The 105,596-nt window shown below is 46.6% G+C and overlaps 5 protein-coding genes across 8 annotated transcripts; 3 read left to right on the forward strand and 2 right to left on the reverse strand.

The window, feature by feature from the left end:
• The first annotated feature begins 331 nt into the window (after positions 1-331).
• Positions 332-19,476, forward strand: VAMP8 (vesicle associated membrane protein 8). Its single transcript, XM_063311003.1, has 3 exons — positions 332-577; positions 16,826-16,993; positions 18,939-19,476. Exons 1-3 carry the CDS (start codon positions 575-577, stop codon positions 19,080-19,082), a joined length of 315 nt encoding a protein of 104 aa, XP_063167073.1. The 5' UTR covers positions 332-574; the 3' UTR covers positions 19,083-19,476.
• A 22,144-nt stretch (positions 19,477-41,620) lies between these two features.
• LOC134502924 (PH and SEC7 domain-containing protein 4-like) lies at positions 41,621-69,643 on the reverse strand. 2 transcript variants are annotated; one of them, XM_063311452.1, is made up of 16 exons: positions 69,449-69,643; positions 63,673-64,850; positions 62,953-63,010; positions 61,941-62,379; positions 61,458-61,655; positions 60,789-60,869; positions 60,058-60,170; positions 54,201-54,259; positions 53,881-53,970; positions 52,202-52,245; positions 49,646-49,806; positions 49,283-49,353; positions 47,725-47,870; positions 45,313-45,457; positions 44,927-45,070; positions 41,621-44,283 (listed from the first exon to the last, which is right to left on the reverse strand). In XM_063311452.1, exons 2-16 carry the CDS (start codon positions 64,669-64,671, stop codon positions 44,035-44,037), a joined length of 2,997 nt encoding a protein of 998 aa, XP_063167522.1. In that variant the 5' UTR covers positions 64,672-64,850; positions 69,449-69,643; the 3' UTR covers positions 41,621-44,034. The 2 variants fall into 2 exon arrangements, with proteins under 2 accessions (XP_063167522.1, XP_063167521.1); XM_063311451.1 differs by lacking the exon at positions 69,449-69,643 and having other exon boundaries at positions 63,673-65,263.
• An 11,802-nt stretch (positions 69,644-81,445) lies between these two features.
• Positions 81,446-87,655, reverse strand: LOC134502739 (interleukin-1 receptor antagonist protein-like). Of its 2 annotated transcripts, XM_063311211.1 has the most exons (5): positions 86,370-87,655; positions 85,700-85,742; positions 84,652-84,740; positions 82,817-82,941; positions 81,446-82,053 (listed from the first exon to the last, which is right to left on the reverse strand). In XM_063311211.1, the coding sequence occupies exons 1-5, from the start codon at positions 86,428-86,430 to the stop codon at positions 81,841-81,843; spliced, it is 531 nt and encodes a 176-aa protein (XP_063167281.1). In that variant the 5' UTR covers positions 86,431-87,655; the 3' UTR covers positions 81,446-81,840. The 2 variants fall into 2 exon arrangements, with proteins under 2 accessions (XP_063167281.1, XP_063167280.1); XM_063311210.1 differs by lacking the exon at positions 86,370-87,655 and having other exon boundaries at positions 85,700-86,097.
• Positions 87,656-88,636: 981 nt separating this feature from the next.
• Positions 88,637-91,193, forward strand: TMED4 (transmembrane p24 trafficking protein 4). Its single transcript, XM_063311007.1, has 5 exons — positions 88,637-88,793; positions 88,875-88,975; positions 89,060-89,185; positions 89,314-89,460; positions 90,093-91,193. The coding sequence occupies exons 1-5, from the start codon at positions 88,655-88,657 to the stop codon at positions 90,240-90,242; spliced, it is 663 nt and encodes a 220-aa protein (XP_063167077.1). The 5' UTR covers positions 88,637-88,654; the 3' UTR covers positions 90,243-91,193.
• A 634-nt stretch (positions 91,194-91,827) lies between these two features.
• On the forward strand, positions 91,828-105,272 carry DDX56 (DEAD-box helicase 56). Of its 2 annotated transcripts, none has more exons than XM_063311319.1 (14): positions 91,828-91,901; positions 91,985-92,146; positions 92,228-92,388; positions 96,843-97,013; positions 99,387-99,477; positions 99,663-99,907; positions 100,158-100,280; positions 100,424-100,537; positions 101,482-101,576; positions 101,783-101,859; positions 104,047-104,136; positions 104,257-104,362; positions 104,656-104,735; positions 104,903-105,272. In XM_063311319.1, the coding sequence occupies exons 1-14, from the start codon at positions 91,845-91,847 to the stop codon at positions 104,972-104,974; spliced, it is 1,644 nt and encodes a 547-aa protein (XP_063167389.1). In that variant the 5' UTR covers positions 91,828-91,844; the 3' UTR covers positions 104,975-105,272. The 2 variants fall into 2 exon arrangements, with proteins under 2 accessions (XP_063167389.1, XP_063167390.1); XM_063311320.1 differs by having other exon boundaries at positions 91,835-91,901; positions 104,912-105,272.
• Positions 105,273-105,596: the final 324 nt, after the last annotated feature.

Genomic DNA, 105,596 nt, shown 5'->3' on the forward strand with positions numbered 1-105,596 from the left:
TTCAGAGTGGGCTGTCGCCACTACGGCGACCACACCCAGTTATACATTGGAACCCCAGGCCAGGTCGGGTTGAGGTGGGCTATAAACATTAAAAATTACAAACAAAAATATTTCTGCAATTCTGCTGAGGAACGCCTTTGCCCTGGGGCATGGCGACTTCGCCTGCTCCGCCCTTCCTCCTCCGGGAGGCTGAGAACCGGGGACCCCCTTGCTACCAAGGCCGCCTGGGTTGCGCAGGGGCCCCTGCGCAGGGCCGTCCGGGAGTCGAGGAGCGACGGACGCCGAGCGGCGCCGAGGGAGGCGTTTGCCTGGAGCCGGGCGGAGGCGGCGCTGCGGCTCGGGCCGCCGGCTCCGGGACTTGTCTCGGCCCCCGGAACCGGGCGGGGAACCGGGGGCTCCCGCTCCCTCGCCGGCGCTCTCTCGCCCGGAATGGGCGGAACAGCGGTTGGATCCGCCCAAGGCTACCTGCAGGGAGGCGGCGGCGCGGCCGGAGGAGGAAGGAGGAAGTCCGCGGGGACCGCCAAGTATCGGGAAGTGGCCTCGGCGCTCGAGGGTTGAGCGGGACTCCGCGACGATGGTAAGCCGTTCTCGGAGGGGCTGGAAGGACGGGGCGCTCCCGGGGAGGCGGCGGGCCCCCGTCGCTGCGGGCGATCGCACCTGCCTCTGCGGCGGGGAGGGACTGCGCCGCCATTGCGCCCTGACGTGGGCCGGGAGGGGCACCCCCGACCGCCTCTGGGTGGTGTCGGTGCCCGCCGAACGGAGGCGCAGAAGCTGGGCGCCTTTCGGGGGAGAAGAGGACGGACTCGCGCTGCGGCCCGCCTTGGAAGGCTCTGGGGAGCCCGGCGTTCGGCGCAGGGTCCGTCTGCGCTCGGTAGGGCGTCCAGAAGGCCGCCCTCGAGCCCGGCCAGGGGCAGGGAGGACTCAGACGGCCCCGGCGGCCGAACGGGGAGGCGAGGGAGGACCCCGAGGGCCGCGCGCTTAATCTCGGGGGGCTTCCGGAAAGAGGCTCCGTCTTCGCGCTCTGCTCGCTCCCCAAGCGCTCGCGTTCGCCACCACTTTTTGTGGATGCTGATGATGGTGACGACGACGCCACCCGCATCATCACGAAGCTTCCTTTCTGTCTGGCATCCCAAGGCAGCGTATGCGGGGCCCTCATCCTACGACCAGCCCTGTGAGGGTAGTTGCAGGGACGGGGAGTAACGAGTGATGGAGAGAAATGTTGACCGAGGTCTCCCTGACCCAAGGCTCAGTTCACACATCAGGTTTCTGTCACTTCCTGCCCCAGCTCCGATAGGCTTCCACATCTCCCGAAAGGAGGAACTGTTTCAGGATTATTGACTAGAATTCAGCTAGAATTCAGGCTTCCTAGTTTACTACACCACAAACTTTTTTTCCTTTTACCAAACACAGCAATTGGATTTACACAGCTTTAAAAGCAACCTTTAATTGTGGCTTAGTGTATTCTGTGAACTCAGTTAAGAGCGTGTTAACATAACCCAGACTGGATGCTGCTGAGAGGGGAGGTCTGTTTTTCACAGGCTGTGAGCCTGCCCAGACCCTTTCTGCCCCCGCCCCCTGCCAACAGTCTAGCAGTGGTCCCAGATGGAGACCAAGCCTTGGCCAGCAGAAACGTCTCCCTTTTTCTCTGGGGAGCCAGGCCCCTTCCGTTGCTTTGCCTGGAGGAAATCATCTCCTGCTGGTCACTTCCTTCTTGTCCCAGAGAGGGACTTTTCTCCTGCTTGCAGCAGGTGTGGTGCAAAGGTTCCTGCTTCGACCCAAAGCCAGCAAGGGCCGCTCCCCTTGGCTACATGCTCTGCCCTGCTTTTCTGAATGGGAAAAGGCAGAGGTGGCCAGAGCAGAGCTCACTCCCTGGTGTTTCAGCTGGCGGTGGGTGATGCAGGGAAGGGCCCCTGAGGTGGGGCCAGAGGTCCCCTGTTCCGTCCCTGGGGAGCAAAGCAGTTTTCAGGATTTCCCTACTTCTCCCTTGTCTGAATTGAGCTTTGGCTTTTTTGCCATCATCCATTTCAAAACAATCCCAGAAATCTGCTTCTTATGTTTCAGAACAGAGTAGTCTGTGACATCCAAATGCCAAAGTCACTTGAACTGAAGCTCCAAAGGATTTTATGTAAATCAGGAATGCACAATTGGGCCAACCCCCAAGGTTCCCTAGGGATCATGTTCCAAAAAGTAGATGCGTCCAAGACACAAGCTAAATTTAATTTTATTAGATTTGGCTGAATTAATTAAATACATGTAATATGCCTACTTCTGGGGGGGGAAATAAAAACTGTAAATTGGTGGCAATTAGTGGAGGTGTTCTGAAGGCCACACTCAAGCTTTTGTGGGCCACACACAACCTTGGGCTTGAGACTGTTCACCCTTGAGGACATTGTTGAAATCTTCATCTCACCTCTCTAGCTCTGGCTCTCAAATTGCATGAAATGTCCTGATAAATGGGTGTCTTCTAGAGAAAGTGATGGAAAAAGTGGCGCTTGCTTCACTTAGAGCTTTTCAGTAGCTTCTGCTCCAAATGCAGAACACTGTAGGCATGAACTCCCAAAGGCAGCAGCTGATGACACCCACAATTAGGCTGCACCTAACAATAGATTCATCTAGGATTCAGGATGTTGTGAGAAACCCATGCCTTAACATGTTCTGTGAATCAGGCCACCACATTAAGCTATGAGATGATTAAGTAGAGCATTTTATATGAAGACAGCAATTTTATTAACCTGGGTTTCATACATTTTGTGAATCCATCCTTAATCTGCCAGATTCATGTTAGTTCTAAACCAAGCATCTTGGCATTTTGTGAACAGAGAGGGAATCCCTGGATGATTTAGCCTAATCATGTCATGAGCTTGAATTCTATCTGATGCAGTGAGGGAGAAGCATCTTTGACCTTCATCTGGACTTTAAAACCATGTGTCAGTTCCAGCTTCTGATTAACTTTGAATTGTACTTCTGGTTTGCAGTCTTAGAAAATGGTTCTACAGGCTTTATTGCCTCACTCTTGCAGTGCAGGTTCTTTCAACCAGAGTGACCTGAGAATGGACCATTTGGCCAATGTGCCTCCTTTGCAAGCCAACAGGTAAAACACCAGGATGTAGATCAGAGTCCTCTTCTTGATGGTTTGTGTGCTCCCTGAACTGGGTTCATGCTACTTTGGGGTGATGGGGGGGGGAGACCCTGAACTGGCCATCACTGCTTTCTCTCCCTGCACAGAACATGGTGGTTTTGCGGAAGAAGGCACAAGGGTTGTTCTGATCCAGATTCACAGGCTCCATTTGCATCTTTTAACAATCATTTTCCTGGTGATCAGAAATAAAGTAGGGTCAGTGTGTGGTTCCAAGTTTCCAAGGAAAGGCTGTGGTAGCCATGCTGGTCCAGCTTGCCCTTCAGCCTGGAGACAACTTTCAGATATCTGTTTCTTCCTCCAATTCCTACTTTTTATGGTGCCAGCTTATTTTCTGGTAGTTGGAGTGTTTGTTAGCAATCCTTTGGTAGCTGGAATATTACTGTTACAATAATTAACACCAAGCCAACAAGTAATGACAGCTGCTAAATCCCTCCAATGCTTGCTAGTTCTCTTCTGCAGCCCATCCTCAATTTTTCCGCATTTCCAGAGGTGGGCGGATAGGGAAAGAGCTCTGGACCTTGTGGGAGTCTATCGTGTCGCAAACATGAGTTTCTCTAGGTTGGTATCCAGAAGTTTAGTATATATGTTTTTGCAAAAAAGGCAAGATTAGGTTAAATTTAAGGATTAGTAGTTGCAACTTGAGTGAGGAAGAGCAAATACTCAAATTCAGCTGCTAAAGAGTAAAACAACTTTATATATCTTACATTAATTCAGTAGCGACAAATAGAAAATTTTTATCCAATTTCTGGTGGCACTCCTACATTTGAATCAAAGATTATATTTGCATAACAGCCTTAATCTAAAGTCATTAAAGATTTAGTAGTTAAATTCACAAACCACTTCTGTTGTTTAGTTTTTTTGTGGCTAGCCATGCTGTGTCATTCCAACCCATTTGTTTAGTTTTTGAGTCAATATAGTATGAGAACCCAGAAAATTAGGTAACTACTGTAGATTGAATTGCTCAGAGTTTCCCCTAAATTGTAAAGAAAACAAAAGCTTTGTTTGCTTCATCCTCTCTATGGGCTATTCCTGAAAAGTAGCTGGAAGTTGCAGTCAGTGCAAAGTGCAGCAGCTCAACTGTCAACTGGTGCAAAGTACAGGAATCACATGATTTCTGCCCTGGAAGATCTGCCCTGGTTGCCAGTTGCTAATAGGCACGGGAGGGACTTAAGGCCAACTACTGTATTGTATCTGACTGGCGCTTTTTGAAGAGGCCTTTGCTGTCAGAGGTCTGCCTTTCTGTTGTGGGAATTGGGCTTCTCCTGGGTTGCTCCTCCTATGCACTTCTACAGAGGTTGTATCTGGTCATCACCCTCAGGATCTATAAAGACATGCTGTTTCTGCAAGACTTTGATTTTAGCGTTTTTTCCCCCCATATTTATCATCAATTTTTTCTTGAGTGGTGTTTAAGCAAAAGGGTGAGATATAAATTGAATAAATAACATCCAATTTTATTTATTTATTTATTTGTGAGATTTGTCTACTCCCTGAAACCTAATAGACTCTAGGTGGCTTACAGAACTTACAAAATAAAATACGGTACAAACATCAATTGTTATAATTAATTAAAACTGTAAAATCCAAAATCTAATCCCCCAAATTAAGTCTGCCAATTAATTGGCATGGCACCATCTTTGCTTCAGGGAGCAAGCTATTCCAGCGGAGGGGAGCCCAGTCACAGCTGGAGCTATTGTTTGGCAGATCTTTCCAGGAGATGCTTTCCTGGCTCTGTGGGGCACGTGGTCAGTAACTCCTCTCTGTTGTGAGGGAGAGCTGCAGATGGCTCTCTAGCTGCCACTTGAACAGTTCCAGTGGAGGGGAGACCAGCACTTCCCCTGTCAAACTGCTCTTCCTGTTGGATGTTTTTCCCAATATGCAACCTTCCTACAACTTATATATAAACACGCACACATACCATACATACGCATCATGCGATTCCCATTTGGGGCAAGCAACATTGCACAAAGCAGAAAAAGAAATGAAGGAATAGAAAGTCAATGAAATTAAAGGCATGATGTAGGTAAAACAAAGCAAAAATAGCTAAAACTGGGTTTGTTTTGTGCCTTCGAGTGAGTCTTAGCTCCTAGTAACTGCCCTGGCAAGTCCCTGCAGTTTTCCTGGCAACATTTTCAGAAGTGGTTTGCCATTCCCGCCTTCTTCCTGGGCTGAGAGAGAAGGACTGGCCCAAAGTTACCAGCGACTGCTTTGTGCCTCAGGCAGGACTAGAACTTGCAATCTCCCAGTTTCTAGCCTGGTGCCTTTAACCACTTAAACCCACATAATGCAGTATTTCCATCCTTGATTTCAATATGTCCATACACTGACTTTTGTTCTTTAAGCTTATCAGTTCTGTCTTTCTGAGGATCTTCAAAACTCCATCCAACCATGGTGACTCTTTCCTCATGTATTTGTTTTGCAATTGAATCCCCAAATCCTCTCTATAAGACTAAATCACCTTCAACATGTTCCTTTCATACTGTAAACTTGCTTTTGTATTCAGTCCACATTCATTCATTTTTGATCCTATCTCTTCTTGTCTGACCACATACGCTTCCTAATTATCCCACTTCCACAGCATTCAACTCTTATGTTTCTCCTCAGCTCTCAGTTCCATGTGGCAAAGTGGATAGAAACCTGCTACTAAAGCCATTCTGAGTTTTTTCAACAAATATTACTTCCTCACAACAGACCACACTACCCATTTTCCCATCTTTAGTAAACATTCTACCAACGAGCAAAATTCATCTATTTTTTTTCATTTATGTATAATGTTCATTCTTTTTTCCCTGTCAATCTCAATTACCCTGGTCTGAGATAATTAATCCATACTCCTCATTGCTTCATACAATCTACCACTTGCTGCCAATTATTTGAGTTCTCAGCCAACAGTAGGGCATCATCTGCATATAAAATTAGACATACATTCATGTCCCCAACTAGCACAATTTTAATGTTATCATAAGTATTTTTCAATAAATACATTAAAAACCCAAGCAGATATCACATCACTGTCTTCCTACTCACTGTTGAACCATTCACTAAATGATGGTTCAACACAGTTTTCTTCATCATATACTGCCTTTATTACATTCAGCAACCAACATTCAAGTCCATTTTCATACAAAGCATTCCATAATTCAAGCCTATCATCTGCTTTCTCTAAATCAACAAATGTACAGTAAACTTTTTTTTCCCTCTCACATTCATACATTTTTCAGTGATCTGCTAAAGAGCAAAAATCTGGTCCACATTCCCACTGCCTGGCAATAAAGCTTTGCTGCACTTCCCAAATTTTGCTTGTTTCCACTTCTTGAACTCATTTAGTCAGAATTCTGCCAAACAGCTTCCCAGGCATGATTAACAAATTCACCCTCATGCAGTCACTCCTGTAAATTCACTTCCTTGCATATATTCATCAACTCCATTGTACATCTGATTACCTCAATTCAGATCTATTATAAAGTTCCCTGTTCTTTTAATTTCCCTCACACAAGGTATCTATTTCTTTTGTTTCATTCCTTAATTCATGCTCTTTACCATTTTTTCATCATTCATTTATCTACAGTAGCTAGTAATTTATACGGCTGCCCACCTAGCAAATGCAGCTCTGGGTGGCTAACAACGTATTAAAAGTAATATTAACAAAATTTAAACACCAACAAGGACAAAACAATAGAAACCTCTCAGTGAGCCATCTAACCTCCCACCTCCCATAGCTGAGAGCCAATCTGATCTTGTGGGATATGGTGTTCCAGAGGGCAGGTGCTGAAGCAGAAGAGGCATGCTTCCAAGGTCCCATTAAGATGACACTCTTTAACTGAAGACACCCAGAGCATGCCTCTACTGTTGGACCTAGGAGGATGGGTAGAAACATCTGGGGAGAGTTGGTCCCACAAATAATCCAGCGCCAGGCCATGGAGGACTTTATAGATGACAACCAACACCTTGAATTCCACCAGGTAGCACACTGGGAGCCAGGGCAGCTCATGGAGTAGAGGTTGTGTAAAAGCCCTCATGGTTATGGCTGCCACTTGATCTTTGAATAGGAATCATGAATCCAGGAGGACCCTCAAAGTGTGCTCTGATTCTATTTGTAGAATAGAATCAGGGCACACTTTGATGTTATACTACCCCATCCAGAACCAAAGATGAAAAAAACATTCAGGGGGTCCTAAAATCCACAGCCACTCAGTCTTGCCAGGGTTGAGCTGAAGCCTGATCTTTCTCGTCCAGACCCCACAACCTTCAGACACCAAGACAGAACTTCCACAGCATCACTTGGTTGGCCCTGGGCAGAAATGTAAATTGACGATTCCTCACCCAGCAGCTTCACGTAGATGTTAAATAGGAGTGGGGAGAGCATCTAGCCCACAGAGGGCTAGATCTCTCTCACCCTATCAACACTGACTGGAACCCTCCTTGAAGAAGGGAGGAGAACCAGTGCAAATACAAAACCATGTCTCCTGATCCCCGGAGTCAGCCCAGAAGGATACCAAGATCAATGAGAGATCAAGAAGGGCCAGAATGGATTCCCCAGTCCCATCCCACTCCTACCAGAGGTCATCCATCAGTATTTTGGTCCCATGCCCAGGTCTGAAACCCGACTGAAAAGGGTCCAGATGATCCGTTTTGTCCAGGATTCTTTGAAGCTGCTGCATGACCATATTCTGAGCAACTGCCAGTTGAGGCAAAATTGGCTTCTTGCGGAGGGGGTAAACCACTGCCTCTTTAAGCAGTGGCAGGATCACTCCCTCACTCAAGGATGAATTCACCACTGGAATCCAGCCCTATATCATCTCCCAGGAGGCCTTAGCTAATGGGGAGGGACATGGGTCCAACACACAGGCAGCTGCACTGACAGTTCCAAGAACCCTGTCCACTTCAGCAGGACCAACAGGATCAAGCTCACCCCAGATACTGAAGCCAGGCTCAGCCTCAGTCCTGTCCACAAGCTCTGCTTCCAGGCCGAGAATGACAGATGCCTAGAATATTCCTCACAGTGGCCTTGAAAAAGGAACTCCAGTTTGATCCTCCCAGGAGGAGCTGAGTCGCTCCAAAGTGACACAGGGCCACTGGTGACTATTTGTGGGCAAAATAAGGGTAGAGAAATACTGACGTTTTGCCTCCCGTATCACCACGAGGTAGGTCTTAACAGCAGCTCCAGCTCATGCTTGGTCAGATTCATTCTTTCTTGTCCTCCAGCAACACTCCAGGCATCTCTTCTCATGCACCACCTCCTCTCAGTAAACCAGTGGGTGCCCTGGGATCCATACGAGGAGAGGCTGCCTAGGCATGCTCCGTTTCGGAGCGTCAGCTGCCTTGCCATTCCAAGCGGAGACTGAGGCTTTGGTTGGACCATGCACAGACCTTCAGGAATGACCCCAAGCTCCGTCTGGAACCCAGTGGGATCTATTAGTTGTTTGGGTGGACTGATCAAACAGGTCCAGCCTCTCTACAGCAAGGGCAGCACCAGGGCACTCAGAAAGTGATCTGACCATGACAGGGGAGATCAGGGGAGATCCAAATCATATGGCCACTGCCCAACACACACATGCACAAAAACAGATCCAGCAAGTGATCCTGCTTTGTGTTGGGCCCTCAGTGACCAGGTCAGGTCTATGGCTGTCGTCATGCCATGGTGAACTCCCAAGCTAACCCAGACTCCACACCCAGAGAAGGCAAATTGAAGCCACACAGACCCTGGCAATTCCACCATCAACCCTGGCACAGAGTCCTGGTGCTCAGGCAGAAAGGTGCACACAGCAGGGAGGCTGGTACAGGATCAACCATCCCAATTGCTCCCTAGAGCCCAGCTTAACAAGCAGGGTCTCACACCCAGTGATCTGCAGGGCACACCTCTGAAAGCTACCGGAGGATCTCATAGCCACTCTGTTGCCCCTGCCTGGGTTGCCCCACCCAAAACCTGAATGGGCACATTTCTGAAAGGGGAACACTCCCCCCCACAGGTCTTGGAATGCACAGCAGCTCATTCTTATCCATCATTAAATCATGGATGAGAGAGGCCTTATTTGTGATCTTCCTTATACTGAGAAGATGTGTTACCAACCTTAGTTATACTTGTCCCACATGCGGCATTCCCTGCTAACTGTGTGGATAGGACCGGTCACTTTAGGCACATTTTAAACAATATGCCGACATCAACCCTGTTTCAGCTACCAAGGCAAAATACCTTCCAGGATACAAACACTCAGTTAAGCAGGTTTATTGTAGCAAAACTGTGAATCCATTAGCAACTGCTGTGCATCAGATGCGAGCTCCATTTATATTACAGTTAATGTTCCATTTCTTGCACCTCTTTCTCCTGTCTGGGCTTCATAAAAAACTAAAAGTTATCCTCTTTTGGGTGGGAGATACAGTTTCTGTCCATTCCTTGCTTGGGCAACAATCTGATCTAGTATCAGTTGTTGGCTTCTGACCACGTGAAAACTAACTTCCATACGGCAAGTACAACCAATGCCAGTTTTGTCCCAAACCTGCTCACGCTATTCTACACAAGCTAGGATCCCTCACCTACAAGTTACCTTTCAGGCTGAGGGATTGCTGCCCTCATCCCGTCGGTTCTAAGGCACAGGCAATGTGCTGCCACACGCTAAGGACGCTTCCTGTAACTTAGGAACATTATTCTGTGTGGGTTCCTTTTTAACCATGAGTAACCAGGTTGACCCAGACTTAATAAAGAGACAAAGCACTGGAAACTGGGCTTGGGGGGCTTGGGGGTTGTTTTGTATCGCCCTTCAATAGCTGGGGAGACTTTTAAACGTATTACAAAAGGAAAGTTTAGCAAAAAAGGAATTGCAAATTATAAAGGCCTTTAGCTATTTCAGAAAAGCAGTATCTTACTGCTAAAGCCACATTCTGTGTCAGTTACCCATTTTCCAAAGGCTCTTCGTCCACACTGTGCCTCTAAAGTCCCATTTCACTGTATCGTCGTATCTCCCCGTTCCGCATCTCTGCTTCTTCATTGTTGACCTCTGCAGTTCTTCTGTCTTAAACTCTGCGTGTCCCTTTTGTCATTCTCTAGGAGAGTTATGCTCCTTTGTAAGTTTAATCTGTTTCTTGTCTTTTTTAGTTTTGTGCTTTTTGATTCTGCCCTGTCGAAGTGGTTGCTCTTCCTCTGTCTTCCCGGCCAGCCTGTTTCCCTGCTCCTGCTGAGCAGTCTCCCCTCATGCCAGCTGTGAGCGGCGGAGGAGGCACCTCCAGGACCCCCATTTGCCTGCTGCCCCATTCTCAGCAGGGTGCTGGCGCTCTGTCCTGCCTGTTCCTTGGGAGGCAGTGGCCAGAGAGCTCCTTGGCAGGCAGCTTGTCTCCTTTCCCCACATGCCTGGGCAGACCCATTAGTTGGGATTGGCCGTGGTGCCATCCTGATGCTGGGGGAGGGCTGAGAAGGGAGGGGAAGGAAGGAGCACGGGGCAGGGGGGGCCTGCAGTCGGCCCCGGTGGCCTCTCCTTCCATGCCGGGCCCTGCTTCTGGGACGGTGGAGGACCGCCTTAGCCTTCCTCTGTGTGATACTCATTTCACCCTCCTTGGATTCCCCTTCAGGTGCTGGGAAGAAACGTTCTTGTAATGCAACAGAGCCAAGTGTTAAGTAGATGGCTCGATGCCGAATGCTGCCCCTCACTTGCCTGTGAGGCCGTTGCCCTGCTTGTTTCTTTGATGGAGCTCAGAGGAGATGTTTTTAGGAAGGATTTCCCATGATGCGTGGGTCCTTGGCCGAGCTGCCTTTTCTCTCTGCCTGGTAAGACCTTCCGAAACAAAGCGACTTCAGTGAGCCAGGGGTAGAGAGCAAGGGATGTGACATTGGCAGAGAGATGCAGGTGCTGTTGCCTAGGCAAAGAAGCCACGGTGAAGCATTTCTGAGTCCAGAATGTCCAGATACCTCTGGAAGCAGCTCAGATAGTTGTTCAGTCGCTAAGTCGTGTCCGACCCTTCGTGACCCCATGGGCCACAGCACGCCAGGCCTTCCTGTCCTCCACTGTCTCCTGGAGTTTGCTCAGATTCATGTTCATTGCATTGGTGACGCTATCTCACCATCTCATCCTCTGCTGTCCCCTTCGCCTTCTGCCTTCAGTCTTTCCCAGCATCAGGGTCTTTTCCAGTGAGTCCTCTCTTCGCTTTAGATGGCCAAAGTACTTGAGCTTCAGCTTCAGTATCTGTCCTTCCAGTGAGCAGTCAGGGTTGATTTCCTGTAGGATTGACTGATTTGACCTCCTTGCAGTCCAAGGGTCTCTTAAGAGTCTTCTCCAGCACCACAGTTCGAAAGCATCCACTCTTTGGCGCTCAGCCTTCCTTATGGTCCAACTCTCACAGCCATACATCACTACTGGGAAAACCATAGCTTTGATTATACGGACCTTTGTCGGCAAGGTGATGTCTCTGCTTTTTAATATGCTGTCTAGGTTTGCCATAGCTCCAAGGAGCTCAGATAGACACCTCCTTAATTCACTGAAGTATAATAAAGAGGAGGAGGTACAACACAATCTATGGAGAGTAAAGAGGATGACTTTGAGGGAGAGAGGGAAGATCTGTTACCTAGGCAACGAGCAGATAAACATTGCAGAAGCCAAGACTAGGGTGGAGGGGCCCAAAAGTATCTCAGACACCCCCAAATTCACATGAAGGTAAAAGGGAGGAGGAAGAAGACATTCAGACTTGCAAGTTTTTATTACAGTAGCCAATCTTAATAAAAACAGTTTTAGGCACATCTGGAGTCTGTTTCTTGGTGTGGTCTTCTTTGTAAGGCTGACACAATCAGACTTGCAAGATTGTTATTATAGCCAGTCTCAATAAAAGTAGTTTTAGCCCTCCTGTGGACTTGACACCTTGGTCGGGTTTATCTAGTGGGACTGACACCAGGATCTGTTTTGGATAGAACAGTCATTTCATTAAATTTGGGAGAAACGCAAGACTGCTTTGTCTTCCAGAGCATTCTGCTGTCCACACCTGCTTAAGTTATGTCCATCCCACCCAGTAAGGGCTTCATGGTGATGGTGGGCACACCTTGTGCTGGTTCTGCTTGCACGGCTTGTCCTGCTGGTGGCTGCAGGGAGCAGGTTCCGCTGGTCCTGGGAGATGCCCGGAAGATAAAGAGAAGACCTCTTTATCTTCCCTGCTCTGGCCTTGGTCCCCACGTGGCATGTCTGGTTCTGAACAGCTGCCAGAGATACCATATACAGTAACACCTTTGGTTTCAGGATGGGTACCAGAAAAAGACGTTTGGAATCTCTCCCTCCCCACCAACTTGGAGATGCAACCAGAACAGGAATTTGGAATTTACTCTCTGGGTTAGAAGTCTGGATGCAGAACCTGCTGAGTATATGGCATGATTAAGGGAACTGGAAGCAGCAGTCGCTGTCCTAAGTCGACCTGGATATTTCCAATGAAGGTTCCAGAATGGGCCACAGCACTCTCCTGCCCCATTTAAACGTGATGACCATCAGGAGTCACAATATGTTTTTAAAAGCTCAGGTACCTTTGTGGAACCTCAGATTAGATCCATCAACTAATTTCTGATTTGTGAGCTGAAGTAAAGGATTTTCAGCCCATTTTTTTTCTGTTTTATTGGAATGTAAAACCAATCCAAAATTTTCTGGATCAGTTTTTGTATTTCCCTCTTGTTTTGTTTTGCTAAACCTTGGTAAAAATTTGACAGTTTGCTACTAATTTTTAAATGGGAGGGGGCTCTGCCACCAAAATGATGATGGTTTCTGGGACTTCTGGGGGAGGTATGGCGAACTGAAGACAGGACAGCTCTGTGAAAGTGGAGCCAACAACCATGGCAAAGAAACTGGTGAGTAGACCAGTCCCTTGGAACCTCTCCAGATAAGGAGAGGATGGGAGATCACCCACATGTGCTCTGGATGGGGAGGAGACTGCAGGACAGTGGTTTTCTGTGGGTGTGAGCACCGGGAGACAAAGGGATCAGCCATTTTGCTTGCAACCATGGCAGAGCTAGTTAAAGGACATTTAAGTTTGCAAACCTCACTTTCTAATTATTTTTGGAAATTGCTCATTAACTACTTTTGAGCTATTAGACACCTTCAGAAAGACACATTTGAAAACACAGGGTGAGCCTGCCTTTAATCCTGAATGAAAGAAAAAATTAATCATAAGTTTAAGAATGTAAAGAATCTGAAAAACAATAAAAATCTAAATAAGATTTTGATCTTAGAAAGTTATAAATGGACTAAGGGTCAGATAAAATTGGAATATTGAATCTTTTACAATAAGATTTTGAAATTAATTATAAAGAACAAAGCTTCTCATGAGAAATAGACTCTGTTTTGGTTTTACAAGAAGAAACAAGCAAGCAATTTCATAATTACAAAAACTGGACACTAGAGGGGCTAAAGATTTTAGGTAGAGGAAAGATTTACAGGTCTGTAAAATGTTGCAAAATGTTATAACAATAAAAAAAACTGAAGGAGACTTTTGAAGAAGGGAATCAGAAAATAGTAGCCGCAGTATCAGCAATGTCATTAATGATGTCTGTTTCTGTGGATAGACTATGTCCAAAAGATGTGATTGAAGAAATGACAGATGTAGAACAAATTTTAGCTGACAAGATAGAGATGGCATCAAAAGTGGGTTTACAACTGACAGGCCAAGAGAATGACTTAGAACAGGATGTCTCACTGGACCTACAAAAGAAATTGGCTGAGGTTTTAAAATTTTTCCTATTGGATTTACAAAAGAGGCTTATTAAAGCCTTGAAGAACTTTGTGCAATGGGACAAAGACAAAATGAAGAGAAATCAAATCCTACGACAATATTTGAATGAACTAAAGATTAAGACAGAAGTAAAAGGAAGGAATATAAAGTCGGTTTATTTGATCAAGGTTAAAAAAAGATACGTTGTTATTTCTGGCAACCCTTTATGGACTTTCTGCTGATACAAGGACTGAAAAGGTGATGTTTTGTGGATTTATTGATAAGGAATGGGATTTGGGATGAAGAGATAAATGTTTGTGACCTTAGAGGGGGTGAAGCGTCACTGAATTTGTTTATAGTTGTTGTGATGAAGGTTGGAAGTCACTTCTTTGTATATTTCTTTTCTCTTTATTATATTCTTACCTTGTTTCTTTTCCCTTTTTTCCCCTTTTTCTTTGCCCTTTTTCCTTCTATCCTCCTTTTTTGAAGTTTATTAACAGCAAGAGGAAAGCAGCAGGGAAAGGAGGTAGGGGGCAGAGAGTGCAGGCAGGGCCCCTCCTTGGGTGTGTCTGTTATTTTTGGTTTTGTATGCATACTGTGCCTGGATACCATAGTGTTTGGGTTTGTATTGGTTTTTAGGGTATTATATTGTGAGTCGCCCAGAGTCGGTTGGAGTCGGACAGTGTCTAAATCGGAATAAATATATACATGATTTTCATTGAATGCAATTTGTTGCTTCTCTGATGCTCTAGCTTCCAGTCTAACTTTTTAAAAGTACAGAGCGATTCTGCCATGCATTCGCCGTGTCCGGAAAGTAGTGCATGTTTGCGCCCACCTCCCCCCCCCGCTTCTGGATTCTCACCCCTCTCTGAAGGAGTCTCCCACGACGGAGCCTCCGGCCTGGGCCGACCCGGACCCCGTGATCTGCCCAGACGGTGGCGCCTCTGCTCAAAAGTGGAAGGCGCTCCTCCCTGGCCAAGCACTGTGGGCTTCGCGGGGGGGGTGGGAAGCCTAAGGGGGTGGGCAGCCTGAAGGACTCCTGCTGGCCCGGCCACCCCCCCCCCCCAGCAAAGGGCTTCATGCCTCCATCGCCATGCCTGTTTGGCTGCCAGAGAGAGCGGCACCCGCAGCAGCCGGACTCCTCTCGCGCCCTTCTGGGCTCTGGCAGAGGCGCGCCCCGCGGCGTTCTGCTCCAGAGATCTTCGCGCCCCCTGCCTGGCTGTCTGCAGTAATCTTTACGCCAAGAATACGAAGTCTGTCAATGTCTCTTAACTATTTTATCGAGATTTGTCGTTGCTCTCCTCCCAAGAATTAAACATCTTCTGATTTCCTGGCTGCAGTAAGCGTCTGCAGTAATCTTTGCACCTAGAAATACAAAGTCTTTCACTGCCTCTATGTTTTCTCCCTCTATCAATCAAGCTGGTTGCCATAATCCTGGTTTTTTTGAGGTTTAGCTGCAAGCCAGCTTTGGCACTTTCTTCTTTCACCTTCATCATAAGGCTCCTCAGTTCCTCTTCGCTTTCAGCCATCAAAGTGGTATCATCTGCATATCTGAGATTGTTAATGTTTCTTCCAGCGATTTTAACTCCAGCCTTGGATTCCTCAAGCCCAGCATGTTGCATGATGTGTTCTGCGTACAAGTTGAATAGTTAGGGTGAGAGTATACAGCCCTGCCGTACTCCTTTCCCAATCTTAAACCAGTCCGTTGTTCCGTGGTCTGTTCTTACTGTCGCTACTTGGTCATTATACAAATTCCTCAGGAGGCAGACAAGATGACTTGGTATCCCCATACCACCAAGAACTTGCCACAATTTGTTATGGTCCACACAGTCAAAGGGTTTAGAATAGTCAATAAAACAAAAATAGATGTTTTTCGGAAACTCCCTGGCTTTTTCCATTATCCAGCAGATATTGGCCATTTGGTCCTTAGTTCCTCTGCCTTTTCTAAACCCAGCTTGTACATCTGGCAATTCTCGCTCCGTGAATTGCTGAAGTCTACCTTGCAGGATCTTGGGCATTACCTTACTGGCATGTGAAATGAGTGCCACTATTCGATAGTTTGAACATTCTTTAGTGTTTCCCTTTTTTGGTATGGGGATATAAGTTGATTTTTTCCAATCTGATGGCCATTCTTGTGTTTTCCAAATTTGCTGGCATATAGCATGCATTACCTTGACAGCATCATCTCGCAAGATTTTGAACAGTTCAGCTGGGATGCCGTTATCTCCTGCTGCCTTGTTGTTAGCAATGCTTCTTAAGGCCCACTCAACCTCACTCTTCAGGATGTCTGGCTCTAGCTCACTGACCACACCGTCAAAGCTATCCCCGATATTGTTATCCTTCCTATACAGGTCTTCTGTATATTTTTGCCACCTCTTCTTGATCTCTTCTTCTTCTGTTAGGTCCTTGCCATCTTTGTTTTTGATCATACCCATTTTTGCCTGGAATTTACCTCCAATGTTTCTAATTTTCTGGAAGAGGTCTCTTGTCCTTCCTATTCTATTGTCCTCTTCCACTTCTGCGCATTGCTTGTTTAAAAATAATTCCTTATCTCTTCTGGCTAACCTCTGGAATTTTGCATTTAATTGGGCATATCTCCCCCTATCACTGTTGCCTTTTGCTTTCCTTCTTTCTTGGGCTACTTCTAGTGTCTCAGCAGACAGCCATTTTGCCTTCTTGGTTTTCTCTTTCTTTGGGATGTATTTTGTTGCCACCTCCTGAACAATGCTGCCAACTTCTGTCCAGAGTTCTTCCGGGACCCTATCTACTAAGTCCAGTCCCTTAAATCTATTCTTCACCTGCACTGCATATTCCTTAGGAATATTAGTGAGCTCATATCTAGCTGATCTGTAGGTCTTCCCTAATCTCTTTAGTCTGATCCTAAATTGTGCAAGAAGAAGTTCGTGATCGGAACTACAGTCAGCTTGGGAAGGGGGATGGAGTGGAGGGGAAGAAGGTGGCTGCATCTTTCCCTTTCTTCCTCTGTTCCCACCTAAGCCTTGTTCTTTTTCTCTACAGGAGGGAGGCAGTGGAAGTGGCCCTGAAATGGCCAATGACCAGGTGAAGAACCTCCAGAATGAGGTTGAGGGTGTCAAGAATATCATGACGCAGAACGTGGAGCGGATTCTAGCAAGGGGCGAGAACCTAGACCATCTGCGGAACAAGACGGAGGACCTGGAAGCAACGGTGGGCTTTCATACTCTGTGTCTGTGGGACAGGAATAAATGTACACCCGAGTTTCACTTTGAGGTCCGGGACAAGAGTGAGGGGGAACCACTAAGCTCCTTTTTGAGAAAGGGTCCAGGGGTGAAAAAAGGACTAAACCCATTCTCTTTCTACCAAGAGCAAGAAGCTAAAGCTGTCCAGTTAGGGAAACTGCAGCAACTTTTCTCTTTTCCTGATGGCCTTCACTTCAAGGGGGACAGGAAGTTGCTGTGCTTTTTTGCACCTCCTTGCTGGAACTCCTAGAGCCACAAGACATGACTTGGTTTTAATAACTGCTTTTTGTCAGAATATGTAGGTTTTATTTCCACAATTAATATGCATGTAATGTTGATTATGTAATGTGACCTTGTCCACCCTGCTTCTCAGACAATTGTCGACTCACAAAGTATCGCATACCAATTAAGAGTGGCAGCTTTGGCCGTTAGCCCTGTGGCTCATAGGGTAGAGCAGACGAGGCTTGGAGGGAGGGTGGGCAGGTGGGAGTTCTGCAAGCCCAGAGCGTTTCCAGGCTCCGCTGTCCTGCTGATCTTGCTTGAGAGGAGGCAGAGGGCTCCCGAGGGCAGCGGTGATAGGACCGTGGGCCCATGGGCTGAGTAGCCCTGAGGATCTAGAAGAGCCTTTTGTCTTACTGGGGGCCAGTTACTATTCCCTGATCTGAGCAGATAAGATCTAGGGTGACTCTGGCACAAGCCATATGGGGTTTGTGGTAGAAATTCAGCAAGGCAGGTGTCTCTGATCCAGATGGGATACAAATGGCACTTGTTTACTTGGTTTATTGATTGGAGCAGTTGTGTAGTAATAAAAACCGTGTGAAGGTCCACATACTTGGGACACGGTGAAATAACCTGTAAGGAGAAAGATGGGATTTCCCTGGAGCTCAGATTATTTCTCTAGAGAAATGAAAATTAGCTGATGAGCTGAAGAAAAAACCAAGTATGTGTAGTTTTCTGTGGTCTGCTGAAGCGCCTTGTCCCATGTGGGGCTCCTGTGTATGTGACTGAGCAATAGCAGGAAGAAGGAGATGGCCAGTTAGACCACACATTCATTTTGCAACAGAAAATGCGTTCAAGCATTCCTGCAAGAGATACTGAACACGCAATCCCACCAGAGCACCTCTGAGACAACTGTATTGGAACCTGGAATGTGGATCCCTGCCAAAATCTAATGGAAATTAAAGCCTGAATGTGTGTAAAGTTTCTGTAAGGTTCAGAGAAGAGAACAGAGATGATTGGAGGAGACTGGAGCAGTTGAGGGTGCTGAGCCTTGAAAAAAGTTGATTAAAGTTGACACCCCTCTTGTGAAGTACCTGAAAATGTCAGACAGAAGAAGGTCCTGACCAGTTCTCTTTCCTTCCAGAGTTCAGGACACAAAATAGTGGAAGGCAAGTTCCAATGGAATGTCAGAAAAAATATCCTCACAGTGGATGTTTGGCAGTTGATCCAGTTCTCTAAGAAGTGGTGGGCTTCCCTTCACTGAAAGTACAGTTGAGGTGCATTGAATTGGGTCCTGCACCATGCAGTGGGTTGGACCAGGCCCTTTCCAGTGACAGGGCGTATCTGCACGATATACTAAGCCAGAAAGATGTAGTCAAGGTTAGCATGTTGCATAAATGCAGCCAGTAGATTTTTAATTGACGTGATTGACCGTGTTGCATGAACACAGACCCTGTTTTGCACCATTTCCTTTTTAAAGATGGTAACAACTTCTTACAGTGGCCTAGTGAGCATACAGAAGTCACACTGTGTGCTCAACAGGCCTCTGAAGGAGCACTTGCTATCTGGCGTAAGAGCCGGTCAGTCAGAGTAGGCATATGCCAAAGTATCTGCAACTGAGGGGCCCCCCAGGGTTCAGGGAGGGAGGCCTCTCTTCCTCTCTTTGTAAGTGACGTGCATCTTTCTCTATACAGTCAGAGCACTTCAAGACAACCTCGCAAAAAGTGGCCCGGAAGTACTGGTGGAAGAATGTCAAGCTGATTGCTATAATCTGCATCATTGCTGCCATCATCCTCATTCTCATCATCCTCTTTTCCACCGGCGTCATTCCATCTTAAGTTCTTCTCCCCCCACTGGAACTTTTCTGCTCATCATTCCCACATTTTTTATTTTGCCCCCATTGTCTCCTCCCTTAATAGCTGAAATTCCTAACTGGATCTCAAGACCCTTTGCCAAATGCTGCGGTCAAGAGGGCCAGATTGCTTCCCTGAATATCTTCTTGTCCCCCCGTTTGCCAGTCCCCATTATCTCCCTCCTTCTCCACGAGTATCTGTGCTCCAGGAGTTAGTGCTCTCTCTTGGATCCACCCAGTGTGCCTCAGCAATCCCTCAGCTATACATGTGAATGTAACCAAGAGGAAGTAGAGGCCATTTCTGATAGATTATTGCCACCCAGCAGAATATACTTAGGTTCTAATTCTACAAGTGCCTCAGCTGCTACTTGGAATAGAGCTGGCCAGCCTGTGTCTGTTTTAAACCTTGGCTAAATTTCTGAAATAGGATGTAGAAATACCAGGGAAGGATCCCAGTCTCGTTGGCCAAGTCCATTCTGGGTATTCTTTCCCTTCCATGAGCCTCACTCTCAGACGTTGTCCGTGTCTTGTGCCTTTCATAATCCTGGATGGAGAAGAACCGAGTTACTGAAACTCACCTGGCATTGTAAAGGAGATATGTTTTTGAAATACTACTTAAAAAATAAAACAAGGAAGCATTGTTTGTTACGGTTCTCTAAATTTTGCCTTCTTTCTCTTAGGATAGTTAGCTCCTTGAGATGTCAGTTCTGAGGTCCTGGTAGATGTTTCTCCTTCAATTGCAACCACCTGTGGGGCAGAGGAGAGAGGTTGCTCCTCTGACCCACTTCATCCCCTCTGAGTGGCACGTGGTCTTCTTTCAGCTGCAGCCTTTTCTGATCTAGTTCCTCTGACCTTTGAGGAATCTCTAGGGGACGTTCATTCTCTTTTGCATTTGATTTACTAACTGTAATAAATGTATTTATAAGTCTTTGGCTAATACACAGATCTCTTTAGAAGAAACTTGCCTTGGTGACTCATTTCATAGCGCTTGGGTTCAGCTGCATTTCATATACATGGTTGTAAATGATTGGCCCACAGCCCACCTGTTATTTAAAGTATGTAGGAATACTTAGCGTCTAGGTAGTGCTTCAGAGTTTTCCATCTTAGTACTCCCCTTGCAAAGTAGGTTTGTATTATCTAATGGTAATAGCAATGTGCTTATGAACACCTTTCTCTTAGACTACCACATTGCAATCATGCCACAATCATGCTAAATTAAGAAAATACACAGTATTTTTGTTCCTTTAGTTGTGAAAAGTTAAAAATACGGATAGAGCATATTTAGGGAGCAGGTCGCTGCACTGGATCCATAGTGCGCAATCTTCAGGCCGAGGTACAGCGTGGAAACTGCACTGGCTGCACTTGTGGATGACGCCAGGATCGGGGAGCGCAGCCGCCCAGCCCTTGACCTCTCAGCGGTTTCAGCGCCACCAACCGCGGCGTCCCCTGCGCTGCCTCTGGGAGCAGAGCAGGGGCTGTTCCTCAGCGGCCTCCTCCGTCCTGTGGGCGTGGCTGCAGTTGGCCTCGGGAGGATCTGCCCGAGACTCCAGGCCCTTTCCTGCTCCTTTTCGCGTCTGCACGAAACCACCCGGAGAGGTAGTTTCTCGACCCAGGTCCCGTATCATCCGTACGCCGATGACATCCCGTTGCAGATCTTGTTCCCAGGCAAGCAGGTGATGCCGGGGGATTGCCAGAGGCCGTCTGTGTCTGGGTGAGGAGGACAGACTAGCTCTCCCCAGGATGGGCTGGCTCTGGATTTGTGGACTTCAGGATTCCAGGGCAGTTCCGTCTTTGGCTCTGAGTGGGGCTGTGTTCCTTCACTCCGCAGTGGTGCACAGTCGGGGGCCATCGGCTCCTGTGTGAGCAGGTGGTGGCTGTGGCCAGCAGGGCTTTTGCACGTTTCTGTCTCGTGTGTCAGTCGCGACCTCTCCCGGCTCAGGAGGCCTTGCTCAAAGTCCCTTGTGCCTCAGTCGCCTCCCTCCTGGACTACTGTAATGCATCTGTATGGGGCTGCCCTTGAAAAGAGTTCAGAAGCTACAGCTAGTACAAAATGTAGCAAGCCTGGGTAATGATATGCCTATCATTATATTTGGGTGGATTATACTAAATAAAAAGTACCTTATACTTTTTCAGGAGCTGTGTGGGTTGCCAGTGGGCTTCCTTGTGAGATTCAAGGTGTTGGATGTCCTCACATGACCCGGACCAGGTTATTGGTGGGGCCGCCTTCTCCCATAGTTAGCTCCCCCCAGTTCCCATCCATGCCACCTGACAGGACCTTAGAAGTGGGCATTTTTCATGGCCGCCTCCATGCTTTGGAACAGAACATTCGCCACAGAGATGCAGCGGGTTCCTTTCTTCTCAATTCTCTTGGCAGCAATTAAAGCTGGGTCGCATGCTCTGAGGAAGGTTTTAAACAGGCAGAGACATGATTTTATTCATTTTTGATAGGTTTGTTATTGTTAATCCTGCTTATATTATATGTGGCTATATATATAATTTTTGGTGGCTTTATTATTTTTTAAGGGATGGTTTCAATTTATGTAATTTTTTTCACTCTTAGCTGCTCAGGTAATGGGTGGCATGATAAATGAATTGATTAATTCATTAATAAGAGAAGGAAATTATTTCTGTTCATACAAAAAATTTTAAGGAAAAAGTTATTGAAAATGTTTGCTAGTCTGGAGAAGGCAACTCAGATACTTAAAATTCCAGGTAGGAAAGAATAACATTTCTATTTCTATCCCACTTTTTTCCCCTTTTAAATGGATCTGCCAACTGTTAGCAGTTCTTATGGCTTTTATTCAGGTTGTACATTTTAGATTCATGAGAATAAAAACATTAAAGTGCATGTCCTGTTCCTGCTTTTGAACTCTCCAGAACATTTCATCAAGCAGTATTAAAGCAGAGGAGACCAGAATATATATATACACACACACACACACACACACACACATGTGTGTGTGCGTGTGTGTGCAATATATTGATTTCCAGTTTGAAAAGTATACTAGGTGGCTTAAAATTTAAAATATGTGCAACATGAAGAATTCTAACTACAATATACAGAACATTAGAGACCCCCCCAATAATTGACCATGAGTGGTCTGGCAAAGAAAATTGGTTCTTGCGGATTTTCTGAACAGACAGAACAGGGCCAAATTAAACTGCCAATTGGGTGAGGCCATTCCTAGCATGAGAGCAACCCAGGAGAAGACCCTGGATTCTTCTAGAATGATGGACTTCTGGCAAGTAGGGACATCTACACAAGGACCTCTCCTGCAGCCCTAAAGTCTGAACAGATTCATAATGGGGGAGGTAGTCCTTCTGAAGATCAAGCTGTATTCCATTTCAGGAATTAACACCAATTCCTTAAATTGCACCAGAAAGCAATTAGGAATCAGGGCAGGTCTTTCATTATACAATATGAGCCCTATACTTTGAAATGGTTCATGGCATAGTCCTAATCCTAACCAATTGCAACTTCCAGACACTTTTTAAGGGGTGCCCCATGTCCACAGTAGGGCAAAAGACAGAAGGTAACTCAAAGTTCAGTTTTTGGCTGGGTACATACACCAGTTGCATACACTCCTCATCATGGCTGCCACTTGGAACTGCAGAAACAACAGAGGACCAAAGATTGCCTGCTGCAGACACATTAACAATGTTTGAAAAATGGTGCAGTGACATATTTGAGTCTGTAGGGTAAAAGGTGGAAGTATTCAAACTTTCTACCCTATATACTCTAGCTCTACCCCTGCCTTGGTGTAGAAGCTTGGCAGTTCCTGCTGCCATCATGTATTTTCCAGAGGAGCACCTTCCTCTTGTCTTCCCCCTAAGTCTGGTGTGTGAAAAAGATCCCAGAATCTGAATTGCCTATTCCCAAATCATAAGGGAAAAAAATTGGGGGGGAAATAAAATATATATTACCATACCTGGCCCCATCCTTGAGAGAGAGACCACTCTAAAAGCAAACTTTTCTAAAAGAAAATAAATAGAAAAATGTAAATGTCTAACTTTAAATATTAAAATGCAAATAGGGCCAAAAAAAGGGTAATTTACAAAGCTGTCTAACTCATGGGATAGCAACAACTGGTCATTTGGTTAAAACACACAAAAATGTAAAATTATGTCATGCTCCAATCAGATCACAAGATGGTGCTGGTCAAATTGCTCATTTTACTGTTAGAATCTTTACACAGCTTCAACTTATCAAGAAAAAAATATGACTTAAGATCTGTAGAGATTTTAAGTGTGTTAATTCATGAACACACCCAAAATATGTGATGTGGGAATTACATGCTATTCTCTAACATATGCAGACACACAAGCATAAAAGTCAACGAAGACCACATCATATATAAAGATAAATTGACGGTCTAATTGCGGATTCCTGTTCAAACGTTTACAAATGTCTATTCTACGGAAATTAGGAAGAATCCTGGTGCTCATGTTCCCCAACTCCCCCTTTACACGGGCTTCCCTTTTGTCAGGAAATTCCATTCTCTTTTGTTTCAAAGAAAGCTCCAATTCTCCATCTAGCAAAGGGGCTTGGATAGTCTGATCTACAATAAGCTAACACATTTTTGGAGAGTCTTTCAACACACTGGGAAGAAGTGCTAACTCCTTATCCAACAACTTGCGTGCCAAGGAACTGGCTTCTGGGATCACCCTGAGAGTCCTAGCACAGCGATGGCGAACTTTTGGGCTCAGCACGTCAAACATTCAGAAAATGCCTAACTTGACTTTGCTGGCGTGTCACACACAACCTCCCCCCAAACAAGAGAGAAACTATTCTTTACACATTCATTTATTTAAAAAAATACAATCCAATTTTGGGCGGCCAAAAGGGCGGAGACGGGGCAGATGCGGGGGGAGCCGCAGGGTCTTCTGTTCGTTCAGTTTCTTTGGTAACTCAGGGAGGGAGAAGAGTTGTTGTCAGGTGTTGGTGAATGCTGGCGTGTCACCCAAAACATTGTGGCATGCCACCTTTGACATGTGTGTCATAGGCTCACCATCACTGTCCTAGCATATCAAATTGCCCATCATCTGCTGTCTCCTTTTGGGAGGACAGACGTGACAACAGAAGGAAGGGCTGGAGAGGAGCATGTAGAAAGCTGGTTGCATGATCAAATATTCCAAGGGCAAGCATGGTGTAGCCCCAGTAGGCACGTATGTGGGCAGGCAGTGAGACTATGGGGGTTAGAAGAGGTGGCATCTGTCTTGTGAGTTGAAGAGAAGATGCTAAGCAGGGAGTCCTTGCTGGAGGGGTCAGCCATGTCCCCAGCAGTTCACACAAGTTCTGCTCTTAGCCCAGGGCCTCAACTGGGGGGGGGGGGCAAGTGGGGCACGTGCCCTGGGCGCCATGCTGGGGGGGCGCCAAAATGAGTGCTGGGGGGCGCCAAAATGGGCGCAGAATCCATGTTTGCCCTGGATGACACAGACCCTAGTTGTGGGCCTGTCTTAGCCGTCCTAGCCTCAGAAGTCTCTCCAGCAGCTCTGCAATGCCACCACAGGTCAAACTTAAGGGGCCACCTATAGGAAGTAGGGCAGGATCCTGACAGCACCTGCTAGCTGAAGACAACTAGGAGGTGGCCTGCACCAGGAGGCGGCCGTGGGCAAATTGTGTTAGGTGTGGTCAGTGCCCATGGCCTATCATTCAAGAGTGGAAGTCCCCATAGAGAATGTCATGGACCTTGCCAAAGTATCTCAGTGCTGGTTCTTGCCTGTGTGGCTTCCTATGGCTCCTCTTGTGCTGCCCTCCTCCGTGCCTTTCTTTACATCCCACAACTTCAAGGGGGTGTTGATATGACTGCCCGTTGCACAGATTCCTCCCCTACTCTCCACCTGCCTCCCTCTCTCAGACTTGGATTTCTCAGAGATAATCTGCGACCTACCCTGGGGTAAGCATGGCTCATGGGCAATCTTTGAGTAACGCTGTCCTCAGGAGACGAAGGACTAGCAGGAGGCATGGAAGAGGGATGGACAGGGGTTATGCAAACTGATCAGCACCTCCCCTCCTGCCCGCAGTGATGTGTTTTAGGGCCTCTGCCTGTTTAGCTGTCACCTCAACTCACTCTGAATGCTTTTGTCCAGTGCAGTTTAATTGCTGCTAGCAATGTTGGAGGGGGCTTATGTCTTTGGGTCTCCCTGCACTCTGGCCCTAGCGGATCTCATGTATTTTGCCCCATGGGGCTGCCCTTACATCTCTGACTAGTGGGGCCTCTTTGTCTTTTTACTTAAGAGTACCCTTATAGATAGATAGATGATAGATAGATAGATAGATAGATAGATAGATAGATAGATAGATAGATGATAGATAGATAGATAGATAGATAGATAGATAGATAGATAGATAGATGATAGATAGATAGATAGATAGATGATAGATAGATATTTGATTTCTATAGCCGCCCATCTGAGCAAGTGACTCTGGGCCTAACAACAATAAAACTATAAAACAGTTAAAACAATTACAATTAAAACAATTAAAATACAAAATAAATACACATGGCTGCCAAGCAAGCAATGGGTGGATGTTAATATAACCAAGAAATGGGACCATTTACATGCTTGGGGCCCCAGGCCCAGGCACATAGCCAGGTCTTCACGGCCTTATGAAAGGCCAACAGAGTTGGGGACATCCTAATTTCTGGAGGGAGGATGTACCAGAGCGCAAGCGCTACAGAAGAGAAGGCATGCCTTCTAGTTCTCGCCAACTGACACTCCCTGGCTGACGGGACCCGTAGCATACTCAACTGCCAGATCGAATTGGACAGGTAGAAACAACTGGGAGAAGATGGTCCCTTAGGTAACCCAGTCCCAATCTTGGTGCATTTGAGAGCAAGCATCTTCAGATATCTGGAGGATTCCTCTGGCCGCAGTCCCCACATTATTTTCCCACATTTTCTGGCCAAGATATCAGACCTTCAGTGGGTAGAAATTGGGATACACTGTTGATATGGGTGTTAAGTGGGACCCCCCATCTTCTCCAGACTATCATGCCCACTTTCCCAGCCCTCCCTTCATCCTTAAAATATAGACCTACCTGACCTCCTTCACTTGAGGAAGGAGTCATTGTTGCCAAGGAAATAATTACTGCTGAGAGCTCAGCTAAACTCTGAGACTACAGAGAAACACACAGACAGTGGCATAGCTGCAGTACAGCCATGTACAAGAACTTGCTCCGTCGTGACACGACGCCCCGCACCAAGGCACCTTCAACCCCTTCCAGCCACATAGCTTGGGAGTCCTTACTGGCCAGTGAGGCAGATGATTGGAGGGGCTCACAGGATTCCTGTCTGCAAGAGATTATAGAAGCCTTGGGAGAACAACATGAGGCCTTTAACGAATTTGCCACGAAGTGGCCCTCTGATTTATTACTACTGGAAGAGTTTCTCTCTACTTCAAATGATCTACTGATGACCCTTACCAAGTTAGTCTCAAATGAGACCGGGCCACAGAAAGACCCCGTGCTTAATGATAATGTACTAATGCACAACCGTTCCCAAGCCCAGATGTATTTTGTAAATAAGAGAAAAAATAAAGCCCCGGGTGAAAACCAAGAAAAGGGAAAAGAAGGCACAAATGGAAAATCAAGTGAGGAAAAGTAAGAACTGGAAAAGCACCCCTATTTCCAAACAGGCTTCTAAACTGAAGCATAACAATCCTTTTAAACTTTTGCACAAGATGCACAGGTACAAGATAGGCAGTACCTGGCTCAGCAGTAGTGCCTGCGAGAGGGATCTGGGTGTCCTGGTGGACCAGCGCTTAAGTATGAGCCAGCAGTGTGCTGCAGCTGCCAAAAAACCCAATGCAGTCCTGGGCTGCATCAGCAGAGGGATAGAATCAAGATCACGGGAAGTGACAGTGCCTCTCTATGCCGCACTGGTGAGGCCACAGTTAGAATACTGCGTCCAGTTCTGGTCACCACAATACGAAAAAGATGCTGACGCCCTAGAAAGAGTGCAGAGAAGACCAGCAAAGATCTGCTGGAGTCTGGAGGCTAAATCCTATGAAGAACGGCTGAAGTGACTAGGTATGTTTAGCTGAACAAAGAGAAGACCGAGGGGAGACATGATGGCAGTCTTCCCATACTCGAAGGGCTGCCACAGGGAAGAGGGCGTCGATTTATTCTCCATAGCACCTCCATAGTATAGTAGGACAAGAAGCCATGGGTGGAAGGTGGTACTTACAACTAATGAAAGCTAAGCTGGCATTTATCAACTTCCCAAAACCTAGAGGCCTTCTCTCACAGATGGCATGAAGACTGCATTTGGTATATCCACTGCAAACTTTCACACACACCCCTTAAGACTTGTTTCAGAGGGGTTTCCGGTGAAGGAGTATGGCGGCTGGTCGAGCCTTGTAACAGCTCGGAAAAATTGATATCTACCACGCGGAGGTTGAGAGTTCTGCAGAGTCGGAGAGAGACGGGCAGACCTCGTAGGCAGCGCGAGAAAAGGAGCACTGCCGGTGAAAGACTCCAGTGGCTTCGGAGCAGCAGGCGAAGGCTTTGCTTTCTATTTCAATGTTTCACTTTCACCGCAACAACAAAGCAGCCAGGAAGCCTGGAGGCACATCTGTAGAACCCGCGTGAGTAGCCTAGCTATCTAGGCAATTCTGCAGCCCCCTTCATCTCTAGTAAAAGAAACAACAACTTTTGACTACAAAAGTGAAAAAGAAGAAACTTTCTAAGTGGACGGGGAAAAAAAAACTTTTCTATACTTTGGAGACCAAAAAACTTTACTGCCAGTCCTCACTTAAAAGGAACTGAATTAATTAATTAATTTCTAACACCATATTGGACTATATTGCAGATGTTTATAAGTTTATCTTGAATTGTATGCTCTGTATGTTTGGATATAAATATTATACACTGCTTTTGTCATGTTCATCGTTTCAATGTTCTGAATACATCGTAACGTTTCGCATGTCACTTTCCTGATCCGTGTTTGCGGAGTGGAGATTTCCAGCCGTGCCAGGCTGTAATCTCCTTACTGTAACTGTGGAATGTATGTTTGGGTTATTGACTGTGTTCAAGGTTACTTTCTCAGGCCGATGTGGGTGACGGTTGCTAACACCTGGGAGGGGGTGGTTGCTAAGCGGGAGCAAGGGCAGGTCGGGTTTGAAGTGAGGGTTTTTAGTTTGTATTTGGCGCGCTTTTGCTCATTCTCAGCTTTCTTTGTATTTGCACACTATTCTTTCAATAAATCAGTTTTCCTTAAGCACCTGCTTGTGAGACTGAGTCTGTCAGAATAGGCAACCATTACAGCTTTATATAGATAAATATAACATTAGGTGTAGTGATTAAGATAGGTAAATAAAGATTTTTATAAGGACAAAATGAACACAAGGAGACAGAACAGGAGAGGCTCAGAAACCGGGCAAGGAGAATGGTTGAAAGCTATGTTTGAAGATTTTACGCAAAAAACAATTCAAAATATTACTCAAAATTTAACGCAACTACTAGAGGAGAAAATAGATGGCTTTGAAAAAAGGTTAGATCCTAAGTTAGAGACTATGGACAAAAGAATAAAAGCAGATATTCAAGAGGTAAGCGAAAGAGTGGAGAAATTAGAAGTAGAAAATGATATAGAATTAGACTGATTAACTGTGTTAGAGTTAAAAGAAAAAGAACATTGTGTTAGACTTAGAGGTGTACCTGAAAAAAAAGAAGCAGAAATAAGAGAAATAGTGGTTCAAATGCTTGCAAGTTTAATTGAATGGGAGGAAGAAAGGCTAGAAGAAGATATAGAAAAAATATTTAGAGTTAATTCAAAATATGCAAAAATTAACCGGAAACCAAGAGATATAATAATTGAATTTGCAAGGAAGAAGACCAAAGATTTGATAATACAGGCCTCCTGGGGGAAAAAAAATAATATTGAAGGAGAGGAGATTATGATACTGAAAGACATACCACTGAGAATATTAAAAAAAAAAAAGAGATTATTTTTTTCTTACTGAAGTCCTTAAACGAAATAAAATCCCCTTTAGGTGGGAAGTACTGGAAGGAGTGAATGTCACATTCCAACAACAAAGACATAAATTAAATACTATTTTTAAGGCTCAGGAATTTCTCAGAAAATATAAGAAAGATTTAGAATCAGAAACAGATAGAAGGGAAAGGCCAAAAAGTAAAGAAAGTAAAGTGAAACGTTTAAATACAGAGGAACAAAGTGCAGAGGAACTAATTTGCAATACTCCTTTCCAATGAGTGAATTAAAATGCCTTTCCTGGAATATAAATGGAGCCAACACCCCAGCTAAAAGGAAAAAAGTCTTTCACTATTTATACAAATTAAAACAAGATATAATATGTCTTCAAGAAACTCATATTGCAAAAAAACATAGTAAATATCTGGTAAATAATAAATTAGGAAATGAATTTATAGCAGCAAATGAAAAAAAAATAAATGGAATTGCAATATATGTAAAACCACATCTAAATCCTAAATTAATAAGTGTTGATAAAAATGGGAGATATTTAATAATAGAATTAGAATTACAAAACTCCAAAGCAATACTGGTTGGAGTATATGCCCCTAATGATAATCAGAATAAATTTTATCAAAATTTATTAAATGAACTTTCTGAATTATCTTATAATAATTGGATTATGATGGGAGATTGGAACGGAGTTACCTTACCAATTATTGACAGAAAATCTGAACAACAAATTTTAAAAAAATCAAGGAAAATTGCCCCAATCTTTTTTTGATATGTCAGAAAATTTGGCTATTGTAGATGCCTGGAGATATAAAAATGGTACGGCCAGAGATTATACATTTTATTCAGACAGATTCAAATCGTTCTCCAGGATCGATATGATATGGGTATCTAAAAATTTGGCAAATAAAATTTTAAATGTATCAATTCTTCCCTGATCCTTCTCAGACCACAAGCCAGTTCAATTGGCTATAAAACTTCACCCAAAAAGTTATAGGTGGAGATTAAATGAAACTTTGTTGAGAAATAAAGAAATTGTAGAAGATTGCCAAAAGAAATTGAAAGAATTCTTTGAATGGAATTTAAATAATGAAGTGAGTATTGGGACAGTATGGGATACTAGCAAGGCATATATGAGAGGATATTTTATGTATTTAAATAGTTGTTTAAAGAGGAAAACACAACAAAAAATTCAAACAGTTCTTGACTAAATTAAGATAAAAGAAAAAAATCTTCAAATAAGACCATCAGATGAAGGTATAAACCATCAAATAAAAATTTTACAGCAGCAATTAAAAATACTTACAACAGATGAAATTGAAAGAAAATTGAGATATATTAAACAAAGAAATTTTGAATATGCTAATAAACCTGGAAAATGGTTAGCATATAAATTAAGAAAAGGGAAAAAAAATATTACTAAAATTTGAGAAAATGGGAATTAGTTGACAATGAAAAAATTAAAAAGGCATTTCATAATTTCTTTACAAATTTATATAAGAAACAAGAAATTTCAATTGATAAAATTGAGAACTATTTATTAAAACAAAATTTAAAGAAATTAACTAAAGACCAAAAAGCATTAATTAATAATCCCATCACAACCCAGGAAATTATAGAGGCAATTAGAAAATTGAAAATAGGCAAAGTTCCAGGTCCAGATGGATTTTCAGCAGGTTATTATAAATATTTTCAAGATCAAATTTTGCTACCACTTAAAGATTTATTGAATGCGATTCTGTTAGGATATCCAATACCAAAATCTTGGTCAGAGGCAAATATCATACTAATCCCAAAAGAAAAACAAGACCCGTCACTATGCAAATATTATAGACCTATTTCGTTATTAAACAATGACTATAAAATATTTACTTTAATTTTATCTGAAAGACTAAAAGCAATTCTTCAAGAAATAATTAATTATGACCAAAATGGTTTTTTACCCCAAAGATACATAAAAAACAATATAAGGACGGTCTTAAATATAATAGGGTATGCTCAATTTCATAATGAAAAACAGATTATGTTGTTATTTTTAGATGCTGAAAAAGCTTTTGACAATCTAAATTGGAATTTTATGTTTAAGACTTTAGAACTGATGGATTTTGGCGATATATTTATAAAAGCAATAAAATCAATTTATATATTTCAAAAAGCCAGAATTGTGATCAATGAAGAGATAACACAAGAACGTCAAATAGAAAAAGGAACAAGGCAAGGCTGTCCGCTATCTCCTTTATTATTTATATTGGTATTGGAGGTTCTAACAGAAGCTATTAGAAAGGATCATCGAATTGAAGGGATAAAGATTAAACAAGAAACATATAAATTAAGAGCCTTTGCGGATGATTTAGTTATTATTTTACAAAACCCGTTAATATCAATTGATTACTTATTAAAGACACTACAAGAATATGGAGAATTAGCTGGTTTTAAAATTAATAATCAAAAAACGAAGATGATAAATTTAAATATGCCACAAAATAATCAGAATGTATTAAAAATTAAATCAGGATTTAATAGTGTCAAAAAAGTTAGATATCTAGGGATAGAGATTTCAACCAATACTAGAGATTTATTCCAAAATAATTATGTTAAAATATGGAAGGAAATTAAACAAGATTTATTGAGGTGGGAAAAATTAAATTTATCACTTATGGGACGAATCTCTGCAATTAAGATGAATATTCTGTTGAAGATACTATTTTTATTTCAAACTATTCCAATATTTATAACTGATAAAACTTTTAAATTATGGCAAAAAGATCTTTTAAAATTTATTTGGCAAAGGAAAAGACCAAGAATTAAATTTAAATTACTACAAGAAGACAAGGAAAGAGGAGGCTTGGGTCTTCCCGATGTTAGGCTATATTATGAGGCATGTGGTTTATTATGGTTAAAAGAATGGATCACCCTACAAGATCATAAATTACTAAATTTAGAAGGGCATGATTTAAAATTTGGATGGCACGGCTTCTTATGGTATAACAAATTGAAAGTAAATAAAACATTTAACGATCATTGTATTAGATCGTCTATTCTTAAAATTTGGGAAAAATATAAATCTACTCTAACATCGACAATACCACTATGGATTTCCCCACAAGAAGCTTTTGTAAGGCGAGAAACAACAGGAAACTATAAGTGGCTAAAATATTCGGATTTAATAAAATTTGAAGGGACTAAATTTACAATGAAAACAAGAGAAGAACTGGAAAATGAAGGATATTTATGTCATTGGTTTACATATATTCAATTAAAAGAACAATTTAAAATAGATGCTAAAAGTTACAAATTTACAAAAAAACTATCTTGGTGGGATGAACAAATCTATGCTAATAATGACATGATCTCTAAAATATATAAAATGTTATTACAAATGAGAATGCTAAATGTACAAATTAAGCAATGTATGAATAAATGGGAGAAAATTTTTGGATACAATATTGAATATGATGTTTGGGAAAGAATGTAGACTAAGGATTAAAATTTACATCAAATTATAATTTAAAAGAAAATTTTTATAAAATGATGTACATGTGGTATACCACCCCTGAAAAATTATCGAAAATGTTTCGAAATATGTCAAATGTCTGTTGGAAATGTAAAAAAGAAATTGGAACTTTATATCATATGTGGTGGACTTGTAAAAAAGCGAAAAAAATTTGGTCATCTATACATAATTTGTAAAATGCTGGCAGTTAATATTGATAAATTACCAGAACTCTATTTATTGGGCTTTATGAACAAAGATTTGGAAAAAAACTATGGAAAACTTCTACTGTATTTGATTAGTTCGGCCCGAATTCTCTACGCTGCAAAGTGGAAAGAAGAATTAATCCCATCTGTGGAGGAATGGACACTTAAATCCCTAAATTTGGCGCAAATGGCAAAACTAACAGACCAACTAAATGATAAAAATATGGAAGAGTTTCAAAAGGACTGGGCACCCTTTTTCAAATATGTGGAACAGACTCAAAAAGTTAATATCAATATATAGTATATAAATAGCAAATTACTTAATTGTTTAATCTATTAGAATTAATGAAGGCAATTTAGAGAATTAAGGGAAAAAAATAATAACACGCTAGGATACTAAGCTGTACCATCTAGAAAGTTGGAAACCCTAATCTTTCTATTTATTTATTTATTTTTCATCTTACTCTTTTTATTTTTATTTATTTATATTCCCCCCTTTTTTTCCTCTCCTTTTTTCTTTTTCTTCTCTCTTTTCTTTTTTGTATTGTAAGATATTATTGTTTGTATATAATTCTATGTTTATTAAATAAATTAATAAAGACTTTGCTAAAAAAAAAAAAAGACTTGTTTCAGATGATATTTTAAAGGTGGAGACCCTGAAAGGTAAAATAATTTAAAGCTATCTTGGTTAGGGTCTGTTGCAATTATCAAAATGCATGTATTGTCCAACCATTTGTTTCAAATGGCGCCAATTAGAATTTCAGAGAGGATCTTACAAGAATGGCAAGAAACTCTCAGTGAATCCGTACGTGGTGGGAAAAGACCGAGTCCAACAAAAAATCCTACAGGATTCCAGAGAGAGAGGTGGCCTCGCCCTCCCAAGCTTTAAACTGCATCATCAAGCAAGCTGCCTGTCCTGGATAACTAGAGTGGGTAAAACCGCAATAGCAGAAGGGCCATTTTGGAGGGAGCCGGCTTAGCCAATGGACTTCGGGGAGACTTATGGCGCAGACACACAAAGGAGGATCAAAAACTTAAAAGGACATATTATCAGACAAAGCTGGATAAAAGTATGGAATGCCACAAAGAGAATAATAAGCTCAACAATTCAACCCCTCACTTCTCCCTCAAATGTTTTTCATGTTGGAGATAATTACAGCAAAAAAAATGTAATTACATGCGCAGATCTGGTTTGCTCAGAACCATGAACCATGAAAGCCAGAAGATACCACGGTTGATGTATTTACAAATAGCCAGAAGGATAAAAATCAGATCTCAAAAAGGAAGGAGGGCTATTAAGGAAAAAGAAAAAAACAGAATTTGAAATGCTCATACAAGATCAACACCATCTGTTAGGCCACATATATAAACTTTTTCTTAGATATGGTACAGAGACACAACAAACAAACAAACTGCATGACAAAATGGATGCAAAATTTTAAAGAAAGTTACAACACAAGAATGGGAAGAATAATGGACTAAATCTATAAAATTTATAAAATTTGCACCAAGTTACAACAAGGAAAATTGGTACAAAATGTTTTATAGATGGTATACAACTCCATCAAATAATATTTAAGATGGACAAACAATACAGTATTCATTTATTTATTAAACAAGTTTATATGGCCACCCAACTCGCACACAGTGATTCCATGGCTTACAAAATTAAAATCTACAATACAAAAACCCATCAAGCCCCCACCCCGCACAGCAGCTACAGCACAATTATTTAATAATAATAATAAATGTTGGAAGTGTCATAAAACAGAAGGAACTTTTTATCACATTTGGTGGACATGTAAATAACCTCAAAAGTACTGGAAGGGCATATATAGTACAATGCAGGAAATTCTGGAATTTAAATTTGAAATGAAACCACAACTGTTCTTATTAGGTATAATCTCAGAAAAAATTAACAAGAAGCATCATAACTTAATGAGATATATGCTTACAGCAGCAAGAATAAACTTGGCTTATCACTGGAAGAAAAACCCAATCCCAACAATATCTGACTGGGAACTTAAGCTTGTTGCGATGGCAAAACTGACGGTATGGGTGTGTGTGTACACACACATACACAATAGAAGTTAACTAAATTTAAGCAAGAATTATTCCCCTACAGCACATACAACACATCACGCAGCAGGGCGAATATAACCACTTACAGTCTGGCTTCTAAGGGGGCCTGAATGCTTACAAATATCACAATTCAGCAAATGTATAAAAAGGGGGAAACAGAAATCAATAGTTTTTTTTCTAAATAGTATTGCTTCCTTTTTTCTTCCTTTTTTCTGTACTTTTTAGGTATTTTGTTAGATTTGTTTCCTCTACCTTTGACTTACTTTTATCAACATATCCACACATATATACTGTATATACACACACACATATACACACAGAGTAATGATATAGTAGAGATTTTAATATTAAGTAATTAGTTCAAGACTAAAATCATTGCCTAGAAACTTTATCAGTTTGAAGCTGATAAAAATTGGTCCCTGAATTTGGGGGCGAGACTAACTTTGCAAAGTTGCCCCTTCCAACAGCACGAACCGCAAATGCTTCAGGCAGAGCTAAGAGCTTCTGTTAAAGGGATCAAGTCCTTTTACAGGGTACAGAAACAAATGATACCTTCATTTGGTATATGGGATACATTAGAAAGCAGCTAACCAAACAAAAGACATTGATTACGTGTGAGAATTGAATAGAAAACAATGATTCTAGATAACATTCCACAAGTGGCAAATTTATGGGCTATGTCACTCCCTTTCCCAGCTGGGTTTGTACCGTCTTAAAACTTGCAAGTGTCTTCAAGGATTTTCAGAATACGCTCTCTAGCTCTCTATTGTTCAGCTGCTGAAAAGGCTAGTTTTTGCACGTAAAAGAAAGAAAGGGATTTGAGGAAAAGGAAAACATGATTTCCTGAACTTGGAAAGATGGCATGGATGCCATGTTAAAATGCTAATACCACCTTTATTAAAAAGCTAATAATGAAGCCTAAAATTCCAGGTAACAAAACCATTATTATATAATACTTTGATGTGAACTGCTACTGCAGTGGTTCTTTTTTTTAATCTTATACTCAACTTTGGAAGAAAAGTTAAATAACCTTATGCTTGTAACACTGACATCCTAAATGGCAATTAATACTGATAGAATTTCTACCTTTCTCTTTTTATTTTTAATACTTTAAGCTTTTAAAATAACAAGGATAATTTTTAATCATATTGTATAAACATCACTGCGTTGAAATCTGTATTGAAATAATGTATCAAGGCTTGAAACATTACAATAAAAGGGAAAAAATGGCAGAAAGGCAATACTCCCCAATTTCTTCTGGACAGGCAATACAGGAGCAGCTGCAGGTGAGGAAGAGGGCCTCGTGAAACCCTCTTCGGGTTTCTTTCAATAGACCCTCGCCAAGTGCTACCTCTGGCTCGGAGAGAGAGTGAATTCAGGCTGCTGGAATCTTGGTGTGGGGAGGCGCTCAGCAGGGGGGCCACACGGTCTGTGTGGAGGGAGCTGGTCTGCTTGCTGAACACATCAGCAAACTGCACACTGGCGAGGAAGACCCAGACGTGGCTCCTTCATCCCCTCAGCCGCAGGGTGCACATTGACAGGTGGCGTGCAGCAGGGGAGCCACAAGCGGGAACTCCCATGGACCACACAGCGGTCACGCGCTTGCAACGACTCACGCCCCGCCACAGTGGGAGAGTGGGGTGCGGAGGCGAAGGAGCATTCAGCCCTTCCCAGTGGGTACCCAGCTGCATCTGCGGCTCCTCTGCTGCCCTGGTTTCCACAGCCAGGGGTGGCTGAATGGGATGCGGAGAGTCCCCTGGTTCTTGGCAAAGTTAATGTCCATGAAGTTGGCAGCAGCTCCTGGGTCTATCATGGCCCGAGCTTGCAAGTCTGGCTTCCCCGGTAGCTGCGGCAGAACAGAGTCTGCTGGGGCAGCACGTGGAGTTTCGGCATGAGGGGCAAAGATCTGTCCTCAGTTTAGTAGCCCACCTAAACTGGGCGGGATCCGCTTCTTGAAGGAGTGTGGTTTCTTGGCAGGGCACGTGGCAGCAAGGGATCCCTGACCGCCCCCCCAGTACAAAGCAGGCCCTCCCTGTGCCTTCGTGCTTTTTCTGCATCAGCCAGGCATGGACGGGCACCCACAAGCTGCATGGGCATCACCTCATGAATAGGCATTGACAGGGGGACTGTGGGATGGCTTATTGGCTCGAGATCTGGCCTTTCTCTGCTGTAAATGCCCAGCAATCCAAAGGCATGACTGTATTAATTCCTGCAAGGTGTCTGGACCCTCAGTCCTAGCTAATTCATCCAACAGTTCATCAGCCAAACCTTCCTGAAATTGATCTACAAGTGCTGCTTCATTTCAAGCCAAATTTTGAGAAATTAACTTAAATGTAAACAAGGAGTCCCATGAAATCTTCCTGCCAGCAATGCTGAAGGGAAGGCATCAAAGCAGGCTCTGAAAAAGGCCCATCTATATCTGCTTAAGGTTAGATTGTATAGATTGTTGGTATTTCAGGCTGTTATTAAGGAGTAAGGTTACTATGGTAACAAATCACCCTGGCAGGGTGAACAGGTTGAACTTAAGTATCCTCAGTTTGGGTGTGAAAAGAATGACCATATAAGGAAATTGCCTGGAAGGAATTTGCCTGGGCTTGTTACAGTTTCAGTTTCTTTTCTACACAGCCTTCCTTCCAGTCACAGCTCTGCGTGTGAATGTATGAGCTTGTAAATATGTTCTTGTGCTTTCTATAAATACATTTATTTTTATAGAAATGCCTGGTATGTGATTTTTCTGATCTCTTGGGCCAAACGCTTTCCAGCAATCCCTGACAGGTTATGGGCCCAGTAAACCCCCAGAGAGAGCAGAGAGATCAGCTCCACACCTCATGCACATTTAAAGGCAGGTAGCAAAGACCTGTGAAGATTTTCCTTGGAGCCGCCTGGAGTTTTTCCAGCCACTGCCGGTCTGCAGGACAAAGAAGCCAGCTGAGGTGACTTGCAAAAGAAGGAAGAAGCCATGGCTACCTCCCAGCCCTCAGCGATGCCTCTGGAGCGCCTATCAGAGACCAACTACTTGAATTGGGCCCTGAAGATGGAGATGTATCTTCGCAGAAAGAATCTTTGGCTGCCAATTGGTGAGCAAACCCCACAAAATCCCAGTGCTGAATGGCTTAGACAGGATGAGCAGGCTAGAGCCACCATTATCCTGGGAGTTGAGGACAATCAGCTAGTCCACGTGCGTGGCATTGCAGTCTGCAAAGCAAATTTGGGACACTTTGAGAGACTTGTATGTAAAGGTAACAACAGGGAGTAAAGTTACCCTGACTAAGAAGCTGTACAAAGCCTACCTAGCAGAAGGAGATAGCCTTCCTGAGCAACTGCATCATATTCAGCAGCTGTTCGTTGAGTTGCAGAAGAGAGGAATGGAATTTGCACCTCTCACAAAATCCTATATCCTGCTGTCCTCACTGAATGAAACGTGGGACATGCTGATTTGTACCCTGGAGGCTATGCCTGAAGCAGACCTCACCCAATTGTATGTTACACAGCGCTTACTCGCTGAATGGGAGAAGAGAGAGAAAAGATCCCCCCCATCTCTTCTGGAAAGCTACAACACCAGAAAGCAAGCAAAAGGAAGGAAAACAAAGCTGAGGCAACAGCGCTAGCCAGCCAGCGATGCTTCAACTGTGGTCCAGCTGGACACTTACAGAGACTGTGCCTTGAGACCCAAGCGTAGAAAGACAGAGAAGAAGAACACAAGGGCAACACAGAAGAAGGCTCTTCAGACAAGCCAGATTGCACAGGTTGCTGAGAAGGGTAATTCTGATGTATGGGTGTTAGATTCTGGGGCCAATTGTCATTTATGTAATTGTAAAAGCTCTTTTGTATCACTGTTTAAAACTGACAAAGTGTATCTTTGGCTGATGGGTCTGTGACCAAAATTATGGGACAAGGTGACATCTCCCTGCTTGGGAGAAACTGTAAAAGGTGTGTTGTATGTGCCAAATTTACAGTCAAACCTTTTATCTGTAGCACAATTAGCTGCAAGAGGGTATGTCATAACATTTAAGAAAAATGGTTGTGAGATATGTAAAAATGGGAAATTGTGTGCTACTGGTATGTTAAAAGACTCCTTGTGCATTGTGCAAAATGCAAGGAAGCCAAGCTGCAAAGCTGCAGTTGGCAACACTCCATATCATGACCAATGTGTACACCTGATGCACAGGAGATTTGGTCATGCTAATTTCAGGTATATAGCACAAATGCCACAACTGTGTGCTGACCTAACGATAAAACCCTGTGACAAATACTTAGACTGTGTAGTTTGCAAAGAATGCAAAACACAAAAGGCTCCTGTGAGTAAGCACAGTGAGAGTTGCAACCAGACCTTTAGAAATTGTACACTCTGACATTATTGGTCCTTTTGCTCCAAGTTTTGGACAAGCAAGGGATGCAATGACCATCATTGATGATTTCTCAAGATACACATTTATCTACATCTTAAAACACAAAGATGAGGTATTTGAGAAATTTAAGTTGTGTGGCATGGGCAAATGGAAAATTCCCAAGGCCTGTATCTGCACTCCAATGTGATAGGGGAGGAGAGTACCTTTCTCACAAATTCGAAAGGTTCCTAGTGGAAAAGGGGATAGAACAAATTCTTTCTAACCCTTACACCCCTCAGCAAAATGGTGTTGCTGAAAGAAAGGGCAGAACCTTGCAAAATGCAATGGAATGCATGCTTAAAGATTCCAGATATTGTTTAGATTTTGGGCAGAATCAATATCTACTGCCTGTTATGTGCAAAACAGACTGTATAACTCTGTGATTCAGGACACTCCATTCCATTTGTTTTATGGTGTGAAACCAAAGGTAAACCATCTGAAAGTGTTTGGTAGTACTGCTTGGGTTCATATTCCAAAACAGCAGAGAAGGAAAGGAGTCCCCACAACAAAGAAAGCCATCTTTGTTGGCTATGAACAAAGCCAAAGGAGCTACAGGTTCATAGTGGGAGAGAAATTAATAATTAGCAAAAGCGCTTCTTTTGCTGAGCAAAACTGGGGGAGATTAAATTCTAGCTCTCCAGTTGATCTGACCACCACAAGAGAACAGCAAGGACTTGCTGATGGTGATCTTTTCCCTAGTGAGGACATTAAGCCAGAAAAGCAAACTGAAGATCTGTCTGATGAGACAGATGCTTCTCAGGAAAGTGATAGGAGTCAAAATTTAAGCCCTGTATTACCTCGCAGATCTCAGAGGAGTAATAAAGGCATTCCTCCATCACGTTTTCAGGCTGAAACAGTAAAGGCTTTTCACATATTCACAGAAACTGAGTCCTTAGAACAAGTGAATGGTCTCCCACCTGAGATTGCACAAAATTGGCATTCTGCCATACAACAGGAATTAGCATCCTTGAAAGAAAATAAAACATGGAAACTGGTAAATCTACCTCCCAATGAATGCTGTCTAGGTTGTAGGTGGGTTTTCAAACTGAAAAGGGATGCTGATGGAAAAATCCAAAAATATAAAGTAAGGTTGTTGCAAAAGGGTTCACTCAAAGGGAAGATTTAGACTTTGACAAGACTTTTGCACCAGTTACTAAAGGTGTATCTATTAGATTACTGTTAAAAATTGCTGCATTCAAAGGAATGTCAGTTCACCACTATGACATTCAAACTGCATTTCTCTATGGTGATTTAGACCACAAATTATACATGCAGCAACCCCCTGGCTATGAAAAAGGGGAGAATCTAGTCTGTGAACTGCAGAAGTCAATCTATATATTAAAACAGGCTCCTAGATCCTGAAACCAAAAATTAGATGAAAAACTGCAGAGTTTTGGTTTTGTAAAAGGAAAATGCAGATCTCAGTGACAGGAAATCCACTTCTGGGATTTTAATTCAATTTGCTGGGTCAAGCTTAGGCTGGCATTCTAGAAAGCAAACACTAGTTGCTCTTTCCACTGCAGAAGCAGAGTTTTATTCCCAGCACAAACCTGTAATGAGGTTGTATGGTTTAAACAGTTGTTAAAAGACATAGGCATGGAAGTAAACCAGCCTGTAGCTGTTTATGAAGATAATCAAGCTTGCATTGCAATGGCAAAATCTGAAGCTTGCAAGAATAGATATCGATATCAGATATCACTATATCAAAGACATGATAGCCAAAGGGGAAATAATGTTAAAATATTGTAAATCAAAAGATATGATGGCTGACATGTTAACCAAGCCTCTTGCTGCACCAAGACATACAGATTTGACAAAGAAAATTGCTTTGTGTCTTACTCCTTAGCATAACAAAGGGGAGTGTTGGTATTTCAGGTTATTAACTAGTAAAGTTACTATGGTAACAAATCACTCTGGCAGGGTGAATAGGTCGAACTTAAGTATCCTCAGTTTGGGTGTGAAAAGAATTACCATATAAGGAAATTGCCTGGAAGGAATTTGCCTGGGCTTGTTACAGTTTCAGTTTCTTTTCTACACAGCCTTCCTTCCAGTCACAGCTCTGCGCGTGTGAATGCATGAGCTTGTAAATACGTATTTGTGCTTTCTATAAATACATTTATTTTTATAGAAATGCCTGGTATGTGATTTTTCTGATCTCTTGGGCCAAATGCTTTCCAGCAATCTCTGACATAGATATCCTTATTTACAGAGACTTTGCCCTTGTGGATCCAGGGAGGTAGAAACTCTTGCCCACATCCTCATACGGTACCCTTTTTATGATGCCCCAAGATGTGCTCTGATTTCCCCAATCTTTGCTAAATTTGAGGGTCATTATAGATTTTATGTCTATTTCTTTTTAAGGGATGCTAACTCTACACTCCCACACCAGCTGGTCAAATATTTTTATCAAATTATACAATTGCGCAAAACTTTTTATTAGATATATTGTTTCACTGTTTTATTGTCTTACTTTTTCCTGACAACAGATTGCTGGATTAAACTATTTTATTGTAAAGGCTGGCCAAAGACCATAATAAAGATAATCATTCAACTTAAATGTACCTACATACTCAGCCTCGCCCTTCCTTAAGCTCTCAAATGTGACGATTTGCTGCTTGACCCTCGACTGGGTCAGAGCACGGGGCTCAGGGAGGACGGCTGATTCCAGCGGAGTTCTCCGGCAGAGGCTCTGCTGTGTTAGCAGCAGCGTGACCCATCCGGCAGTGGCTTCTGGCAACAGACTAGTAACGAAGCCCATGTGAAACCACTTGGAGGAAAGTCTTCAGGGTGCAGGTTCACTGCAGACTGTGCTGCGCCCAAGTTGGCACAGAGTCCCGTCAAATTTTTCTGGGCACGCAATGGGGCATTTTCAGTGGTGGGGGAGGGTCACAGCTGAGGCTGAAGTGCTTGAAGCTGTTCTGGGAGTAATGCGAGCTGCTGGGTCAGCTGGGCATTTTCAGCAGCAAATTGGGTGCAGTATGGCTGGTAGCAGAATTTTACTCCTGAGGCAACTGGGAGTTAATGGGCTGGGAACAGTCCCAAAGTCACGCACACGCACAAGAACAGTCCAAGGCTTTACTTGGTAAAGTAATTACAGCAGCAGCAGGCAGGGCATGAATGCGGATGCACACTCAATTTCACATGGTCCCAAATCCCTACAAAATTTACGAAGTCCCAGTCAGCAAAGTTCCAAGGAGTGGGCAGAAGCATCATCAGGGCGCAGTCCAGTTGTAGAGTAGCCACAGGTCAGCAGCCAGTCTGGGTTCAGGGCACAGGGTTTCAGAGGCAAATGGCGATTCCAGAAAATGGAGTGGCTGTTCCCGACAAAGGGCTGCCCGCTAGGATGGCTCTGAAATAGGGTCCCACCAATGCAGGCAATCACTGGTGGGAACGCCCTCGCCTGGTGAGGGCTGCGCAGACCTCCTCTGTTCCGCCCTCTGCCCGGCCCTCCTGCCTCAGGACCAGGAGGCGGCCCTGGGCCAGGCCCCGTGTCCTCTGCTGTCTCTAGCTGCTCCTCAGGCTCCACAGCCGAATTGGCCCCAAGCGTCTCCCTGCTGCTCTGAGGCAGGCTGCTGTTCCACAGGTGGTCCTCCTTCTCCTCCTCTGCAGGCTCCAAGCTGGCCATGACACCAATGCCTTGTCTCTGACCGCCCTGCCCAGGAGCACCTTCTCACCTTCACCCAGATGGAAGCCTGACCCTCAGCCTAGAGCCGAGCCAGACTCGCCAGCCTACCCAAGCCACTGCTCACCTTCGGCTTAGCCGCATCTGGTGCCACCACTTCTCCTTCTCACCCTCAAACGCAGAGGGGCCCGTCCCCACTCTCATAGGGTGGAAGACCAAGAAGTGATTCCCTCTGGCAATGCACAAACTAGGCCTGGGGATGTCTCTGAAGAAAAGTTCTTCTCTGCTTGGCAGACAGCGTGGTCCAGCCCCTCGGCAGAAATGGAACCCACAAGGACGACTACGAAGGCACTGAGGAGCAGCAAGCCACCACTCACCACACCTGCGTTCCATTCTGAAGAGCAGCCTGGAGGAATGGGGCTGGCCTCTGCCACTACTCGTGGCTGCTGTTGCCCGGGTCACGGCAAGAAAGAGCGCCACCAGGAGCAGCATCTGAGAGTCCTGCCACCCGAGGCTGGAAGGGTACAAAGCTCCTCTCCCTAGGGCTCTAAGTCCCATTCTTTGTTAAAGCTTCTTGGCAGAAGCAAAACAGACCAACTTCCACGCTGCATTGGGTTTCGTGAGTAAATAGTTTTTTTGGCGGGGCAGCAGGCCAGGGAGAGATGAGAGATGGTAATTTCAGGGGTCCTAAGGAGGTAGACAGGCTCAGACTTGACAGCTTGTTCCAAAAGTTTCTTGTGGCTTTATCTAGAGGCTCTCCCAAAGAAGAGATGCGGGTGCAGCAATGAAGGGAAGTGCCCAGAATGACCTTCCCCTCCCAGCAGCACAGTCCATCCTCTGACAGGTGGAAGGGTCCGATGCCACAAAGGAGTCCCGAGTCCTCACCCTTCTACTGGCACACAGAGCCTGGTTGCCCCTGGGGCAGCTGGAGAGAGGAGTTTTGAAGGCAGGGCAAGCCGAGTCCCAGCAGCAGAGCTGAACAGCCCCTCCTGAGGCATCTCCAGCACCAGGCACCTGTAAAGGCTGTGTGTCTGTGGAGCCAGAGGGGGCTCCAGGCTGGAGTCTCGGGCTTATTTCACTGTGAGGCAGAGCTATGTGGTGTCCAGCCAAGGCAACTGCCAGTCACTCTGGCTTGAGCAAGCAGCCCTCCGCCAGCCCTCCTGCTGCACCCGAAGGACGACCCCAACCGGCCTGGAGAGGTGGTCACAACAAGTGCTTGTTGCGCCTGGGGATGATTCTGCGCACCGTCCTGCGCTCAGAGATGTTCCGCTTCACTCTGCCCCCCCCAACAGGAGGCCCGTCCACATTCAGGGACGGGCTGGAGTGGGACTTCTGCAGGCCAGGGCAGCTCTCACCCGCGGCCGTCAGCCGGGCCTCCCACTGGTCGAGGTCGTCTGTGGCACAGCTGAGCTTCACCTCCAGGAGCTTCACGTATGTCTCATAGCGGCGCTTCTGCACAGGGCAAGAGGGACAGCGCCGTCTGGGGCAGAGCCAAGTATGTATGTTGATACAGCTCTGTGATAGGGGGAGGAGGTGGTGGACCACCCTTCACTGGAGATGTCTAAGCAGAGGCTGGGTGGCAGTGGCGGGGAAAGCCCTCCTGGCTGTGGACCATGCTAGCTTGCATTCTAGGATGCTACCTTGGCCTGGATTTCCCCCTCCCCTCCCCTTTCTTATCATCCCACAAATAAGGATGCAGTGAACATCTCTGGGACCTACAATCTGGAATCTAAAATTCTGTACTCGTGGCTCCACACATACATCCTGACATCTGAACAGATAACTAGAGTTTCTCCGGGGAAACAATGAGTGACGGTCTGAAAGGTAGCAGCCTTTTGAACAGAAAGGACAGCAGAGAGAAAACAGCCAGGGACAAGTAGCACTGCATCGATTTGGATCTGCAAATTCTTGCCCCAGAAAAATGGTACAGGCAGTTCTGAACAGCGGAGTTCCCATTCTGACTCAATCAACTGTTTCCCCCCACTGTGGGGAGGCAGTGCACGGTGTCACCTGGGGATCGCCCTTCCCCAGCAGAATAGCGCAGCCTGGGAAGCTCTCTCACCCCACCCCCCGAGAAAGAACAAACTTTGCTCACCTCATAGAGCAAGTACTCCTTCCTGAGCTGGTACTCCTCCAGATCACGCCCGCGCCCGCGCTTCTCCGGCAGATTTCGCTGGAGCTCCAGCAGTTCATGGGACATCCTGTCCATGCAGGCTTCGTGGGCCAGGTGCTGGTCTTCCTACAGGGACAGAGAAAGGCTGCAGCTTTGCCTCCGGCCAGGCACCCCAGCTATCTCCTCCCTCTCTGGTCATCAGAGACACAGGGCTGGGCTGACCTGTGCAACTGGGACCCCCGAAGGCAGCGTCACGCTTCCTCAAGTGCCTGCCTTCAGTCCTGGCGTTGCTCAGTGACTGCATCTAAGCAGTTGTGCAGAAGGACCTGCGGTTCAACTAGTCCATCCCCCCCGGCACTTGAGCTTACCAGGGAATTCTTGCAGGCTGCAGTTGGCAGAATGGGTCTTACAAATTTCTTTTGGGAGCCCACTGCTGCAGGGAAGGGTGGGGCAGAGAACATGGCTGCCACGAGGTTGATGCGGGACATCCACGAAGTCATTTCTTCAAAAGTTCTAGGAAAGGTAGAAAAATTCAGGACCCTGTGCCTATATTCATGCAGTACACCTAACTTTATTGAATTAGCCCAGTTTTTTGGATTTGCATAATAAACCCAGTCATAAATGGATTTAGTTCATTGGGTAAACCACTCCTCCAAAAAGTTTAAAAGCAGCCAAAATCAACATTTGGTATGAATGCATCTGCTAGATCTTTACCTGTTCTGATTAAGTGTGTTGTGTGAACACAGCTCAACAATCAGGACTGAGACACAGTCCTGATTAGTCTGCCTGGGCTACAGCCTGGCTTCTCTCTTGTTCAAGGGAATCCCACTGCTGTGGGATTTGCATTTCCCAAGAGTCTGCTTGTGAGGAAAACTCAGCAGTAACAGGCAGTTAGATTTCTACTGCATTTTGTCAAAGCCATTTTGAATAAACTCTATAAAAGTACAGTAAGCATAAATATAAACCAAATGCCAAATACTGTAGATGACAATTCAAACCGCATCGTGACACCAAGTCCACACAATCAACCTGTGGTGGCTGTCATGAACATAGGCCCAACCCCTTGCTTTAGCTTTGGGAAAAGTAAGATGGGGTACTCTTTTATGGTCCTCTTTATACACCCCAAGTCCCCTGGAGAATGTGCACGAGAATTCATCATTTAGCAGACAATGCATCCGATCTTCAGCGTGAGGGCAACCCAGTTGCTCCCAACCGACTTTTGCTTTGGAAGAACAATCTCATTCCACTCAAATTTCCTTCAAAGTCAGCTTGACTTTTGGTGGCTTTGGGGTGGAGCTTCCTTGGCAGCAGGATTGAAGTAATTTGCCATCTCTTTCTTCTAGGATATTTTTTTTAACTTCCCATTCTAGCCTATAGTTCTACACCATTCTTTGGAGGTCTCCCTTCCAAATACTCATCAGGCCCAACTCTGCTAAACCTTTCAAGGTCAGCTATATAATTCCTTCATCAAATGTTAATTAATGGACATTGTTTACAAAATGGAAACAACAATTTCTACCACACTGAATAGCAAAAAATGACACACAAATAGCAGTGTGTTTATGTGTGTGTCTCTCTCCCAAAACGGGCACAATGGTGGCTACGGCATCGCAATGCAAGCCTTGACCGTTTTGTATGTGTGTATGTCAGCGCAAGTACAAAAGGTGTGGGCATTGCATCACAACACTGCATCTACCTTCTTGCTTGTTTCCACACCCCCCACCTGCACAGAATTCTGCATTCAAACCCAGCAATTTGCCTTTCTAGTAACATCACAGTTGGTTTTTCTAGGAAGTTAGAAAAGTACATGGATCCAAATCTAAAACTGTTTGCAGTACAAAGATAGTTGCCTTAAGGTAGCTCAGAATAGTTTCACTTAATGCTTGAATGCTCACATTTTGTGGTCACCCAGACATTTATAAAAGAACATCTCTGAGGCCATGTGGCCTTCAGTTTGTATGTTACTTTGTTTTTAAAAAATAATTTTCTTTTAAATTTTTATAATTACTACTTTAGAGCATTTTGGTATTATTACAATAGTAAAGGTAAAGGTTTTCCTTGACATGAAGTCCAGTCGTGTCCGACTCTAGGGGGCGGTGCTCATCTCCGTTTCAAAGCCAAAGAGCCGGCGTTTGTCCGTAGACACTTCCGTGGTCATGTGGCCGGCATGACTGCATGGAACGCCGTTACCTGCCCGCCGAAGCAGTACCTATTAATCTACTCACATTTGCCTGTTTTCGAATTGCTAGGTTTGGCAGGAGCTGGGACTAGCAACGGGAGCTCACCCCGTCACGCGGATTCGAACCGCCGACTTTCCGACCTTCCGATCGGCAAGTTCAGCAGCTCAGCGGTTTAACCCGCAGCGCCACCGCGTCCCCTATTATTACAATACCTTTACTAATTTTTCCCATATATATGCTGTGTGTGTGTAGACTGACAGATAGATGAAAGATGATAGATAGATAGATAAATGATAGATAGATAGATAGATAGATAGATAGATAGATAGATAGATAGATAGATAGATAGATGATAGATAGATAGATAGGATACGCTGTAGGCTCCTCTGGGAGCAGCAGTGGCATAAATGCTCTGGAATTGGGTGGCTGACAGAGGGCCCGAGGGGTGTCCCAGGGCTGCACTATGGAGTCCTGGGAGAAGACAGAAGCTTGGGAAAGGGCTGCTGCCCCTTGTTTATGAGTCATCCCCGCTACTCGGCTGCACTGGACGTTCTGAATCATGGCACGGCTAGAGCTTCAACGGGGCTTGCAGGAACTCACGGGGCTTGGAAGAGGAAGACGTGCCAGTCCGCAGTCTGGAGCCGGAAGACGTGGGGCCGCTTGGTGTACTTGCTGGCCTTCTCTGCCAGGGCGTGATGTACCCCGACGAACTCCTCTGAGCCCGAGACCTCCAAAGGCTGCTCATCCTGCATGATGGCACAAAAAAAAAACAAAAAACCCCAGCCTGGGTCCAGTCCTGTGAAGGTGGGTGTGTTAAAGCTGCAAGAGGATGCGTGGCGGGGGGTTACATGCACCAGCAGATGAGCCCCAGCCACCCAAGACCCCCCATTCGCACGCCTGCCTTTCCCTCCAATCCACATCTATCGACATTAGTGCTGCCCTCCTCCTCCTCTGTAACAGTCTCTTACATCCATCAGACCTCCCCTTAATTTTCTGTCCTATCCTATAGCCCCTGCTTTCAACCATTCCTCACAGAACTTGGTTTTCTGCTTCTTTGTCTTCTTGGAAACACTCATCTGTCGCTGTTCTTCTTAAAAGGCAGGGACCAAATGTGACCAAACACAGAATAAAGTAAAAAGGTAAAATCTCCTTCAAGTTCAGCTCAGTTCCTGGTGACTTCAGGTCTATACAGTTTCCTTGGCAAGAAAGGGAAGTGGCCTTCTTCCGGGATGTCCTTTTCAATTTTCCCATCTGGCCTGCAGCCCTCTATTTTCTGGGGATCTCTCATCCATGCACTAATCAAGTCCGACCCCCTTAGCCTTCTGAGATCAGACAAGGTGGACTGCCCTTGGCTGCGCAACACAAAACGATGTGGAAGATTATTTCTTAAGACTTAGATGCTACTTCCGTTAAAGCACGCACATCAAATATACTGCTGGCTGATACTCCACTGCAACATCTCAAATCTATTTACAGGGCACACGGAAGGTTAATCTGGCTCAGTTCAGGCGTTCTCCCCTCCAGAAGAGCATCAGGGGCCATTAGTTCATCCCCAGTCATTTAGTACCCACCCTGTTTTACAAGAACTCTCAAAAAGGATGTGCTTTAGATAACATCTACTATCTATACCCGGGAACTTGGGGTATGGTTTGTTCCTGAAGCCGTGTGTTTTCAATCACTTCTTAACTACTCTGAGCTGCGGTTTTTATCATTTGTTTTGTTGCGAGGTGGCACACAGGTCTCTGGCAGAAGACCGCCCTCCCTTTGCTCCGCTGCCGATCAGCACTTCGCCCCGTTCCCTGAGCAGTGGGCCTTCTCCTTCTCCTCCTGCTTCCCTCCGATTTTCACGGTTTATTCCTATACAGCCAAAGAGGCTCTGCTGTTTGTAACATCCTTCTCCAGCCTTAGCTCATGGCTCTTTTAGACTTCTGCTGACGAGCCAGGTAAAGAGGAGGTCCACACACAGCACAGGCTTCATGAGCCTTGGCAAAGTGAAGGGGTGCTGGTCAGAGACAGCTCTTCGTTTAGGGGAACAACTCCCCCCCGGGCTACTTGTGAACTCTCCCGAGCACATATACTTGTGGCCCAAGGCGGGACAACCCTTGACCAGAATGCGCTTCTGGTGATCGAGGGCTGGCCAGCCGGCCTGGTCCGTTACCTTGAGGAAGTACAGCACAGTCCCCTTCAGCACAGCGTGGAAGGTCTTCCAGCCTCGCTTGCCCCAGGGAGCTGCAGAGGAGGGGAGGAGCGGTCAGCCACTTTTCTCTTGCCGGCTTGCCCTCCCCCTTCCCTCGGGTTCTGGTCCACCGGGCTCAGCTGTTTGGCTCTGGACCTCAGTGCCACTGAAGCGGACTTTCCCCAGCACTAACTGGTCCGGCTTGGGGCACCCGGGGCTTCCCCTGGGGTGGGCAGGGAAGAGGCCCAAAAGCCTAGGCTGCACCCCATTAAAGGCTCTGCAGGCCTCTCGCTCGCCTCCATAAGGGACTGAGAGCTGCATGCCCAGGGCCGCCCTTGCACTCACTCTTCTTGCCATCGGCCTCGGCGTGCACCTTCCGAGCAAGAAGGCCCTGCTGGTAGACTCTTGCCCCAGGGTCATGCTGCACAGTCAGAAAAGGGTTGTTTTTCCTTTGGGTGTTTGCAGGACTCAGGGGTGTCTCTGCACCGAGTGCCTCTTCCTCATCCCTGTAGGGAAGAAACAGAGGTTTTGCACAGGCCTGTACAGAGAAGAAAATATAAATGTCATGAGTACTGATGGCGAGCAGGAGGGGGCCCCTATCCAGGGGGGAAAATGCATGCGCAGTACTGAGGAATTAAGCAGCCATTCAAAGAGACACAGATCAGACCCGCCGTGACTTTGGGGTTTATCTGTCTGGGTTTTTCCCACGCTTCTTCAGTTTGTTAGGATTTTCTGTCTAATGTAGCAGTAATAAAACACTAGAGACCTATTCCTTGTCTCAGCGTGGTTCCTGGCTGTTAGGACAATAAAGGAAAAAAGACTCTCTCAAGGAAAGCTTGATTTGTGATGACCCCATGGAAGTAGTTTGCTACTGCCTTATTCTGGGTTCTTTTTTCAATTCCCAGTCTAGCCTGCAGCCATGATATTTTCTGGGGATCTCCCACCCAAATATTAGCTAGATCAGACCCTGCTTAGCTTTCAAGGATCAGCTAAAGTCATCTAGACTGGGCTTAGAAGAGAAAAGAGGGTAGCAAATTTTGAATCAGCCTTTCTGGTTGCTAAGATCAACAAACTTCAAACAAGCAATTAAAGAATCCTGCCCTTTTCAGGTTGCCAGACAAAGAGCTAGCCGACCTGACCTTGTGGAGGAGATCAACCACCAGAACACTGTCACAAAAAGGCCCCCAGGACATCCCTCCTAATTTAACTTTTCTCAGTAGTAGCACAAAGAACAGGCTCCCTGAAGAGTACAGATTGAGGCAAACTCACATGCAGGAGGCATGATTACTGCCTTTGGCCAACTATCTTATAGGCTCCCAAGCAGCAGTGGAGAACTCCCACCATACCTCAGGGGTGGTTGTGACTGGTACTTCAGCTGGAGGACCACCCATCTTGAACTGGCCCAGGAAACAGTCTGTTGGCATGACTCACCTACAGCCTTAGTGAGCCTGCACTTGAATCCTTCTAACAAGTGTTTCTCAAACTTGGCAGCTTTAAGATGTGTGGACTTCAACTCCCAGAATTCCCCAACCAGCCCCTTCTAAACACAAGCTGCTGCTGTTAGTGACCATACAGGATGCTGCAGTCAGATCTGCTCCTGGCAGGATAGGGTACTGCTGGCATTTCTACAGACAGTGGGCAAAGCCACAGTAAATCAGTTTGGTCTAGTGGTTAAGGCAACGGGCTAGAAACCAGGAGGCTGTGAGTTCTAGTCCCGCCTTAGGCATGAAAGCTGGCTGGGTGACCTTGGGCCAGTCCCTCTCTCTCAGCCCAACCCGCCTCACAGGGTTGTTGTGGGGAAAATAGGAGGAGGAAGGAGCATTAGGTATGTTCGCCACCTTGAGTTATTTATAAAAGATAATAAAGGTGGGATATAAAATAAATAAAAATAAAAATAAAAAACATCCCTCAAGTGGCAATCAGATCCTTCAGACTGAGTGCAACTTCTGTACATAATGCATTCCCTGTTTTTCCAATATGCCACCCCACCTACAGCCCAATAATATGCTCAAATAACGTCAGCAGCCTTGTTGGCACCACGTGGAGAGAGAGAGAGCAATCTGAGTATCATTTGCATAACGATGACATCTCCAGGTGGCCTTCCCTGAGTCTTAACCTGCAAACGCCTTTCAAAATTCAGGAAGCTTGAAAGTATGAAAGACACCATTCATAATTTGAAAAATATGAGTTTTTCTGTCATGTAAGTGGAATTGCTAAACTTCAGTATGAGCCCCTGCCTACCAGGTCTTTGCAGCTCTCTTGTACAACCTCCTTGACTGCCTGGTACAAGCAGTATTTGAGTGCCTACAAATATGAAACAGCATCTCCTCCAGAAGAGATGATTAAGACTCAATGCATTAAATCAATTCATCAGCTGGAACTCACCAGCATCTCAGTGACTGCTGCAGACAGCTGGGCATTTCTACTGCCTTCTAGCAGCACTAGACATTCTGGAGAATCCTGAAATCTTAAGTTTTCTCTTCCCTGAGCATGTAATGAACTTGAGAAATATTACTGGGCCTCTTCCTTTCCTGTGGCAGCACAGCACAATCCTGATGTCAGTCTGAGACACAGTTTAGGCTTCCAGTAGGGGCAAACAAGCTCCTCTGTACCAGGTTTAGTTTTTGGAAATGTTCCCTTCTCCTTGTCCTCCTTGACAACTGCCTTTTGACAACTGCCTTTTCAGCCCCACAGGCTTAATATTTAAAACTTCTGAATCACAGACGGATGTTGTGGAGTCATGGCAGCCCACCCACACAACTCATGCAGGGGCAACACCGCCATCCCATTTATAACAAAGAAGGGAGCGACCCAAAGGACTGGCTTTCCTGCCTACCCTCTTTGACCTCGCTCTTCCCTTCTGCTTCCTCAAAGGCCCCGTCGTGTCTTGCTATTACTTACGTAGCCCATTCCAGTTTCTCATGGCGGATGGAGTTATACAGTGCCTGGACAGACACAAAAAAGCTGAGATGTTAGGTTTCTTCCCCCCATCCGGCCCCCATCCTTCAAGATAAGCTTCCCCCAGAACTGTACCTTCTGGGGTTCTGTTCCCAAAAGTATCACCAGCCCTTCCTCAGCCATCGTCAGCTGTGGAGAAAGGCCAGGAGCTGCCACCTTGCCAGAAGAGGGGCGGGCACTGGATCTGGTCTGCAGCTGGACCCAACCCTCCAACTGACCTGGCAGATGTTGTCAGGGGGATGACTCTAAGGGAGTCTTACCCCTTCTCTAAGGCCCCACCCTTGATCTCACTAGCTTCTTCTGCAGGACACGTTGGGTTGGCATCAGCACTCTCTGCACTGCCCTTCATGTACCACTTTTGTCCTTGGCTGGACAGTTGCAGGGAAAAATGTGTGGCTGTACCCAAACCACAGCTGTCCTCACAGGCCCTCTACTGAAGGCACACAAAGTTACAGCACCAGCAGTCTCCGTGAGGAATGGTCAGGGCCTGGGATGGGGTACCATAGAACAGAGAGTCTTGTGTGCACAGGGATTAATTTCCCAAAGTAAAAGCTTTAAACAGCAGTTGATGGAGAAGTTTTGGGAGATTCTGCTATCATCTTTAAAAAAAGACCCTTACTATATCTGGGTTGTTGTTGTTTTTTGGTAAGCTGCCTTGAAGGCCCCTTGTCAAGCAAAGTTGGGATATAGATATTCTAAAGAAATAGAAACTGAGTGCCTGATTGGGATGGTGGGGGGGTTGAGGGATAACTATGGGAAAGGGTAAATTGATTCACAGAACAGCCAACCAGTTGGATCAGACTGCGGGACTACCTTCTAGCCAGCATTCCGCTTCCCATGGGGCCACCCATGTGCTCCCATGACAAGCCCAGAATAAGGACAAGGTCACAGCTTCTCCTGCCACAACCCTGTGGCACAGCACTGCTGCCTCATAGAGTGTTTCCCAAACATGCTCCTGTTTTGTTTGGCTGGGCTATATGCAGGAGCACAGCCACAATAGTGGTCTTCTGATATTTTCCTGAGCACTAGTAGGACATCTCCCAGCTGATGGCCACGCTGTACCACTCCCTTCCTCAGGAAGGATATGGAATGGCTACATCCAAGCTGGATAGCACAGGCATGAGCCTTGGCATTAGATTCTCTCCTTCCTCTGTGTCAGTAAATACAATCTGTAACACCAACTCTGTAACCTTCAGGCAACAAGCTGAACTTGTGCCCGCCCTGTTCTGCTACAGGTGTAGGATATTCCCCAGGAAAATAACACATCCAGGAGATTAGGACCAAACCCTTTTCTTCCTCAATGTGAGTCTTCTGATAAATTCAACCATGAGCACCTTCCCCCACCAGAAATACCACTACTGAAGTCTCCAGTGAGGCAGTTGTGGGACCTGGCTGATTGCTTCCAGAGAATGTGACCTGAATGCTGACCCTTTCCCCTGCAGAAACCATTTGATGCATACCATACTGCCCACCCTGGGTGGGCCAAAGTTCTCCACCCCAGTGCTGCTGAGGTACAGTTCTAAGCCTCTCTCTCCATTGGCCACGCTGGCTAGAAGTGAGGTTCGACATCTGCTGGGCTACAGGCCCCCTTCCTTTGCCTGAGTGAAGGGAACTCTACATACCTTCAGCAGCTCTTTGGAGAAGTCCTGGCCATCATTCAGGCCTGCGAGATTGGCAACAAAGTCCTGACAGCTCATGCTCCGGCCAATATTCTGATTCCAGAAGCATGTAGATGGGAGAGAGAGAGAGAGCTGAAGATGCTGCACTGCCCATATTGTACCATCTAAACAAGAACCATCATGTCAACCTTTCTACAGGTCCTACAGATCCTCTCCCACAATATGGCCATCAGAGAGAACAATTTTTCTCTGCCCAGACACTGTAAGGGGCCCAAGTGAGTGAAGGTGAGCCAAGACTCCTTCCTCTGAGAGAACCTCCTTACCTGCCCATGCAAGTCAGTATTGAGGAGCATCAGGGCACAGGTGAGCGTATGCACAGCGTCTGCAGAAGCAAAGGACATTCAGGAGAGATGCGAGAGATTCCCTAGGCTTCCCCCACAGCCAGTTTGAAATGCCAGCAACATCTCTTCCTAGGCAATTTGACCATTCAGTAAAGCAAAGGGCCAGAGAGAATGAACTTAATCTGAATCTTAAGATTTGCCAACAGTGTTCAGATGTTGTGTGCTCTACTAGATGAAGCCTGACACTCAGGGATGGCAACTGGAAGTATTCCCTTCTTCCCTCAGACAGACATTTTGTAGTATCCTTCAGCACCACACCTTGAGAAAGCGAGTCATGTAAACTAGGTAAGACATGTGAAAAACCATTGTCTACTGCTTTACTGTTAACGGCTCACTTTCCCCCCACCAGTTTTTCGTTATAACGGCTGTCTTCTAGCTGGCAACTGCCCCCCCTGGCCCCCGGACACTGGGCAAGGCGACAGCAGATGGAGCTCCCTTTCACATACAAGACGCCATCCTGCAAACTGCACCAGTGCATGTTTTTTTTCTTGCTTCTGTTAAATGACAGGACAGGGAACAACAGAAGAGTTGTTCTCCCACTCCTGCATTAGTCACTTTCCCTTAAATTCCTAATACTTCCACTTCTTCAACTAAACCTTCCCCTTGTTTAATACCAAATCCAGGACAAAGAACTTATCCTGCTTTCTGCCACTGTCTGATGAAAAACATTAGTCAAGTCAGGCACTTCTTCAAATGATGGAATTTGCACCCCAACAGATACCAGAGTCACTAAAGTCCCCCATCACCACCATTTCACTCCTGTTTGCTTTTGGAAGACTTCATAACTTCTCTGTGATTGAATGGGGGATGGCAGACGCCAAGAATGCCATTGCTTCCATGGTTTTTCCATTTATTTTTAATCCAGGTGCTTTCTTCACTTTTATTCCTGAGTGGGACTGTAGATTTTTAATGTACAGTACAATACATTCCGTTCCATTTCCTGTTTATTTTAAACACATTCTGTCCTATTGCTGTTATCCCATCATAGCATTCATCCCATTTGTCTCCATTATTCCTACAAAATACTATTTTTATCACTAAAAAACACTAAAGCTCAGAGAATGGGAAATAAGGAAATTGAGCTTGAACTCTTAGTTCAGAACTTAATAAAATATAAAGTCTTCACAGCAAATATGAATCCACAGGTATAATGGAGACCTGGTGGGAGGGCTCCTATTGGAATGTAGCTGGGGGAGCAGAGATTGTGTCAGTTTTAAAGAAACAGAAAATGTCTGAAAAGTGAGTTGGCGTGTTCTGTAAAGAACAAGTGCCATGAGAAAAACATTAGCAACTTTTATGACAAAGGGACCAGTCTGGTAGACCCAAGGAATGCTTTGGATGTAGCATGCGTTGATTCCAATGAAATACCTGACAAGGTCTCTTGAATCCTTGTGGATAAAATGAGTAAATGTGGCCTAGAGGACACTGCAGTCCAGGGAATGTGCCACCAGTCAAGCGACCAGCACCACAAGGTTGCTCATAAATGGTTCTGCCTTGTCCTGGAGGGAACTATCAAGCAGGGCTGCCCAGGGCTCTGTTGTCAGGCTTGTGCTATTCAACAGCTGTAGAAGTGACGGAGAAGAGGAAAGGGATTTCATAAATTTAGAGATAACACTAACTTAGAGGACAAAACCACAATTCAAAATTATCTAGAAAGGTTTGAATGGTGGGCCAAATCCATCAATCCAAAGGATGTTTAATTGTGAAAAATTTAAGTCTTGAATCTGGGTAGGAAAAGGAAAAGGCAGAGATGTAGGTTCAGGGCAACCAGGCTTAGTGGCAATGAATTTGAGAAGGATCTAAGAATACTAATGGGCCACTTTGCAGTTCTATTTTACTCTCCTTGGCAAGATGGCGCTTATTGTATCTGGGCATCGCACTTTAAACAGGAAGCAGAGAGGATGAAATGGATTCAGAGGAGAGCTATCAGGCTGATAAAGAGATCTGGAAACTAAGCCTTGTGAGGAACAGTTAAAAAAGACCTTTAATTTACAAAAGAGAAGACTAAAGGCACATATGATAGCAATCTGCAACCTGTCTTTTCTTGAAACCAACAGCATGGCAAGGAACAATAGACTGAAATTAAAAGAAAGGAGATTCAGGCTGAATATGAGGAAGAATTTCTTTACTAGTAAGAGCTATTAAGCAGTGAAACAGTCTGTCTGGAACAGGAGTAGATTCAGGGCTACTTGTCAGGTATGGATTGGTGGATTTCCACACTGAGCAGATACTTGAAGTACATGACCTGTAAGACCCCTTCCAAGTCATACATTCTATGATTCTAGAATGATCACACTCCCCATGCTTTATTATATGCCATCAAGTTGGTGTCAACTCTTACCAACCACATGGGTAAGATTTTCTCCAGGAGAAAATGTCCCTAACCTGGTCCTTCAGGTCTTCCAATGGTGCCCCCATCACCACTGTAACTGAGTCCATCCCCTTTGCTGCTGGTCGTCCTCTTCTTCCCTTTCGTTCCACCTTTCCCAGCATCAGAGCCTTCTTTGGGCTCTGGGTCTTTGCATGATGTGCCCAAAGTACAATACTTTAAGCCTGGTCATTTGTGCCTCAAGAGAGAACTCTGGATTGATTTGTTTGATGACCCTTTTGTTTTCTTGGCTGTCCATGGTCTTCTCAGGAATCTTCTTCAACACCAACATTCAAAGGTGTCAATACTCTATCCTGCTTCTTCGAAGTCCAACTTCGCTTCCATAGAGTGTCACAGGAAATACTGTTGCTTGCCATTGATTCTGACCTTTCACCATGTTTTGGGCAAATACATTTTACTAATTGTTGTAAGATGCATCCCTTCTAGAGCCAGCAGTCCATCAGCCAGGTAACAAGTCACAGTCTCAGAAACCAAATACGGTATCTCTGTAATCAGCTTTTGCATGGTTGGTAATTCACTGGCAGTACTCTTCTTTTTTTCCCCAATCTTCTTCCATGGACAGGAAGGATGGATGAGTATGTAGTGTTAGCCCTCAGGTCTTGAGTTCTCCTTCTAGAAAGTCTGTGTATATGGATGTAGCTGTTCTTTACAATACAAATTGTATCCACGTGCACTAACAGGAAGGGATCATTGTCAGTGGGGTTGATAAGTCAAGGAAGTTGAGTGGCCACATCTCTAATCCTTGCTCCTGGACAGCACATTTCATGAATTAATGCATCCAGTTGGGATACATCTGTTTCAAAGTCATCATAGTAGTGAGTCCTCAACTATCACGTATCTTCAGTTTGCCTTCTTACCAGGCACAGTTTTAACCTCTCTGCCCTCCTAGGCTCAACTATCTTGTCCCCTTTTCTGCAGCATCTTTTTCTTTCCCTAAAGACTCAGACATTATCTACTATGAAGTTCTGAAATTTGTTTCTGAGTTTCATTCGTTCTTCATCTTTTGTTTCTTATTTTTACTTATATTTGCAGAGCTTAATCCTTCATTTGACCGCCTTCCTTACAGAAATTGCTTCCACTTAACAGGGAAATTTTTCAGATTCCCCTTGAACTCCCCCAGACTACAGTAGTCGACTTTCCCTGTCTGCTTGCTCAGTGAGCCATCTTCCTCTTACACAGCTCTGATATTCCTCCTAATCTCTACGAACACAGCAGAAAGCAGTCAGTGGATGAGCAGAGTTTCCCCAACCCCCGGCAAACAGCAGCTACTCAGGAGATCCTTCTCAGCCCTTCGAATTCAGGACAAAATTCCTCTCCACACTTCCTTTCTTGGTCTTTCTCACTTCTTTCTTGCCTCTTTCCTCCTGGCAAAGCCCTGCTCATTCAGTAATTTAAATATTAAAAAATGGAAAAGAAGATCCCTCTGGGAATTGATATTAGCAACAATATACAGACGTCTTCTTTTGGGGTGGCGGTGGGAATTGACATAGATACTTGATCGACAGGCAGAGCAGCACTGAGTGACATTCTGAGGCACCTCTCAAACCAACTCCCACAAAATCCACACTGTCACATTAGATTCCTACTCTGGGGGCAAGCGCCTTGCTCGGACAACCTCCAAACTGGACTGTCTCCAATTTACAGGAGTTGTAGTCAAATGCTTGGTGGGCACCAGATAAAAAAGACTCTCATAAAATGGGTTAAGTGCTCACCTTCTTGATAGGACTGGATGGGAAGAACCCTAATTCAAACGAAGAACTAAATGGGATAAACTCCCCTGGTAGGTTCTGTTTTAAAACAGGGTTTTGGCAATGCAAACAAATGATGAAAAAAGCTGCTGGAAGATAAGCAAATAAATAAATAGGAAATTGTCATGATGTCCATTCTCCCTCTTTCTTCTCCCTACATTTTCCAATTTCCACTCCAACAGAAAAGGTATCAAGACATGAGAGGATCCTCTTTCTGCCCAGAAAAGGAGACTGGAAAGAACAAAATTGAGGATTTTTTAAAATCAGAAAATAATTAAACATTTCATTTATTAGTAGACTTGTAAAAACATTTTTTTTTTCACAGAAAGAAAATATAAGGCAAAATGTGAAGAGGTTGGCATAGCCAATATTTAGATGGCTATGCAAGAAAAGTATTCATGGTAAGTACTACAGAAGGGAAATCACCTCTACCCATTTAATTCCACTGCCTAGTAGACCATCCAGTCCTCCATCAGGAACACTATATATGGGACTGTGTAATGCTAGAGTTCCTGGAAGAGTGTAAATGAATTTTCGGACCACAAAAAACAAATTTGAACAAACTCAGAGCAATGAAAAATAGGACTCCAAGGTGGGAGAAACAAATGGGAAAAAGTGTTCAAGTTCCTAAAAGAGGTAAAATTGTAAGCACAACAGTTAACAAGCCCCCCCTCCACCCACTCCCCAAGAGAAGACACTAATGTGGCTACCCAAAATTCCAGGAGATGGAAGTAGTCACCAAGAAAGAGTATTTGCAGGTAGCCCGAAACTGCAGAATGAAGGATGATGGTGAAAGAGGAACACAAAACATACTTCTTTATATATGCTCAAAGGAAAAGGAATAGAATCAGTCTACCAGCTGCTCAAGGAAAATGACAGTAACAGGTAAGTTATTCAGTTCCTGTTCTGAACCTATCTTCTCAGATCCAGTCAGGAAATAAGGATTCCACTTCAATCCCTCCTTTGGGATCATCAAAGAAGTGCTGGAGGCAGAAAACAGCAGGCCTTCGGCTGGCACATACACAGGGAGGTCTGCATCTGGGCCAGAGGGACAGGTCAGTTACCAGGCAGTTTCCTTTCCACGCCCTGCTTTAGTCCTTTGAGAAGCCGGCTTGTCTTACCCTCTGAGAAGCACGTGAGCCATCAGGATCTAGCTGGAGCCTCAGCAGAGAAGCTGCTCCACGCTTGTTCCCATGTTGGAAACCAACAAACTGAAACTTGGGAACAGCCCCTTCCTCTCCAAACTACAATATTTATAAGCTTAAAGTAAAAAAAAAATGCATTGACACAGCAAGGAAAGGGCCCTGCAAACCTATTGTGAGCATCAGGTTCTCAGAATCAGATAAATTATTGCTTTGGGTAATTCCGAATCTAGAAATGACGAGACCTGGCTCTAGCCCCTACAGAAAAATGATTTCCCACAGCCTTGAAGAATCCACTTCCGTGAAACAACTATCCTGCACTCAGCAGCAGGAGTAAGCGAAACATCAAGCCTGTGCATAGCCAAGAGCCGGTGCCTCCATCCCTGTTCCCCGCGCAGAGCAGACGCACGGTGAGCACAAGAGCGCCTGGTGCCCAAAGCAGAGCTTGTGCACCTGCAAGGTCTGGCCTGAGCTGAAGGTTTCTTGCTTGAGTGTCTCACCTGGACTGAGAGAGGCCTCTGGACTGCAGCAGTGGTAGCGCCAGGAGAAGTGCAGCAGGATCCGCTCCCGCTCCTGGGTCTCCCCAGTGAGCACAAACGACTTCAGAAACGACCTGCCAAAAGGAGGTGAAGCACAGAAGTGTAGGGAAGGTACCCGGGATGCTTCTTTTCCCCGGACCTTGTCAGCAGCAGCAGCAGCAGACCTGGGATATGAGCTACCCTCCCGTGCTTCCATTTTCACCCATTTTGCACCAGGACAACTAAGGAGAATGAAGCCAGCTGGCATCACAAGGCTGGAGTGTGCTTGCATCTTCCCCACAGAGCTTCTCAGCAAGGCACCTTTAACATGCCAAGGGATGAGGTGACTTCGGGCACAGCCACAGCTGCTCAAAGGTTTCAGGGATTTTCCTTGAATTCAGGTTCCTTCCCGCAGCTCAAGAAAGGCCTCCAAACCCAGCAGGCCTGGACCGGTAGCAGGCTGCGGGCAGAGGCCACTCTGTCTTTGCTTCCCATAGCATTTCATTTTCCTCTTGCCGCCCTTCGCTGTCCTGTTACTCCCCCACATAGCCCAGCCATTTCCTGGGTGAGCCTGTGGCTTCCTGGCCCTGGGAGAGGGAGGCTCTCTCCCTCCTAATCAGGAAGGGCAGGAAATACGTATTTGGCCACAAACTATAAAGCTGCACTTCCCCTTTTGAAAATGGAAAACCAGCCCACAGCAAGGAGAACATTACCTCAGGGCTTGGTCCAGAGTTTGTGCAGAGAAATGGAAGAAGGAAAGGTAGGCTTCGGCTACCATCTGGCTGAAGGCGTTGCTGTGGACAAAGGGACAGGAACAGCTCAGAAAGCCCCAAACATCCCCAGCCTCTAAGAGAGCCTCTCATTCTCCCAGGGTTTCTCACCCCTGCCTTGCCCTTAAAGCACCCCTACTCCTCCATGTCCCACGACACTTGCCCTCGGAAGATCCACCAGGGACGATGCAAAAGTCCAAGTGAAAAGAGGAAAAAAATACCACCACCATCATTCGGCGCCTTTGGCCCTTGCTTTTACTCTCCTTCCTTCTAATATTTCCCCTAGCTGGACTCCTGCTGACAAAAGCCTCTGTCCTTTATATTTGCTCCGAGGCTGCATGATTCTGCTGCTTGTGCTGCCACAGAGGACTGCGGTTTCTGCTCTGGAACCTGCTCAAAACACCCTGCATTCTTAACTTTCAGCCAGCAGAGGGCACTGTTTCCTAGAACCCATCATCTTCTGCCTGACTTTTCGGGTGATGAAAGCACAAGGTAAGACTCGGCGTGAAGTTGTGTGTGTGTGTCCTAACTATGCAAGTAATAAAAGTGACAAATGTTCAAATCCCCAAACGGCAGGAGCTGTTTAACTGAAGACTTTCAAGGCCATCTTACTTCTTCTGGAGAAAGGCAGCCACCTGGGATTTCTTGAACCCATCCAGGTGGTAGAGGCGAGCTGCCAGCCTGTGTGCTGCGGCCTGGTCTCCAGAGGTGCCGTTTGCAAGGAGCAGGGTGCCACTTGGTTCCGCTATGCCCATGGCAGGCAGACACTCCCCTGTGCTGCCAAACTCCTCTCCGAGTTCTTCAGGGCAGCTGCAAAGGATGGAGAGGCAGAGGCAGAGGCAGGGTGTGTAAAATGCCGCAGCTCAAGAGCATAAATGCTGACACACAGCCACCGTGAGGCAACAAGGCAACTGAAGTGCCTCGTGACTGCAGGACGAAAGCCACAGTCAATTCAAGAAGCCTCCAAACACCTGCTGGGTTGCATCGGCTGCCTTGGCCCACGCCCTCCTTCCCACCACAGCAGGAGGATGCTGTGGGTGGCAAGCAGACAAGAAGGCCAACAGATCCAAAAGACATTGCACAAAGCATGCTTACTGTGACACTGGCTCTTCCTCGTTGCCTTCTGACCTCCCATCGCTTTGCACAGTGGGCAGCTCCACCATCTTGAGCCTCTCCACTGAGCTCATCAGCTTCCGCTCTGCACCACAAGGTGGGATGGAGTGCGAATCTGCTCTAGCAACATCCTTCTGTAGGGAGGAAGTTCTTTCAAGCTCCTCTAGCCACGTGCAGGAAGATGGGAGGTGGCCCAGGGACGGGGCTTCTGGCCCACACTCCTCCTGCTGCAGACTGTGTTCTGCAGGGGGCCCCGAGAGGGCCTGGAAGCTGGAGGGGATGCAGCTGCTCTTTCCTGGAGACATCGGCTTGTGAGGGGCACAGGTCTCCATCGACTCTTGCAGCAAAGCAGACATCAAAGAAGTGCTGGAGGCAGAAAACAGCAGGCCTTCGGCTGGCAAATACACAGGGAGGTCTGCATCTGGGCCAGAGGGACAGGTCAGTTACCAGGCAGTTTCCTTTCCACGCCCTGTTTTAGTCCTTTGAGAAGCCGGCTTGTCTTACCCTCTGAGAAGCACGTGAGCCATCAGGATCTAGCTGGAGCCTCAGCAGAGAAGCTGCTCCACGCTTGTTCCCATGTTGGAAACCAACAAACTGAAACTTGGGAACAGCCCCTTCCTCTCCAAACTACAATATTTATAAGCTTAAAGTAAAAAAAAAATGCATTGACACAGCAAGGAAAGGGCCCTGCAAACCTATTGTGAGCATCAGGTTCTCAGAATTAGATAAATTATTGCTTTGGGTAATTCCGAATCTAGAAATGACGAGACCTGGCTCTAGCCCCTATAGAAAAATGATTTCCCACAGCCTTGAAGAATCCACTTCCGTGAAACAACTATCCTGCACTCAGCAGCAGGAGTAAGCGAAACATCAAGCCTGTGCATAGCCAAGAGCCCGTGCCTCCATCCCTGTTCCCCGCGCAGTTCAGAAGGCTTTCGGGGGGGGGGGGCAGAGCATTGTCCGATGCTCTTAGGAAGTTCAGCGCAGGACTCACCTGGAGCAACGCTTCCCAGAACATCTCTTTGAAGGGGATCCAGAAAACAGCCCTGAGCCTGGAAGATAAATCTTGGTAGTCATGAAAGGCTGAGGCAGCTGACAACATGAAAAGCTGCTCTGATCCCCACATGCCCTGCCTTCCTATCCATTTCCATCAGGAGTGACTTTCAAGCATCTCCCAAGAACTGATGGAGGAGCAATGGCTGCACATCAGCAATAGGACAGAGTCAGCCCAGCACAGTGCAAACGGAGCACCGCAGACTGTTCTGATGCTGTTTTGTTAAAGGCAAGGACCCAGCTCCATGGAAGGTCTTACCTTACACCATTTACCAGGTAACCGCTCAAGCGGCCGCCTCTAGTCTGCCTTCAGAAGCTGTCCTTCTGCTGTCTCTGGGTCTCAAGGATTTCCAAGACAAGAGATCAAACATCTGGTGGCTGATACGAAGGCCAGCCCTAGCAGTGGCCTGCTTCAGCCAGCAACACTGATAGTTAGCCAAAACAAGAGAGCGCTTTGGTTTGGGCAACAAGGGCTCTTGCAGGCCCAGAGTTCTTATCCTGGCCCTGAGCAGCTGGGGGAATGCATTCTTTTGTTGGAGAAGACTAAACCTAAATACGAATTAAAGCTCCAACTAAGTTCACGTAAAACCATAGCAGACAAGGTAGGAGATGGATGCTCATGAGTCCTATTACACAGAAGCAGCAGCAGGACACCTCTTACCTTTGAATTCTCTGCCAAAGAGCACGTACTTTCAAGATCTCTTTCTGTGATCACCAAAGGAGACAAGGAACGATAGTGGGACACATAGCTTGGAAAAGAGCAAGGGGATATGTCCTCGTTAGCATCACATACAGGAAAAGAATTCCTGGCCACAGGGCTTATTGCCACATTTGCCTGGTAAAACAAGTCACCATCATGGTTTCCAGAATCCACTTCACTCTTAAAAATTTTCTTGTGATTCTCAGTGGAAGTTTCTCCCTCTGGTTGTTCCCACATGACTTGTCCTTCAAAAGTTCTGGTTAAGTGAGGACTTTCCTGAAAGAGTGGGTTATTAAAAAATAAGTATTCAACCTCCTCCTCCTCCTCTTCACTTTCTTCCTCCTCCTGGTTGTCTAAATTCTCTTCTGGCTCCTCCCCACTATCACTGTCCAGGCACAAAGGTTCACTGATGGTGGCTGAGTCCACGGACACGACAGTCACTGGCATGTTTTTAGAGTTCATACTGGGAGTCTTCAGAGGTTCTTTCTGCTTATCTATCTCTCCTTGAAGGTCTAAGACACACATCTGAGCTTGTAAGATACCAGCCCAAAAAACAGCTTGGGTAGCATCACTATTGTACTTATCCTGACTTTTCAGGCTTTTTATCAGCTCAAGAGGCTGTCCAAATCTCTCAGAGAAGTCCAAGCTTTCTGAAACAGGGTGGCCCACTTCAGGGTGCAATACTTCAAAATGATTCTGAGTTAACACTGAAATAGGCTTTTCAGGGGGTATTTCAGTCCTGCAGTGAACACCCTCCAACCTATCCTGTACAGGACACAAAGAAGAAGGGGGGGTAATATTTTCAGCCTGGCAAGTTTCAGAAAATGCAAGCAGATCCCAAGTCCGATTCAAGCGCTCTCCAGGGTCAGAGCTCAATTCCTTTTTTCTGTCATCAGACAGCATGTCCATCAAGTCTGGAGCACTGGAGGCTTCAGAGTACTCCATCCTAGCATTTACCATGAAAACTTCCAGAGAAGCAATTAGGGTTCTGGTCCGATTTTCAATGGGCTGAGAAACGTGGGTCTTCTAAAAGCAATATCCATGGTACTCTTGCTTGGCTTGCAAAAGAGAAAGTAGAAATATACGTTCTGGATAACACTCCCTCCAGAGGAATAATTTCATTGTCTGCTTCTTACTTTCTATAAAGAGAAGTAATACAGAAATATTTTAAACATATAAATAATTAAACAGATCAATGGAAAAAAAGTCAAAAGACTGCCAAATCTCCCCTGCTGGAGAATCAGCCCCTGGATGCCTGTATAGACTCCCGCAGATGCCATCAAAGGAGTAGCTAGTACATCTGCATTTTGCACAAGAAGATTTAGGAAATTATCACAGCAGGTATAAGCAGATGGTTACATTTGAATCTATGAACTCTAAGAAACGGAAAGAGCAAGGAAACCAAGTGGCTACTAAAGAACCATGATGCATGTTCTCTGGACTGTCTCTCTCCTTCATGGCACTCTGGTCTTAGGACCCCCATCATCAAGCAAGAATCAAAGCAGTGAGGCTAAAGTAATATTTAAATGATGGTGGGTAGAGAACTCAACTAGGTTATTGTGGTTGCTTCCAGTACACACCACCAGCAGATAGTGGCTTAGTTACCGGGATCCCCACACTGCTGAAATCCAAGAGGGTTGGCTAAATGGCTAAACTAGGGGAAGCCAAACAAGAAAAAACATATTAGATCATTCAACTCAAACTTCCTTACATTCAAATTCAGCTGCTGTCTTTTTTTAAGCTACTGGAAAAAGCAGTAGAAAAGCAAAGTTATTACATACTTTGTACCACAACAGACAAAGCAATGGAGATGTGAGATGCACAGATCTCTATATGTTCTGTATATCAGAATACTTCTTAAAATGTACTCAGCCACATTATTTAATTATAATGCATTTATTTTATTTATTTACTTACAGTAATCTGTGTATCACTGACTCCACATGGACTCTCAGAATATGGTGGTTTAGCCAAAAAAACCTGCAAGATTTTCCCTAATTATGGAACAAATTAAAAAATGGTCCTGGGAAAAAACCCAGACATCTCTATCCAGCAGCATGTTCCTTCCCTGCTTCTCTCAACTGCTAAGAGACAAAGACAAGAGACATCCCCTCACAGCCAACTGTAGTATTGCAAGAGCACAACTCATCTACGCTCTGGCTTTGGGCTCAGGACAAGAGCACAGGAGGCCTGCTAAAGCCTACTTTTTCTCTGTTCTCAGGCAGAGATTCTGCCTAGCAGTGAAAAAGACACAGAGAAAGGGCACCCATGTTCTAGAAGACAATGTCACAGCAAATGGAGAGACCCAGGCACTGAATGTGATTGGAATCCATAGAAGCCGATTATGCCTCATCCGACAATGCTCACAACAGGGATCAGCAGCCTCCAGGCCACCAGCCTGACCCACCAGGCACGGGGTCTAAGGAGAAAGCCCTTCACTGTCACCATTAAATGGCTTCCTTGGCAGTTTGGCCAGTACACCACTTTCCCCAACAAGGACGGCAGGCGGGAGCTCTGCAGCCATCGCCAATTTGTCATCCACACACTTTGCCCGTGCTGGAGTCCCCTGAGATCACCCAACTCTGCAAAACAGGGACGAGGCTGAACTTGCCTCAAGGCAGGAGTTATTTCCCCAGCTCTTCTGTCCGGGTTAGGGATCAGCTAGGAGTTTGTGTTTAGGTGTGTTTCTCAATGGATCACCTTTTCCCTGCTGACCAAGAGAAGCCAAGCCTAGCTCAGAGCCAAGTCAAGGCCGATTCAGTAGGAAATGGCACTCTGCTTTATAGCAGAGTACAACAGAGGTTGGGTCCAAAATCTATGCAAAATATTGTGGCAAAGTCCCTGACAGTATCACTTTCCCCCCCAGAACGGAATATATCTAGCTATTCTGAATTTAATTTTGGAGGAGCGAATGCTGAGGGTAATTATAAATTTAAAAAAGGAGTATTAGGTATGTTCGCCACCCTGAGCTATTTATAAAAATAATAATAAAGGTGGGATAATTTTTTTTTAAAATAATAATAAATGCTTCAGTGGGTGAAATTACTATAGGGCAAACAGGTTCAAAAGAAAGTCAACTGGTTGTGAGCAACCTGGGGCAGAAGGTAAATTGAATAATAGAAGGGCGAGGAGCAGTAGAAACAGGAAATTGTCTCTCTTAGCTTTCATTCTAGTAATAGCTTATGTATTTTACCATTCTTAGACACTGCCACATCTCAGCAAACCTCCCAGTGGTTTTTAATCCTTCCCTTAAAAGAACACAGCAGCAATGAACCAGCACCAGCCCCTGAATTAAGGGCCCTCTAACCCAGCGTCCTGAGGCATGGCATCTGGGCACGTTTCCGGGGACAAGCGGTTCCCGAAGGAGAGAGATTGCCCTCCCCCCTTATGGCTTCAGAATGGCGGCACTTCGGCACCCAGCCAAGCCCTTTCAAGGCCGCCCCAGCCTGGCTCTTGCACCAGCAGTGGAAAGGGCCCCGGGGGCCACCTGGCCCCTCTTGCCCAGCCCGTGGCTCCTCTGTCCCCGACTTCCTTGAAAGGGCCAGACCACCCTGAGACCCAGGTTCCAGTCCTCCCTCACCTACTTGCTCAGCCCCACTGCCTCCTGGCCGGCAGGTGCGGGTGACCATCCATAGCCCCTGCTGCCTCCTGCAGGGAAGGCAGGTGATTAAGTACAGGGACAGATGCCCTTTCTTAGAAGGGACAGTCCTTTATTTCAGAAAGCTGTCCTTTAGATGTATTTATTTTTTAAAAACTCACTTTTGTTCTTTCTTTTGTTCATTTAACTTTCACTGCACACATGGTACCCCTTAATGCACAGTCTTTTGCATTCATGTGAAAACTATGGAAACTGTCTTTTTAAAATGAATTTACATATCCTGTTCGATTTTAGAGGTTTTTATTAGAAAGTGCATTATTAGTAGTTTTTCTTGGTTTTGCTCTTGAATTTTCCTTTGTAAAGCAAAGTTGTGAACACAAACAATTTTTTTTATCCTGACGAACCTCCTTCAGGTGTGTCCTTCACTTTTTCCCAGGAAAAGACGGTCGCCTAGCTGTAACTCGGACGAGTAAAGAAACGAGCCACAGGCGCGGCAGGCCCTTCACCTCGGAGGACGTAGGAAGCCTCCCCGCCATTCAGGGGACCTGGGACGGCAGGGCCCCAAGGCGGGCGCCGGCGAGCCCGTCCGCACGCGAAAGCCCAGCGGACGCCCTTCCGAGGGCCACGCCGAGCCCAGGGCGGAATGTGCCCGGCCCCCGGCGGCCCCTCGGCAGGTCCGACTCCAGAGGGAGCCACTTTCCGTGGAGCGGCCCTGGGAGGCGCTCCCACGAGCGGCCGCGGCTCTGGCCATCCCCGAGGCCGGTCCGGCGGAGGCGCGGCTCTTCCCTCCGGACGCCCCGCCGGCCCGGCAGCCGGGAGGGAAAGGAGGAGCGGCCGGCGCCCTTCCCCGACGCGCTCCTCCTCGGGAAAGCCCACCCGGGCGGACCCCCGCCACGCCGGCCCAGCCACTTACCTGTGCGGGCCCTGTGCCGCCGCCACGCGGGCGGCAGCACTTCCGGCCTCCGCGCCGCCCGAGCACAAGGCCCGCCTCGCCCGGGAAGGCGGCTCCGCGGCCCCGCTCCCGCCGCCCGAAGCCGAGCCGCCGCCTCCCGGGCTGGGCCAGGGTCCCGCGGAGCCTCGGGCCCGCCGCCCCGGTTCCCCGGGGTCCGCCCTCGGCCCGCCCGGCAGTCCGCTCGGGGCCAGGTCGTGGCGGAGACCCCGGGGTGGGGACCCCCGTGTCTCCCCGCCGGGGCTGGCGGCGGGGCGGGGGTCCTGCCCCCCAGCAGAACCGGCCCCCCGCCACAAGACCCGCCGCCCACCAGCCCAGCCGGTACCGAAGGGGGCGCCGGTACCGAGGGTGAGGGGTCACCACGTGCTCCCCCAGGCCCGGGACGCTTCCCGAGCAAGGGTGGTGGGGCAGACCCACCATTTCAGGCCAGGGAGCGGGTTCAGTTTCTCTCCTCTTTTTTCCCCTGGCTTGGAACGGGAGCTGTAGGCCAGTTTTACCAGAGCCCCTGGCAGAGCAAAGTCGGTTGTCAACCCCAAAGTACAGGGGGGACGCTGGGAGGGGGAAACGGGGATGGCAGCAGGTCACCCACCAAGGGGAAAATGGAGTTGGAAGGGCTGCAGGTACATGCTCCTGCTAAATAGCATCCTCCCTTGGAGGTGCAAACGGAGGAGCAGGGGGGCTTCCCGCTTTCTATGGGCCTGACTTGTACATTTTTTTATCCTGGGAGAGGCAGAGCCGCAACTGGGGTGGGGGGGCAAGTGGGGCATGTGCCCTGGGCGCCATGCTGGGGGGGGGGGCGCCAAAATGACAAAATAGTATTTGTATTTGTATTTAAAATCAGTTTTATTAATTTATAATAGAATAATAAAATTTGCTAACACCTCCCTCACCAATCCATGGGGGGGCGGAATCTGTGTTTGCCCCAGGTGACACAGACCCTAGTTGTGGGCCTGGGGAGAGGGTGGTCATTGGCTCTTGGCCCCTCATTTTAGGAGTTCTGCGCAGGGCAGAATTGGGACCCCACCTTGTTGCTGCACTGGACTAGGCGTCCCTCCCATCCCTTACGGCTGTGATTCTACAAGGGGTCCTACCCGTGGCTTCCAGTATCTAAGCTCTGAGGAGGCGTCTGGCTGGGGTGCCAGAGCCGTGAGCCTTCCCACAGGGTTCCCGCCAGTCTCCTCCTTGCTTACCTCCCGTTGGGCCCTTCATCCTCCCCTTGCTGACGCCTGAGCAACCGTCCCAAGGATCCAGCACTGCTCCCCAAGAGCCACTGGTGGGGACAGGAACAGATGCTGCTCAGTCATTTGCTTTTTCACATGATTTTGCAAGACAGCCTGACTCAGGGCCACCAGCTCTGGGACGCCGATCTCTCTCTGGAATGGACGAGTCCTCCAACTTCCCCCAGAAGACAAACAAACAAAGGGGCCGAGAAGCTCTCCGTCTTGCAAAACGCTGAGCAAATGAAGAAGCACCGCTTTGCCTCTTGCACAGGCTGCAGGGTTGCATCTGAACCGGAACTTGCAGGCCTTGGGGGAGCAGCGCAAACCGCATGGCCTGGCTGCCGGCTGCCTGAACCACTTTTATTTAAACGGGGGCTGTGCAGTGGAGAGGAGCCAGAAGCCCAAGCAGGACCAGCCTCAGAAGCAGGGCAAGGGAGGCAAGGCGGGGGCCAGGTCCCCCCGTTTAAGGCAATTTCCTTCCATTAATACCAAGGAAAACTAGCACGGTGCATACTTTGAAAATTATCTGGAAGAGCTGCTTCAAAATGTTGCAAAGTAGCGCCTCCGATTCCCCAACCCTCACAGGGGTCCCTCCTTAAAGTGCGAACCTAAAAGAAAAGCAGCTGTTTAAATGAGCTGCAGTGCTCACAACCCTGCTTGTTCTGAAGTATCTCTTCCAAATCTTTTTCAAAGCACACAAAGTTTTACTAGGCAAGCCTTGAACAAAGTCCAAAGCGATTCAGTAAAAATTGGCATGAAAGTGGTTACCAGCGTCAATGGTACTGATGGTCCCCACAAGACCAACTTATTTATTAAGCACAATGTCTGGGGCCCGCAAAAATGTTTAATCTTTTTTTAAATCAGAAAGAATAAAAATGGAGTAGAAGTTACTGACTTTCATGCCTTTTGATAAGAAACAGACAAGAAACATTTGAACATCTAACCAAATATCTTATTTGTAACTGCAGGTGTAGCATGAATACTAAAATTTAGTAACTTTGATGATAGGCGATAGATAGAATTAATTGGCAACAATAATTACAAAAAATACATATATTATTTACTATTCCCTATTTCTCTGTAAAAATATAAAAATACTGAACGTTGTATGAAATACAAATACTGTTATTTTTATGGAGAGGGGGGTCCATGAAGGCAGAAGTGCCTAGGGCCCACAAAAATCAAAATATGGCTCTGGAGGTCTAACAGGTCTAGGGGGGCACACTACTTGCACCCGTGTCCCAACAAAAGCAATCAGCACCCAGTGCCACTTTGGTGCCACGCTCAGGCCTAACCATTACTGAAGATGATCTGTAGTCTGCTGCTTCAAGGAAGCTCTGCAGCTGCATCCGCACCAAAAGTTGGAGATGGGACAGTTACCAAAATCCAATCTAAGCAGGAGCACTTAAGGGGGTGTCATGGAAAATTCAGAAGAAAGCACAATACAGAAAGACATAACCAACTTACTCAGTTAAGGAGAATGAATGTTGGAGGGTCCCCTGATGGAGGATGGAACGTTGGGGTTCCTCAGCTTGTTAACTGTGTTGCAGTTCAAGCATCAAAACATCCCAGAAGGATTGTGTGCAAAACAGATTAAAATAAATGAGTGCCTTGAAGGAATCCTATCTGCAAATAAATTATTCAGCCTGATGCATAATTGAGATCTTTGGTGACTGATGACCTCTGCCACAGGGTTTGCATGGAAGTAAACTCTGAAGGTTCTTCAGCTGTCCTGCAGAGGACTGGGTTGATGGCCAATCCTTTTTCCAAAACCTGGATTGCCATTTTTTCCCCAATAAATTACACTAAATACAGGTACCTGGGAGCATTTATGCTCAACTCATCTGTGTGGGACACATTTTCCATGCAGGATGTGGGGAGAGACTGTCCCTCTCTTTTTCGTACACTCCAATTCCTGAGACCAGCATGAAGAAGGCGGCGGCAGTGGAGGCCTTTCCATGCTTGCCTCCATTGAGTACATTTCTCTGTGCAGAAGGAAGGTGACAAAATAATTCCCAGGCTGCCATCTCTGGCAGGGAGAAAGGCTTTTTGTGTTAACTCTTTCCCCTCTTTCACAAGGAAAATTTTCGGGAGGGCAGGACTTTATGGAGGTAGCTTGCTCTCTGTTGAAGGCTTGCCCCAGTCTCCCAACATCACCCAGTTGCCAGGGGTGGTGGGGTGGTAAGATAAAAGAGAGAGGAGGGGAAGCACATTCAGACTTGCACAGTTCTGTTACTATAGCCATTCTAATAGAAGTAATTTTAGGCCTGTGTGGCGTCTATTTCTTGATCTGGTCTGCTGTGTAAGGCCGACAGGAGAGTGAGCGGTGGCTGTGGCCAGGAGGGCCTTCGCACAAATCGTGTGTGCCAATTGCACCTATTCCTGGATTGGGAGCCTTAGCCACAGTCAGTCATGCCCTAGTTACTTCTCTTTTAAATGACTGCAACGCTCTGTACATGTGGCTGTTCTTGAGAACTACCTGGAAGCTATATTTGGTCGAGTACAGCAGTGCAAGTAACTATGGATGCTGTAACACCACTGCGCGAGCTTCCTATAAGATTCCAAGTACTATTCAAGGTGTTGGTTATCACCTATAAAGCCCTTCATGACACAGGGCCATCTGTCTACAATTGTCTCTGCTTAGCCTGTTGGATCCAGCAGAATGGGCTCGCTTCAAGTTCCTTCCATGACACACTGCCACCTAGTGGGACTGAGGGCCCGTACCTCCTGCTGCAAGTGCCGGCCCTACAGGACATATTTCCCTTGAGGTCTGGAAGACCCTGCCCCTTCTGCCAGGGCCTAAAAACCTGGCTCTTCCCCCAAGTGCTGGGCCAGACTGCCTTGAAAGAGGTGGTGTGCACCCCATTTTCAAGAAATTATTGTTGGACTCTGTAATTTTAGATAATTTTCACCCAGTCTCCAACTTCTTTTTTTGAGTGAGGTTGTAGAGAAGGTGATTGGGCCTCAGCTCCAGAAGAAATTGATTATCTAGACCCATTTCATTCAGATGGCTGACTGAATAATTTAAAAAGATGGGGAAAAAATTACCCATATTCCACATTGGTGAGATTAGAATGTTTTTTTCCATCTTAAATTACTGAAATGCTGCCTATTTTTATTTACTTTTAAACACAGGAAGGCACAGTTGACGTATCCATTTCAAATACAGTTTTCTCCTTTTGAAGGAAAAGCATTTGGAACCAATATTTCAAAGGAGTCCTTTCAAATGTCAGAAGAGGGACATTTGAGGAGACAATGAATTTTGTAACCTAGCTCTGAATGCAGTCAGAAATACCGGAATGTTAGGGTGGAGCTGATCAGAAAAAAAAGTTACTTACATGATTTGGGAAACTGATCAGAAAAAAATCAGAATGTACAGGCTTATTGTAAACATGTTTATTTCCTTGCTACAAACATTCTTGCAAAACCAAACATAGCAGTAAACACCCAAACACTAGGCAGGATGCTGGGTGGGGCTGAAAATGCCCCTTCAGAGTGTTAGGATGGTCACACCCATTAGAGGTCAAGAAGATAGAAGGAATCTGGTCATCCAGCTGTGTCATGTCACACTCCTTTATTTTTTGTGGATGAATCAGCAAGAAGTTGAAAGATGAATGTATTGGCTGAACCTCCTGAAAAATTGCATGAATGAGGAAGGAGGACCACATGAAAGAAAGCCTTGTTTGGAAGTACCTGGTGAGATGCCGAACATAATCCCAAACCCTGAATTATGTAATGAAAATACCACTGCATTTAGGCAATCCAACTGGCTCAATCTTTTGCTCCCTAGACTTACTCCTGTGTGTCACTGGCACGTGACTGCAGGTTTACTTGGAAAATGGCCATTTTCTGAACCTTCCTAGCCATGGTCAAGGAGGCTGGGAGGCTATCACCTGCCACTTGCCATTTGTTCCCTTTCCATGGAAGGGAGGGAGGGAGATGCAATGGCATGATTAGGATTTGCACCACCACAAACAGCCCCAATCCTTTCATCCCCCCCTTTCCCCCCCTCCCTACCCACCTACCTACTTCTATAACTTACATGGTACTCCAATTCCAGAGACCTACAGTATTATCAGAAAATTAAAACTAGAAATCAGTTAATAAATCCATCTGAACTGCCACTATTCAGGGTAACATGATCAATAAACCAAGGAACTTCTGTAGATTGGTGACTAGGGAGATGCCACCCAGGAATAATCCTGTTTCTTCCCTCCCCAGGAGGCATAAGTTGAAGTCCCCCAGAATCGAGGGCTAGGGAATCCAACACCCACCCTGTCATGAGGTCAAGCAGCTCAGATGGGAATGAAGCTGTGCAGCAGTTACAGTAGCAACACATCTAACATCTGTTAAACATAACCTCACAAACCGTACTCTCGATCACCTGCTGAGTCTCCACCTCCTCTGCTGTAGACTGTGGCTGAGGCAGCACCTGAAGCCCAGATATGCATATCTCTGAGAGGGGATCACCTCCCTGTCACCCGTCCAGGTCTTGGTGATACATACCAGGTCTCTCATCCAAGTTTGAGCTGTGGATGAAGACAGGTTTATTACAGGCAAACTTGGCAGTAAGAGCATCAGTTGAAGCCCAAGGTACACTGTACTCTTACTATCTGGCTCCAAAGGCAAGGTGAGAGGCCTCCCATCTCCCTCTGCTGTCACATCTGCTATGTGATCTCCTCTTTACCCCTTTCTGCCCTCTCCATTTGTCCTCCCTTCCCACAATTTGTGAGGACAATAGGGGTGACCCCAGGATCTTGCTGCTTTTTTCAAAGCAACATCTCACCATTTCACAAGCTCTGTCCCTGTGATGACTGCAACACTCTATTACCATTAAATCCAATTCATAGGCAAATACAGTAGAAATCTTTTAATGGAAGAAGTGTACAGAATGGTGAAAAAAGTTGTGAATGAATATTCCCACGCTTTGTCTAACTTAAACAGCCCAATGAGTACAAGATCCCCCTCCCTCGCTCTGGTATGCAGCCCCCCTTTCCCTCAGTTCGTGCCAGTCTCTTGCAGGTGTCTGCAACGGCTCAGCCAGTTGACCTTGGGCATGAGAGATAGTCCAAACATGATGTCTTCTCACTCCTGACTGTTCCCCCTCTCCTCTACTGACTCGCAAGGTCTGACACATGTTGACTTCATTCATGCATGCGAGTCCAATCAGATGTTCTGGGAACATTTGATTGGGGAGCATGATATACTGCCCACCTGAAAAAAAAACCTACACAAACAATTAAAGCAGTATAATACAATGGTTAGGATTAGTAGCGAGTTAAAGGTTAAAGTTTAGGTTAGGGTACTTAGTGTAGAATTTCTTGACTAAAGCAGGTGCATTTACATGGTGACTATAAACCTATTCATGATCGGGGAAATGTTTCCAATGAATCAGATACTGCAAGACCCCTGATGTTTCTGTGAATCTAAGATTTCTTTCACTTCAAAGTGTTGTTCACCGTCAATCATGATGGGGGTTGGTGTTGGTACTATAGGATGCCATCTGGGCATGTCTCGAGTGGGCTTCAGCAAGCTGTAATGGAAAACAGGGTGAATTCTTTTTAGATTGTGAGGAAGTTGCAATTGTGCCATGACTGGGTTGATAATTTTGGTAATAGGAAAGGGTCCAATGAACTTAGGGCTGAGTTTTTTCGAAGACTGTGTAGAACGTAGAAATTTTGTAGATAGAAAGACTTTATCCCCCACTTTCATGTGCCATTCAGGAGAAAGTTTTGGTCTGCAAATTTTTTATAAGTTTGTTGAGCCTCATGTAATGCTTGTTGAATGATTGGCCATGCCGAGGCAACTTTTTGACACCAATCTGCTGCAGAACAGTCCTTGGGGGTGGGGGGAACAGGCAGTTCAGGAATTGGAAGGAAATCCTGGCTGTTGACTATTTGGAACTGTGTGAGCCCTGTGCTTTGGTGAACTGCATTGTTGTACACCACTTCAGCAAAAGGAAGGAGGTCAACGCAATCATCCTGTTGGTAATTTATGTAACAGTGGATGAATTGCTCTAGAGTAGAATTTGCACATTCAGTTGATCTGTCCCTTTGGGGATGTGAGGCTGAGCTCAATGCCTGCTCAACACCAATTAATTTTAAAAATCATTTCCAAAGCTTTGAGGTAAATTGTATGCCGCGATCCAAAATCACACATTTAGGACACCCGTGTAGACAATACATGTGGTGCAGAAACAGCTTGCCAGTTGGGGAGCTGTAGAAATTTTGGAACAGGCACAAAGTGGGCTTGTTTGGAAAATAGATCAATCACTACCCAAATTATAGTTTTGTTTCTGCTCTCTGGTAAATCTACAATAAAATCCATGACAATTTGTTTCCAAGGTCTTTTAGGGTCAGCTACAGATTGTAAAAGTCCTTGAGGTTTCCCCCCTTTCCTTTTTGATCAAGCACAAGTGGGACAGGAAGAAATATATTCTTTAACGTCTTTACATAAAGTTGGCCACCAGAACTCCCTGTGAAGTAAATGTAATGTTTTGACAAAGCCAAAATGACCAGTGGATTTGTCATCATGACAGCATTGGAATATCTTAGCTCTTAAGGACTCGGGAATATAAAGCTTTCCAGCATAATACCAGAACCCATTTTGTTCAGTTAGGGCAGCTTTGTTACTTTGTAGCCAAATATCTGCTTGGAGAGCTGCCTGTACCCGTTGCTGTAAATCAGGCAGAACTTTCAGAGTGGCAGCCTGGCTCCGAGTTACTTCAGCCAGCTAGCCCAGGCTGCTTGTTTGAGAGTGCTTGGAGCCCCAATTGTTTGGAAGTGAATACAGTATCCACAACTTCTTTTTGTTGGCTGTTGTGCTGAGGAAGGCGAGAAAGAGCGTCAGCTAAGAAACTTTTCTTTCCTGGGACATAAGTTAACATGAAATTGAAACGGCTAAAGAATTGAGCCCATCTAAGCTGTTTGGCATTTAAACTCCTGGGGGTGCGTAAACTTGTACATTTTCATGGTCTGTCTATACTTCAAAGGGATTCTTAGATCCTTCCCACCAAGCTAACAGAGCTGTCTTAACTGCAAATGCCTTTCTCCCACACATGCCATCTGCGCTTTGCATCTGTGAATTTACATGACATGTAGGCACATGGATGTAACACCCTGGGGTCTTTTTGGAGCAAAACGGAACCGATTGCTTGATCTGATGCATCGGTTTGGATCACGAAGGGCTGTTCAGGCTCAGGATGTTTTAGAGTGGATTCAGCTGTGAAAAGGGCTTCCAACCATTCAAAGGCAGCTTGGCATTCATTATTCCAATTCAGTTTTGCCCCAGGGTTTGGAACTTTACGAGTCTCCCCTTTGCTCTTGGTTTTTAATGAATCAGTCAATGGCAATGAAATTTGTTCAAAATTGGGTATGAATTGGCGGTAGAAATTCGTGAACTCCAGTAAGCTTTGGAGTTGCTGCCATGTGCATGTGGGTTCCCACGCCACAATGTCCTTGATTTTTGCAGGATCCATTTCAATGCCCTTAGTGGATATCCTGTATCCCAAATAGTCCAGCTCTTTTTTTTAAACTCACACTTCGATAACTTACCACACAGTTGTGCCTCACGCAGCTTAGATAACACTTTCTTGACCAGGTTCACATGTTCCTGCTCATTTTTTGAGTAGATTAAGATGTCATCTACGTACACTAAGACCCCTTTGTATAGGAATTTGTGAAGCACTTCATTTATAAACTGCATGAACACTCCAGGAGCCAATCCGACTGATAAAACCTTGTATTGGTAAGACCCAAGAGGGCAATTGAAGGCAGCTTTCCATTCATCTCCTTCTCAAATGCGTATGTGGAAATATGCTTCCCTCAAGTCCAACTTTGTAAAGATTTTCCCTTTTGCCAGATGGGACAACATATCCTTCATTAGCGGCAGAGGGTATTGATTGTTGGTGCAAATGGCATTTAACCATTGCCCTTTTTTTGCTCTAAATAGGACAGGCGGTGCTAGAGGTGAGTTGGCTGGCTCGATAAATCCTTGGGCTAGGTTTTTATCAATGAATTCTCTGAGCACCTCCTTCTCAGTTTGGGACATAACATACATTTTTGGTTTGGGTAGTTTGGCATTTGGGTCGATCTCAATAGCACAGTCTGTTTTTCTGTGGGGTGGCAATTGGTCTGACTCTTTCTCATTGAAAACATCAGCAAACTCTCTGTACTGCCATGGGATCAAGGGGCAAGACTCATTGGTACATCCTGAATTAGTTTTAACCATAATGCCTGTAATTCCCCATCCTGGTTCCGTTTTTTTGCAAGAAAGCCCTTGGTAAAATCCATCTTTAAATTCCAAGCTTCCTGACTCCCATTCCACTACAGGTTTCCTGCTTTTAAGCCACGGTAGTCCCAAAATCAATGAATAGTTTGCTATAGGTGCCACTATGAACTGCAAAGTCTCTTTGTGGCTCCCTATTCGCATGGCTACAGTCTCTGTATAACATTCTACTGGTCCCCCATGGGCTGCGGAACCATCCAGCTGTGTAAACACTATAGGGTGCTTCAGCTTCCTGACTTTTAAGTCTAGCTCTGTTATTATAGCAAGGTGAATTAAACATCTGGTGCGCCCAGGTCCAACATGGCAACCAGATCACCTTTGCGTTTACTTCTTAAATTTTTCAATTGAACCCCCACCAGTGATGTCTGACATTCCTCACTTACCAAAGGAACTTTGTGCCCATCATCCTCCACCTGTCTGTTGGCGCCCTTCAAGGCAGGTGGGATCTGTTTCCCGCCGGCTGGGTTGTTTCATCTTCCAACTCCTTGCCAGAGTCCTCTGAGAGGAAAAACATTTCCTTCCTCCGAGCCGACGCCGTGGCTTCAGATCCCTTGCGTTTTATTGGGGGAGACTTTTAAGTTTTCCTTCCTGGCTTTGCACTGGCTGCAGATCCCACTTTAGGGCAATCTGAGGCTCGATGCCCATCTTTCCCACACTTGAAACAATCCCTTTTTGACTCAGCGCTCTTTTTCCTCATCCCAGGATCAACCTTGTTTTTTCCACAGCTGCCTGCAGGCTACTTGGGGCCCCGCTGTTTCTCCCCATTGCTTGGGCTCTCACTTGGCATCTAAATTGAAATTGCGTGTTCTCTACTTCTCCCGCCAAACCAATCCACTCTCTCACTGTGGCTGGATCTCCCTTTCCCAGCGCCCAGCGAAGCAGTTCGGGTTGTAAGCCCCCTTTAAAATAATCTACTTTGGTCGACTCTGACCACTCACTGATTTTTCCTGCCAGAGCCTTAAACTGTATAGCATATTCAGACACAGTTTTTGAACCCTGCCTGAGTTGCTGGAGTGCTGTTTTAGCTCTCATTTTCGCTAGTGGGTCTTTGAAACGTTCTCTGAGGGCGCTCATGAAATCATCCAGGTGCTGAAGTTCAGGAGCTTCAGCATCATGCAGCTGTACTAGCCAGTCAGCTGCTGGCCCCTTCAATCTGGAGCCTACTAGACTCACTTTAGAATACTCAGTGGGGAAGGTGTCCCCAAACGCGTCCATAAAAGCACTCACATTGGTCATGAAAAAGGACAATTGATGGGGATCCCCATTAAACGTAATGCGTAAATCCCAGCTTCCCACTCGGGGGGAAGGGAGACTTACGTGTCCTTCTAGGGGCTCTCCCCACGAAACCAAGGGTCTACTGCTTTTCTTGACTTGGGGGACTCTAGTCCTTTCCTTGGTGCCTGCTCAGGGGTAGACCTCCTTGAAGACAAGCTGGAAGCTGCTTCCATTTGCCGTATTGTCTCCATGGATGTTACTCGGGGTACGATGGTTTGTATCCTCTCCAGGGTGATCTCTCGGTCACTCTCTGAGTCATGGAGCCTGGCTGTCCGATCTTTCGATCGCACCTCAGTTGATTGGCGAGGGGGAGGGGTGATTTTGGTCCCTGTCCCATCTTGCCAGTCTTGTGGGCGTCATCGTTCATCACCCAGTGGTGTCCACTCCACTTCCTTGAGGTCCAGGTGACTGGACTGCTGAAGCCAGGACTCTCATGCTCCTGATCCTCTGGTAACATCCAGTGTAATTAGTTCCATGTCTATCTCCACCACACAGCTTTGGTTAGGTAAGGAGATTCCCACGGCTCCCCGTTTCTGAATCTCGATTCGATTCATCTCTCAGCTCCCTCTCCATCTGCCGAGTTGGATCTTCAGCTGTCGAATTTGCCATTGTGTAGATTTTGAACTCTCTTCTGGGTATGAGTGTCTCCAGGTAGAGTTCAATAAAATTTGATTCGCAACTTTGTGTGTTCTGGGAATGTTTGATCGGGGAGCTTGACAGTCCCCCAAACTCTGTGATCTCTCACCAAATTTCTAAGAGCATCTGGCTCCTATGGCACAGCAAACCACCAATGGCCTTGAACAGCCTGCCTGCTAATCCCAGCAGCAGCCTTGAACCTTCTTTCCTTCTTCTCTCAACACAACCCCTTCCTTGTCCTGCACTGACAGCGAGGTATGAGGGAGCTACTTTACCTGGTTTTTTTTTATTCCACTTATTCAGTTTATGATTTTTCCCCCAGCTGGCCCTTTGGTGTTACACTGAAAACAGTCTGTCTGAATCTTCTTCGTCATGCTCAGACACTCTGCTACATGCCACCACTCTGCCCTCCTTGCTTCTAATGTTCTCCGTTTGATTCCCCTTGCCTACTGTATTATTTCTCCTCCACTTTCAGGTTTTTCCTTGTTTGCCCGCCACTTCTTTCTGCCTCTTCTCATCACCTTCTCAATACTTACATTTGTCCACCTGACTTTCTTCTGCAAAAGGCTCATCAGCCTCCACCAGAACCGTCCTCAGCCTTCCTGACTCTATGCTCTCCATCCAAGAGCACAGACATGGGGTGGTGGTGTTGTGGAGTGGGGTGGGGCAGCAGTTTCCCTTCTTGTCACTCCCTTCACTCCAGCCATGATGGGGGGGGGGGTCAGCAGTTATTTCAGAAGCTTTTACTGCACCCTCCATATGCCTAGACAAGCGTTGGAGGTCTCAGCAAATCACCGTGCCTCGTTAGCATGTGGATGAGTTTGCTCTAGGATACGTATTCTCTATGTGCTTCTGGAGGAAGCTGTTTGTTGCCCCTCCCACATTCCTCACTTCCTCCTTCTTCACCACCCTGGAAGGGAGCATGCGGCTCCAGCTCTTCCATTTTGGGCCATGAATCAGCAGGTTCCCCCTTTCTCCATGCAGTCTTCAGCAGCAGTGAGGGCTGAGGGTCAATTCAGTTTAGGGACAGAAGAAGAACAAGAATAATATTTTCCTGAATGATGTAACTGGACCAAATAAATGAGTAAGATACTCTTTTTACTTACCTTTGAACCTACTTTGTCTAGGTGTGTAATTCTTTATGCTTGGGTGGGCTAAGTGTGTAAGATCAATAACCTATATTTCTCTAAGGTTTCCTTTGACATTAAGTCCAGTCGTGTCCGACTCTAGGGGGCAGTGCTCATCTCCGTTTCAAAGCCGAAGAGCCGGCGTTTGCCCGTAATGGCTTCATTACTGCACCCTCCATGTGTCTAGACAAGGTAAGAAAGGTAGGCAAAGCACGGAGCCCTCCTTCCAGAGCAGGGAAAGAAACTCTTTCAGCCAAAGACCAACCAACTCTGGGCAAGCCTGGCAGGAGCTTTGTGCCAGCACTGGGCAGGGCAAGAACCTGAGGGAGGCTGGGTCACTCTGCTAGGGGACATGTGGCCCAATGCACTTGCTCTCTGCCTGTGCTGCACCCCAGCTTGTGCAATTATGCTTTGAAGCAGCCCTCACCAAAGCAGCCTTGGAGCCTCATGGCAGCACGGGGCATTTTGCAAGGAGCCGGAGGAGGGGGAAAGGCCTGGGGAGAAGGACCAGGACCAAGCAAAGAGAGTGTGGCATCCCAAGGGGCCGACAGGCAGGATATGGATATGTTGCAAGCTACAGCACACCTCTGAATCAAATGCTGGGGTTCCACTCTCTGAAAAGTCTATGAGGCTAAGACAAAAATGAATTTTTCATTTAATGCACATTTTGAAATAATGAGAATTAAATGTAGTAAATACAGTTACTTTAAATGTTCTAAGTTATTTCTCTTTCTGGGAAATCAGAACCTATAAACAGGCTAACAGTTTTTGCACTCATAGCTTTAGGGGTCTGCAGATGACTCTGTGGCCGTTAGCTGCGAAGCCTGCACTTCTGAATCCAGAAAGTGAGCTATGAATATCCCTGTTATTCTTGAGACACTGCATCTCTTTCCCTCGTTGCTTTGTCATCCTGAGAAATGACCCACTCCAGAAATTTTCCTGAAAAGTACGTGCATATCCTTACAGAGAAAGGAGCAGCTGCGAGATCCTGCAGTTAAGGAGTGGACTTTGTACTGTGAAGGGAGTTGGGGAGGCCAGCTAAGATTCAGGCTGAAAATAGAAGTCCACCAGATGAGATGGTCCTGGATTCTTTATCAGGCCAATGGGTTCGTTGGCTTTGGAAGAAGTGCAGAGGAACCACCCTGGATGGGCAGCTGACTCAAACCGCCATATTCCGTCTTTATTAGACAGGAAGAAGGTAAAGCGGGTGGAGGCCTCTCTGTCTCTGTGCAGATCCATGATGTTGACACTCTGAGGAGAAGAAAGAGGTTTTTCAAGGAGGGAAACTGCCTTCAGCAGAGACACACTCTGGGATGCCTCTCTGCTGGGAAGGGGCCAAGGGGCCCTTAGTCTCCAGCCTGCTCAGGAGGAAGGTTGCCATGAAAGGCCCCCATAAGGGGCTTCTGGTAGCAAAGTCACGGGGAAGGGTGGCTTGCAATTCCATGTTTCCCTGAGAGAATAAAGTGGAATTGCGCAGCTGGACTCTTCATAATGAGAAATAATCCACAGGGTAACCCAGATCAGATTTGTGGGGTACAGAGATGGCCTTTTCCACACAATTTCCCATTTGCCTTCTTGAAGCTCCGTCCTGGAAACTACTAAGGTCCTCAAGAGAAACCTGACTGGGAATTGAAGAAAGAAAGGCTCCCCCCATCCACAAAAAATGGGATGATGCGATGGGATGAGTTGAGGGCACAGTAGGGCCTGCTCTTCTCTCCTACACACACGAGTCATACGCTGCTGTGATCCACAAGCTAGTTACCCAGGGGTAAGGTTTGTTAGGAGTTGCTTCCACACAAACACATATAAAGGTAGGATGTAATAATGCCCCTCACTCCCTTCGTGGTGTGCACGTGTACGCGCGCACACACACAGGGGCTCCACTTTCCAACCTCATAGTCTACCATACCATGTCAGAAGTGCCTTGTAACAACAACACAGATAAAAACATTCTCAAGCACCACGAGGCCCTCCAAGCCATCTGTTTTCCTGGTGGTGCTGTGTGGCTTCTCACCTCCAGCTGCAGCTCAGGCCAGGCCCCGGGAGAGCAGGCCAGGCAGCTCTTCCCTCCCCGAATGCCGAGGATGACAGGAAAGTTCTCTCGGCCAAAGGCCTGGTTGCGGACCCAGTAAATCTTCTCTGGAAATGGAAGCAGAGGTAGGAGAGATTGTGAGCAGTCTGGAACAGATCCAGCTTTCTTGGGTCTTTCCTCCATGCACTGAGCTCTTTATTTTATTTCTTGATTTACTTCAGTCACTCCAGTCAAGAAACTATCGATTTACTTTGGGAACACCCCTGCAAGGTAGGTCAGGTTGGGAGCCCCTCAGGAAGCACTGCAACTGAATCCCTCCCTCTGCTCCCAAACACACACAATCACAGCGTGAAAAACCAGCACGCTCCCAGAGGTCATTCTCTGGATGGGTGGGAGATGCCCTTGGAGGAATTGAGAAACTTATATGAAATATGCTACCGCCGCCCTCCATTCTGCATCACTGATTTGGAAGGAACAGAAGCCGCAGGAGGAGGGACCCCCCACTGGGGAAGGAGGCCTCCTGGCTGCTACTGGGCTGCACCCCTTTTCCTCCCAACCCACCAGTCACCCAACCCAGGTCCGGTACCACCCAGAAGCACGGCAGCTGCCCTTCTCGGTGGCCGGGGGAAGCCCTGCAGGCAAAATGCTGCTCCCCAAGAAGCAGCCCAGATGCGGAGGGCAGCAGCAATGGCGTTTTCGAGACATAAGTGGAGAAGGGACAAAAGGCAGGCTGAAGACTCTCGGGCAGCCTTCCCCGTGGGCCTTGGCAGAACTGGGCAGTGGTGCTACCAAGGGGTGGGGCACAGGCAGCAAGGCAGCCCAAACGTTTCATTGGCTATACTGGAGGAGCAGACGCTCCGCTTCCCCGAGAGGAGGTAGCCAAATCAGCAGGTGTGTGATGCAGACGCCTTTCCCTCCACCTGGTTATTAGAATTATATAGCAAGTCATGAAATAACCATTTAGTACCCTTCCGCAGGGCCTCCAATCACCTTCTGTTACTCTCTGAGCAGCACTAGGCAGCAATTCATGCTCTGCAAAGAGCGGGCATGGTATCTCCCTGCTGCACTTGCTCACCCTTCTCCTGTGCCCAGCCTGTAGGGGTGCCAGCCTTCAAGGCCAGGAAACAGGATTGCTTTGGAGTCTTGGAATGTACTTTAATGTGGTTAGAACTTTGAAATCCTGCCAAAGCCTCTATCTGCTGTACTTCAACTTATACCTAACCAAATCAAGGTAGCGTTAAGTTTCTTTCTCACACTTTCTACTTTTCCAGGACTCAGATATATCTTTTCTGTAATGGATGGCATTCTCCTTCCCCTTCTGTGAGTCAAACCGACATTCTTTCACCAGTGGGGAGAAAATGTGGAGGAACTTTCTCATGAATGAGATCCAGGTCTCCCAAAAGATTAACATGATGGGCCTAGCCACCACAGAGGTGGAAGCTGGGAGACAGGGCGAGAGCTGTGTCATATGGTGGGGTGAAAGAGAAATAAGCCACTCCAGAAGCGAGAACAAAGATGAAAGTGCTCCCCCCCATGCCGGTTAGGATAACAAAGAAGTCAGGTTGCAGCAAACCAGCATCTCATGCATATTTTGAATCAAGCAAATCAAGAAGGCAGCAACACGAAAGAAAAAGAGCAAGCTGCCAACATGTGCATCATGATGCAACCCCCCACCCCACCCTCAGAAGCCTCCAAGTCCTCCAAGTCTCCTAAGAGCTTTGGCTCCTGAGGCTGCTGTAGAGGGAGGCGTCTGAGGAATCCAAGGCTGAGTGGGAGATTTTGTATCCCTCCTCAGTGCAGCTTCAGGAAAGACTCACCTTCCAGTGCAGAGTTGGGGGCTTGCAAGTATCCAGCTATTAGTTCATTATTCTGAAGGTAGATGGATTTCTGGTTTACATCCCAGAGTCTGAAATGTCAAGGTTTGTCTTTTAAAAGAAAAACCCTACCTTTTTCTCTCCTCAGCAGCCGTGGCTGCCACCTCCTCCTCAATAGGCAGGCCCAAATGCCTCTTGCGACCTGAGGGAGGGTCTGCTTCCTACAAGCTGTAGCTCACCCACTCCCAGCCCCCATCTCTGCCTATTCACTCAGACCACCTTTTGGCAGGAAACGCAGACTCGCCCTTCAGAGGAAAGCCACAGCCAAGCCCCTCATGCTCATAATGGGAAAAGACGACCTGCTGAACCCTGCGTGTATATGCCACCCAGTCCATTTGTGGTTTTGGGCAGCTTACAAATCTAAAATCAGTGAAATTAAAAACTATTAGCGCCATAAAAACACTAGTCAAGGAAGCAGGCATGTGTCTTGAATCTCTTTCTAAAGCATAACAAGGAGAGCAGCTTCCATTCCAGTGGCAAATCTTCATTGCACAGACCTCACCATGGAAAAAAGTGCACCCTATTGATGCTCAAAGCATCCCTAGTGGCACCTGCAGCACGTGCCTCACTGAGGATCTCAAGACTGTGGGCAGAATGTTATGGTGATGCTACAGCAGAGGGGAGGAGGAGCATCAACGCATCTCTCCTTCTAAAGAAAACAGATTTCTGGCCAGAAGAGTATCATTTTCAGAATCATTCCCACTCATTCAGAGGTTCATTTCTGTAGATCAGAGCCCTCTTTGTCTCAAGAGCAGGGGCATTTCGTGAAAGGCACGAACGGGTGGCGCTGGTGAAAGCCTAGCTTGGCAGGACTCAGCTCCCCCTCTTCTCGGTCTCCTTTTCCATTGGTCCTTCAGTTCCTTTCCTGGAGGCGAGAGAGACCTCCCTGCGCTGGGTCCGTGCAGCGACATTGCATCTCACCGGGATCTCCCTGACGGCCTCTCTGCCTGCCTGGCCAAGCTGTTGAAGCTGCTCGCCCAGCAGCACTTACCGCGACTTGAAGATGGCTCCCTGGGGCCAGGCCTCGTTTCCATCTGCGCACAGAACAGAGAGGAGGAAGAGGATAATTTTATTTCTTGGGGACCTGCCAGGCTCCATTGTGTGTCACAAATTGACCATTTCTGCCAGATCAGCCCAGCTGGCTTTTTTATAGAGCTTGTGACAATCACGTAACTGGAATGTACGTTATTGCCAGTTACGTAGCTGTGACAGAACCCACTAAATTTCCAACAGCATTCGTGTGTTGCAATTCATGTTGCAACTGTGGGTGCTGAAACTAAACTTCCCTGAAGTAATAGCATCAGTTCCTGTTGCTATACAGAAAGGGGAAATGAAACCACAGCGCGTAAATGAAAATACAGATTCAGCTTGAAGTTGTACCTATAACAAGGAAGGTAGATATTAAGAAGCTTTATTCAAAATAAATTAAAATGGAAGGCACAGCCTGGAACTCTTGTTACTAAATAATATAGAGTTCTCAAAGAAACAGTCTCTCTTTTTAAAAGTCATTAACAGTTTTCTCTGCATTCTCAGTCATTCAGAAGACTTTCCATTTCCAAACAGCAAATCAGCGCATCAGAACAAAGCAAGCATTAAAAAATCTGTCTTGTTCAACCAGCACGGCCTATATGAGCAAAGAGCAACGATGGCTGAATTACCACCTTCCGACTGCACCACCACGCCAGGCTGAACCGGCTGCTCCTCTGGTCGTGAGTCACCCATGGCTTCCCGTTCTGACAGCTTCAACTGGAACTTCTGTGGGTTTCAGCCACCAATTTATGGCGTAGCCAGAAGCATCTGAAAAGGCGTGGCCAAACCTCCAATATTTAGGTTTTAAAATGTAGATCTTGTCTGTTCTTTTATAAGGACGGATCTCTTAAATTTGATAGAAATTTTAAATACTTTTTGATTCTGATAGATGGTTCTTCTCTATTGGCTACTTTTGTTGAACATCGACTATTGATTCAATTCCAGTAAGTGAAGATTACTTTAGTGATTTAATGTTATTTTGAAAATTCTTGTTCAATTTTACAAAGTATATAAATCTCAATTTCTTTGTTTCTTTTTCCTTTTGTTCTTCATGGTTGTGCTATTAAGCATCTATTTAAATTAAATTAAAAATTTAAAGAGAGGAGGTGTGGCCAAGTTTGAGAATGTCCTTATAAGGCAGATAGGTGATCTTCACTGTTTGAGACCAGCTTTTCTGACCATAAGTCTTGAGGCTGAATCTGACCTCAGATCAGCCAGTTGCCAAGCAGATGGATCAGGGTGCCATAGCTTGCCTTACTTTTAACAACTAGTTTCAGAGTAAGTACCCCATGCAGCCAGAAACGTCACCATGCGTACCTCTAATTCCCCCCTTTTTAAAGTCATCTATTATCCACCCCAAAAGCTGATTAGAATAAAATAGACTTCACTGCTTTGCAGAATGCGAGCAAAGAGAGAGCTCCCTTTCCACAAAGAATGTCATCTCCCAGCTCCTATCCCACTAAAGCTCATGTGGGGTAGCACCTTGAGCAGCCCATCCTGCAGGGAACTCCCAGGGGGACAGGTCCTGGCCAGGAGAGGTGATCCTGCAAATATACAGTGCAAAGTTCCTCAAGTTTGGTCTGGAAGTCCATTGGTAACTTGTGAAGAGACTTCATGACAGAGGGAACACTGCTGAACATACTTCCTGTCAACAGTTTGGCTGCTGAATTCTGCACCAATTGCAGCTTCCATGTTATCCTCAAGGGTAGCTGGATGTGAAGTACACTTCAGTAATCTAACTGCAAGGTGAAGCGGATGTGAGTCACTATTGTGTATCTTGTAGTAGCAAACCTTACTTTAATTAGGTGTGTTTTAAACTTTTGTCATTACAGGTAGTCCTCGTTTAGCGACTGCCTTGTTTAGTGACTGTCCAGTTACCACAGTGATGAAAAAGTAACTTTGCAACCAATCCTTGCATTCACAATCTTCGCAGGTCTGTAAAGCAAAGGAAAGCTGAAGTAAATTCAGAAGCAGTCACATTTTGACTTAACAACCACTTCACTTAATGACCAAGTTGCCGGTCCTGATTGTGGTCACTAAACAAAGACGACCTGCAGAGCTTTGTATTTTTTTATCTTACAGTTTCATTGCATGACTCAGGTTCCAGGACTGTGAAAGAGGGAGCTTGTCACTTCCTCTATTCTATGCCTATTTTTATTCATGTCTGTGTGCTTCTGCACTTACTTTTTTCCTAAGGTAAAAAGGAAATCGTAGCTGTGGTAACTTTCTTCCCCAAAGGGAAAATGGCTTCGGGCCACTCCGCATCGGTTCCTCGATCCACATGGGGACAGGGCAACACCCCTCGTCCTCGCGACCTCCCAGAGCCCCGGGGCAAGGCCGGGCGCCTCCAGGTCACAGAAGAGCCGACGGCCCCGTCGCCCTGCCCGGGCTGCTGCGGCGCATCGGCCGCGGCTGCCCGAGGAGGCGGCTCGAAGCGAGGCTGGTCCAGGCTGCGGAGCGGAGGTCGCGAGGCCCGGAGGGGGCGCCGGACCCGGCCGGCGGGCTTCGGGGCGGTCGAAGGGCCGCGGTCGCCAAGCAGGGTCCGGTAGGAGCGGCGCCCCCTCCCGGGCCCGTCCGTAGAGCGGAGGCACGCCTGCCGGAGCCCGAGACCCACCCTGACCCCGGCCGCGGCCAGCGCGCGAGGGCAGCGCGCGTTCCCGCCTCGCTCGTCCGCCTCCGGCCGCCCCGCCGCAGGACCCGGAAGAGCGAGCCCGCCTCCATCTTCGGGCCCGGCCGCCGCTGCTCTCCCGAGGCGGGGCGCGCGGCGGAAGGGGGCGGGGCGGGGCGGGGTTGCTCGACGCCCCCGCCCCAGCAGGGCCGCCCACCCGGGCGGGGCGCGAAACAAGGAGGGAGGAAGCCGGCGGGCGGCCCGCGGGCGCCACGTGACGGGCGGCGCATGCGCGGGCGGCGGCGGGCCATGGCGGCCGCGTGGCTCGTGGCGCTGCTGGGCGCGCTTCTCTGGGCGGGCCGCGCGGCGCGGGCGCTCTACTTCCACATCGGGGAGACGGAGAAGCGCTGCTTCATCGAGGAGATCCCGGACGAGACCATGGTCATCGGTCAGGGCGGGGGCCGCGCGGGCGGCGGGGGCGGGGGGGCCGGGCGCGCCCCCGCCGGCTGACCGGCCCCTCCCTCCGCAGGCAACTACCGGACGCAGCTGTGGGACAAGCAGGCCGAGGCCTTCCTGCCCTCCACGCCGGGGCTGGGCATGTTCGTGGAGGTCCGGGACCCGGACGCCAAGGTGAGGCGGCCTCCTGCCCCGGCCGGGGGGCGCGTGGGGCGGGCGCCGCCACCGCCAGCGCGCTGACCCCCGGCCGCCTCGCAGGTGGTTCTCTCCCGGCAGTACGGCTCGGAGGGCCGGTTCACCTTCACCTCGCACACCCCCGGGGAGCACCAGATCTGCCTGCACTCCAACTCCACGCGCCTGGCGCTCTTCGCAGGAGGAAAGCTGGTAAGGGGCGGGCGGGCGGCGGGGAGGGGGAGGCCCCGCGACGGCCCGCCCCCTCCCTTCCCTTCCCCGGTGCCGCGGAGGGACCCCCGGCGGCCCCGCAGAAACGCGCGTTGCTGTCTTTGGTCCAGCGGGTGCACCTGGACATCCAGGTGGGGGAGCACACGAATAACTACCCCGAGATCGCCGCCAAGGACAAGCTGACGGAGCTGCAGCTGCGAGCCAGGCAGCTCCTGGACCAGGTGGAGCGGATCCAGAAGGAGCAGAACTACCAAAGGGTGAGAGTGCGAAGGCCCCTTGGCCTCTCCGGGACCCTGCTGGTTCCTGCAAAATGGAACCTGGTGGGTAGTGAGGTGCCCTCCCACGGGGAAATTGACCCTTGCCGGTCACTGCAGTACCTGGCTTCCCTCCAAGATAAAGGGCAGGCAAGCTAACTGACATCAGACATCTTGGGGCTGTCTGTGGATGGCAGAACAGGGTCTGGTGGGGGAAAACAATGTTTCAACACCAGAACAGCTAAGGAGGCTAAGCTTGGGTCACTCCTGGATACAGCAGAACAAGATGTTGCCAGGAAGTGGTTATCCAATGGTTACAGGCAAGTGGGAAAGGCCCTTCCAACTTGTGTTGGTCTTGAGCCAGAAGAAAGAGGTTGCTGTGTAGGCTTTAAGCTATTATACATGGAAGTGATGAACCCCCCCCCCCACAGTATTTTGCTATGGGTAACCTTGCTGGCTTTCTCCCTGCATGGAATGAGATTGGCAAAGAGGTGGGAGATGCTTTGGATGGGGAACTGGAAAGCTCCTGCATCTTAATTAGACCTTGATCAGATTGAGGGCAACATTGAATGAAGCATGACAGGAGGAGTCAAGGTAGGCCTTTTTTGATGCTAACTGCTGTGTTCCCTTTGCAGTTCCGAGAGGAGAGGTTCCGCATGACCAGCGAGAGCACGAACCAGCGGGTGCTGTGGTGGTCTATTGCACAGACTGTCATCCTCATTCTTACAGGCATTTGGCAGATGAGACACCTCAAGAGTTTCTTTGAAGCCAAAAAACTGGTTTAATTTCTTCAACATCACAGATGTCATTATTCACCAATGCCCCACTGTTACTTTCCATTGAACACATTTTGATTTTTCTGGATTTAAGTACTAAACTGAGCAAGCAGCACGGCAGACAATACCCTTGCCCAATTATATGGACCATTATCCATGAAAGCATCTGAAAGCATCTCATATTTTTGTGCGTTGAAATGGGTGAGGCTAGTGGCGAGTTAGGGTAGCCTGCCTCGGTTGTCACGCTTTCCTGGAACATTCCAAGATGCTGCTTTACAAAAGGCTGGGAAAGTTCCCCTCCATCACTTTTGTGATTGTTGCAATTTGCTTAAGAGCTTCTGTTCTAATAGCCCCTATAACTCTAGAACTATTCAACAAAGTACAAAGGGAAAATTAGATTTACATCAGAATTGTATTATATGCCTTCTCTTCAGATATTATGGGTTTAAATATCGTTTAGTGTTTCAGTGGTTGTCAGGCAGCCAAGGGATTGAATGATTTCTTGCAGCAGCTTCCCTTCAATCTCTTTGTAGTTCTCAGTTTTCTAAGCAGAGAATTTGTCTTGGCTGCAGAATCAGTGCAAATGAGGGAGCAGTAGAAGTTCCCTCCAGGTTTATTGTGAAGTGTGAATAAAGGAGCCCCTTAAATTTTCAGATAGTTTGAATTGGGAGTACTATCGTCAGATGGAGATATTCCTTGGAGAGCACAGAAAGGAAATTCCCCATCAGGTGGTGGTCTCCCATTAAATAAAGACATCCTTTTTGCCAGCCTTCCTCTGATTTGGAAATAGAACCTGTAAATAATCCAGCTACAGAACAACAGTACTGCGGTTTGGCAGCAAAATTAGACCTTTGAAGTGGGACCCAGAAATGAGCATTTTTTCCTTCTCTGCTAGTTTGGGCAAGTTTGTTGTAAGGCCTATTTGTTACAGTTTTGGAGTGAAATAAAGCTTTTCTGCAAGAGACTTACCTTATATGTTGGTGAGAAAAGTACATGAAAACAAATGTCTAAATAAGTCTACTGAATTGTAAAAGTTCACAGATCCTTAATGGTCTTAAAAAGACCAAAAAACCCATGAAGTCTTTTCTACAAGAATTTTTAAGATCATACCCCAATGTTTCTTGCTATATAAAAAAATCCTGAAAAATGATGTTGCCCAGAAATGGCCCTTGTCCCCACTCCCATCATAGATACAGTGTTTGTTATGCCCTGGATACAGCAGGAGCCTCAGGAAATGGTGTGCTTTGAAATGTGCCACAAGCAACCAACTTCCCTTTGTGGGCTTGTGTTGGTCAAAGGTTTGAGAATCCTAGTTGGTCCAAGGATAAGTTTTCCTGCTGCCTGGAGGAGCGGCCCGGTCTACGGTCATTACCGAAGCCCGGGAGAGAAGCTACTTCGAAGCGCGGCCGGACGAGGGAGGAAGCGCAACCCACCGCCAGGCACCGCGCTGCACGTCCCGCGTTGCAGGGGCGCGCTCGGGACCTCCGGAAGGGCTGCCGTGCCGCCCTCCCGCCGCCAGAGGGTGATGCCAGGGCCGCCGGGCCGCTCTCTGTGCGGCTCTGTGGTCGCGCCCGGAGGCGCCGCTGCACTTCCGGCGCGGGCGGCAGCGGCATGGCGGCGGCGGGTAGCAGCTTTGCCCAGATGGGGCTGGATGCGCGGATCCTGCAGGTACGGGCGGGCGGGCGGGCGCTGCTGCTGCTGCTGAGCGGCGCGCGCACGTGCTGAGGGCGCGCTTGCTGTGCTCCCGGCAGGCGGTGGCCGAGCTGGGGTGGGCCGCGCCAACGCCGATCCAGGAGAAGGCGATCCCGCTGGCGCTGGAAGGCAAGGACCTGCTGGCGCGGGCCAGGACGGGCTCCGGGAAGACGGGTGCCTACGCCCTGCCGCTGCTGCAGCGCCTGCTGGCCAGGAAGACGGTGAGTGCGCCGGGCCCTGCTGCCCGCGGGGGGCTGGCCTGGGCTGGGCCGGGCTGGCCTGACGGGCTGTTTCCCTCCTAGTCGGCGCTGGTCGCGGAGCAAGCGGTGCGGGGCCTGATCCTGGTGCCCACCAAGGAGCTGGCGCGGCAGGCGCTGCAGATGCTTCGGCAGCTGGCCGCCTACTGCGCCCGGGACGTGCGCCCCGTCGACCTGGCCGGCCCGGAGGACCTCGCCGCCCAGAGGTGAGCGGGGCGCGGCGCCTTCTTTCCGCGAGGCGGCTTCCCAGAGGCCAGAACCTCGGCCGCGTCCGGAATAGCGCCCCGAGGCGCCTGTTTGGGAGGGAGGGCAGCGGGGGGCCCCCAAAGTGCGCTTTCTATGAAGGGCCGTTGGCGCGATCCAGCGGCGTTCCCCGAAGAAGAAGAGCCTGCGTGGGACGTAGCCAGCGATGACCGGGGCGTGGGGCGGGGGAGGCGGTCGATGATGCCTCTTTGGGGGTGCTGCGCTTATGGATAAACGCACGAGGAACGCTTGCGGTGATGGTAGAGGCGTCTGCTCGGGATGTGAACGTGTGTGTGTGTGTGTGTGTGTGTTTTAACCCAGCACGAGGAACGCTTGCGGTGATGGTAGAGGCGTCTGCTCGGGATGTGAACGTGTGTGTGTGTGTGTGTTTTAACCCATTCAATCTGTCCGATTCTTGCGACTGCCTGGATAAGTCCCTGCAGTTTTCTTGGCAAGGTTTTTCTGAAGTGGCTTGCCATTGCCTCCTTCCTAGGGCTGAGAAAGAGTGAGTGACCCAGCTGGCTTTGTGCCCAAGGCAGGACTAGAACTTACAGTCATCTCTCTGCTTCTAATCCAGCACCTTCGCCACTAGATCAGATTGCTCTCTTAAATGGTCAGATTGACTTAATGGCGGCTTCACTTAGCAACTGAAATTCTGGTCCCAATTGTGGTCATTAAGCGAGGACTACCTGTACTCTATTGTTTTGGCAACTGTCAGCTTGTTCCAGATAATCTTTGGGCTGACCCATGGAATTGGTCACATATTCAATCTGGTCATCACCTCAGTATTTGCATGGTGAGCGGGTGGCCATACACAATGAATTAATGCACAAAAAGGTAATTTGAAAATGGAGCATGTTAACCCTTTGTTTTGGTTAGGTCGTTCCCTGGTATGCCTTGTACGCCCACATAGCAAGAGGGTCCGTTAAGCTGGTTCACACAATTCACCTTCTTCTGTTTAATACCCTCGTACTTGAAGGGAGCTAGCGCATCCTCACGTGCAGCTGCCAAAAAGAATCCATAAGGGTTCAGCCAAGGCATCAGCTAGTTTCTTTTCATTTTTAGGATACAATTGTCTTGTCTGGGAAATTTAAATTAATAATACAGGTAGTCCTTGCTTAACAACCACAATTGGGACTGGAATTTCAGTTGCTAAGTGAAGAGGTCATTAAGTGAATCTGACCTGGTTTTATGACTTTGTGGTGGTCGTTAAGCAAATCACAATGGGGATTAAACAAACCACATGGTCGCTAGGCGAATCACGCAGCTCCCCATTGATTTTGCTTGCCAGAAGACATCCAGGAAGGTCGAAAATGGTGATCACGTGACCACGGGACGCTGTGACAGTCATAAATGTGAATTGGTTGACAAGTGTCCAAATTGTGATCATGTGACCATGGGGCTACTGCGATGGTTGTGAGTACTGGTTTTAAGTTGGGTGTTTCCAGCACCATCGTAAGTCTGAACCATCACTAAACAAATGGTTGTTAAGGGAGGACTACCTGTATAGCTAGTTTGGTGTAGTGGTTAAAGGCACCAGGCTAGAAACCAGGAGACCGTGAGTTCTAGTCCTGCCTTAGGTACGAAGCCAGCTGGGTGACTTTGGGCCAGTCCCTCTCCCTCAGCCTTAAGGAGAAGGCAACAGGAAACCACTTCAAAACTATTGCCACCAAAACTGCAGGGACTTGCCCAGGCAGTTGCCAGAAGTCAAGTGAAGACTGGCTTGAAGGCACAAAAGAGGTATCCGTCTCAAACTTCAATTCTGCTCCTTCATCTTGATCTTCACAATTTCATGGTAAAAAACATGGAGAAAAGTTGACCAAATAGGGATTGAGTAGCTCTGCCTTTTCTTTGTTACCTGTTAGCATTTTGCTTGAATGAGTGGATGAGCAGCTAATGTACTGATTTAAAAAAAGCACAACCTAGGCATATCTAAAATTTTGCTTTCCTGGCACCAGTTTTTCTTCAGGTCTATGCTCTTTAATTGTGAGCTAGTGTTCTTTCCATTTTATATATGAGGTTTGGGGTTTTTTTGGCTTCGTGTCTTCACCAACATTTTCAGATAACCACGTGCTGTCTGCCCATTTCTCTTTTCATTGGAATTGCTTAGAATTATGGTTTTTACTATCTCTTTAGGAACTCCCGCCTCACTTAGTTTTCTTTTCCCATTAATATTCCTTGCCATAGGATTTTATTTATCACTGCTGTATTAATATCCATTTTTTACACTCCAAGGGGTGTGTTTGACCACACTCAGTTTTAGTTTCCTTTAAAATCGAGAAGTCCTGAATAAAATGGAAAGCTGGTGAAAGGAGAACATGCCCTGCAAATGCTGAGGAAACTGTGTTCCCTGCTGGGAGCTCAAGAGAGATGGTAGGGATTTCCTTTTAGGTCTTCTAGGGTTGGGGCTAAGCTGCCACCTCCAATCCTTAGTTTTTTTTCCTGCTCTTACCCCACCCTCTACCCATACTCTTTCTGTCCTGAAAATCCCATTTTAGTCTGTGTCCAGAAGAAAACAGTCCTCTCTCATTACTTAAAGGGACTGAAATGTGTGTGTTTCACTTCAGGCATGGACAGCCCCAAGTCAGCTGTTTCATGTGCTGAACAGTTCATGCATAATGATGTTTTCTAATGCTGAGAGTGAATTAGGAGCACATGATCCACTTGCCCTTTCTCAGCCCAGTTTTCTGGGATCTACCACAGGCCAAAGAGAGAGACCCTGTGCAGCTTTGAGATGGCAAAGGATCGCAGAGCGATGCCATTTCTCTCTGCCTCTGCTGGACTGTAAGAATCCCAACCCAAGACAGTTTGGCAGAACTTCCAGAACACAGGATTGTTCTAGGTTTCCAATAGTGTATATTTTTTGTTTTGTAGCCATGACAGCCATAATAGAAGCTTTCATTCTAGGGATTTTTTTCTAATTTTTTTTTTAGAATGCATTAAAGAAGTTGCAAGACAAAGATTACTTCCTTTGAAATCTATTCAACAGAAACACTTAAATGGAAGTTTGTATGATGTACATATGATTGCCCAGTCAATTATGGCAAATACAATCAAACAGATTAATCAGATTATGTACAGCCACATTAAAAGAATAATGATAGAACTGAGTTATAAATTGAAAGCAGTGCACCAAACCAAAAGTCAGATCTGAAAGTGGAAAATTCAGTTTGAAAATAAAATAAATCAAGTTTGGGGGGAAAAATGGCAAACCTTTATATAGTTTGGATTGATCACGTAATTGAATTAAAAATGTTTAGAAATGTTGGGGATTAATAGAAAATTATAACAAAAAAATGAAAAACAACACTGCAAACACAAGAGCCTGGGAAAGTCAAAATGAAAAGAATAATTTTTCAAGTAGACTTTTGTGTCTACTGTTTTTTATGATGGCTCTGATTCCATTGATGATAATTTTTAATAAAATGTTATTAGGCAATGAGTTATCCAAAGAAGGGTCAGAAGTTTAACTTTTTCTTGACATGGGTAATTGGCAGAACTATAGGCAAAATTATCTAGAAAAATACAATTGCTTTTTGATAGTTCAAAAGATTTTTTTTTTATTTTCTATCCCGCCTTTATGGGGACGCGGTGGCGCTGCAGGTTAAACCGCTGAGCTGTCGATCGGAAGGTCGGCGGTTCGAAACCGCGCGGCGGGGTGAGCTCCCGTTGCTCGTCCCAGCTTCTGCACACCAAGCAGTTCGAAAACATGCAAATGTGAGTAGATTAATTGGTACCGCTTCGGCGGGAAGGTAACGGCGTTCCGTGAGTCATGCTGGCCACATGACCCGGAAGTGTCCTATGGACAACGCTGGCTCCAAGGCTTTGAAACGGAGATGAGCACCGCCCCCTAGAGTCGGACACGACTGGACTTTACGTCAAGGGAAACCTTTACCTTTACTATCCCGCCTTTATTATTTTTATAAATAACTCAGGGCAGCCAACATAGCTAATACTCCTTCCTCCTCTTATTTTCCCCACAACAGCAACCCTGTGAGGTGAGTTGGGCTGAGAGAGTGTGACTGGCCCAAGGTCACCCAGCCTGCTTTCAGGCCTAAGGCAGGACTAGAACTCACAGCCTCCTGGGTTCTAGCCCGGTACCTTAATCTCTAGACCAAACTGGCTCTCTCTTTCTTTTCTCTTTATTATATTCTTACTTTTCTCTTTTTCTCTTTCTTTTTCCTTGCACTTTTTGCTTCTATTTTTTTCTTTAAGTCTAGTTTGTATTAGATTTTATTATTATAATCAAAATTCTTAATAAAAATTACATATTAAAAAAAGGATAAAGAGGAATGGTTTTCCATCTGGATGATGACACTAAATTGACCTTGGTTTATATAGCATTCTTTCAAAGAGAGGTACATGTTGTAATTTCTCCAGCACTGGGCCTTTACACCTCCTGTTTTTTGTCTTGCAGACCCCTCTTGATGGAGAAACCAGATGTGGTGATAGGGACACCATCGCGGGTTTTGGCACATCTACAAATGCAAAGCTTGAGACTGCACAATTCCTTAGAAATTTTGGTGATGGATGAAGCTGACTTGCTTTTTTCATTTGGCTTTGAGGAAGACTTGAAGAATCTCCTCTGGTGAGTTCTGCTACTGAAGAGGTGGGAGTCTGTGGTTCTATATAATTTTTTAAAAGAATTTTGATTACAATAGTAAAAACTAATACAAACTAAACTTAGAGAAAGAAAAGAGAAGAGAATAAATAGAAAAAAAAGTGTAAGGGAAAAAAAAGGAAGAAAAAGAATATAATTACGAAAAAAAGATTTAAAAAACTGTTTTCCAGCCTTCATCACAACAAGTATAAACAAATTTAGTAACTCTTCACCCCCTAAAAGGTTACAAACAGTTATCTCTTCATCCATTCTCCCTTATCTATAAGCAAATACATAAAACATCAACTTTTCAGTCCTGGTGTCAGCAAAAAATCTATAAAGGGTTACCTGAATTTTGCAAAAAAAAAAAAAAAAGTCTTATGTTAACCTTGATCAAATAAACCAACTTTATATTGCTTCCTTTTACTTATAATGGTCTTAATCTTTAATTCAATCAAACGTTGTTGGAGGATTTGATTTCTTTTCAATTTTTCTTTAACCCATCACACAGATTTCTTCAAGGCTTTAACAAGCCTCTTGTAGATCCAACAAGAAAACATTTTTCAGGTCATTCTTTTGGTTTATCATTTGTATTTCCCTTTTAATTTTTAAAACTTCAGCCAGTTTCTCTTGTATATCCAGTAAAGTCCTTTTCCTTTTGGCTTGTCATTTGTAGTTTCACTTTTGGTACTTTCTCTGTCTAGTCAGATAAAATTTGTTCCACATCCGTCATTCTTTCTTTAACATTTTCTGGACATAGTCTATCCATAGAAGCAGACGTCATTATTGACAGCATTGATATTGTAGTTACTAATTTTTGGCTCCATTCTTCAAAGATCTCCTTTAATGTTCCTGATGTTACAATGTTTTGTGTCACGTTGTAAGTCCCAGTATTAACTGACATCAAGGGCAGGCTTGTATTTTCTTTTATTCTTCTTAGAATCTTTAGTCCTCCCTAGTTTCTAAAATCATAAAGTAACTTATCTTTCTAATGAGTTGCAGTAGCCAGGATAGCCAAAATAAGTCTGTCTCCCACAAGAAGCTATTAATTTTTATAGTTAATTCCAAAATCTTATAGTAAAAGTCAATATTCCAAATTTATCTGGACCCTTAATCCATTTATCAGAATCTTATTTAGCTTTTTGCTGTTTATTTCAAATTTTTAAAATTTTTAGGCTTATAATTAATTTTTCTTTTATTCAGAGCTGAAGATAAAACTCACCCGATGACTTTTCAAACTTGTCGTTCCAAAGGTCTCTAATAGCTTTAAGATGGATAATAGGCAATTTCTGAAAGTGATTAGAAAGTGAAGTTTATTTATTTATTTAGCACATTTCCCACTGCCCATCTCAAACACAACTCTGGGCGGCTTAAGGTTTGCAAACTTAAAAGTCTTTTAAAAGGCTCCACTGTGGTTGCCAGCAAGATGGCTGATCCCTTTGTCTCCCAGTGCACAAACCCACAGAAAACCACTGTCCTGTGGTCTCCTCATGAGGAGCAGCCGTCTGGAGCACATGTGGGCGATCTCACGTCTTCTCATCTGAATTGGTTCCAAGGCACCAGTCTACTCACCGGTTCCTTGGTCTTTGCCGCAGTCATTGGCTCCACTTTTGCAGAGATGTCTTCAGTTCGCCACACCTCTCTCAGAAGTCCTGGGAGTCTGTGGTTCTGATTTATAAGAAGATGCAGAAGAACACCAGACGGATTCAGGCCCATTCAAAGTTTCCTTCTGTTAGCAGTTTCTTGGGAGGCATAGCCTTTGAATGTTGTTTGTATTTATTTAGTTCACAGCTTGGGGCCCCAGTGCTAAAAGTTGCATTTTTTCCAAAACATTATGGAGGAAGTCATTAAAAAAATACACTTATTGTTTCCATTGGTTGTGAGAATTTTCATTTTCAAAAAGTTAAACATCCCCATAGCCAATTTTTAATAGGTTGGTTCGAAGGCATGAGTTTACACCCTGCCTAATTTTGTTGCCTGCAATGAAAAAGAGGGGATTGTTTTCAATTCTTGTTGTTCTGTTTGGAGAAATACTTGAAATAAAATGAACTCTAGAACGTGAGGTATTTTATTCTGACTTTGGAGCATTTGAAACATTTGTTTCAAACTAGGAATGTTTTGAGCTTTAAAAACTTGGCATATTGTTATCCAAGAAAATATGGAGAAATAGCTCCATTTATTTGTGATGACATCAAAGCTGTTGTATGATTTGTTATGCAGGTGGTGTTATGCAGAATACTAAAGTATTCTGTAACAGTTGTCTCGGAGGCATTTCATGGTCTCCTGTTAGTGGGACCAGGTGGCCTTGGGTTGGATCTGCCATCCCAGTCTTGTGGCTGAGGCAGTCTTATTTCCTTGCAGCCATTTGCCTAAGATCTACCAGGCCTTCATCATGTCAGCTACCTTCAGCGAGGATGTGAAGGCCCTGAAGGAGCTGGTGCTGCACAACCCTGTAAGAAGTGGCGGGGTGGTGCTGTGGGGGCAGGTTGGCTCAGAACTTTCCCAATCTACAGGCTTCTCATTGCAGACGGCCAGCCTCGAGTCAGGTTTGACTTTTGACCCAGCTGGGCTGGCACAGAGTCTGGAAGAAGCCGCCTTTCCACAGAGGGGGAAAGTTTTCGTACTCCTCTTCTGCAGGTGACTCTCAGGCTGCAGGAAGCCCCATTGCCAGACAGCTCCCAGCTGAGCCAGTTCCAGATCCAGTGTGAGACCGAAGAGGACAAATTCCTGCTGCTCTATGCCCTCCTGAAGCTTTCGCTGGTGCCGGGAAAAGTTCTCCTCTTTGTCAACAGGATTGACCGCTGCTACCGCCTCAGGCTTTTCCTGGAGCAGTTTGGGATTGCTGCCTGCGTGCTCAACTCAGAGCTGCCTGCTCAGTCCCGGTGAGCCTCAGCTGGCCGGAGCTTGGGGTTGGGTGAGGAAGGACTGTTGCTGCAACTCTGAGTGGGTTGGCAGAAACGGCCTGATGTGCCGAAAGGGTCTGTATTTCCTGGACAGTTGCAGCTGTATTCCAGACTTACTCCCAGGAAAATACAGTGCTTCCAGCTGGTGGGGAAGTGGTGAGGCTTGATGATCTCTGGGATTTGGAAAGAACCCACAAAATCAGCAGCTCCTGGTTTGATAATCTTCCAGTTGTCACATCATCAGCCAGTTCAATCGGGGATTCTACAGATACATCATTGCGACAGATGAGCAGGACCTGGCAGAACCGGAGGGGACTAACAGGGGGAAGAAGAAGGGCACTGGAACAGAAAGGTAAGCTTTGCGTCCCTCAAAACCCTTAATATTTATGAAGTGAGTGGGAATTAAATAAAGGGCTTTCTTCTTCAGCTTGATAGCCAGACAGTAGCAATCTCTTTGCCCCATGCCTCTGTCTACTCTTCTGCTTTGCCTTTCAGGGGCAAAGATCAGGAATATGGGGTCTCACGAGGCATTGACTTCCAGAACGTGTCTGCTGTCTTCAACTTTGACTTCCCACCTTCACTGGAATCCTATATCCACCGAGCAGGCAGGTCAGTGGCAGCCATTGCCAGATCCAGGAGTTTCACAGAAATGTGACAATGCGGTAATGCCCAGCTCCTTTGGGACTTCTCAAGTCTGTACCCTGGCACTCCAGATGTACACAGTTTTGGTAAAGAAAATGAGCACAAAATTGGCTCATTTTCAAAAAGCTTTTGGAGTCAGTTTGGAAAGGCTAACTTCACTGAGATTTTTTTAATACGATGGGGCAGAGAATGCCTCTGAGTTTATTTGCTTAGAAGCATTTTCTCTGCCCATCTCCCAGTGGGGCGTTGCTATGTACTTTCCCCGGGATGATAAATAACCCAGCAAGAACTCACATTCTTTGTGCTGGGCACAATATTCTTTAGCTTCTATTTGAAAAATCCAAGAAATCCATTTTGGAAGGTCTTGGCAACATTTTGGAGATGCCAGAGAAGTCTGGGCAGAATGTTGAGGGAGTAGGAAGCAAGGCTTCTGTTTAACGCAGGTTTAGCAGAGGTCTGCTTGGCTCTTCCTGTGACTAAAAGTGGGGGTTTTGGGCAAAATGCAGCTTTTCAGATTCTCCTGAGTCTTCATTTTAGCCTCAACCAGGTAGGAGGAATAGATGCACTCAGATCTTAATTGTTTTTGAAGGGTATTGAACAACCAAAAATTGCAAATAGCAAAGTAAAAAACCTGGAATCGCCAAATGCGTGCTGGGGGGCGAAGGCAGGTCTTCCCACCAATCGCCTTGCACGCGCTGTGCATGAAGCTGGGGAGTTGGGTGGCGCTTCCGGGGAGGTAGAGCTGCGCTCGTGCACTGCCCTGGGCTGGAGGCAGCTGCCATCTTAACCTCCCTCTGGAGCTCACCTGTCATTCTCTGAGGCAGCAGGGTTCGCCTTGCTGCCCACGGAGCCCTTGTTTGCCTCAGGGTTTCCAGGATTTGGGTGTGTCAGCTCTCAACCCTCCTTCGTAGGACAGCCCGTGTGCACAACCCAGGCACTGTCCTGACCTTCGTCTTGCCATCTGAGGGCCTTCGGCTTGCCAAGATCGAAGAGGTGCTTACAGCCGGTGGGTGAGAGAAGAGCTGAGCTCAGGAAAAGTTCCAGGGGGGCAGAGGAGAGGGAGAGCATCCCCCAGGCCTTGGAGGGGCCAGCCTGGGCACAGAGCGCTGGGTGCCGGGCCCATCTCCCTCCTTGGCCAGCTTGGGGGGTCACAGTATGTGGTGGGCAACGTAGGCCTTTCCCTCAAGCCAGTGTCTTCTGTTGGTCCCTTAGAGAGCAGCAGCAAGTACACCTTGAGGCCCTACCAGTTCCGGATGGGGGAGATCGAGGGACTCCGCTACCGCTGCCTGGTAAAAGCACTTTCGCGTGGGGGAGACCAAGATGGGGCGCTTGGGAAAGGCACTGCTGCGTTGAAAAGCAGCTGCTTTTCTCACCTACACAATGTCCCATGATCTTGCAAGTGAGAGCTGCGTTGCCATCGTTGTCTTCGGGGAAAAAAGGCAGCTGGGGCAGTTTCAGAGAATCCTGAGCATTCGGTCTTTCCCATCATGGCTTCAAGAGAAACTTCCTGGGAAAGAAAGTTATTTTCTGTAGCAAGTGGCTGCTGTTAAGCATTAGAGGGAATCCAGCCTGAATATCATAAACAGAGGGATATGATAGAATACCGTGGAGGACACCAGTGTGTCCTGCACCCCCCAACTCTAGTTGGCTTATGGCATTAGAGGAAGTGGACAGGGTCCTCCTGACTAAATGCCACCACTTGCCAACTAGACCCGTGCCCCTCCTGGCTGGTGAAGGCAGCCTGGGAGGTGACGTGTGGGTGGGTCCAGGTGATGGTGAATTCATCCTTGAGGGAGGGGGTGTTCCCAGCTGCCTTTAAAGAGGTGCTGGTACACCCCCTCAAGAAACTGTTGCTGGACCCCACCATGCTAGACAAGTTTTGTCCAGTCTCCCACCGTCGCTTTTTAGGGAAGGTGGTTGAGAAAGTGGTGGTGCTGCAGCTACAGAGGATCCTGGATGAAACGGATTATCTGGACCCTTTTCAGTTGGGTTTCAGGGTATGGGATGGAAACAGTCTTTGGTCCCACTTCTGGATGACCTGTGGTGGGAGCAGGATGGGGGCAGTGCATCCATCCTTGCTCCTCTTGACTTCTCAGTCACTTTTGATACCATCGACCATGGTATCCTTTTGGGTCAGCTTAGGGAGTTGGGGGTGGGTGGCACAGTTTTGTGCTGGTCCCAATCATTGTTGATAGGGAGTGAGAGATCCGGCCTGCGGCCTGTCCTTTGTGGGGTGCTGCAGGGTTCGGTACTCTCTCTGCTCCTTTTTAACATCTACATAAAACCTCTGGGTGAGATCATCTGTCACCACAGGATGAGGTATCATCAATATGTAGATGATACCCAATTATACACTACATCTCCATCCTGGGTGATGTAAGTGATGCTGTGACTGCCCTTTCTCGGTGCCTGGGGGCTGTGGGGGCCTGGATGGGGAACAACAGGATTCAGCTGAACCCTGGTAAGACGGAGTGGCTGTGGGTTGGCAGCTCCTTTGCATCCGGGAACTTACCATCTTTAGTTCTGGATGGGGTTGCACTGCCCCAGACAGACCCAGTGTGGAACCGAGGGTTCCTCCTGGACTCACAACTCCTGCTCAAAGAGCAGGTGGCAGCTGTGGCCAGGAGGGCCTTTGCCCAACTTTGTGTTGTGTGCCAGCTATGCTGCTTCCTGGATCAGGAAGCCCTCCGGTCAGTCACTCATGCCCTGGTTATCTCCCATATAGACTATTGCAATGCGCTGCACATGGGCTACCCTTGTATCCGGAAGCTATAGCTGGTCCAGAATGCAGCCATGAGGGCAGTCTTGGGTGCGGGGGCTGCATTGGGTGCCAGTCTGCTTCTGGGTCCAAATCAAGGTATTGGTTATGACCTTTAAGGCCCTCCATGGCATGGGTCCAGGCTACCTGAGGAACCGCCTCAACCCCATTGCATCAACCCATCCCACCCGGTTAGGCAGAGAGGGCATGTTACGGACCCTGTCTGTGAGAGATTGTCAGTTGGCGGGGCCCAGGAGGCAGGCCTTCTCTGCCGTGGCCCCCGCCCTGTGGAACACTCTTCCCCCAGATGTGAGGCGGGCCCCCACTCTCCCGGCCTTCCGGAAGGGGGTGAAGACCTGGCTCTGCCATCTCACGTGGGGCAGGAGGGGGTAATCAATGCTGGGGGTGATTAGTGCCCTAAAGAGGCCCCGTGCGTTTATGAATTTAAATTCAGAACTTTTAATGTTGCCATCCTGGATTTTGTATTTTATATTCATATTTTTATTTAAGAGGTACTGTTTTTAATGTATTTTAATCTGTATTTATTTTATCTTTATTGTAAACCACCCAGAGTCTCACTTTTGAGGGAGATGGGTGGTGACCAAATTTGAAATATAAATAAGCAAGCAAGCAAGCAAGTAAATAAATAAATAAATGCGTGCACAAAGCAAGTGCTGCACTCCTAAGCCCTGGCGCTTTCTCTCCTGCTTCCCCCCAGGATGCCATGCGTTCAGTCACCAAGCAGGCTATCAAAGAAGCGCGACTCCGTGAAATCAAAGAGGAATTGCTCAACTCAGAGAAGCTCAAGGTATCCCGGGTGGGGCAACGGAGCTGGCCCCGGCCCCCTGCCAGCGCCTCCTTCCCAGCAGCAGCATCAGTCCAGTCGGGTGTCTGACGGGCTGATCGGAGCGTTGACTCTCTCCCTCAGACGTACTTCGAAGACCATCCCCGGGATCTGAACCTGCTGCGCCATGACAAGCCCCTTCACCCGGCAGTCGTGAAGCCCCATCTGCGTAACGTGCCGGAGTACCTGGGTGGGGACAGGTCTTGGGGTGGAGTCTCCGCTGCAGGGAGGGGCAGAGCAGGAGCGCCTGCTTGGCGGGGGAGGGCCAGGCAGGGGCGGTTTTGCTTCCTGCCCTTGGGCGGACCGAGGGCTTCCCCTTCTCCTGGTATGCGTGCCCACTTCTCTGTTCAAATGGTTTTGTGGCGGAGGGTTCGTCTGCATTCCCGAGGAAGCAGATGTGTGTGGCGGGGCGGGTGGACAAGGCCTGAACAAAGGGGTGGGGGTGGGGTCTTCTGGGAATGTGATATGCTCTTCCTCTTGCAGTGCCCCGCGGTCTCCGGCCAGCAGTTTGTCCCCTCGCTGGGAAATGCAAGCGGCGGAAATTCCCGGCCTCCACTAGCAAGGTTGGTCTCCTCCCCGGCCGACCCTCCGTCCCCAGTAGAGCAGTTCCACCCGCTGAGCTGGTGGCTCCCGCTTGGGCGGTGGCTCTCTGGGTGATGCTCCTCGGTTAGGGCAGACTGTCCCGTGGCCAGGACAGGTGAGGGGGACTAATTCTCACCCCCTCCCCTAGGGCCAGCAGAACCCCCTGCGCAGCTTCAAGAGCAGCCAGAAGAAATTGCGGACCTCAGCAAAGCTCCAATAAGCCGCCGGCGTGTGTGGGTGCTACCAGTTGCAGAACGAGTGCTCTGGGTAGAGAGACCAGGGGATGCCTGCTCAGGGCTCCTCTTTCCCCTGCTCTCTTCCGGCAGAACAGGGCTGTTTCGGAAGAGGTGGAAGCCGCGACAGACCTGGTGTCAGAAGAGCAACAAAACCGTTCTCTCCTGTTTTTAGTTTTGTAAGAGTCGCTCAGCTCATCTTGCCAAACTGTCCCTTGCTTAACCATGGCTTGTTAAATAAATTACAGTTGGCTGGGTTCACACAGCTTGCCGAGTGAAGCCAAACCGTTTGATGATGTATCTTCTTGTGTTAATTTCTGACTTTTACCAAATTAAATGCTCTTGTGCGAATGGAACTGAGTGGAACAAGTAGAAGCAGCTGGGGAAGGGCAGTCCCCCAAACCACTCGGCCTCCTGCCATGAAAGCTCTTCGCGATAAGCAGCCCCTTGAATTGCGCACAGAAGCACATGGGAGCCGGAACGGTGCATGGAGGTGTATAAACAATGGTGTATAAACTCTCTCTCAATAAAATCTACCTGCGTTGGGCTACGTGTATGACCTGCTGCGAGACACCTGTCCTGAAACTGCTGGTCAGGGCCCACTGCCAG

The sequence above is a fragment of the Candoia aspera genome, chromosome 9 (assembly GCF_035149785.1).
Source record: "Candoia aspera isolate rCanAsp1 chromosome 9, rCanAsp1.hap2, whole genome shotgun sequence".
Classification (NCBI taxonomy): Eukaryota; Metazoa; Chordata; class Lepidosauria; order Squamata; family Boidae; genus Candoia; species Candoia aspera.

Coding starts and splice junctions, on each gene's coding strand:
- LOC134502739 (XM_063311210.1), bottom strand. CDS start 85,806: ATGGAGCCTGGCAGGTCCCCAAGAAATAAAATTATCCTCTTCCTCCTC. Junction 82,942..84,651: donor CCCCAACTCTGCACTGGAAG/GTGAGTCTTTCC, acceptor TTCCATTTCCAG/AGAAGATTTACTGGGTCCGC. Junction 82,054..82,816: donor GGCCTGAGCTGCAGCTGGAG/GTGAGAAGCCAC, acceptor TCTTCTCCTCAG/AGTGTCAACATCATGGATCT.
- LOC134502924 (XM_063311452.1), bottom strand. CDS start 64,671: ATGGTAAATGCTAGGATGGAGTACTCTGAAGCCTCCAGTGCTCCAGAC. Junction 49,354..49,645: donor CGAGGCCGATGGCAAGAAGA/GTGAGTGCAAGG, acceptor CCTCCTCTGCAG/CTCCCTGGGGCAAGCGAGGC. Junction 44,284..44,926: donor AGGAGTACTTGCTCTATGAG/GTGAGCAAAGTT, acceptor TGCCCTGTGCAG/AAGCGCCGCTATGAGACATA.
- TMED4 (XM_063311007.1), top strand. CDS start 88,655: ATGGCGGCCGCGTGGCTCGTGGCGCTGCTGGGCGCGCTTCTCTGGGCG. Junction 88,976..89,059: donor TCCGGGACCCGGACGCCAAG/GTGAGGCGGCCT, acceptor GCCGCCTCGCAG/GTGGTTCTCTCCCGGCAGTA. Junction 89,461..90,092: donor AGGAGCAGAACTACCAAAGG/GTGAGAGTGCGA, acceptor TTCCCTTTGCAG/TTCCGAGAGGAGAGGTTCCG.
- DDX56 (XM_063311319.1), top strand. CDS start 91,845: ATGGCGGCGGCGGGTAGCAGCTTTGCCCAGATGGGGCTGGATGCGCGG. Junction 92,147..92,227: donor GCCTGCTGGCCAGGAAGACG/GTGAGTGCGCCG, acceptor TTTCCCTCCTAG/TCGGCGCTGGTCGCGGAGCA. Junction 104,736..104,902: donor TCCCGGCCTCCACTAGCAAG/GTTGGTCTCCTC, acceptor CCCCTCCCCTAG/GGCCAGCAGAACCCCCTGCG.
- VAMP8 (XM_063311003.1), top strand. Junction 16,994..18,938: donor CGGAGGACCTGGAAGCAACG/GTGGGCTTTCAT, acceptor TTCTCTATACAG/TCAGAGCACTTCAAGACAAC.